This window comes from Astyanax mexicanus, chromosome 6 (assembly GCF_023375975.1).
Source record: "Astyanax mexicanus isolate ESR-SI-001 chromosome 6, AstMex3_surface, whole genome shotgun sequence".
Taxonomy (NCBI): domain Eukaryota; kingdom Metazoa; phylum Chordata; class Actinopteri; order Characiformes; family Acestrorhamphidae; genus Astyanax; species Astyanax mexicanus.
In genome coordinates, this window is record NC_064413.1 from 6319355 (window position 1) to 6436310 (window position 116956).

At 38.2% G+C, this 116956-nt stretch overlaps 5 protein-coding genes across 12 annotated transcripts; 2 read left to right on the forward strand and 3 right to left on the reverse strand.

The window, feature by feature from the left end:
- Nucleotides 1-240: 240 nt before the first annotated feature.
- On the reverse strand, nucleotides 241-23668 carry usp5 (ubiquitin specific peptidase 5 (isopeptidase T)). Of its 2 annotated transcripts, none has more exons than XM_049480280.1 (20): nucleotides 23341-23668; nucleotides 20981-21109; nucleotides 19223-19289; nucleotides 16035-16162; nucleotides 15040-15185; nucleotides 13534-13718; nucleotides 13355-13449; nucleotides 11893-12086; nucleotides 11068-11139; nucleotides 10686-10776; nucleotides 9890-10015; nucleotides 9651-9804; nucleotides 8418-8592; nucleotides 8222-8310; nucleotides 7936-8121; nucleotides 5799-5942; nucleotides 5417-5559; nucleotides 4197-4347; nucleotides 3300-3384; nucleotides 241-1483 (listed from the first exon to the last, which is right to left on the reverse strand). In XM_049480280.1, exons 1-20 carry the CDS (start codon nucleotides 23446-23448, stop codon nucleotides 1390-1392), a joined length of 2562 nt encoding a protein of 853 aa, XP_049336237.1. In that variant the 5' UTR covers nucleotides 23449-23668; the 3' UTR covers nucleotides 241-1389. The 2 variants fall into 2 exon arrangements, with proteins under 2 accessions (XP_049336237.1, XP_049336238.1); XM_049480281.1 differs by having other exon boundaries at nucleotides 7993-8121; nucleotides 23341-23666.
- Nucleotides 23669-23807: 139 nt separating this feature from the next.
- p3h3 (prolyl 3-hydroxylase 3) lies at nucleotides 23808-53921 on the forward strand. The gene is made up of 17 exons (XM_049480499.1): nucleotides 23808-23811; nucleotides 32711-33043; nucleotides 34104-34288; nucleotides 36855-37013; nucleotides 38759-38945; nucleotides 39784-39915; nucleotides 40180-40322; nucleotides 42082-42171; nucleotides 42280-42332; nucleotides 44236-44315; nucleotides 44770-44897; nucleotides 45435-45530; nucleotides 47045-47195; nucleotides 47413-47530; nucleotides 48858-48933; nucleotides 49634-49774; nucleotides 52987-53921. Exons 1-17 carry the CDS (start codon nucleotides 23808-23810, stop codon nucleotides 53155-53157), a joined length of 2247 nt encoding a protein of 748 aa, XP_049336456.1. The 3' UTR covers nucleotides 53158-53921.
- Nucleotides 53922-61101: 7180 nt separating this feature from the next.
- Nucleotides 61102-82012, forward strand: gnb3a (guanine nucleotide binding protein (G protein), beta polypeptide 3a). Of its 2 annotated transcripts, none has more exons than XM_007250885.4 (9): nucleotides 61102-61325; nucleotides 68643-68755; nucleotides 69862-70007; nucleotides 72389-72452; nucleotides 74958-75120; nucleotides 77504-77570; nucleotides 78553-78754; nucleotides 80134-80350; nucleotides 81796-82012. In XM_007250885.4, exons 2-9 carry the CDS (start codon nucleotides 68699-68701, stop codon nucleotides 81900-81902), a joined length of 1023 nt encoding a protein of 340 aa, XP_007250947.2. In that variant the 5' UTR covers nucleotides 61102-61325; nucleotides 68643-68698; the 3' UTR covers nucleotides 81903-82012. The 2 variants fall into 2 exon arrangements, with proteins under 2 accessions (XP_007250947.2, XP_022530029.2); XM_022674308.2 differs by lacking the exon at nucleotides 61102-61325 and adding an exon at nucleotides 66225-66346.
- Nucleotides 82013-85316: 3304 nt separating this feature from the next.
- Nucleotides 85317-93008, reverse strand: cdca3 (cell division cycle associated 3). Its single transcript, XM_007250886.4, has 7 exons — nucleotides 92807-93008; nucleotides 92238-92420; nucleotides 91315-91438; nucleotides 89515-90068; nucleotides 86971-87313; nucleotides 85817-85896; nucleotides 85317-85626 (listed from the first exon to the last, which is right to left on the reverse strand). Exons 2-7 carry the CDS (start codon nucleotides 92373-92375, stop codon nucleotides 85534-85536), a joined length of 1332 nt encoding a protein of 443 aa, XP_007250948.3. The 5' UTR covers nucleotides 92376-92420; nucleotides 92807-93008; the 3' UTR covers nucleotides 85317-85533.
- Nucleotides 93009-94297: 1289 nt separating this feature from the next.
- pex5 (peroxisomal biogenesis factor 5) lies at nucleotides 94298-116162 on the reverse strand. 6 transcript variants are annotated; one of them, XM_049480283.1, is made up of 17 exons: nucleotides 116039-116162; nucleotides 113322-113479; nucleotides 112476-112514; nucleotides 111309-111426; nucleotides 109902-110045; nucleotides 108920-109010; nucleotides 108372-108462; nucleotides 105721-105843; nucleotides 104892-105005; nucleotides 103112-103195; nucleotides 101883-102002; nucleotides 101595-101738; nucleotides 100117-100187; nucleotides 98978-99199; nucleotides 97876-98041; nucleotides 96762-96919; nucleotides 94298-95370 (listed from the first exon to the last, which is right to left on the reverse strand). In XM_049480283.1, exons 2-17 carry the CDS (start codon nucleotides 113433-113435, stop codon nucleotides 95130-95132), a joined length of 2040 nt encoding a protein of 679 aa, XP_049336240.1. In that variant the 5' UTR covers nucleotides 113436-113479; nucleotides 116039-116162; the 3' UTR covers nucleotides 94298-95129. The 6 variants fall into 6 exon arrangements, with proteins under 6 accessions (XP_049336240.1, XP_022530026.2, XP_049336239.1 ...); XM_022674305.2 differs by lacking the exon at nucleotides 116039-116162 and adding an exon at nucleotides 115720-115879; XM_049480282.1 differs by lacking the exon at nucleotides 116039-116162 and adding an exon at nucleotides 115600-115879.
- Between the last annotated feature and the right edge of the window lie 794 nt (nucleotides 116163-116956).

The following is a 116956-nucleotide window of genomic DNA, read 5'->3' on the forward strand; positions in this document are numbered from 1 at the left end:
TTTCAGTTCAGAATGAAAAGTTCAGTCATGTTATTTTTTTGAGTAATTCTATGCAATGAAATTATTATAACAGCATCATTAAGTGGTCTTAAAATAATAATATCGTTTATCACGATTATTTACAGAGCAATATATCATCCACACTTTAAATCGTCAAAACCTTTCAGAAACCCTCATCTGAACCCTTCAGTGCACTCTCTCTCACTCTTCTGTTTAATGAATCCAAACAGACTCAAAAGCAAAGAGACAGCTTTTATTTCTTTTTTTTTTTCAAAGCAGAACAAAATGAATTAAATTTCCCCAAAAAAGGAGAAAAACACAACAGAACCTCAGCCACCCCCCCTCTGCAGCACCGGCCGGGAGAACCGGTTCTGTTCCGCTTTCGGTTTTGCGTTTCGCGACCTGCTTTCGTTCGCAGCGTTTGTGGGTTTGAGTCGTATGTGATTAAGTGATTCCAGCCATCAAACTTTTTACGGAAATCGTGGATTCGGGACAAACGGGAGAGCAGGAAATGAATTAGAGCGTGGCTCTGGAAGTGATGACCTCACAACAATAAGCACTGCAGGAGCAGGTGGAGGAGGGAGGGGCATGCAGGTAGGCTGCGTTCAGGTGGGCTTCACCTGCGCTAGTGGCTAACGCTGGGGACAACGCGGGGCGGGGTCCTCGGTTAGGCGGATAATGCTTTTCTGGAGGGAGAACTGTCCACTGGGATGACCCTTACACTGCAAAAATGATACATTGGAGTGTGATTGACAATTTGGAATTTAGTTTCTGCATTTCAGATACACTGCTGAAATAAACTTGTCTTTTTTTTTAGTATAATTTAACCAATGATCTGTTCAAAACTTTAATTAATTAATGGACCAATAGGACTGCTCCACAATTACTTGGACTATTTTATTTTTACATTTACTTCCAATGAAAGTTGAGATTATGTCCTTCTCCTATTAATATACAAGCAGAGCAACAATCAGCAGTATTACTGTACATTTGAATGGATTGACTTTTCCTAATACAGTTCCCATAAACAGAAATAAATCCTACTGCCCGTATTTAACACGGTGACATATGCAGTGCAGGGGTCTACAGTTCACAGTTCTCTTTTCAATGACTCCGCCCACCCGAGAAACACCTCCTTCCCAGCCCCGCCCCCCAGTCCCCGTCGATCACTCCACGTCAGGTCCCCTCCTCTGCCCGGCAGTGGGTATTTCTGCAAGGAAGAAGTGCTTAAACTCCTCCAAAACCAGAGTAGAAAATAAAAATAAAGGTGTGTCAGTTCAGAAGCTTGAGTACGCCCCCACCCCAGCCCCCCTCAGCAGCTAAGACAGAGGTGTGTGTGTGTGCGTGTGTGTGTGTGTGGGTGTGTATATGTGTGTGTGTGTATGTCTTCTATTCCGTCACTCTCCTGTAGAAGTACAGGTAGCCCAGGTCCTTGGGGGGTTTCTCAGAGGCACACACTTTTTGATCGTTAAAGATTACCCACCTGTATGAGGAAAAAGGAACAACAAAAAAACGAGAAGAAAATCATGTTCAGCTGCAGCTCCAGATTATTAAAATTGTCCTTAATCCTTTAACTTCTGCTAAACCTTTCATAGTAAAATGTATTTTCGGTAGACACACAATAGGGCAGTTTTCCAGACAGTTATTAAAGGAGAAGTCCGGAGTGAAAAGGACTTGTGGTGCAGTGAAACTTGATAATGAGTATAAAAATAATAATAAAAAAATAAACTTTGACTAATATCCCACCTACACCGCTTTTAACCGATACTCCCAACAGGCTTACAATGCTAGTAATAGGGGCATAGTGTTGGCCATGAAAAGAAATCACTAATTTTGCACCAATAACAGCTTTAAAATACCTCCACACTTAATTGGTTGAATTCTAAGAGCCCTGACATTTAAAACGGGGCACTGAGAACTTTAAAAGTGCACAGGTAGTTTATTAAAAACACTGTTTATACACGCAGACAATACCTTCAGGTAGTTCTCCAGGTTCAGCCATCTTGATATTAAGTCATGATAAGTCGACTGATGAGTAAGAAGCAAAAGGTAGGATTGCAAAATTAATTCATGCATTTCCACAGAATTCATTTTGCAATCTTCATTCATGCTCATCAGTGATTTCTTTTTGAGATGGAGGCGCCCGGAAAATTGCCTGAAGGTACTTCCTGTATAAACAGTGTTTTTAATAAACTATCTGCGCACTTTTAAAGTTCTCAGTACCCCATTTTAAATTTCAGCATCTTCAGAATTCAACCAACGAAGTGTGGGAAATTTTGAGGCTGTTAATGGTGTAAAAATAAAGATTTCTTTGCATGGGAAACATCGTCTAAAAGAGCTGTATTTCAGAATGCAGGGGGAGAATGGATGTGGGCCAATAGTGAAAAGTTTGTACTCGCCATCAGGTTTCACTATATCACAAGTCCATTCCACGTTGGACTTCTCCTTTAAGGTTATTCTTGGACTCCACAGCATTTAGAATGGAAACTCTCCATTGTAAGGAAAATATATTCTACAACTGGGCTTAGGCTATCCATTACATTACATTACATTACATTACATTACATTTGGCAGACGCTTTTGTCCAAAGCGACTTACAATAGTCAAGTACAATGTAAAATAAGTTTAAAGGTAAAACATCTTTGGATAGGGATAAAAGGAGGACAAAGGGGAATAATAGGATAGAGGAGTGAAGGAGGGGAAGAAGGAAATGAGGTTAGAAGTAGTTAGTGTGTTAGAGGTGTTAGGAGAGTAAGTGCTCTTTGAAGAGCTCTGTCTTCAGGAGTTTATTAAAGATAGTGAGAGATTCTCCTGATCTGGTAGTAGAAGGTAGTTAGTTAGAGGTGTTAGGAGAGTAAGTGCTCTTTGAAGAGCTCTGTCTTCAGGAGTTTATTAAAGATAGTGAGAGATTCTCCTGATCTGGTAGTAGAAGGTAGTTTGTTCCACCATTGGGGAACTCTGTATGAGAACAGTCTGGATTGCTTTGTGTGAGTGTTTGGCAAAGCGAGGCGACGTTCATTGGAGGAGCGCAGCGGCCGGGAGGTAGCGTAAGCCTTCAATAGTAGCGAGGTTAGGCTTTAGTTAAAAGTTTAAACAAGTTTCCTCTTTTCTTGAAACAATTCAAACTGCATTCGTCTGAAGTTTTCCAGGTCTAATCAGTTTCTAGATTGCTGAAGTGGTTGCAATGAAATGCTTTTAGATAATTGTTACTTGGGAGTTGCTATGAAGCTCCTGGGTGGCTAGGTGTCAGGTGTTTTCTAAGGTGTTGATAGGTGGGTGCTAAGAGGGGTTTTACTCACTGTTGGTCCTTTTTGATGTGGCAGACGTAGTGACCGCACATTGTGCTCGTGCCCATGTGACTGATAAACGCGAACAGCTCGTACTCTGCAGAAAAAAAACAGATTTAATAAAATGTTTTCAATTTGGTTAAATCAAAGAAACTCATTATTTTTCATATATAAGTGGTCTTTTACTTTTTTCCAGAGCTGTATATAACCGTGACTGAGACAGCTGTGACTTTTGACACGCATTTCTAAATTAAAGTGGTAACAGATTATCTCAGTTTTTATCAAGAGAGAGGGTGCTTGGGGCGCCGAGTGGTCCAGCGGTCTAAAGCGGTGCCACTATGAGCGGGAGGTCACAGGTTCAAACCCCCGCTCATGCAGCTTTGCCATCAAGCTGCCGGCGCTCAGAGAGAGCAAAATTGGCCCTGCTCCCTCCGGGTGGGTAGATGGCGCTCTCTTCCCACATCACTCCTAGGGTGATGTCCGCAGCACAGGGCGTCTGTGAGCTGATGTACAGGATGTGCATCAGCAGCAGCTTGAAAATAAGTGGTGGCTGACTTCACATGTATCAGAGGAAGCATGTGCTAGTCTTCACCCTCCTGGTGTGTTGGGGCATCACTAGTGATGGGGGAGTCCTAATGAGTGGGTTGGATAATTGGCCGTGTAAATTGGGGAGAAAATGGGGAAAAAAATTGAAATAAAATTATAAAAAAAAGAGAGAGGGTGCTTTTTATGAGGGGTGTTGAATTCAGCACAACACCGCCAAGCCCACTGAGCAGTGAGTAGTTACGTAAGTGTGCTCGAGCACAGATTGCAGGGGAGTAGGGAAGGAGCAGAAGCGTGCTCCAGCGCAATTTAATCAAACCGTGCCTAATGTCAGTACACCATAACACAGATAACCCACACACTCACTTCCTTGTCCGTCTCGGACACGTGGTCCGGGGGGAGGGTCACGACTAGCTTCACTGCCGGCCTCTGAGCGGCCCCCTTCTGACACCTCCATAGACTCCAGGTCATCCAGGTGAGAGAAGATCCAGTCCACTGCACGCTCCAGGATGTTACTCTGAGGAGGAAGAAGAAGAAATTACTACAGATGTTAGACAGAAAGGGGTCCTTTTAGCCTATTACTTTTCTTTGTTAGTTTCTTAGTATCTTTTAATATAACAATATATTTGAGAACATAATAGCAATGTGCGTTTTCCAATATTACACTGGACTTCTCTGAGGCCTCATGCAATATTTTGTTAAGGGGCCTTCCTTTCTGAACTCAAAATGTGATAATTTTAAGCTGATAGAGGAAGTAAAACCTAAAATTATATAAAAGAGGAGTATAACCACCTATTACTTCCATAAAAATGCTTAACCAGCCAGTTTAAGGTGGAATAACTCAAAATAATCAAAATAACAGAAATTGTAGCACTAAAATTTCACCCCTTTACGATTTAAAGGAGAACTCTGGAGTAAAATGGACTTTTGTTGTAGTAAATCATGATAAAAATGACTGACATTTTTTTCTTCCACAGCATTCTGAGATCCCGAAATTTTAAGAGTTTGTCCAAATACCCTTCAGACTGAGTGATACGGGGCATAATTTACCCCGGTAAATAACACTTTTTAAGTTATTTTTGCCTCATTTTAAATGTCCGTGCTCTATGTGCAGATTTTAGCAAGGAGGTGTGGAGCTACTTTGAGATGAATAACGGTGGAAAAAGGAATTTATCGGGGTAAATTATGCCCCGTGTCACCCAGTCTGAAGGGTATTTGGACAAGCTGTTAAAATTTCTGGATCTCGGAACGCTGTGGGAGAACAGAGGTGTGCTATTCATCAAAGGTAAGTATATTTTTTCATGTTTTACTACAACAAAAGTCTATTTTACTATCTCCTTGTAAGGCGGTAGCAGAAAATTAAATAAGCAGCTGGCAAACACTAATTGTGTAACAGCTGCAGCTCTTAAGGTGGAATTGAGGGGGGGGGGAAGCAGCCAGTACAGCTGTTCAATCTCCAGCTCTCATCTTTTTACCACTTTAAAGGTGCAGCAGTTTAATCCAGGCACTTGTACTGCTTCACTGCTTGAAGTGGAAGTGTGATTGACTATAGCAGAAGCAGGGTCCTGTGTGTTTGAGCTGCTCACCGTAGCTCTGAGAGCACGCGTAGCCTGATCTCGACTGAATCCCATCGAGACGATGGTCGCCAGATGCTCTTCAGAGATGCTTTCTGTGGGCGTGGTTCCAGGGGCGGAGCTACAGCCAGGCAACACCAGGGGAGCGGAGAAATCTGCAGCCAATTCCACACACACACACAAGAATACACAAGCAGTGAAACTTCAATGTCTGACAGTTCCACTTCAGACATTTACCATAAAATAAAACCTAAACGCATTTTTAAATCAATTTTGGGGAGTTTTAAATCATTCAGAATCGCCAGAACTAGGAATCTCGATTTTTTTAAAGAATTAATTTTTTAGCACCCCTAATTTTGGCAGGTCTGTGTATGACCATGATGATTATGTTCACCTGGATCGTCCATGTGTCCCATCACCCAGTTCATGGCGGCGTCGATGCCAGTGTTGCCCGTGTAGTACACAGCCTTCCTGCAGGCCTCGAGAGGGAAGCCCATCTCACACAGCTGAGACACGGTGGAGTCGTCCAACACCGGAGCTGAGAGACACACACAAGCACACAGATGTCTCCTGGAGCAAAACCTACATCTATATATGCTGTTTAAAAAATCAGGATAAATAGAAACTAATCAATGAGTACAAAAAATAGCTGAATGATCAGGGGGCAAAAAAAGCATATAAAATACAGGTGCTGCTTTGGTGTAGGTGTTGGTTGCCAAGGTGCTGGTAGGTGGTTGCTAAAGTCCTGCTATGAGATAGTTGTTCATTATTAAGAAGTTGCTAGGTGGTTGCAAAGGTGTTGCTTTTATGAAGCTGCTGATAACTAAGGTGTTGCACCTTGCAACACCTTATCAACCAATTCATTAGCAACACATACGCAACCATGATGTGTTGCTAATGTATTGGTTGATAAGGTGTTGCTAGGTGGTTGCAAAGATGTTGCTTTGATGAAGCTGTTGATAAATAAGCCGTTGCTAAGGTCACTATGGTGGCTTAAAAGTTGTTTGTGGAAAATAAGCCGATAAGCGGTTCCGAAAGTGTGGTTATGGTATTTATGTTGGTTACTAAGGGTGATTATCGGCAGTTGCTAATGTATTGGTTTCTAAGGTGTTGCAAGGTGGTTGCATAGGTGAGGCTTTGATAAAGCTGCTGAGATGAAAGCAGTGCTAGGCACTTGATAAGGTTGCTATGGTGTTTTAGAAGTTGATTGTGAAGGTATTCCTAAAGTGTTGCTATGGTGTTTGTGTTGGTTACTAAGGCTGATGTTAGGCGCTTGCTAATGTATTAGTTTTTAAGGTGTTACTAAGTGGCTGCAAAGGTGTTAACTGTAACTAAGGTGTTGCTAGGCAGTTGCTAAGTTCACTATGGTGGTATAGAAGTTAAAGATAAGTGAAGATAAGCTGATAAGATGTTCCTAAAATGTTGCTATGGTATTTGTGTTGGTTACTAAGGGTGATGCTTGGTGGCTACAAATGTATTGGTTGAAAAGGTGTTGCTAGGTGTTTGCAAAGATGTTGCTTTGAAGAAGCTGTTGATAAATAAGGTGTTGCTTGGCAGTTGCTAAGGTTGCTATGGTGGTATAGAAGTTGATTGTAAAAATAACCCTATAAGAGGTTCCTGAAGGGTTGCTATGGTATTTGTGTAGGTCACTAAGGGAGAGGCTGGGCGTTTACTAATGTGTTGCTAATGTGTTGGTTAATAAGGTGTTGCTAGGTGTTTGTAAAAGTGTTGCTTTGATAAAGCGGTTGCTAGGCAGTTGCTAAGGTTGCTATGGTAGTTTAGGAGTTTATTGTGAAGGTACGCTGATAAAAGGTTCCTTAAGTGTTGCTATGGTATTTGTGTTGGTTACTAGGGGTGATGCTTGGTGGTTGCTAATGTGTTGCTAATTCACTGGTTGATAAGGTGTTGCTAGGTGGTTACTAAGGTGTTGCTAGGCAGATAGTATAGTGTTGCTATGCGATAGAAGCCTTTATGGTATTAGTTGTCTTGCTGCTAGACTGCCTCCAAGAGATTGGTATGTGGTTGCTAAGTTGTTGCTATGGTATAAAAGGAGATTGTGAAAATGCTGATAAGAGGTTCTCATGGTGTTGCTATGATATTTATTATGGATACGATGGATATAATGTTGCTAGGCAGTTGCTAAGGTTGCTGCCAAGAGATTCAAAGGTGACACCATTGCAAAATGCTAACACTTTAGTTTTTAAGGAGAATTTTAGCTGGGTGCATCCTAGTTATGTTTGAGTTATGGTTGATAAGGTGTTGCTAGGTGATTGCAAAGCTGTTGCTTTTAAATTAATTAATCCCCACTCCATTTTAACCTTAACTATAGCCGGCTCATGGAGCTGTATCTCTAATGTAAAAAGAAGCCTAAAAAAATAAAACACACAAGTAGGAGAGGGAAAGAAAACAAAGGGAGAAAAAAGAAAGAAAAAAGAAAGAAAGAAAGAGGGGTGATGCAGAATTGCGAGAGAGAGAGAGATGGATGGATGGATGGACGGCTGAGGAAGGAAGAGAAAGACAGACAGACTGACACAGCAGTGGGGAGTAGAGAGAGTCGTCCTCCTCGTTGCCGTGGGAACCCAGGATACCTTTGACCTCCACGTCAGGGGTCATGAGAGGGGGCGGGGCCACCTCTGGCAGAAGCTCCTCCCCCGGCTGCTGTCCGGTCCCACGAAGTGTGCTCAGGTCCAGTGTGTCAGGAACGTCGATACTAACATCTGAACAAAAAACACAACGACAATTACTACTAATAATACTAATATACCTATCAGTATTTTTTAAATAAAAATTAAAAAACAGAATGCTATAAATTCTTACCCAGTTTTTTGGGCACCCAGTCCAGGCCAAAAGTAAACTTCTTTATTTGGATTACCAGATAGTCTGGGAACGAAGCAAAGCGTGTGGTCCTGAAACAGAGAGCAAAAAAAAAAAACAGAGAGAGCTCAGGTAACCCATCTTAATCCATCTGCTGTAATGTAAAGAAATATAAAAGCATAAGAAGACCGGTGCTTACTTAGTGGCAGTGGTCTTGCCCTGCACTGCAGAGCTCCAGAAGTCTGTGAGCGTTTCTGGTTCGCTCAGAGCGTCTAAGCAGACAGAGAAGGGGATCTGAGCTCGAGGAGCAGGAGGAGGAGGACTTCCAGACGCTTCTGCCTCCTCACGCAAACGCTCAGCCTCCTGTAATTCCTCTGATACACAAGAAAAAGACACAAACCATAACAGTTCAGTAAATATTTCCTGTTAAGTTCATACACAGTTTAGTCACAATATTGTGGCCACATCCTTGTTTCTATGCTTGTTTCTGTCCATCTTTATTAACTAATCATATTGAAGCACATTATAATTATATAATAAGTACAAACTGTAGCCCTTTATCAGTTTCTCTGCATATGTTTATATATTATATTATGGTTACCGATATGATACTTTGAAATTAATACTGATACCCAAACAATACAAATCTGATATCTTTTTCTTAACTGCAACAAAAAAAGTTGTGAACAGATTCCCACAATGCATTTAGGGAATTAAAGAAAATTATTAATTCACAATAATTTCTATAATTTAAAAGATAACTAAAATATATTCAAATTGTTAGTAAAATTCATATATTGTACTCCAGTTCTTAAAGGTTAATGATTGGTTGCTCAATACATTAATGGTAACTATGTGTAATCATATACATTTTTGTATTTAAGAGTGCAAATATCAAACAGTGCACACATTATTTAACAATATTAATGGGTACTTAAACATAAATAAAAGAGAGAAAGAAAGACAGAGCAAGAAAGTGAGAGAAAGAGCTAATAAATGAGAGACAGAGAGGGAGAAAAAAATGAGCACATGCGAAAGAGTGAGAGAAAGAGAAAGCAAGCAAATAAGAGAAGGAAAAAAGAGAAAAAAGAGAGGGGGAGAGAGAGAGCGCTTGAGCACAGCAGTGGTGTATCAACAATCTGAAGCGAAAATGTGGATGAAACTCGCTCTTCTTGCTTGTCTGTGTTTCATGCAAAGTATCGAAATTAAGCACTGATTTTTCTAGGCTGGTACCATTTTGGTATAGAATTTTGATGCCCAGCCCTACACAGGATAGACCACCACAGAGCAGCGTATTATTGTTTGGGTGGTCGGTAATTATTTTCAGCACTGCAGTGACACTGATTAGCATGGTGATGGTGTATTAAGGCCACTTCAGCAGCTGTGATTGGCCCTCTGAGTCAAAGAACTACAATTTCCACAATCCTCTCACCTGTGTTGGTGGCCTGGTCCATGGGCACAGGCAACTGAACGATGTAGTCCACTCGCTGGGTGTACTTGGCCTTCTGAGACTGCTGGCATACAATCCTCTCCTCCACCAGGAACCGGAATGCTTCAGATGGGTTTGGACCGGATCGGCAGTTCCGCTGGGAGAGAGGGAAAGAGGGGGTAAGTGAGAAATCCAGTCAAAAAGAAACAAAACAAGAAAAGAGATTTATGGAAATCTGTTACCTCCACCATATTAATGAAGTGAAGAAGGAACTCCTGGGCATCTTGCTGCCGATTGGTGGAAAATTCAGGGTGGCCTCGCCCCACGAGGGCTTTGAACATGCGCGGTGCTATTCCAACCTGGTCACCCTGGAAAAACGTCAACAGCTGATTTAGTAGGAAACAACAAGCAATTTGAGTTTTGATCATAATTTGAGTCTTTCGTATTTTTTGTCTGCTTAACTTTAGTTCCAATTGTCCTGTTCTCATTCATCTGTAATGTGTGCAGAGTGTGGGTTTACACTGTCCTGTTGCAAAAATGCATGAACATTCCAGAAAAAGATGTGGTCTTGATGGCATATGTTGCATTAAGATCTCGATGTAGCTTTCGGCATTAATGCTGCATCACAGAAATGTACTGACCAATCCCATACCATAACAGACCTTGGCTTTTGGAGTTGTTGCTGAGAACAGTCTGGATGGTCTGATCCCTTCTAGTGTTTTATTTATTGTCCTGAAAGACTAGAGTTGACTAGGGCTTTAACATAACATTTTTGAAATCACATTTTTATTAATCTCATAGTTAGCTCTAAATTAACCCATTCAAAATTTTGTTTGGAATGTGTAGCAGGGATTAAAAGCAAGAATGGATGTGTATTATACATCTGTAGGAAACAATGATTATTATTAATATTTTCTTTGAACTATCAAAATTCTTCTCATCTAGGGGTGTGTTTATTAAAAGTGCTACAAGGCTAGTTGTCATTAATATGTCTGTTTAATATAAGTAAAGTACTTTGAGGTAAAGTAAAGTACCTACCCTTGGTTCGGAGGAGGCATTGGGGTCATCCCCCGGGTCAGGAGCAGGCTTGGAGTATTCTCCCGACAGCAAACCATAGCCCAGTTTTGCTCTACCAATGAAAAAAGGAAGGTATTCAAATGAAGCTATCACTTCATATCACATTTTCTCATTACAAAAAGATGATTTGTCTGAAAAAAAGATTTACAGCAATCTAGACAATTTTAGTTACAATTTAAACTTTTATTTACAGTTAAAAATAGGGCTATAAATACGCTTGGTGTAACAAAACTGCTTTAAGCCTAATAGGGGTATAAAATTACACAAAAAAATTCACGTTTTTCACCCACCACCACACCCTAAAGCCTAATATACTAAAAGCCTGTCACCTAAACATACTCACACTTGTGTTTTAAAGTCCTGTGTGGGGTCACTTGGAGCTTCATCTAAAATCTTTTCGATGTTGGAGACGTACCTGACAGAAAAAAAGCAAGACTTGTGTTCATACAGTGGATCAAACTTCACATATTCAACACTACCCAACACACACAGATTTCAAACATATAATAAACTTAACAGACACACACACACACACACACACACACACAGGGAACAGGCACAATTACGTGATTACATGACTTCCTAGTTAATTAGTATGTGTTTACATGTTTGTGTGTGAGAACTAGGTAAGGAGTTATAACATGAAAGGTAATCAAATGTAAAGATATTTTACAATAAAATCTTGTATGTCAAAAATGCCTACTAGAAACTAGAATTTATTTTTTAATATAAAAAACAAGTTCAAATCATGTCAAATCATTTCTCTGTTTGTTAAAAGAGTCAAAGAGCTTAAGAGACACACACGCAGACAGAGACACGCACGCAGACAGAGACACGCACGCAGACAGATATGCATGCAGACAGAGACACACACGCAGACAGACATGCATGCAGACAAAGACACACACGCAGACAGACATGCATGCAGACAGAGACACACGCAGACACACGTGCACAGACACACGCACACAGACTCCGACACAGGCAGACAGACACCGACACAGGCAGACAGACACCGACACAGGCAGACAGACACCGACACAGGCAGACAGACACCGACACAGGCAGACAGACACCGACACACGCAGGCAGACACGCATGCAGGCAGACACGCACGCACGCAGGCAGACACGCACGCACGCAGAGAGTAACACTGACAGGCACTGACTTTTCCTGGAAGTCGGGGATGGTGAAGAGCACTTGCATGACGGAGTTGAGGTAGCAGCTGTTGCCCAGGTTCTTCATACCCGTGAGCCCGGGGCCCCAAAGCGGCCTCAGAGTGGCCCCGGACTCCTGGATCACCTCCCACTCACCCACGCGCTGGTTTACTGCAATCTCCAGCTCCGTCATAGTGTGCTCCGTCTGACACAAACAAAAAGAGCTGTAAACCGCCTCTGTTCATATTCAGTACGGCTGGGCGACAGGGGCCTAAAATAATATCCCAATATTTCAATGTATTTCTGCTATACTGCTATTCTTATATGCAATATAAAAATACACTTATGTTAAAAAATTTTTTGTCTATTTTATGAACAACACTACGATTTCAGATTGCATTAAATAAAGTATTAGACAACATTTATTGATTAAATTATGAAAACAATATTGCAGAATACTTTGGAAATGCATACTAACTGTGAACAAAAGCCATTACACAAAAATAACCTTAAAGCTTCACGGTACATAAAAGAGCTTTCAATACAGATTACCACTATTATCTTGACAATGAAGTTTTTTTTAAAAATCATGATATACAGCTCTGAAAAAAAGGAGCCTCTTTAAAAATGATGAAAAATTTCTTTGATTTTACCAAATTGAAAACCTCTGAAAGATGAATGATCACAAGCCATCAAACAAAACTGAACAGCTTGAAGTTTTGCACCAGGAGTGACAAAGTTATCCAAAAGTAGTGTGTAAGACTGGTGGAGGAGAACATGATGCCATGATGCATGAAAACTGTGATTAAAAACCAGGGTTATTCCACCAAATACTTTATAAATATGAACTTCTTTTCTTTGCATTATTTGAGGTCTGAAAGCTCTGCATCATTTTTTATTCCAGCCATTTCTCATTGTCTGCAAATAAATGCTCTAAATGACAATATTTTTATTTGGAATTTGGGAGAAATGTTATCTGTAGTTTATTGAATAAAAACAATGTTAATTTTACTTAAACATAAACTAAAAAATAGCTAAATCAGAGAAACTGATTGTTAATTTTTTCCAGAGCTGTATGTTAAGGAAAGCGCAGCGACTTGGTTCACAGACAATTTGTGCTGATCGAGTGATGCCCTAGGAGTGATGCGGGGAAAGAGCGCCATCTACCCACCCAGAGAGAGCAAGGCCGATTGTGCTCTCTCAGGGCTCCAGCAACTGATGGCAATCTTTATGACCTGGATTCGAACCAGTGCATGGTTTTAAACAGGCTTCAGTAACACAGTAACACAGATGCCGTGAAGTATTGTAGAAGATTGTTTTGATATTGATTCTGAGTATCACAGAATCACGATATCATTATAATGGGCAACGTATTGTGAGATGCCCTGTGATTCCCACCCCTAGTCCTGAATGTAACCACAGATGATGTGGGTGAATCACACTGCTGGTTACATTCCCACCCCAACTGCTCACCTTCTCCATGGTCATCATATCAATGCCGAAGTGAGAAAGGTGCTCCGCGAGCTTCGAGTCCAGCACCATGTCGTCTTCATCATATGAATAGACATCTATAAAACACATTCAATGTGATTCAGTTTTTAATCCAGTATAATCCAACTGCAACAAGAAAAGTGAGTTACAGTGGTTCCTACCAGCTCCATCAGGGGTAATGGTGCCCAGTTTAACAGCCAGAGGGTATCCAGTCTGTTGGAAGTACAGAAGGGCGTGGTTGTTGCCTCCAGAGCCATCAAAATATCGCCGCCCACACATGACCTTTCCGTCTGTCAGATTCATCCACAGGTTCTCCTGCAGTTCACACACCTCACACTTCCACCCACTGGCCAATCAGAGCAAAGAAGAGTGAGAGAGGGAGAAAGAGCAAAGGGAGCCTTGTTAACAATAAAAATGATTAAGAATCACTTATAATACACTTTCACCATCAATATCAAATCTAAGCTGCAGGAGGCGGGGCTTAGTAGAAAGTAGGTGGGGTAGAATGGTGTCAATTAGAAGTTTTTCCTGCTTCACCTCACCAAAAAAGCTTTTTGTTTCGCTGTTTCGTATCACGACAGTAACATAGTAAAAAAATATATATATCCATATTGTGACAATAGTAATAAAGGTATTTTTTTTGTATAATTTATCTTTGCACTAAACACTTTGCACATTAATATTTTGGTAGATTTTTGCTACATTATAAGAGTGAGTGAAATTTTTAACTCTTAGATGCATCTCAATTTGGATGTGGACAATTCTGCATCAATTCACAAATGAATGAATGAGAAAAAAAAGCAAAAAAAAGGCGAAAAAAAAAAAAAAAAAAAAGAAGAATATTCTAGACAATGACGTTCAGAAGTGTAGCGCCGGCGGACTATGGCTGGGAGATTTTCACGATTAATTTGATTACTTCAAATTCCAGTTTTAATGCAATTTTCAAAATGGTGTAATCGAGATTTTACATTTTTATAAATAGACATTTTATCTTTTTAATCTAAAATATCAACAAACAAAAAAAATTCAATAAATTCACTCGACTCTACATTCTTGAGTCGACTCTACACTTAACCCAAAGCATCTGAACACTACAGATCATGTGATAATTCACAAATGCTGTTCTATATACTCAGGTCAAATATAAGTGGAGTTTATTTTATTTAAAACATTTTAACAGTACGTTCTCACTATTTACAATGTCCTGGTCTGCCATCTTATCTACAAGCTTGTTTCTGGTCCAGAGGACAAATGTAAGTGAAACCAAAATTGTATGGTAAACCTAGTTTTGAACCATTTATTTATTATCTGTAGTTTGATTTTTAGTAAAGGGGGGAAAAATTTTAAATTACAAGAATGTTGCTAATATTTCTACACTAATATATGGTCAAAAATTGTACAGGTCTAAAAGCAAATATTTGGGGTTACTGAACTAGATAGACCGTGCTAAATTAAGGCTTATAGGTGTGTACACATTTCTGCTGCTTACTTCTAGGATCTGATACTTGTAGCCTAGAGACTGTATTGGATTTTATTTGTTTAACAAAGCTAAAGCCTGTTTCTTTTTGTGCTGCAGTATCTATAGTATATCTTGGTAACACTCTGTGGTTGAGCTGCTCCAGTTTACATTCATGTGCATGTTTTTGTGCCTATGTTTATGTAGGTACCTGGGAGGGATTTTAAGCCCGTTGTCGAGCTGTTTGAGCTCAGCTGCGTGTTTGGACTCCTGCCGCACTTCTCCATCCCACTGCTGCACCTGCAGAGCGTGCGACACAGAGTCTGCAGCCAGCAACCCCGCCATCGACAGAGACACCTGCACACAAGTGTGAATAACATTTTCACCATTACAAACAAACTGGAGGTGATCCAGTGAATCCTGCAAACAATTCAGGTTTATATACTTTGGTATCTTACTTTAGTACAAATGTTAGTTATCTATACTGAATTACTGGAGTATTTTTTTTGTTTTTCCAGACAACTTTTTTACTTCTAATTCTTACATTTTCACACAGTTATGTGTGTGTAACTTTCTATCTCTTTTTATTATTAAAAAAAGCCTCTTTCATTTCAGCTTGTTTTTATTCCGGCTTCTCATCATTCAATAAAGCCCCTATCCAAATAAATCTCCCTATCCAGATAGAGTGAATCTGATTGTGATTGGATGTAGAGAAGTATAAGCATATGCCATTCAGACACCCTATTGGTTTATACTGTGATCCATCACACCTGCAAATGCATCCCAAATTTATCAACATTAATAATTTCATATAACATTATAGTCATTATAGGGCTTTAAGAAAAATATGTTTTACTGGGGCGTTTTTGTCCTTAAATGCATTTTTACCCCTTTACATTACTTTTACTTTTTTTCAGCTTTTAGCTTGTTATGGCTATTAATCTCCACAGGGACGTTGGCTTCCTTACTAGCTTTTTGTTGAAGGGTGGGATTTAATCTGAGAAAGAGAGAAACCCTTTTCATATAGAAGTCATTGGCTGATTTTCTAATTAATAAACGTATATGGGTCTATGGTTTAATTCAGCTAACTAATTATGCTAGGTTACATACCTCAGACCTCTGCAATCCATAGCACGTCTATACTTTTAAACAGGGCACATATATATTTTTTAAAAAACATCTGACAGGTTGTATATACAATCTTACCCGCTCTCTCGCAACGTCAGGCATGGTGGAGAGGTCCTCTGATGTCACTTCCTGTCTGTCAGGAAAAAGAACAACCTTGACGTCTTCCTCATACTGATCCTGCTCCACGTCGAACCCGCCCTCGATGCCTGAGAGACAGAGGAATGATGAAAATGAGCCCGATGCTGTTCCACATACTCAGATGAGTGATAAGAAGTCAAGTATATCAAAACAGTAAAGAAGCACTGAAGCTGTGCAGAAAAAAAGCATCTCATAACTCATAACATACATGATAACATATATCAACTTCTTCCACAGAAATTTGTGAAACAATCAAACAAATATAAGTCCATTAACAAATTAAATAAATAAAATGTAAAAATAAGAATATCTGATATGAGATTGCCAAAAATGACTATTTGCTTATACTGATGCCATTAAGGTAAAGCTAGCACACTTTCCAGTCTAGATTATTATCTAATTGGTTCACTGATCAGCTTTTCCTCATCCATCAACCACACAGGAGTTACTTGTGAGCAACAAAGGACATCAATAAACTCTACAGATGGATTTAATGCAAGTAATGTAAGTAACAAGATACATATTTTTAATTCCTTTAGTTGTAATTTAAATGTTGTAATGACTTTTTTTATGATTGACTAAAAACATGTTTCAAAATCAAACAAAAATCAAAACTTAAGCTAAAACTGTTGAGTTTATGTAATACTTTGATCACATTATCACACAAAAATAGCAAATGTAAAGTAAATGAGACAGGTAAAAAGAACATTAGCCTAGCATCTCCCACTGTAAACTAAAGAAGCCCATAGCCAGAATCAAAGACCAATTGGATACATCATAGATGCAGTACCAGTCAAACATTTGGACACACCTTTTTATTCAGTGTTTTTCTTTATTTAATTTATTTTCTACATTTTAGATTAATATTTCACCCATGAAATCAATTAAGGGACACATATGGAATTTCGTAGTAAACAGTAAAAGAAGTGTTTGTGCTCCACATTAATCTCCTGATCTCAACCTGATGAACTGAGATGCTGATTTGAGGTGGTTTAATTGGGATGAGCTGGAGCTTCACAGCGTGAAGGAAAAACAGCAACTATTGTTCAGCACCTCCAGGAACTCCTTCCTTCAAGACGCTGAGAAAACTATTCCAGGTGACTCTCCCTCATAAAGACACTGAGATTAAAATCTCACCAAGAGTGTGCAGATCTGTCCTCAAAGATATAAACGCTACTTAGAAGAATCTAGATTATAAAAGATATTGCTGTTTCTGTACCGCTTTAATGAAGTCATAAAAAGAAAGAATACACATTAAATGAGAATGTGTTTAAGACTGGTAGTGTATGTTTTATATTTTTTATATTCTGTTCCTAATTAATGATTATTAAAGTAAATTAACCTACACTTTCTAAATACTAATAGACTGTAAGCTTGTTCTGACTGCAATGTTTTCATCATAAACATATGAACTGGAAACTAGCATTTTATGTTTGGCTTTTTTAATTATTTATTTTTCTTTTACCCTTTATTATTTTCTCCTTATCTGTGATCTCAGTCCTGTAAAATAACCTGAATGGAAAAATAGGGCCATGTTTAGAAGAGTGGTGTAACAGGTGAATAACCATGAGTCCAACCATGCAAAACAGTTCAGATTTCTACATTACACCCAGAGAGCAACAGGATTTGAATTGATTTGCATGCATTAGAACTGAGTGACCTCAAAGTCTGGATAACATATAAAAAAACAGGAACTAGGTCTAGCATTTCCAATAGCTTGTTTATCCATCAGAACAGTTCTGCCACCCCAATGTGAATGTAGCTCCATGTTATAGAACTGCAACAATTAGTCGATATAATCAACAATGTCAATTATATAAATTTGTCATCTCCAAATTTTAGGGGTGTCACGATTCTCTAAATCCTCGATTCGATTTTATTTCCGATTTTAGGGTCACGATTCGATTCGATTTTCTTTTTTTTACAGCAGAGAGGTCTATGCCAGTTTTAGATTAGTCAATGCTCAGTCATTGGTTTGATTCAACAAATGTACAATATCTTATTTCAAAAGGTGGGCTTGATATAAGTGATGCAAAGTGAAACAAGTGATCTGTAATACACCACATTAGGCACTAATGGTCAATTTTAAATAATTTAATTAAGATATATATGTAATGCCATCTAGTGGCTTTTTTGGTAGCAGCAGTGTGCACTATTAAAACAGCAATGTGCAACATAACAAAATAAATAATAAAAAAAAATACAGGAACAGTCATGTACAAAATAATAGAACAATTAGAGCCTTAACAAACGGAACTCTATCCTACTATAACAGTTAAACATGAAAAATACGACTCGGTCCCTGAGAATGACAAGTTTTTTCTTTAACAAAGATATATTATTTACTTTATCTGAGAGAAAGATGCTCCTTAAGGTACCAAAACTATTAACATATTTGAGGCTAGACAAAACAACTGTTATTTTTATATTTTCAAGTTTTTCTTTAAGAAGATGAGAATGTTCACATTCTCTGGAGAAAGGGCGGCTCTTTCAGCAGTCAATGCCCGAGGCGTCGGCTACAGTGTGCTGCGCCATTTGCATAGCGTGCTGCGTGTGCTTATGTAGCTTAGAGGGAGGGATCGTCGATCATCTTTTTGAAGTCGAGGCTCGAGACCATGACATTTCGATCAATTTTGATAAAATATCGCAAATACATCTGATTAAGCCATCAAGGCCAAGTTTTAGATTTAAACATCATCTGCCATTATTTATTGCCATTACATATATCATAAGTTGCTATGAGAACTTATGTTAAGGCAGAAACTGGAGCTGGTGAGGTAAAATCGTGCATTGGAACAGAAGCTGTGCTTATAGGATGCAGTTATAGAAGGAGTGACAGGAACAGTCACTGACTTATCGACCAATCAAAAAATATAATCACAAAATTAGTTGACAATCAAAATAATCATTAGCTGTCGCCCTCCAATGTTAACAAGTTGCGCTTGTTATGAACTTCAGTGAACTTTCTCTGCCACTGTTCTTTTGGCTTATTTTTTTTTTACATGTGGAAAGATGTGGAAAACATCTTCCTTGGCAGTGGAGGCAATGTAACGCAGCTTAATTCACTTCAGTTCAATAAAAAAAATAAATAAATAAAAATAAAAACATTGTCAGGATAATGGTCCTACCTATGGCCAGTCGAGTGGGCTTCTTCTTGGGAGGGTCACCTGACGCAGAATTGTTGTCATCTTCTTTCTGAAACATAAATGCATGTACAGTCAATGCATCTCATAGGACTGCTTCAACTCCATAATTATAACAGCAAAACCATAATAATTACTGTCTTAATATCAAAAATATCTAAAAACATAACAAGCAATAAAGTTCAAAAGCACGTCTTATTCCAGGGTTCTTCAAATCCAGTTCTGGAGGACCACTGTCCAACACAGTTTTAAAATTCTCCAGCTCAAAACACACCCACAACACCTGGCAACAAACATTCAAGCATATTCAAACACTCCTGGAGCAGACTGTACATTATAGTTAACTATTAGTCTGTGATGCTGTGCTGGACAGCTCTATATCTATCAAGACATCCTGGGTTGCCAGAGACTAGTGTTGTTTGATACAATACCTGCCTAAATAGATCAATACAAACACTGAAACGATACCACAGCAACAACCTAAAACATCCGAAATTAATGAAATAATAGATTAAATACTAGTAGATTAAAAATAATAGATTTTTATTAGTATTAATAACAAAAGAAAACACAGCAAAGTTAAACAATGTGATGATGTTTATTCTTCATTTCTAGTAAGAACATATAATGTTCATGGAATTTCTTTAATAGTTAACTCTGTCTGTAAGCAGTCTGACAGAAGAGCCCCTCCCAACCAGAAAAACATATATATTATAGCGACACCATCAATCCCGCCCTCAAACACATGCTCCCTTTTGGAATTAAAGTTCAAAGAAAGAAAGAACCGAATCATTGCTCAGTGTTTTGATTCACTCGATTGCTGAAAGCTGAGGAAGGCATTTAAAAGCTGGGAGACATTTAAAAGCTAAAATCCGCTGATATTTCGTGAATTATCACATGATCTGTGAGGAAATTGTACAATGGGTTGAGCGTAGAGTTGGCTCATCGAGTGAATCGGTTTACGAATCGAGTGCAAATTCGAATCAATGATTCAAAACATTGTTTACAAGCCCATGCGTTGATATTAGGCTCTGAGCTGATGTAAACACAATACAGAGCTCAGAGCCTTAGACACTAGATTATACAGAATGTGGGTTTGTGCTGAAAACTGAGAAATAAAGCAGTAAACAAGTTACAGAAATGTACTGTGAAAATAACTTTTAAGGAGCATTACTATTGGGTTAATCACGTATCCTCATCGGAGAGCGATGGCGCTAATGGTGCTTTTTCAAAACAGTAGGACTTAGCTTTTCTAATTCTTTCTATATGGTTTATGCTGATGTGTTGAGGCATTCTTGAGTTATTAAGCTGAAAATAAGAAAATATGTGGATTATTGTGTTTAATGTGGCATCTGATTCCGATTGGTTGGTTCGAAATAAATGGGGTTTTGTACCATTTTATTGATAAAGTATTGAGACACTTTTCTAGTATAGGTATTCTGTGCAACACTAGCTGTAACCCAACAATCTATTGATGTTAACTCAACAATACTATTAATGTTACAAATATTACAGGTGTTTTTACCAATACTAATAATATTGTGGGTCAAAATTTGTGAGTGAGCGCCAACAAGACAGAAACCATAAATATTCACAAAGTAATACACAGTGGTGTGATGAACATCAGCCCTGCAGAAGTGAAACTAAAGAACCCTGTCCGATGCTTTCTATGTAGGAGAATGGGTTAAAGAAGGTTGGCCACATGATCAGGAAGGTCATCAGGTTCATTCAGCAAGGGGTTACCTGAGCCTTTCTGGTACGAGTGATGTGCAGATAGGCTTTCTGTCCAGTCCGGGCGTGGTGTCTCTCCACAAACTGACTCCCGAATCCGAGGAAACTGTTCATGCAGACGTACAAGCCTCCCTCACTCTCCTGAAACAACACAAACGAGAGAAAACTGAGTGTGCTGTGTTCTGCTACATAAAACAATCTGTATAACTTGTTAACTGTTTCATACATAATATAGTACAGCAGTGGCCAAAGGTTTTGAGACTGACACAAATTCTACAGATATATTTGCTGCTTCACTATTTTTGGCATCAATGTGCACTGACTCTACATTGCGGGCAGCAACTAATGATTATTCTTCTGATTAATTGACTAGTAGATGCTTATTTCTGCTATGTCCTCCCTCTCAGCTTCCTGTGGGTACGGATCCTGTTTAAAATGAAAGAAACAGCTGAATGTGATATTTAAATGCCCTTTAAATGCGCAGAAGACATTTAAATAACAAGATCTTGCATAATTAAAAACACCAATATTTCTTATCCGTCTCACGAGACTTTCACACATACAACACATGGCGATTTGGTTGTAGGTTGGCAGGTCTCCATAGAAGCCTCAAGGGGAATTCTGATAATAATTTTCAGGTCTGAAGAGACTCATGTGAGATCATACAGAAGTGAAGCACTTCCATACTCTTTTGTATTTTACTGTACATGATAAACTGATACATAATTCATAATCAGAGTAAAAATTGATGGACATCCATTATAAGACTTACAAAATATTTTAATAATCAACTGTTATAATACCTTTAAATATATATAGTTAATATTTAATATTTATATACGTCTTGTTCTCATGAACCTAATGTTGTGTCTCATCTCGTAAATTGGGGTTTTAAAATATAATCTGTTGTGTCTATCATTTTTGGTGCCAAAGCTGAGTGTGAACTAAGTGAGCAAGCAATTCTTATGCCTTCCTTGCTGTGCTTCTGTTCCCAGAACTGTGTACAGAGTAATGCAGTGCAATTACAAATGAATGATAGCCAACAATGAAATTTGTAATTTATGTCAACTAATCATTGCAGCTCTGCTACATTGTTGTATAGAATTACAGGTCTACAGTGACCTATAACTGTAGATACTTCCGTAAACCATGGAATAAGGTCACACCCATCATTCAATTTAATGTTTATTTGTTTTAGTCAAACAGACTATGTAGGAACACGTAAGGTATCATAGCAAATTAAAAAGTTTTTAGCATTTAGGTGCTCTTATCTGGGGTGCTGTTAACTTTGGGCAGTTTCTGAGGCTGGTAACTTAACTGATGAACTTAACCTGTGCAACAGTGGACACTCTTGTTCTTTCTTTCCTGGGCGGTCCTGATGAGAGCAGGTTTCATTGGATGATCTTTGTGACTGAACTTAAGAATTAATTTTTGGGATAGACTGACCATTCCTTAACAATTTTATTTTTTTACTTAGTTGAGTAGTTCTTGCTTCTCATAATCTGGATTAGAACATTATTCAAATAGAGCTATTCACTGTATACCAACTCTACCTCTTCACTACTTTACAACTGATGCTCTCAAACACAATAAGAGGCAAGAAAATCAAATAATTAACTCTTGACAAGTTCAGCACAGCTGTTAACTGAAAGCCTAAATTCCAGTTGACTAAATAAGCTGACTGAGAAAATCCAGCCAAGAATCTAAAGTAAAAAAAAAAAACAATTGTGGTTTGTTTAGCACGTTTACAGAATAATTCTGCATTTGTTCCTGTATAGCTTTAATGTCTTTATATTACATTTACAATGTAGAAAAACATAAAAAAGAAAGAAAAAATGTTGGATGGACACAGCCTGGATGGTAGCTAGCTATGAAGTGAGCACCCCTATTACTCAGCAAACTGCTGGCTAGCTGGCTAATGCTAGCGGCACATTTTATCTTAGCTTAGCCTAGCCTAGCCTAGCTTAGCTTAGCTCTGAATGTAAATATATACTAAAACTGCATCTATATTTCAGCTCTTTCTAGTTTAAAAATATTACTAAGATTGAATATATAATATACACGCATACATCATGATATTATAGATTTCTAAAACGTATAAACGCTTTTATTTAATTTTAACAGGAACAACATTAGCTAGAGGGCTAATCGTCAGAATTGCCCGTTCCACCTTAAATTCAGGCGCCAGAATGGAACTGCCGTATTATTTAAGGTGGAACGGACAATTCTGACAATTAGCCACCTTAGCCAGCCACTTAGCCCTGCTGCTAGCTTGTCAATCCCCGCAGAATTCCTAAAAGCGTTAACTAAAATACTCAACACCAAAACAACTTTCAGCACCATAAACGCGTGTAAAAAAGCTCTAAACCCACCGGAGAAGCGAAGGAGAAGGCGCACTCATCCTTGTGGACCCGGTCCCCGGGCCTGGGAACCCGGACTGTGGACAGGACTGACATCAGCACCTCGCTAACCTCCGCCATCTCTTCCCGGCCAGCCAGCTAAATTAATTAATGTGCGTGTGTTATATCACAGCGCTCGCCCGTCCTGCACGCTCGTGTTCTCGGCTTCTCTCCGGCTGCAGCCCCGCGTCTCCTCCGCTTCAGCTATCGGTCCCGGTCCCCCTCGCTGAGCTGCTCTCTCTCTCTCTCTCAGCGCGGCGCTTCTCCAGCGGCTACACTCCATTCAAGGCCACCGAGGCGCTGCGGGGTCCGCTCCGGTGTTTGGACCGTAAACCGCCGCCTATAGGCGCAACGAGAATCTGAGGAGTCTGTGCTGAGATGGATGGATGGATGGATAGATGGCTGGATGGATGGACATAAAAATGATAAAGAGATAAAGAATGCGTGAGAAAGATAAAAATTGTGAGAGAGTGAAAAAGAAACAGAGAAAAATAAAGAAATAGAGAAAGATAAGAATGAGTGAAAGAAAGAAATAGAGAAAGATAAAGAGAGAGAGAGATAAGAATGAGAGAGGGAGGGGAGAGAGAGAAAATATAATATAAAACATGGTAGAGAGAAATACGAATTTAAGAATAAGAGAGAGAAGAGTGAGAAAGAGAGAAATTAAAAAAATAAAATTAGACAGACAAATGTAGATAAAGAAAGAAAGAAATAGAGAAAGATAAAGAAAATGAGAGATAGCAATGAAAGAGAGAAAGAATGAAATGAGAGAGGGAGGGAGGGTAGATTTGTACAAAAATGCATCTATGACATCTATATACAAATCATTGCTTTGTGTTTTTATTTACACTTATTCACATTTAATGCAGCATCCAACTTTTCTGAAATTGGGTTTGCAGATCTGACCACATAAGTGACTATTACATGGTTGCTTATAAGTGTATCAAATAGAAAATAAAACAAATACAAAAATTAAATGACCTTAAAATAAACTATAAAAAATATATTGCTGTATTAATATACTTTATATCCATCCTTAGTACCCATCAATTAGTAAATGCACATTTTTGAGCCTTATCAAATGTTATTTGCCCCTTTTGGTAGACATTTCATATCTTTTGGTTCCCTAATACAAAAGGGATTGACGATATACAGTATCACACAAAAGTAAATACACACCTCACATTTTGTAAATAGTTTATTAAATCTTTTCATGGGACAACACTGAAGATATCAATACTTTGATACAGTGTAAAGTAGTCAGTGTAAATTTGCTGTGCTCTCAAAAAAACTCAACACACAAGCATTAATGTCACACTCCTGAGAGAAAATGGCCAAATTGTGTGACCACCACTATTTGGGCATTGAGTTTACTACAGTTTCACAGGCTGCCACTGGATTCCTCTTCCACTCCTATATGACGATATCACAGATCTGGTGAATGTTAGAGACCACTGCACAAAGCATTCTCCATCCAGTACATCCCAAAGATTCTCAATGAGGTTAAGGTCTGGACTCTGTGATGACCAATCCATTTGTAAAAATGATGATCTCATGCTCCCTGAACCACTTTTTTCCAATCCCAGCCCGAAGAATCCTGGCATTGTCATCTTGGAACATGCCAATAGTGTCATCAAAGAAAAAAATTGGTTATTGATGGAATAACCTGGTCTATATTTAGTAAATTCAGGTAGTGTGGGGCCCTAATTAAGATATTAGGGATCAATATATGTTATAATACCCATATATTAGTACAATTTGGCCATATATGAACGAGTTTATTGAGTTCAGTTAAAACTCTGTCTGCTCTTCCTCAGTAAGGCCCAGTCTGTACCAGGCTGCTGTGAACTGAGGGGGAGACAGATAAGAAATATGCTTATCATACCAGGTGTCTCAAGAGGCCCAAGCTCCCACGGGAACGCTGGGCAGGAGAAGGAACAGGTGTGCCAAAAGCCCCCACCGTTGTTCACCCAGATACTGTATAAAAGAGCATGTATTCCTCTGTGTTTTCAGAAGACTGAAGCTTGTACCATCAGAAGACTGAATCCTTCTGACTGAATCTGGCTGACTTCAAGACAATAAAAGATTAACTTAGAACTTCGGAACGACTCGTCTTCTCCTTTCTTTAAAACTCGAGGCACTCGTCTGTTTTTATCTTCTTTCTTTTGAATTTAAAACTTTTGTAGTGATGCATGACTAGATAATTTTTAAGAGTCTATTTTAAGCTAGCCCAAGGCTTCCCTTTAAGGGAGGCCAAGAGTCGTCAGATTACGAACGACATTTTGGCGCCCAACTAAAAGGGGCCTTGAAAAGAGCCCATACGCAATAACGATTAGAGACAAACAGCTGTTGACATCCTGTGGCGAAGAAAGACAATTCACTTCAATGCTGAAGGAAAGGTGAGCATAAAACCTTTTTCAATTTAATTACTGAAAAAGAAATATTGTGTTTTCTTGCTCACAAAGATGTCATTGTTTTAGAAGTTAAAAGAAGAATCTAAACTTTATAAAAAGAAACTGTAATAATTTATAACAAGCAGACGAGCGCTGTGATTTAAAGAAAGATGTATACATGTTTAGAAATGTGTATATAACATTATAAATTGAAACCAATTGATTAAATTCGATAAAAATATTTGATGAGCATTTTTAGCGTCTAGACGCCTAAATCCAACTAAATTCAATTAAATTCAACTAAATTCAAGTAAATTAAACTAAATTCAAGAACATTACAACAAAAGAGTTGTATGTTAATGTCTGTCTACTGTCTGTTATATGTTTTATCTCCCGGGCGTTAAAGACGGGACACGTCATAAGGTGCGATCTAGAAAGCACGACGTTAGACTTGATAAAAGAACATGAGAAAAAGAGAGTAATACAGAAAAAGAGAATAAAGAGAATAAAAAGAGAATAAAGAGAATAAGTATAAGAGCGACGCCAGAGACTGAAGCGTGCGCTGAAAAGAGATATAATGAAGCGACGCCAGAGAGAGAGCGTGCGCCAAAGGCCTAAAAAGAGTAAGAGATAAAGGGGAAACGGCTTGGACACCGTCTGTTTAACAGAGGGTCGTAACAGACCAAGTCCGTCTCTTTGTTCCATGAGCGTAAGTTGAGACACTCTATCCTGACTGTTTTTACAGCGGAGATTGATTCTCACTCGGAGAAAAACGCTTAGTGCAGAACGCCACTGTAACTGACGGAGAGACGAGGGAAAACTATTCAAATCTGACTAGTGGGGTATATGTTTTGTGTTGTCTGTTTACAGTCTGTCTTTAATAATGTCTGAGATCTCCATTTTTGTTAAAATATTAAAATAATGGCTGTGCAACATAGAGGTACCTATGATCATTTTGTGTAAATTATTATTGTCACATGTATGAGTGTGTCAGTGTTGAAAGGGTTTGTGATGATTGATTCCCAGGAGAGAGGTGATTGCATGTATGTAAATGTTATTTGAAATGGTTGAATTTGATATATGTACATTATTGCTGTGCAATATTGCTGCATAGAATGAACTACACTAATTAGCACAGACGTGTGCTGAGAAGAGTTGTTAACGTAAAGCTTAACAGGAAGTTTTGATAGAGTGTTGAGTCTTGACAGAGAGAGAGAGAGATAAATAAATAACAGAGATCTCTAGAGACCTGGGAAAGGTAAATGTTATGTGTTTGTTTGTCACTGTCTTTGTTTAAAAGCATATGCTGTGGTTAACATCTTGAATGTTTTTAGTATATACAGAGCTCTTAATATATGTAAATTTATAAGCACAAAGCAAGAAAATACACAATAATTAAATAGATATATGACACAAGCGAAAAAGCGCTAAAAACATAAATGTTTGTTTGTTTGTTTGTTTGTTTGTCTGTAAATTATATGTTTGTTTATAAACTATCATGAGCTTCTTTGAGCCCGAGCAGTACAGCTAATTTAACGGGACAAAGACAGTTATTATAAGTATAAAATATTATTGATTCCATAGACCCCAATATACTGTATTTAATGGTAATATAACTTTCATGAGCTCCTGAGCTGAGTCATAACGGTTGAGGAGACATAGACTGAGATATTCCCGATAATGAGCCTTTTGGAGAGACAGAGATGTTTGCGGTTAAACGCTGATCAACGAAGAGTGTTGAAAAATAAGCTCTGATCTACCTCTAAAGGGACAGAACAGTGAGTGTCACTGATAATTATACTAGTGAAGTGTTCAGTATTACTTATCAATAAAAATGTGTTAAAAATGGATGCTAATAATTATGGAAACATGCTTATGAGCTTCAAATTTATATTGTTAGGGTGATTATATAAGAATTATGACTATACTGAGATTGAATATGATTTAATGTTTCAGCCCTTGCTCAATATGTTTTACAAGTGAAAGTGTTATTTTCCTTGAAAAGTCGTTAGGATCTTCAGTAAGCTACAATTAATAGTACGTAAATTAATAATGAATGTTTATATTAGTCTATGTTTGCAAACAAAGCCATTACTGCCTAATGATATGTGCGTCTCTTAGTCTATTCATTTTTACAGGCATTCAGTTAACCTCAGTTTGCAGAGGGAAGGAGAGACCGGGGGCGTGAGAGGGGCAGACAGGCTCTCACCCACACACACACACTCTCACATACTCTCTTGCAAACACACACTGAAAACCACTCTTACACACTGCGCACCTACACGCAGGCGGACAATGCCTTTAACAATCACACCTATAGTTATATACGTTAGTAAACACCTATAATATGAAAGAGACCATGGAAGAATTTTAAATGATAAATGATAAATTACAAAATCCTTATTTTTTCATTCTGAAACTCTCACCATAAGACCTGGTGTCACACCATCTGACAGATCACATCACACAACAATCTGAATGCAAAAATCTGTATTGTCTGCATTCAGCTAACAAATGAACTTGGTTTGGCAAATGACTGAAACCATTTTCGGTTACAGCTGACTCACAAAATTGTTGAATAACATGTGAATCATGCTCAACATAGAATACATTAGCTACTCCACTTACTGTATTGATTACGCTTTAGATACAGGAATTCTATATATATATTTTTTTTTCCTTTTTAGTAAATCATTGCATTTTTTTTTTTTGTTGTTGTTGAATGAATATTATTGACATGAAAATAAGCCAACCAATGGTGGATCTGAAAGCTGTTGATGTATAATTATAAACAGTGGGCTAGTAAATATTGTGACACATTTTGGTTTCTACTTAAAACACAAACTGAAGACTCATGTGTTTATGATATATGACTTTACTATTGGACTATTTTGTGCTGAAACTGAATGTTCCGGTGTACTATAGTGAACTACACCTGTGTTAGATGAGCAAATGTTATACAAGTATTTAATTTGTGAATAATATGCTATAAACATGAGTTAAAAGGACAACTGCACATTTAAAAATAATAACAATTATAATATTTAATTAATTAATAAAAAATTAATTTGGCATGGCACCATATAACATTCATTTTTGGGACAAAATGTTTTTGTTAGGGGTGGATTATCAATACATGATTGATAAATAAATTACTTAATTTGTTTACAGATCTAACTTTGTGAACTGTGATTGGGACAGTCACTTCATATAAGCTTTTTCTGGTTTTGATTGTAATGTTAACCCCCATTAATGCTCTGTAAGTTCATATGAAGCAGCACTTTGTACACAATCCCATCAAAGTTTTTACATATTCTTCTGTAATTCATCTATATATATTTGACACGCCAATGTACAAAACTCACAGGCTGCTCAATTTCTTTGTTTTTCCTGGTTATTTTCTGGTCAATAGAACGCTATGTTAATTACTTTGGGTATGATTCTTTCGTATGTTATTTTATTTTGATGTTGTTTTGTTGTTCCTTGTGTTAAAACTTTTGGTTAAGCAAAATATTTCTGGTCTTACTGTCCATTGCGCTGTGATTCACGTTTCCTTATTCTTCTAATGTCGAACTGACTTGTCATTTTATGTCCTTCGACCCTTTCTCTGGAGACTACGGGTCAGGGTGAAGTGCTAGTAACCTCTCCCTTGACCTGCACCGTGCCTTTCTACGTGGCGTAAAGTCACAAAAGGCGGAAGACCATCGTTTTACCTTTTTTTTGCTACTTCCTGTTTTCTGGATTTGAACTTTGTACTCATTTCTTGATCTTTGCATTTCTTCTCCAACTCTGTGGACTACTTAATCAAGCACCCTTTGCATTTTTGTCCCAATGCTCCATCTTAATTGATTGTGTGTTTTTATTTTTATAAGAGTGCCTTTCACTGTCTGGTGAAATGTTTTACTTTTACATATGTGTATTGTGCGAAAGGGGGGACAGGCTTAATTTCTGGCTTATACACAGGCTTTTTTCTGGCCTATATTTTTCTCTGCTCGCGTTCCCAACATCCTCTGATGAGGCGTGAAGAGGAGCCTCTTGAATGTGCATTGTCTTGGTAACACTACACACTCCCATAAGGGACCTAGTGGTAGTTTTTCCAGGAAGCCACCAAATGACGTCGCTACTCCCTCATCGGCGAAACGCCTTTGGTTCTAAAGGGGGGTATGCCATCCTTGACTTTGTTCCGGGGTGGTTTGCCTTAACACTTGGTTCTTGGGGTGTGCTGCTGAATGTGGGGTCACGTTAGGTAGCTTTGCCAGGTGCCATGTTTGACGTGCCGCTCTATGCTCGATTAGTCGCCAGTTTCCAACTGAGGTGGGGAATGTGGGGCAAAGTAAGATACTTATACCAAAAAGTTGTAATAAATGGCCATCTCAATACTTGAGATGTGTAAATTCCTTTGGACCTGTCTGACCCTCCTGGTGGACAATATATTAATATGGAACTTAAACCATATGTGCTATTCAATTTATATATCCTATGTATGTAATCCATTTTGTTGATCCATATCATGTGTGAGTCTTCATACCTTTTGTAGTTACACCATCATTTATTCATCTGTTTTGGTGTTATAGATGCTATGTATAATCATGTATTTCCTACTACTCTGTCATATTTGCTCGCATGGCTTGATATGGGCTTGGGACTTATAAATAGCACGGAACCTGCACTTTAAAAATGTTAAAACTTAGTTCAAAACTTGATCTTTATTTACTAGATAACAGCAAATAACTTAATCATACCATCGTTGATCCGTGGGATTAAATCCCACGGAAGGGGGGAATGTGGGGCCCTAATTAAGATATTAGGGATCAATATATGTTATAATACCCATATATTAGTACAATTTGGCCATATATGAACGAGTTTATTGAGTTCAGTTAAAACTCTGTCTGCTCTTCCTCAGTAAGGCCCAGTCTGTACCAGGCTGCTGTGAACTGAGGGGGAGACAGATAAGAAATATGCTTATCATACCAGGTGTCTCAAGAGGCCCAAGCTCCCACGGGAACGCTGGGCAGGAGAAGGAACAGGTGTGCCAAAAGCCCCCACCGTTGTTCACCCAGATACTGTATAAAAGAGCATGTATTCCTCTGTGTTTTCAGAAGACTGAAGCTTGTACCATCAGAAGACTGAATCCTTCTGACTGAATCTGGCTGACTTCAAGACAATAAAAGATTAACTTAGAACTTCGGAACGACTCGTCTTCTCCTTTCTTTAAAACTCGAGGCACTCGTCTGTTTTTATCTTCTTTCTTTTGAATTTAAAACTTTTGTAGTGATGCATGACTAGATAATTTTTAAGAGTCTATTTTAAGCTAGCCCAAGGCTTCCCTTTAAGGGAGGCCAAGAGTCGTCAGATTACGAACGACAGTAGTCAGCTGACCTCATTCTTTCACCACATACTGTTGCTGAACCTAGACCTTTTTTTGGCCAGGCACTGTATTTGAGCATACCTGTCAAGTTTTGGACTTAAAAATAAGGGATTTTTTCCGCCGCCCCAACAGCCCAAACGAGAAAAAAATAAATAAATATATATATATATATATATATATACATATATATATATACATATATATATATATATATATATATATATATATATATATATATATATATACATATATATATATATATATATACATATATATATATATATATATATATATATATATATATATATATATATGTATATATATATATATATACATATATATATATATATATATATATATATATATATATATATATATATATATATATATATTTGTATTTAATAGATTTAAAATTGAAATTGAAGGGTGCACAAATTTACAAAAAGGACATGGATCAGATATATTCCATAAGTAAATAATAGTCCTAAGGGGCCTACACAATTAATAATATTTCATTAATACTTCTTTCTATCGTTCAGTCCACTCCTGATCAGTTCAGTTAATTTCAGCCCTCTCCACATTTTCTCTCTCTCCAGCTCAACCATCTCTTCTACCCATTCTAAATAATACATTACATTACATTATAATACATTACCACAATACTTGAGATTTAAACAAATTCTAACAAACCCTAAAACTAGCCCTGAACTAATAGAGTTTGGAAATGATAGTTATTGGCTGATCAGGCACATCAGGGCAGGGCATTATATATATATGTAGATTTTTCTCAAACCCTGAATATCTATCTAGCTAATTCTAAAGTTAAGCTAACTGAGTCACAAGCTGTATTTTATTAAACACACAGTGGGTTTAATTTATCTTTTGATTCAGAGAAGAATCTTTTTAACCAGCTATCAGAAACAATCTCATCACATTTTACATGGTTAATTACCTTTCTTTTAGAAAAATCTCTGTATATCCAGATTAGTTTTAACGACAGCTGCTCCGACTAGCTGCCTGAACTCACAGCGAGGGGAGGGGCGGGGCTTCCCGCACACTAAACTGCGCTCCGCAAAACCAGCTAGCTGATTGGCTGTTTCTCCTGAAAGGCGGGACTTTCTCCTTGAACCGGCACCACGATTGGTTAAGAGACCCACAGCGGTCAGTGCATTGTCGCCTGTGGCCTATATATTTTTTTATTTAGTATAGTACGGGAAATTTACGGGAAAATACTAATACGGGAGGACGGCGGGAAAGAGGAGTAAAATACGGTAGTTTCCCGGCCAAAACGGGAGACTTGACAGGTATGTATTTGAGTAATGTTTTAATTCTTATTATGGTAAGAACTACTCAACTAGGTTAAGAAAAAAAACTTTCTCATCAGGAACTACCCAAGAAAGGAACACCAAAAGTTACATTTTTAAGTTACTACATGATTCCTTATGTGTTCCTTCACAGTCTGAATGATTTAAAGTATTAATTTACAATTTTAAGTATTAAGAAAAATAGAAATGAGTGTTATCCTCTCACACCCCCTCTGCCTCTCTCTCCTCCCTCTCTTCACTCCTCCTCCCGTTAGGCTGCTTGGCTCCAGTCCTCCCCTCCATTCCTCAGCGGTGCTGCTGCGGCTGGAGCTCCGCTATGGCTCTGAGAGAGGCTGTATACGTGGCGGCGAGTCTCGCCTGGATCTTAGCCGTGTGTGGAGCCTCGGCCCCGGCGGCTGTCTCCGGCCTTCTGCCGCCCTACGACGCGCAGTACTACCTCGGAATCCGAGCCTATTTCCAGGAGGAGTGGGAGAAAGCGGCCGAGCACCTGGAGAAGTCTATCTCTACCCGGCAGGCTCTTTACACAACCCGGGGGAAATGTCACGACGAGTGCGGGAGAGCGGTTGACGAGATAGCCTCTAAACTAGGTCTGCACCTCAACTTCTGTTGGATTTACCCGGGCCACCTTAAATAATTCAGATACGGCCATTGGTAGCAACAGGAACGCTTTCCCTCCTGCTCAGGATCTAGAGCTGCAACAGCTGCATTATTTAAGGTGGAATGAAGAAGTCCCAAATTTAGAAAAAAATTCTCTAATCCAGTCATTGTTAAAATGACTGCTAAACTTAAGAAATAACTAAAACTACTGTAAATCATTTTAAATATGTAGAATATTCTACAATAAAAACAGAGAGTTATTTTCTGCAGAAACAGCTCAGCAGTGTTGCTGTGGTTTAGTTGTAGGTTGTTAAGGAGTTGCTATACTTTTTGGTGGAATGCAAATTAAAGGTTTAGTTAATAATAAGACTAAATTATTGTTATTATTATAATAATTATTATTATTATTTGTTTAAGAACACATTTAATGCATTGATAAGGGAGTGTTTTTGCATGCTTACCATAGTGATGCACTGATGTGGGTTGTGGTGCAATGCATCCAATAAATAAATAGATTTCAATAATACTGTTGATATTTACGTATAGATAAGATGTATAGATAATATGCAATCTGTCTTATCAATATATCATAGATATATTGTCCCACCTCTCTTAGGTAGAGTGGTTGATGTGGTATTTTAAGTGGTTTCTGTGGTGTCTCAAGTGGTTGCTTGCTGTGGTTGCACCATGTGGTTAATTAGATGTTTATTTGTATCATATACATATATTGGTATGTATACATACAATGGTATGGTTATATTAGCATCGTGATATACAGTATGAGGGGTACACCTTTGCACCTTATTCATCATGTAGAACCCATTCATCATGTAAGAAAGACTGTTGCTGTGTGGAAACTTAGAGTGGCTGTTAGGGTGTGGCCAAGTGGTTGCTGTGGTATTCCATTGTGGCTGATTATGTGTTACTAAAGTATCTGTTGGAGTCAATGCACTCCTCTTTAATTCCGCGTAACTGCTGTTTTGCCTTTATCGTAGCTTTATTCTTTTGTCTTGCCCCTGATTATGTGATTGTGTGTGAATGTGTTCACAGACACAGAGAATGGCAGCAACTGGGACTTGTGGGCTCTGGACTGGATCCAGCGGCGAGCGGAGTGTATAAAGTTCTGTCTGGGTCGAGCCGTCACTCCCGCCGGGCAGCTCCCAGTATCAACAGATATCGAGTATGAATTTGGGACTCGGAACCCTTACAATTTCCTGCAGGTCACATATTACAAGGTAGGCTAAGCTCAAAATACAATGTGCTAAAGATTTGAGTAGTAAAACGATGCATATTCAATTTTATTACCGTATCAAGTCAAGTCAAGTAGTTTTATTGTCAATACTGCATATGTACAGGACATACAGAGAATTGAAATTATGTTACTCTCCTTCCCAATTTTACAGCAAGTACAGATAATAGATATAATAAAGGAGAATGGGAGACACTATGTGTACAATACAGCAGAGACACAAATAGACATACATGAGACAAAAACAAGGTGCAGTGGTGTGGGGGAGGAATATAAATATAAATATAAGTATAAGTAAATAAGTAAAAATGGATATATAATTATAATATAAAAGAGTGGGAGACACTATATGTTCAATACAGCAAGACACAATAAACATACGTAAGACAATAGTGCAATATTGATGGTGATTGAGATGGAATGACAGTAAAAATAGTAAATAACAGTAGTGCAAATACGGTATATGGTATATAGCTTAAGGCTGGTAAAGTGAATGGGTGCGTAAGTCCTTAAAGTTCACAGTTTAATTAAGTGGAATTAAAGTGCATATTGACAGTGCAAGTATATCAGTAGTGCAGGTGTTGTGTAGTGCAAGTCCGTTTGGAAGGGACCAGTACTTTGTGCATTGTAGTGCAGAGTTTCAGTACTTTATTAGTGGGGGGGTCAGGATGCTGAGTGAGTGTGTGCTGGGGGCAGGATTGGGATGGGGGGTAGAGCAGGAAGAGAGTTCAGCATCCTCACAGCCTGATGGATGGGGCTGTCTCGCAGTCTGCTGGTCCTCGCCCCGAGACTCCGCAGTCTCCTCCCTGATGGCAGCAGGCTGAAGAAGCTGTGTAGTGGGTGAGAGGGATCTCCTGCCAGACGGAGGGCTTTCCGTGTGAGGCGGGAGCTGTACAAGTCCTGAAGGGAGGGGAGAGAGGTGCCAACAATCTTCTCAGCTGCTCTCACGATGCGCTGGAGGGTCCTGCGGCAGGATGCTGTGCAGGCCCCGTACCACACGGTGAAACAGCTAGTCAGTATGCTCTCGATGGCCCCTCTGTAGAAGGTGGTCATGATGGGGGTGGAGGCTCCAGCTCTTCTCAGCTTGTGGAGAAAGTAGAGACGCTGATTTGCCTTCCTGGCCAGTGACGCTGAGTTGGTGCTCCAGGAGAGGTCCTCTGTGACGTGCACACCCAGGAACTTGGTGCTGCTCACCCTCTCCACAGCAGTTCCGTTGATGAACAGAGGGGTGTGCAGTGTGTGATTTCTCCTGAAGTCCACAACAATCTCCTTATATATATACAAAATACTGTATATTTTGTGCACTATAAAATCCTTTAATTTTTTTAGAAAAATCGTCAATGCACATTATAATCCAGTGCGCATTATGTAAGAATTTAACCAGTCAGGTTGTAAGGAGCAGTAAAGCCACTCTGCTACAGGAGTTTCAGTTTAGTTCTCCAGCAGTATTAGCATTAGCCACTAACATAGCTAAGCACAAGCTTTTTCGCCATTCAGATTTGAGTATAACAGACTGTAGTATTTGTGTTTACCATGTTAAAACGTGCTACATGGGAAAAACTGCTAGCTAATTTTGTCCTGGTTTACCGGAACACTCAGGGTTCCTCAGTGTAGCACTAGCGGTTAGCTGCTAATGCTCCAGCTTTAGTGGAAAATTTGAACATTTAAGCTTACTGTAAATATGTAGAAGTGCTTTACTCACACAAATAAACAGTTTTCAGGAGAGAAGTGCTCGTTAAACATGTCTGTTTTTTTTTTGTTGTTGTTGTTTTTTGAGAATTACAGTTTTGTTTACTTAACTTAGTTACATCCCCACCACCACCTAGCGGCGAGACCTTCTTTCAGAACTAGAAGGGAAACATGGTGACACTGCTGTGTCTTAAAGTGTTGTATAAAATGCGTCCTATAATCCAGTGCACGGTAAAATACGGTAGTGTATAGTGGATTGCAAAAATTTGGCACCTCAGTTATAATTTGTTACTATGTATAGCTAAGTAAAATTCTGGTCTTGTCTCCAATCCTTTATCAATTTAAATTTCTCCTAATCTTTTGGAAAGTTTTTTCCAGACCTCAACTTGACCTCCATCAAGCATGTTGGCTATTGTTTCTTAATTACAATACAAACATACACCTAAAATAAATGGAAAACTATCTTCTTGTAGTCTTCTCCTGCAGTCCTTAAGATTGTTTTCTTCTAAATTGAAACAATATTATTACAATATATTATAATAAATGGCATCGTTGTGCTATCTGCTACAATTACTGCCAAGCCACAATCATTCATTTAAAAGACAGGGTGTATGGTACCTCCTGGGACCTACCAGATACCTGGCTGAAATAGCTTTTGCTTGTTGCCTGAGCAACTGTGGTGATGCTAATCCTCACTAAAATGACCAGACAGAGACTGTACCACAATGTGTGTTTTTAAAGTACTTTTTTTTACCATGCTTTTTGGAATAACACATTCTCACCAGAAACGTACAGACTGTCACTTTAACCTATAAGAGACATTTTAATTAACAGTAATAGACACTGGGATTGTGTCTGTACAGTTGGGGAAGCTGCAGAACGCTGCTTCAGCTGCTCACACGTTCTTCGTGGCCAACCCGAGTCACCTGGAGATGAGGAACAACATCGAGAAGTACAGGCGCATGAGCGGCGTCACAGAGGACGCCTTCCACGACCGGGAGAGAGAGCTGGAGAAGCACTGGGTAATGCCAGGTTCACATGCTTTATAGGCTTTATCATAAAAACACACACAAGAACTGATTTGGTGTCAGTAATTGTCTGTAATAAAAAAAGAAACAAAAGTTTTTTGTTTGCTCATTTGTAGTGAAAATATACTGAATAAAAAGAAAATGTATATAAATAAGAAATAAATTCACCCTCAGACCGGCTAGCATATATGTTTTTTTCCGTAACAGACACATTTTGACCTCTTAAAACGTTTGTACGATCCCATTGTTGTAAAGTACACATCTCACATATGTGAGTGGAGACTGCTGTATTTGTGTTGTTAAAAAAAATACAAAAAACACAAGTTAATGTTTTCACCTTTACCCTTGTGAAAAGAACGTATACTTAAAAGCCATAAAAGTAGGTTCAAATTAGTTAAAAAAAAACTAAAATGTAATATTCTTAATGAAAAAACACATTAAATATACTTTCTCTGTATTTCCATAAAATGTATTTTTAAGCAATATGCTTTAATATATGTTATATATGTTGTGTTGATAGAAAATATATGTAGTAGTATTAAATACTGCTTAAAGTGCACTTTAGTGTAGTTTAGTGTTTTTTCCGATGTCGTTAAGGTGTACACAATATGAGCATCAATACGCAAAGTAGTACATTTACAATATACTTAATATAAGTGTATTAAAAATGATGTTTTAAAAAAAAAAAACATATACTTAAATCTACATATCTGCCTCTAAAGTTTGCAGAAGCTGTATAAAAAATAGCCCTCAAAAGCCCTAATGCTTTTATGTTGTATTTAAATATAGCTTAATTACAATAGAAATATACTTTGTTATATATAAGTTTCAAAATAATACTTTTAGTATGTATTTAAGTACATATTAATGTTAATGCTAAATGTATGTACTTTTCCATGTTAAAGCTCACCTTCCGTCGTTTTTTCTTTCATTTTAAAATGTCTAGTTGTGGTCTCTAGTATGAATGAATGACATGTGAGCCGTTTTTGTAAAAAAAAAGTGCTCAGGTGTCTCTGTATAGCTCTTTTTTAATGGACTGTTTTAGGGGTGTGTCCAAAATGACCGGATTCCAGCTTTGCTCATGAATATTCATACATGCAAACAGCATGCAAATATCTCTCCTCTGATTGGCTAGGAGCACTGCGACGCCCCTCCGCCGCTCTGCCGCTCACTGCCTCCCACCTCCTAACTGATGAGCGGTGATGTTGCGTCGCTTCAGCTCCGCCTCTGGGAGTTTCTCGAGCCAAGGTGGGCTGGTCTGTGAGTTTCTGCCTACGTAGGCAGAAAGATAATTCAAAATTCACCCGTTTTTCGGAGGGGGGAGGGGGGATTTATTGGCTTAGCTCCTGCAGACAATGGGGGCTGCAAAACAGTTTAATGTGCAGGTGTACACATTCAACTCGGAGAGACCTACTGTATTCCACAAAAAACAAGAAAAATCGGATTTTCGCGGAAGGTGAGCTTTAAGTAGATTTTTTCATAATCATACTTAAATGCACTTTTCTTTTCATTTTGGTGCTTGAGCCAGCCTAAAACAGAGCTAGCTACACCCCTGCTGGGGCTAATAAAAAAAGATCTTGTCACATCACTTTACATTATCACATTATTATTACAACTTTTAAACAATCTTGTAATAACAAGATTGTTTAAAGACCAACTTTATTAGTAATTCTGCTTTTATCGTTCATATCATTCTTTATTCTCTCTCTTCATCCCGTTTTCCTCTCTTCTGATCTCAGGAGTTCTATGATGCCGCTATGCTGGCTGAGAGCTCGTCGGACTGGCTGCGGGCAGTGGAGAGATGGAGGGAGTGTGTGAACGAGACGCTGAAGCAGACGAATGACTGCAGAGCTCAGTGTGTGGTATCTTCTCAGCGCTTCCCGGAGGAGGAGGACCCCACGCAGGGGGTGTATGAGAAAGCTGCAGGTCAGACTAGAATTAAGCTGTAATGGAACACATTTTTTGTTGTTAAAGGACCCAAAATATTAACTGGAAAATATATATACACTTAAGATACTCTTAACCTGATATTGGTGGCCGATAATGTGTGTAATAATGCATATTTTCGAATCGCTGGGCTTATTTGTTTGTGTCGACCGTGTCTTTGCCTGCACTGCCTATTGGAGACATGGCGTTTCTGCACTGTGCCTGTGGTATCTAGCGGCTCCCAGTGGTGTACAATGACATCGCATTTGGTTTGTGTTTGGTTTGTAAGCACTGCATTGTTGCTAGGTTTTCTGTATGTGGTGGAGTAATACATGGAGAGCTTCGGTTACAGTGCATTACCGGCTGATAATGTCATTCATAAAACTGTGGTATAATGAAGCATTAAGAGTTCCTTTAACTGTAACTACCGAGCCCAACTCCTGAAAAACACCACATCATTATTATAATCCCCCCTCCACCAAACTTTACACTTGGCACAATGCAGTCAGACCCCATTCTTCTGGCAACCATCAAACCCAGACTCATCAATCGGATATCCAGACAAACAAGTGTGATTCACCACTCCAGAGAATATACGTCTTCACTGCTCTAGTGTCCAGTGGTGGCATGCTTTACACCATTACATCTGATGCTTTGTATTGTGCTTGGTGATGTAAGGCATGCTATTTTTCCAGCATGTTTGTGTTGTTTCAAACCAAAACCACTGGACTATCTCGTTTTTTTAATAAACAAAATTAACTAAATGCTGTCTCTCCTTCTCTCTCTCTCTCTCTTTATCTCTCTCTTTATCTCTCTCTCCTTATCTCCCCATATCCAGCACTTTCTCTGTCTCTGCTGTCATGCAAGCAGATGTGTGTATCTCTGGTGTCGACACGACCTGGACGGATTTCTCCTCAAGAGGACTTTATTCCCCTGCAGCTGGAGCATCTTCACATTGCCCAGTATAAAGGTCAGATACTAATGTAGCCTTGTACACGCTCTGAAACATCTGGCAAAATACAGTGTCAGTCAAAAGTTTGGACACACTTTCTCATTCAGTGTTTTTATTTTTTTTTTCCATTATTTCTTTATTAACATTTTTGGTACCACTTTTTAATATAAGGCTCCTTTATAAATGATTTATAAATAGGCTATATTTAATAAGGGTTAATAATTAGGTTGTAAATATTTTTAAACCATTAATAAATAGTTTTTCCTGTTCTTGTATTGGCAGCTGGTGACCTGAAGGGAGCAGTGCAGACTCTGCGTTCTCTGTTGCTTTTCTACCCCACGGACGCAGACTCTCTCAACAACCTGCAGCTCTACTCTGAGTCTCTGGAGGGCGACACTGAGGCTCAGGCCTCAGGCCCATCACAGGTAAAAAATGTATTAATATGAGCATTTGGATTAATATGATATTTTTCTTTATTTTTACTTTATTCTCTACATTGTAGATTAATATTAAAGTCATCCAAACTATAAAAGAACTTATGCAGTTTTTTTTTATATATATATAATATATTTGTATTGTTTTATAATATATGTTGTACACATATATACATAATAACAACTGTATTAACATCCATTTTCCCCTAAACAACATTTTCTACAACCACCCCTCCCCACCCATGTTGAGAAAACAAAAAAGAAAGGAGATGAGTAGCGATTTTAGTCTAAACAATGAAGTAAAATGTGTAGATAATAATAATAATAATTTAAAAATAAAATAAAATGTACAAATAATAATTATAATGAAAGTAAAAGTAACTATGAGAATCGTAGGCATACAATATGATTGAATAGTTAAATAAATAAAGATAGAGGCCCTCAAGAATTATAATAAAGATAATGAAGAAGAGGTTGCCAAGTTCGGTAAAATGTGCGAGTTGAACCTCTTAGTGTACATTCAATTTTTTCCAATATCAGAAAGGACATTAAATCAGGTAACCACATAAGGTCTGAAGATGGCAATGGAGATTTCCGGTGTAAAAGTAAACTTCTCTGAGCTATTTAAGAAAAAAAAAGACAAAACATTCAATTTATAGTCAAATAAGTTTAAGTAATTCACTGGGACGCCAAGAACATACAGAGTTACACTGCCTGGCCAAAAGAGAACCTGGATCCACCTGGATTTAAGTAAGTAAATGATGTGGGGTTGATGCTGCACTTGGTCAGGTCTAGATTTAGCAACAGTATGTGCCAGAAGCTGTAAAAAAGATGGACGCCGTGTCGTCGTTCCCATTCATTTAATGAAAATGACGCCAAAATCTTCCACCATGTTGGTGATCCTGAAACCCGAGTCTGAAGAGCGCAGTAGAGACCAGAGGAGGGAGAAAGACTGTGGAGAGACAGCCTACTCATTTACATAACCCCGCCCCTGAGGGCTGCCTTGAGGTCACAGGCTGCAGAGTGGAGCGGAGGGGAGCTGACGGTCTGTTTTTGGTCCCGCCCATAACCAGCCCTTTTACAATAACCACACCTTTTTTGAATAGAGCTGAATAATGTTTTAAAAAATGAATTCTGTGGGGATAAAAAAATTGACAATATAAGCAGAGGTTACACTAGCTGTTGCATTTAAATAATGGAGGTAGAATTACAGTATATTGGTAAAAAAAACGTGACTGAAAGTTGTCTGTTTTGCCATTTGATACCTATGGGGATGGGAGGGGTTACACAGCTTTCTGAAACCGAACAGCAGGGGGCGCCCGACCTGTGGTGGCTTTACTTTTGAGAGACGATGCTCTGTCCAGCTATATACAGTCTATGATATGTGCTGAAAGATTGAGGTCAGCTGACTACCTGAATATACTGAATATAGACCAGGTTATTCCATCAATGGATTTTTTCTTCCCAGATGACACGCCCATATTCCAAGATGGGGCTGTAATTGTGAAAGAGTTCAAGGTTCAGGGAGCAAAAAAAGGGAAGGGTTACACTCAAAGGCAAGGCCAAAGTGTCCTATATGATCAGTGGAGCTGATAATGTTCATGTTATTATAGCAGATCAGTTCTTATATTGTTAGCTACATTTGCTCCACAGCTTTGGAACTGAACAGCAAACCAACAGACATGTTTTAGCTGTTTTTATTGTTGATATCCTGCATTAATAATTCTTATTTCTGCTTTTGAACTTTTAGGAGATCGCCAGATACGTCAGCAGATCGTTAGCAGAGAAGAAACTGCTCTATTTTGGAGTGGAAAACCTGGATTTTAAATTCATTGACCCGGTACAGCACAGCCCTGTTATCTAACTACGTTTACACTGTTAGCACCTTTCCCTTATCCCTTATCCGTTTCCCACTAACCAAACATGGTCTGCCCCTCCTCCCCTGCAGGACCTGTGGACACCAGAGGGCGTCGTTCCTGAGTCTCTGAGGGAAAGCTGGAGGTGAGTGGGGCAGACACGAGGACATGCTTATAACTCCTTTAAGCCTAGCTGTTTTTGGGCACTTTGGCCTACTGTTTGTTTTTTTACAACTTAAGCTCTTTAGATCCAGTGAATAAACCTAAAATAGTACAACATCCAGTGAACTTAAATGGTAAAAAAGGCTAGCAGCAGTAAACTGCCATGGCTTTTAAAAAGAAATAAAAACTGTAGCAGTGCTGTATGGACCAGACAAGCTGTTTTTCAATTTTCTCCTCTTATCAATTACTTTATTACTGCTTATCACATCACCTGTCAGACCGCTAATTCTCTTCACTTCACTTCTGAAACTGAGACTGAGCTAAAGAGCTAAAGGCTAAAGCTGTTGCCATGTGGGTCAGCCAGACGTGACTCTTCCTGTAGTCTCCTCTCTAGACTCTAGACTGTAGACTCCTCTCTCTCTGCTGCAGGACTGAGAGGTTCCGCAGGTCATTTGTTCCTGCTGGAATTAGACTGCTTAACACCTGATGTGTGTACTTAATAAGCACCATTTAGCACTTTTTTTGTACCTGGGTGTGGACTCTGTTGTGTATGCTTTTTGTGTTACTTCTTTATTAGTATTACTATTATTTTTATTATTTGTGTGCTGTTGGACAAATGAATTTCCCCATTGGGGATTAATAAAGTATCTATCTATCTGTCTGTCTGTCTGTCTGTCTGTCTGTCTGTCTGTCTGTCTGTCTGTCTGTCTGTCTGTCTGTCTGTAGCAGTTTCCTCCAGTTTCCAAGAGTCTTTTAAAGGTGTAGAAAACGATACTCACCGCTCTCTGACTTCATCTGTAATTTCTCTACAGAAAAGACTTCTACTTTTAATAGTTACAGAGTTCTCTGTGTTTCTGTGTCTTTTTCTAGTTATTATGATGAGAGTGTGAATGTGCTGTGTGTAAGAGTGTAAATGCTCCAGTAGAAAGTGCAGTAACACAATTTGTTTCAGCTCTGCTTCACTTAAAGGAAAATAATATAATTTTTCAATTTTTTTCATCCATTTTTAAAGCTTTTAAAGTTTATTGCTGTACGCTGTTAACCGATGGACTGTTTGTTGCTGTTTTTTAAACACCTTGGAATACAAAATTTATTTTCTCAGTTTTTAGTTCGTTTTTGTGTTTCTGTGTCTTTGTCTGGTTATTATGATGAAAGTGTGAATGTACTGTAAGTGTGTAAAAGCTGCAGTAGAGAGTGCAGTAATAAAAACATCTGTTCCAGCACTGCTGTACTTAGAGAAACATACTTAGAGAAAAGCTACTTACCAGCTGTAAGCTGTTAACCAATGGACTATTTGTTGAACTCTTTTTTTTTTTTTAAACTCTTTTACAATACTAAAATGACTTCTCAGTTTTTAGTTCGTTTTTAAAGGCCCTAGCAGTTTCTAAAAGTTCTAAAACTTTTGACTGGCAGCGTTTATTTTAAAAACAATGGCTGGATGTGTCAGGTGGTCTGTATCAATGGTAATAAACTGAACAGAGAAAATGGATGATAAAAATGAGAAATTCAAAGCCTTTTTGGTAGTAAAGCAGTGCTGGAATGGATGGTGATACTGTACTCAACTGTACTCTGGCTGACCCACATGGCAACAGCTTTAGCTTTTAGCTCAGCTTAACACTGAAGTCTCAGTTTTTAGCAGTGAAGAGAAGAATTAGAGGTCTGACAGGTAAAGTGATAAGAAGTAATGATGCCATTGCAAAGATGAGAACATTAAAAAACAGCTTCTCTAAGCCATACAGCACTTCTACTGAACAACTAAACATTAGGTGTGTTGTAAAATTTTTGATCGGCAGTGTACTATGTCACAGAGTCGTGTAATGAATCACATTAACGTTCTGTAATGAAATTAATGCGCTAACCCTAAACTCTCAATTTCTCAATTTCAGAGCAGAAAGAGAACAGCTGAATGAGAAACTAAAGGAAGGAGAGAGACTGTTAGAAGTGGATGAAAGTGGATTCTATGCTGGTAAGTGTATTCAGACTGAATTTTAATGCTTCTAAAACATGGGTATAATATTATACTTGGTCATTTATTTATTGAATTTTTTAATATTAACATTTGTGAGTGGCAAAAGTATGTATTTTCTTGGTATTTTTAGGTAAAAACAGATGTTGATCAGGTGTTTGGACTCCGCCAAATCACATTCCGACAAATAATGTACACATGGAGGAAAATCTAAACCAAATCACTTCAAAAGCAAGGTGTATAATAGTCTACAAGGCCATAAAGGACCTCAGGGTAACTTCAAAGCAACTGAAGGCCTCTCTTACATTGGCTAATGTTAATGTTGCAACAACCATGGTCTGAATCAAACTTTCAAATGTGAAAATGCTTTTAAACTAATGGCTAAACTTTCTGCTGATAAAAAAAATGAATCCAAAAGACCTCCATGTCTTTCTTTTGTCTCTCTGTTTTATAGGTGGTCCAGTTCCCCTGGTTGGGGTGACAATAACGATGGACGACCAGACTCTGAATGGAACAAACCGTGTCGTTCTGGATGGGGTTTTGTCCGAGTCTGAATGTGGAACTGTGATGCAGCTGGCCAGCGTGAGAATTATGATTAATTATAATTATCATATTCTAAAGCATTGCCACTATGACATACTTATATATATATATATATAAGGGTCGCTTGTTTGAATCCTGGGTCACGCTGCTTCTCCATCAGCAGCAGGAGTCTGAGAGAGTAGAACAGGCCATGCTCTCTCTCTCTCTCTCTCTCTCTCTCTCTCTCTCTCTCTCTCTCTCTCTTTCTCCTATCATCACTTTTAGTGTTATGCTGTTAGCTGATGTATCATAGCTGGGTCGCTGCGCTTTCCTCCGAGTGCGCTGTGATTGTTACCCAGTGATGCTGCAGCATCAGCGGCAGCTGGAAAAGGGGGCGGAGTCTGATCTCGCTGGTACTGGAGGAGGCATGTGATACTTTTCACCCTCCTAGTGTTGGAAGCATTACAAGTGATGGAGGAGGGACCGGGTGGGAGGGGGTAAAATGAGATAAAATAAATTAGAAAAATCATTATGTCACATGTGCATCAGTAACAGTACTCCAACAGACTGTTTGTTGAATCATGCGTATTTTCTCAGGTGGCTGCATCCGTTGGAGACGGATACAAGGGAAGACGATCTCCCCACACCCCTAATGAGAAGTTTGAGGGCCTGACTGTTCTAAGAGCTCTTAAGGTGAAACAACTACTGTAAAGGCACATAAAACTGCACTTAATAATTAAAATAAATGCAAAACACTGATACTTTAAAGTGCCATTAAAAAATATTTACCTTTTACAGATTTTAATTCATAATTATATTTATTAAGAATTATATTATTATTATAAACACAAAAAAGCAGTTTTTAAATGATAATTTAATTTATTAAAAGAAAAAAGAAATCCAAACCAGCCACTATGTGAAAAAAGTTATTGGCCCTTATGAATTAACTATGATTCAAAACACTTTTTGGGAAAGCTGAGTTCTATTTCACTACTAACCACAACCAGGCCTGATTACTGCCAGACCTGTAGAATCATCAAGAATGCATGTATATAGAATCTGTTCTGGGCTGCTTTGTAATTGATGGAACCATGAATTCTGCTCTTTAACAGAAAATCATGAAGGACAATGTCCATCCATCAGTTCACGACCTTAGATACAACTAATCAATTGTTAAATTAATTATATTATTATTTGCACTATAAAGCCCACAGGATTATATGGCGCACTATTGATTAATATCTATTTTCTGGTCTGTTTCCATACATAATGTTTATATTGGACTATAAAGCTAAGTAAGCAAAACTGTAAAATCAAACGAGTGCTGGATGTTAATCTACACAGATTTTTCTCCTGAAATCTGTTTATTCGGGTGAGTAAAGCTTTTCCATTTATTTGCAGTAAGCTTAGATTTCCAGATCACTAAGGCACTAACAGCTAACCGCTAGCGCTAGCTGCCCAACAGCACTATACTATGTAACCCTGAGTGTTCCGGTAAGCCAGGGTGATATTAACTAGCGGTTCGTCCCTCGTACCTTGTGTGTGGTTAATGGGTAGTGCTAATGCTGCTCCAGCAGTGCTAGCCGGGCTACAGTCTGATATACTTTAGCAGGCTTTAGCAGCTCACCACTAGCACTAGCTGCGGTTAGCGTCTAATGCCGTCCAACAGGGCTATAGAATAGAATAGAATTGCCTTTATTGTCACATGGTCAACCAGCGAAATTAGCCATCAACCCATATACTATGTAACCCTGAGTATTCCGGTAAGCCAGGTGATATTAGCTAGCGGTTCGTCCCACGTAGCTTGTTGTAACACTGTAAACACGCAGGCTAAAGTCTGATATACTCACCTCTGAATGGCGAAAGAGCTAGTGCTTAGCGCGGCTAGCAGCTAATGCTAATACTGCTCCCGTTCTTGGTGCTGGAGGACTAAACTGAAATCCCTGTATAAGGCTGTACTTCAGTGGAGTGGTTTTACGGCTCCTTAATACCTGACTGGTAAAATTCCTACATAAGATGCACCAGATTATGAGGGGCATTGACAATTTTTGGGAAAATTAAAGGATTTTAAGTGCACCTTATAGTGCGAAAAATACAGTACCAACTATTTAAAAAACTATTTTAATCTATTTCAGTGATTAGTTGTTGCAGCCCTATTTATAGCCATTTACACAAATGTTTTATAAGAATGCATCTCTCTCTTGCAGTTGGCTCAGGATGGAATGGTGAACCAGTCAGATGCCAGGCTGCTGCACGAGATCGGGGAGAGAGCCAGAATTCTAATGCATTCATATTTCAGGAGCCACTCAGCTCTTTACTTCTCCTACACACACCTCGTTTGTCGCTCCGCCATTCCAGGTATACACACTACAACTTTACACCATGTAAAGTAGATTTTTCTGCATGCTCTGTGCAATTACCCATTCTCACCAGAGAGGGTGCCAAATCCCCCAAATCTCAAAACTTGCAGACATCAGCTTTAAAGTAATTAATTTGATATGTGAGATATATTCTTAAGATATTGATTCTGTGTGTGTGTGTGTGTGTGTGTGTGTGTTTATGTGTGTGTGTGTAGGGCATCAGGATGGACGAATGGATCTGTCTCATCCTGTTCATGTGGATAACTGCATACTGGAGCCGGAGACTCGGCAGTGCTGGAGAGAAGCTCCAGCTTTCACACACAGAGACCTCAGGTGCAATATATATATACAGTCATGGCCACTGATTTTTTTCTATTTCACCAAGATAATGATTGCAATTACACATGTTTTGTTATAAAGTTTAAGATCTCTCTACAAGTGTTTAATGGGATTTAGATCAAAACTACTGGGCACTTCAGATTTGTTGAGCTTTGTTTACATCCATCTCTGGGCACTTTTTGAAGTATGTTTAGGGTCATTGTCATGCTGGAGGACCCATGACTTGGCTTTCTAAAACTGGGCTTTACATTGAGACCCAAAATCCTTTGTTAAACTTCAAATTTAATGTTGCACATAGTCGAGGCAGCAAAACAACCCCAAACTCTCCTTCTTTGAACCTCCACCGTGTTTGACTGTAGGTACTTTGTTTATATCTTTGTAAACAGCCAACATATGTATTATAAAAAAAAACAGCTCTGTCTTGGTCTCATCTGTCTACGAGATGTTTTTCAAGAAGGGTTTTGGTTACTTATGTATAATAAAACTTTTTTTTGCAGTCTACAGTTTTTTATGTCTCTGTGTCCTAAGTTTTGTTCTCAAATGTTTTTTTTTCTCTCTTATTTTGTGTTGTTCCAATACAAAGGAAGGAAATGTGCTTAACAAAACGTGTAATTGTAATACTTATTTATATTACATATTTTTTTGGAAATGTTTCACTTTCGGCGATGACTGTATGTGTGTACATAAACACCTAATTAAGGAGATTTTATTGTCATTTTACATCACATGCGATACATGAGGTGGAATGAAATCGTATTCTCATGGTCCAGTTTAAATTGAAATAGATAAATATAAAGACGAAATAAAACAGAATAAAACTTTAATTATAATAAAATAGATATCAATATCAAGATAAATACATCAAATATAGAGGAGTAAGGAAGTAGCAGCAACATGAAGTCCAAAGTGCAAATTGCTATAGCAGCATGATGATTATAAATGCATATCTGTAACATAAAATGGGATGAAGTATATCAGTGCGGTTTAAAGTGACAGTGTTTGTAAACAGTAATTGTCCTTGTAAAGTGTCAGTGCAGTGTGTTGTTTATGTGGAGTTTAAGAGTCTTACAGCTTCTGGAAAGAAGCTGTTTCTAAGTCTGGTTGTTTTGCACTTGATGCTCCGCAGCCTCCGGCCACACGTTGGTGCTGGAGCACACAACACTCTCCCCCACACATCTGTAGAAGTACCCCTGAGATTTAAAAAATAAATGGGCAGGTGTCTAAATGGGCATTTTTGTCCACAGAATATTCATGTGTACAAACATATCAGATGTTCACACAGTGAATGCTGTCAGCTGATTGTGTCCTAATGTCATTTCAGTGCAATTCTGTACCTGAATGAAGATTTTGAAGGAGGGGAGCTGTTCTTCACCGACAGAGACGCCAAGACTGTCACAGTGAGTTACTCATTCTTACCTCCACACACACACTAACGTCACTGACCTCCTAGATAACATCAGAACATTCTAAGTTTCTTAGTCATCGAATTTGTAGGAATTCAGCTCCCCAGTGCCAACAGCACTGATGCAGTCCCAGACCATGATGCTACCACCACTGACTTTTTGTTTGCAAGGGACAGTCGCCTGTCTCGGTCTTGTCAGACTACACAGTTCCAGTGATCTGTGCTCTTGGACTGCTTGTCTTCAGCAGACTTTGCAGGATTTATTGTGCGGCAGATTCAGTAGAGGCTTCATTCTAGGACCGTGCCATGCAGACAGAGTTTATGTAATGTACAACATATGGTCTGAGCACTGCATCTACTGTTTTGGAGACAACACTGAACACATGGATTACACTTTTTGTTCAACCATTGGAGGCCTGTTCTAAATGGAACTTATCTTGGAAAACTGCTGTATGACCATTGACCAGGCAGGCAGGCAGGAGGGAAAGTGAGGCTATAATACATAATTAAGGCTATAATACATAATACATAATTAATGGGTATGTTTTCATTTAACTTTGGGCATCTGTTATTTTATATCATTCAAACATGTACATTATATTTTTTGGCACATGAAATAACAAAATAATATGATCATTCTAACATATGCTCTAAACTCTCCTCTTCTTAATCAGTTTACTGCTCTCTCTCTGCAGGCCAGGGTGAAGCCCAGCTGTGGGCGCCTCGTTGGTTTCACCTCCGGACCCGTAAACCCTCACGGCGTCACCGCGGTTACAGCCGGCCGCAGATGTGCACTAGCACTGTGGTTCACCACAGAAAAACACCATCGAGATATGGTGAGAGACTCTTTACACACATTTGACACTGATAACCTGACAGTACATGACTGTACACAGGCTACCTGCGGGTCCTTAAAAAGACTTAAAATCTCTTAAATTTAGTTTTACATATTCAAGGTCTAAAAATATCTTAAACTGTCTGGAATTAAATTAAAATAAGTGAATAGTGCTGAGTGTTTAATTTTAGCCATGCTGATTTTTAAATTTTATTTGTGCTGAGGTTTTTATTTTTGCTGTGTGGAGCATTTAATTTTAGTCATTTGGAGTGTTTGAATGTAGCCACGCAGTGCGTTTAATATTAGCTGTGCTGAGTGTTTGATTTTGGTACTGCGGAGTGTTTAATTTTAGCTGTGCTGAGTGTTTAATTTTAATTGTGCAAAGTGTTTAATTTTAGCTGCACTGAGCAGTTAATTTTTAGCCGTGCTTAGTGTTTAATTTGAGCCATGCTGAACATTTAATTTTAGTCATGTGGAGTGTTTAAATGTAGCCACGCAGTGCATCTGATTTTAGCTGTGCTGAGTGTTGAATTTTAGCCGTGCTGTGCGTTTCATTTTAGTAGTGTGGAGTGTTTAATTTTAGCCGTGCTGTGCGTTTCATTTTAGTAGTGCGGAGTGTTTAATTTTAGCCGTGCTGTGCGTTTCATTTTAGTAGTGCAGAGTGTTTAATTTTAGCCGTGCTGTGCATTTCATTTTAGTTGTGCAGAGTGTTTAATTTTAGCCGTGCTGTGCGTTTAATTTTAGTCGTGTGGAGTGTTTAATTTTAGTCGTGTGGAGTGTTTAATTTTAGCCGTGCTGAACGTTTAATTTTAGTAGTGCGGAGTGTTTAATTTTGGTCGTGTGGAGTGTTTAATTTTAGCCGTGCTGTGCGTTTCATTTTAGTAGTGCAGAGTGTTTAATTTTAGTTGTGCAGAGTGTTTAATTTTAGTCGTGCTGTGTGTTTCATTTTAGTAGTGCAGAGTGTTTAATTTTAGTTGTGCAGAGTGTTTAATTTTAGTCGTGCTGAACGTTTAATTTTAGTAGTGCACAGTGTTTAATTTTAGTCGTGTGGAGTGTTTAATTTTAGCCGTGCTGAACGTTTAATTTTAGTAGTGCGGAGTGTTTAATTTTGGTCGTGTGGAGTGTTTAATTTTAGCCGTGCTGTGCGTTTCATTTTAGTAGTGCAGAGTGTTTAATTTTAGTTGTGCAGAGTGTTTAATTTTAGTCGTGTGGAGTGTTTAATTTTAGCAGCGCTGAATGTTTAATTTTAGTAGTGTGGAGCGTTTAATTTTAGCCGTGTGGAGTGTTTAATTTTAGCCGCGCTGAACGTTTAATTTTAGTAGTGCGGAGCGTTTTAATTTTAGCCATCTGGAGTGTTTAATTTTAGCCGTGCTGTGCGTTTAATTTTAGTAGTGCAGAGTGTTTAATTTAAGATGTGTGGAGCATTTAATTTTAGCCGTGCTGAACGTTTAATTTTAGTAGTGTGGAGCATTTAATTTTAGCCGTTTCACTTTATTTTTCACTTCTGTAAAACTTTTTGTATACTATCTCCTAGTATGTCATTTTTTACCACAGTAATTAGATAGATAGATAGATAGATAGATAGATAGATAGATAGATAGATAGATAGATAGATAGATAGATAGATAGATAGATAGATAGATAGATAGATACTTTATTGATCCCCGGGGGGAAATTCTTGGCATCCAGCAGCAGGTTACACAATACACAAAGTTAAAAAAGATAAAATATAAAATATAAAGATACATATAAATACAATCAAATAAGAAATAGAATATACAGTGTAAATGTACAGTCTTCGTGTGTGTGTGTGTGTAATGGAGATGGAGAATGGAGGTAGTGCAGTTGAACACAATAGACAGTGAACACCAGTTGATGTGCATAATGTGAGGATAACTGATGTCAGCCAAACAGAAAGTGCAAATACACAGTTATATAATAATTTAAATTAAATTACGCAGTGCAAAAGATACGTAAACAGTAGATGAATTAACTAGTGAATGAACTACTAGTGCAAAATATGGTAGAACTATAAAAAGTGTTCTAGGCATCAGCAAGTCTGAGAGTGTGTCCATAGCTGGGGGTGTGTCCATGGTGTGGCCAGAGTGGCCGGAATGAAAAAGTTTCACAGAGTCTTTAGTTTGCTGTGCTGAGAGGAGTTGAACAGTCTTATGGCCTGAGGAACAAAAGACTTTCGGAGTCTGTCGGTGGAGCAGGACTGGGACAGCAGTCTGCCGCTGAATGAGCTCCTCTGCCTGGTGATGGTGCTGTGCAGAGGGTGGTGAACATTGTCCATGATGTTCAGCAGCTTACTGAGGGCTCTCCTCTCTGCCAGTGGTGTTAAGGACTCCAGCTCTAATCCCAGCACAGAACCAGCTTTCCTCACCAGCCTGTCCAGTCGTCCAGCATCCCTCTTGCTGATGCTGCCTCCCCAACACACAACAGTGTAAAAGAGGACGCTGGCTACCACAGACTGGTAGAACATCAGGAGGAGTTTCTGGCAGATGTTGAAAGCCCTGAGCCTTCTGAGGAAGTACAGTCTGCTCTGAGCCTTCCTGTAGAGGGAGTCAGTGTTCACTGACCAGTCCAGCCTGTCGTCCAGGTGCACACCAAGGTATTTGTAGGATTTGACCACCTCCACGTCGACCCCCTCGATGGAGATTGGCCGCTGAGCAGAGGGCCTGGACCTCCTGAAGTCTATGCACATCTCCTTGGTTTTGGAGATGTTCAGCTGCAGATGGTTCATCTTGCACCACATCACAAATTCCTCAACCAGGCTTCTGTACTCCCTCTCATCATCATTACGCACACACCCCACAATTGCAGTGTCGTCAGAGAACTTCTGCATGTGGCATGACTCCGAGTGGTATTTGAAGTCTGATGTGTACAGTGTGAACAGGACAGGACTTTATATATTTAAAAGGACTTAAAAGTCATTAAATTTGAGCAAAGTCTTTAAAATATGCAGATACTGTGTACAGTGCTGATCAGGGAAGGTAAAAGTCTCCATTAGCCTTGAGGCAGCAGTACAGAGCTAACGAGGGGGAATGTCTTCTTTTACAAATGAAGTCTGTTTTTTGTTCTATTTTAATGTCTATTTTAGCTCCACTTTTTCAGAAAAGTGAGGTCTTTGTGGGGTGTTAGCGCCCCCTACTGTAAACCAGACAATAATGTAAGCATGCTGTTAAATGTGATTTATTTATGTGACGTCAGGAACGGGAGGAAGCGGAGGCCATGTGGGCAGCCGATGGACAGAGCGTGGTAAAGGAGGAAAAAGAGGATCCAGACAGCACCGTCGCTCCTGCCCGGAGTGGGCGGAGCCAAACACCTAAAGCAAGGAGCAAAGAGAGGGAGAGAGTGAGAAGTGGGAGGGATGAACTTTAAAAGTGACCAGCCAATCTGGCACAGCCGACCCCATGCTTTGCACCAACTCTGACCATGTCACGAACATTTTACACATATAGACATGGCCTCTACACTCTATGTCTCTAAAGCTCAGCCCAACAATTTTTTTTATGTGCCTTTTTGTTCACATGAATACAGCGTTCAGTCACTGAAACCCAAAAAACAGGTTTCTGAAAGTGAAAATTGTTGAAATGTGTGAAAATTCAGTGTTTTAAGTTTTTTTTTAAGCCTGGCTACAAATACACAACATGTGAGATTCAGAGGTCTCATCGCTTCAGAGTAGAAATCATCTAGTCTGTGCTTGAGGTCAAGTTAAGAAGATCTGCTGTGTCTCAAATCTTTGTTTGGAAAATGTGCTTCAGATTCATGCTGTGTTTAGGTCTATCTTGGCTGTTATACTGTTTTAAGGAATTTGTCATCAAAATTTAGGTTGCTGTTGTGCCCCCTTCTGGGCAAGTGTGCATTTTAAGAGTTATTTTTGGGCTGTTTTGTGCTCGCATGTCATTTCAGAAATGCTACTGGAGATGTGTTTTTTTTTTATATATATCCAAATACATGTGGACAGGCCCTAAGCTTGTAAACTTGTATGCGAGTATGTAAGTATGGTATGTATGTGTGAACGTGTCCAGAATTGCCTATTTTGCCTATTTGGTGCTGGTACCTCAGGATTAATTATGTGAAACCTTTTGTTGTATTTTTCTGTTTTTATTTCTCTCAGAATAAAACATGATGTGATTAAAAAAGGTGGCTTGGGAAGGCCCACACCTGTATAACACTAACATAAAACCAAACACCCCATATTGATCAACTAGCTACTTGCCTGACAGTTCGGAAGACATCGCTGTGTCGTTGCTCAAGGACCCTACAGTGGCATATTGCCAACCCAGGGTTTAAACCCACAACCTTGCAATCAATAAGTGCTCTAACCACTGAGCCACCACTGTCCCAATCTATTCCAATCTATTCGCACAATGTAGGTCTTGAACCCACAACCCTGCCATCAATAAGTTGGCCCTCTTAATTGCTGAGTCACCACTTCCCCAAACTGTTCAACTGGCCTGACACGGGTCTCAAACCCACAACCCTGTCATCAATAATATCCATCACTGCTCCAGACTATTCCCCTCTCCCAACGTGGGTTTTGAACCCACAACCCTGCCATTAGTAAGTCAATGCTCTAACCACTGAGCCACCACTGGGTCTCGGAACACACAACCCTGCCATTAATAAGTCATTGCTCTTAAATCCTTAGCCAAACTGTTCCAGTTGCCCAAGGCAAGTTTTGAACCCACAACCCTGTTATCAGTAAGTGAGGGCTTTAACCACTGAGCTTACATTGCCCCAAACTGTACAGCTGGCCTGGCATGGGTCTTAAACCCACAACCCTGCCATCAATAAGTCCTTGCTCTTAACTGCTTAGCCAAACTGTTCCACTTGCCCAACTTGGGTCTCAAACCCACAACCCTGCCATTAGTAAGTCAGTGTATCTGCTGAGTCACCACTGTCCTAATCTATTCCACTCTCCCAGTGTAGGTCTTGAACCCACAAACCTGCTATCAATAAGTCGCAGTTTTTAACTGCTGAGTCACCACTGCCCCAAACTGTTCAACTGGCTTGACTTGAGTCTCAAACCCACAACCCCGCCATCAATAATTCTGTGCACTAACTGCTTAGCCAAACTGTTTTTACTTGCCAAATGCAGGTCTCAAACCCACAACCCTGCCATCAATAAGTCGCTGTTCCTAACTGCCTAGCCAGATTATTCCACTTGCCTATTGCGGGTCTCAAACCTACAACCCTGCCATTAGTTGTTCAGTGCTCTAACCTCTGAGCCACCGCTGCCCCAAACAGATTCACTTGCCAAACCCACAACCCCGCCATCAATACATCAGTCTTGTATCTGCTGAGCCTCCACCGCCCCAAACCATTCCACTCGCCCAGTGCAGGCCTCAAACCCACAACCCTGCCATCAATAGGTAACTGCTCTTAACTCCTTTGCCAAACTGTTCCACTTACCCAATGCATCAATAAGTCACTGCTGTATCTGCTGATCCACCACTTCTCCAAACTATTCCCCCCTCCCAACGTGGGTTTCAAACCCACAACCCTGCTATCAGTAAGTCAAGTCCTCTAACAAACGAGCCAACACTGCCCCAAACTTTTCTACTCACCTAATGTGGGTCTCAAACTCACAACCCTGCCGTCAATACGTCAGTCCTGTATCAGCTAAGCCTCCACTGCCCCAAACTGTTCCACTTGCCCAGTGCAGCTTTGGAACTCACAACCATGCCATCAATAAGTCACTGCTCTTAACTGCTTAGCCAAACTGTAACACTCGCCCAATGCAGGTTTCAAACCCACAACCTTGCCATCAATAAGACAGTGCTGTATCTGATGAGCAATGGGGGTTTCGAACCCACCGTCAGTAAGTCAAGTACTCTAACCAATAAGCCAACACTGCTTCAAACTTTTCTAACCACCTTATGCGGGTCTCGAACCCACAACCGTGTCATCAGTATGTAAATGGTTTATCTGTACAACACAATGCACTGTTACTCCTCTATAAAAACTCACTCGAAACGTCTAAGGATTAATGTGGCCCAGCTAGTATCAACATAAATCTCTGTAAAAATTGATAAAACTTCAGGTACTGAAATGATATATTCTTGCCGTGTCGCCCACCTGTATGTGAGGAGTCAGATTAGTCAGTGTGCTGCTAAAAGTGTGTGGTGCATTAAAACGAGGGGGGTGATGGACCACAGCACATTAAAGCTGATGGAGAGACGAGAGAGAAAGAGAGAGCGAGAAAGAGAGTACAGGGTTATTCGGAGGGGTGGAGGACGGAGAGCGAGATTACAGATAATCCCTCACAAATGAGTGCATTTGTTTATGAAGCTTACAAAGCTCCCATTTAGAATATGGAATAATAATCCATGCAAGAAAATCATTTAATCATTCACATTCACCCCACACCCCACCACCTCACCAACCCGCACCCCCACCCCCATTATAAAAAGAGCACCATCATTTCTTTGCCATTAACCAAAACCCTAAGGCCTTGAGCCTAATTTCTTCATCCTAGGCCTTAAATCGGCCTTGAGCTGTAATGTATGCGCCGCATTAACCCTCTCAGTGCTCGGCCATTAAGCGTCGAGACGGCCCCAGAGTGGGTTAATGGACGAGGAGGTGGTAACCTTTCCCTATGGGCTTTAAAGCACAGCACTAATCTGTATTTAAGAGCGTGGCAGATGCATGGAAATGCCTCTTAGGTAAAATGGCTAAAACCCTCCTGTGCTGCTTTTTTTTTTTTTCATTGTGCCGTTTACTGTATCGCTTAACCGCTGACGATCATCTCTGTTTCTCTGTCCGAGAGCCTGGACTGCATCAGAGTTACGTAAGACATGGCGCGGTGCCCTGTAGGCCTCAGGTATTACGCTACTGAGGAGTTTGCAGGAGGTGATTAATCGGAGTGATTATGAGCGTCAGTGTTGTGGAGTATTACTCTGGTTCATTTAGGCAAAAAAAAAAAGCCCAGCTGAAGTGAACATTTTGCACCAGGTTTATAACTATACAGTACTTCTACAAACCTACCAAGGCATGGCTGCCACTCAAATTAACAGAGCAGAGCAAGGAGAGCACTGGTCAGAAGAAGAAAAAGCCAAGAAGCCCATGGTCACTCTGGAGGAGCTGCAGAAATTCACAGCTCAAGTGGGTGAATCGCTCCACAGGACAACTATAAGTCATCCACCATTTGCAGTTTGTAGCCACAAGCCACGTAGGAAAAAAAGCAAACATGTGGAAGAAGGATTTTAACTTTTTGGCTTAAATGCAAAGTCTTTAGCTATGTGTGGTGGTAAACTCACAAAGTCATCATCCTGAACAAACTATTCCCACTGTGAAACATGGTGGCGGCAGCATCATGCTGTAGAGCTGTTTTTCTTCAGCAGGGAGAACGAGTTAAGTAGCTGGTCAAAGATAATGAGAAGACGGATGGAGCTAAATAAAAGACAATCCTGGAAGAAAACCTGTTGGAGGCTTCATCTTCCAGCAAGACAATGACCCTAAACATACAGCCAGAGCTACATTGGAATGGATTAGAATAAAGAATATTCACATGTTAGAATGTCCTAATGACCTAACTCCTATGGGTTTGTTATTATACCCCACCCCATACCCCCCAAACACTTCAGAAATCCAGCGACGGCTCACAATGCGGCTCACTCTGTTGGAGCTGAACAAACGGACATTATAAATAAGAGTCCACACATCCTCTTCTTACTCCCCCCTCCCCTCCTTCACCCTTTCCTCTTCTGCTAATTATACCCCTCCAAAGTTTACCCAACACTGAAGCTTCTCATGATCCTAAACCGCTATTATACCATACATAGCCATGTCCCGCTCTGAACCTGACCCACCTTCTGTTTCCATTACTATAACAGAACGAGGCACCTGAGATCCTGCTCCTCCATCCACAGTTACCACACTTATTACCTCTTATTACCAATTAATACACAAACTACCACACCAATTAATACACCAAACAATAAACCAACTAGTCCACCAATAACACCCATTAATCCATCCCAATACTACAACATGAACTACCTTACCAATTAAAACACCAGATCATGCACCAGAATTTATCAGAAATTAAACCACCACACTAATTAGGATAATACACCAACTACCACATCAATTAGTGCACCGACCAGGGGCGTAGCAGCAAATTCTGGGCCCTGTACAGTCTCAATGTCAGTGGGCCCCTATCCATGCCACTACACTATGAAAGTGAGCAAAAAAAAAAATCTGGATTTTTATGGGCCCTTCTCCCTACTCAGGCCCTGGGAAGTCTGGTCCACTTTCCCCCCACTATCATACCCATGACACCGACCAGAAACCAAAAATATACCAACTACCACACTATTTAAAATGACCAAGAGTACACCAACTACCACACTTACTAGTGCACCAACTACCACACTATTTAAAATGACCAAGAGTACACCAACTACCACACTTACTAGTGCACCAACTACCACACTATTTAAAATGCCAAGTAAAACACTGATTACCACACTAATTAGTACACCAACTACCACACTATTTAAAATGACCAAGAGTACACCAACTACCACACTTACTAGTACACCAACTACCACACTATTTAAAATGCCAAGTAAAACACTGATTACCACACTAATTAGTACACCAACTACAACACTAAATAGTACACTGACTACCACAGTAATTAGTACACCAACTACCACACTATTTAGTACACTAACTACCACACCAAATAATATACCAACTACCACACTATTTAAAATGCCAAAGAGTACACCAACTACCACACGTACTAGTACACCAACTACCACACTAATTAAAATGCCAAAGAGTACACCAACTACCACACGTACTAGTACACCAACTACCACACTAATTAAAATGCCAGATAGTACAGCAAATACCACAATAATTAGTCCACCAACTACCACACTATTTAGTACACCAACTACTATTTAAAATGCCAAAGAGTACACCAACTACCACACTAAATAAAATGCCAGATAGTAAAGCAAATACCACACTAATTAGTCCACCAACTACCACACTATTTAAAATGCTAGATAATACACAGACTACAATACTAATTATTACACTGACTACCATGCTAATTAGTACACCAACTACCACAGCAAATAATACACCAATTAGCCCACTATTTAGTACACTAACTACCACACCAAATAATATACCAACTACCACACTATTTAAAATGTCAAAGAGTACACCAACTACCACACTTACTAGTACACCAACTACCACACTAATTAAAATGCCAGATAATACACCAAATACCACAATAATTAGTCCACCAACTACCACACTATTTAGTACACCAACTACCACACTATTTAAAATGCCAAAAAGTCCACCAACTACCACACTAATTAAAACATGAGATAATACACCAACTTCCACATTATACAAACCACCACATCAATTAGTACACCAGCTACCACACCAATTAAAATGCCAGATAATACACCAACCACATAAATTAGTAAACAAACTACTACACTAATTAGTACACCAACTAATACACTAATTAGTACACCAACTACCGCATAAGTACACAAACTACCACACTATTTAAAATGCCAGATAATGCACCAACTACCACACTAATTAGTTCACCATTTACCACAGCAATTAAAACACCAGATAATACAACCCCTGCCACATGAATTAGTACACCAGATGACAGCTTAATTAGTACACAAACTACCACACTATTTAAATTGCCAAATAATACACACCAACTACCACACTAATTAGTACACCAACTACCACATGAATTAGTACACCAACTACCACACCAAACAAATCAAATATCAAACAAACTCCCATAATAATCAGTACTCAAACTACCACACAACTACTGCAACAAATAATACACTAGAAACACGCCAAGCAATACACAAGAACTTTCACATAAATATCACACTAATAAATGCCACACCATCCACACCTATGTGCACACTAACTACCTCACCAACTACCACACCAGCCAGCAGAAGCAGGGTATTAGAGTGTAAAGAGTGATTGACAGTGTTTTTACAGCAGGCGGAGAGCGGCGGGCCTGTCTGTCAGCGGAGGGGCTTTTATCATTATTGCCTGTAATAGTCTGTAATCTGTTGCTTTATCTAACGCTGTGTGTTTGTAAAGACGTGAGTATGAGAGCATTTCTGACTAAAACATGCCGCTTTTATCAGCCTCACCTGCTACTACTGTATTTACAACATGCTGCACATCTTACTGAGATCACTCTGAGGAAAAGTGAACAATGACAGTTATAACTGTTATGTATGTAGCATAAAAAGTATTATAATGTAAAATAATATAATAAAAAAGATAATGTTACTAGTGATAGGTCCACTCCTAATGAGTGGGGTGGGTAATTGGTCTCATAGTTTGGGGAAAAAATGGGATATATATATAAAAAAAGTGGTGCTTTTAAATATATATATACACCAATAAGTGTGGTGATCTGAAAGTGAGGTGTGCTCAGGTGAATTGTTTGCCATATTGCTATCTTGGCAATGAAAACACAGGTGCACCACTGAGTGAATACAACCTAGACAGATGACAACAGTCAGACGGTTATTGCTATCTTGGCAACACAGGCACAGCCCCGCTAACCCAACTTTTACGTCAACAATAAACATAATACAAATTAAAATAATATTGCTGTTCCTGGAAATTACCTTCTCACGGTGGGAATGAGCAGGTCATTTTTCTCTGCTAAGAAGTGATGGACACGCCCAGGTAGCTGCATCGCAATTGGTCAGATTCAGAGTGCACCTAGATCTTAACGGGAATAGCAAGTGGCACACTGATCAGTTTATTTCATTTCACGTCCAAAAAACACCCATTATTAATCAAGAGGCCATGATTCATTTTGAGACACCAAGGCATACTTTTCCTGTTGCTCTGATAGCAAAGACCCACCACTGACACGCCATAAATCAAGCTGTATGGTGCACAGTTTAAGGGTTACCTACATAGATGACTAAAATAGGGCCCTTATTGTCTCATTAAATCAGTTGTATACACACTCTAGTGTCTAACATCTTTAAAATATATACTTTATAACTGATATTGCTAGCAATGCTAAGCTAAAACAATGCTAGGACAGGGGCTGTCAGATAACTCAAAAATGAGTCAATTCAAAAGTTTCTGCTTTAAGGTTCTTGTCTGGCCTTTTGGTCTCCTGACCTCCTGACCCCTCCATGCATCTCTTTTACCACACTTTTCATCCCACACCTTCCCTCCTGGCCCCGCATCCCTCTCTCCATCACTTCCTCCCTCCCTCTATCTGCCTCTTTCTCTCTCCATCCCCTGCTTTATCCCTCTGACTCTGATCTCATTTCATCCCCACCAATCCTCATCTGTCCATCACAGAGTGGCAGGGGAGGCAGTGAGGCGGACGGAGAGATCGGGAGGTGAGAGGAGAGCTCCATGTGAGGCAGGCTGCCGGGACACGCCGAGCCCCGAGCAACACTGGAGTAACTGAGCTACAACAATTAAACACAATAAAATACATTAAATAAAGAAACACAGAGAATCAAACTCAACAGGAGAAGGTAAGAGATTCCATTCCATTGTTTTTTTCCTATTTCCTATTTTTTCTATTCCAGTATACTCTACATTTCTTTCTACTGTATTCTACTGCATTCCAGTGCATTCAGTTTCTTTTTCTTCTGTTTCATTTAACTCTATTCTCCTGTATTCTCTATTCCATTCCACTGCAGTTCCTTGTTGATCCCTTTTAATATACTCTTCTGCATTACAGATCATTTATTTCTTCAAATTTCACTTTCAATTATATTCCGTCCCATTGTTTTCCTATCCCATGTTTCCCATTTCTCTCCAATCATCTCCCACTCCCATCTAATAGATTCCTATACATTTAATTCCACTGTATTCAATTCCAGTTCAATTAATTTTATTGCATTCTACTCCAGTTAATTGAATTACTTATTAATTTAATCCCTTTACATTCTATTTTCAGTTTATTTATTTAAAGTGTGTTTTAGTTCGGTTTTATTAAATTGTATTGTTTTATTTCATTTTTTTTTCATTGCATTCTATTCCAGTTTCTTTAATCCCCATTACATTCTATTTTAGTTTACTTAATTCAATTGTGTTTAGTTCAGTATATTTAATTTCATTGAATTCTATTTTAGTTCAAATAAATTGCATTCTATTCCAGTTCATTTAATTCTAATACATTTTATTCCAGTTCATTTATTTATTTTTTATTCTATTCCAGGTCATTTAATTATATTACATTTCATTCCAGTTCATGTATTTATTTTTTTATTCTATTCCAGATTATTTAATTTTATTACATTCTATTCAAGTTCATCCATTACTATTACATTCTATTCAAGTTCATCTATTTCTATTATATTCTGTTTCAGTTCATCCATTTCTATTGTATTCTATTCCAGTTCATTTATTTATTTTTGCATTCTATTTGAGTTCATTGAATGTAATTGCATCCTATTTCATTCTATTCTGTTTCTCTGCGTTGTATTTAAGTCCATCACTTTTTTTATTTAATTAAATTACACTGCATTCTTTCTATTTATTACATATAATTCAACAGTTCCATTCCACTGCATTATATTTAGTTCAATTCAATTCTGTTCCACTGCATTTAATTTCACTGCATTCTGGTCCATTCAGTTAATTGTAATGCATCCTATTCTGTTTAAATCCACCACCTTTTATTCTATTCCATTATGTTCTTTTATATTTAATTAAATTTTAATTCATCTTAATTTTATTGTAGTCGAGTTCATTTAATTCTATATGATACCATTAAGGCCAGAGCACAGCAGCCAGACAAATACAAACAAACTCCAACACTGTAGAACAAAGAACAAAGGAACCAAATTAACTAAAGTGATGAATTTGTGTCGCATCCGGACAAAAGAAGTGATTAATTTAATCAGTGACTTATTAAATGAGGAAACTACATTTTTAAATGACAAATTTGAAATAATAAGGATTGAGCATAGTATTTTATTTAATATGGGTTTCAAAAGAAAGGTCAAGAGCCTGTTTAAAATACTTGTATAAATATTGATCCAAATTATAAATAAATGGATAAATAAAACTCTATTGATACAGTTAATTTCATTAATAAATATTACTCAGTATTCTCAATACAGTATATGACCAATTATTTTATATATTTTTTTATATTTTTATTATTGGTAGATTTGCCAAATAGTAATAAAAGCAGCAGCAGCAAATATGCCAAAAATATTTCAGTTTTATTTTCAAGTCAAAACCGTCCACAATAAAACTTATATCAAACTTTAAAAACTCTTTTATTTTAGTTAAAATCTGTGTAAAAGTTTAAAGTGAGTGATTTAAACAGGTCACCCAGATCTTCATTCATTTTCTACAGTAATAAAAACCTTCAGACAACAAAGTGATCTGACGTGAAAGCAGCAGCAGTATCCAGGATTCAAATGTCTAGGCCACACTCACACACCCATTAACCGCACAGCCGGCTTCACTCTCCCTCACACTGTCTGTCTACACCATCCACCCCCCACCCCCATCACCACACACCCCCACCCACCGGCTGGCCCGCCTGCCCGCCCGCCCGGCCGCCTCTTATCCAGATGCAAAGAGCAGTCAGTAATCGGATGAGAGCAGATTTGACTCAAAAGGCCTCCCTTAAAATCTCAGCAGCCTGGATTTAAACCATCTCTCTCTCTCTTCCCTCCCTTTCTCCCTCCCTCCCTCTGTCTATCCATCCATCCCTCTCTCACTCTGATTGGTCCACAGCTCCGCACCCAGTATCAATCCCTCTATTTTGTTATTTTCTGATTTTAGATTATGCAGATATTTGTGTTTACTATCTTTGAAGCCCCATAACAACAATACTGTCTCTGTTTTACCAGCAGTTAAACCAACATAACAATAAAACCACTAACATCACCAGTACCACACATTAAACTTTCACACACACCAAACTACAGCAAAGTACAGCTAATCTAAAAATAACTATAAATATAAATCTATAAATATAAATAAATAGAAATCTCCAATTCCACTGCATTCTACTTTATTCCATTAGAATTCCATTCTTTTTATTCAATTGCATTCTATTTCAGCTTATTTAACTCCACAGCATTATATTCTAATTCATTTAATTACATTAAATGTAATTTAACACGCTGCATTGTTTTTTATTTTATTCCATATTATTCCACATCTATTCCATTCCATCCATTCCTCTATTTCACTTCATTCCATTGCAGTTTATTTAATTTCTTTGCATTTTATTCCAGTTCAACTCAATTGCATTCTGTTTATGTTCATTGAATTTAATTAAATTATTTTCCAGTTCATTTAATTAGATTGCAATAATATTTCAGCTCATTTATTCCCACTACATTATATTCCAGTCCATTCCATTGCATTCTATTTGAGTTAATTGAGTTCAATTGCATTATATTAATCCATTCTGTGCCTCTGCATTTTATTGGATGTTTTGGTGAGGTTAGCAGGATGTTTTGGTGAGGTTGGCTGGATATTTTGGCAAGGATAGTTGAATGTTTTGGTGAGGTTACTTGGATGTTTGGTGGGGTAAACTGGATGTTTTGATGAGAATGGCTGGATGTTTTAGGGAGGTTAGCTAGTTGTTTTGGTGACATCTGATGTTATTTGTTATGTTAGCTGTTTGTTTTGAGGAGATTAGCTGTATGCTTTGGCAATGCTAGCTTCATGTTTTGTTGAGGTTGGCTGGATGTTTTGTTGAGGTTGGCTGGATGTTTTGTTGAGGTTGGCTGGATGTTTTGTTGAGGTTGGCTGGATGTTTTGGTGAGGTTGGCTGGATGTTTTGTTGAGGTTGGCTGGATGTTTTGGTGAGGTCAGACGGATGTGTCAGAGGTTAGCTGGATGTTTTTAAGAAGGTAAGCTGGATGTTTTGTTGAGGTTGGCTGGATGTTTTGGTGAGGTTGGCTGGATGTTTGGTGAGGTCAGCTGGATGTTTGGTGAGGTTGGCTGGATGTTTTGGTGAGGTCGGCTGGATGTGTCAGAGGTTAGGTGGATGTTTATAAGAAGGTAAGCTGGATGTTTTAAGGAGGTAGGTTGGCTGTTTCTGTGAGGTTGGCTGAATGTTTTGTGAGGTTAGCTGGATGTGTTGGGAGGTTAGCTATATGTTTTGGTGAAGTTTGCTGGATGCTTTGGCAAAGTTAGCTAGATGTTTTGGTAAGGTTGGCTGAATGTTTGGTGTGGTTGTCTAAATATTTGGTGTGGTTGTCTGGATGTTTTGAGAAGGTTGCTGGATGTTTTGAAAATGATAGGTGGATGTTTCTGTGAGGTTAACTAGATGTTTTGGTAAGGTTGGCTGAATGTTTGGTGTGGTTGTCTAAATATTTGGTGTGGTTGTCTGGATGTTTTGAGAAGGTTGCTGGATGTTTTGAAAATGATAGGTGGATGTTTCTGTGAGGTTAACTAGATGTTTTGGTGAGGTTGCCTGAATATTTGGTGAGGTTGGCTGGATGTTTTGTTAAGGTTGGCTGAATGTTTAGCAAGGTTGACTGGATGTGTTGCTGAGGTTGGCTGAATGTTTGGTAAGATGAGCTGGATGTTTTGGTGAGGTTGGCTCAATATTTGTCGAGGTTGGCTGGATGTTTTGTTGAGGTTGGCTGAATGTTTGGTTGAGGTTTGATGGATTTTTTGCTGAGGTTGGCTGGATGTTTGGTGAATGTTGGCTGGATGTTTTGGTGAGGTTAACTGGATGTTTTGTAGAGGTTGGCTGGATGTTCTGGCGAGGTTAGTTGGATGCTTTGGCAAAGTTGGCTGGATGTTTTGATATGTTATGTGCTTTGTATGATGTTATTATACTGCTTTAAAATTTAATACAAAGTCAATCACAAAAAAATTAATGAACAGTAAAATAATAAAGTTTTATCCATATATATATATATATATATATATATATATATATATATATATATATATATATATATATATATATATATATATACATTTGTATTATTTACATTTTATACATGAAAAAAATATATATATATATATATTTTAGGTAACTAATTTAATGTAAAACATTTTTGTTCATTATGGAGCATTCCTATTGGTCCATTTATCATTCAAATGTGACACAATACGAAAACGCTATGTAAAAAGTTAAAAATGACAAAATGAATGTAAAGAAGTGTAATACTATTAATAATAAATAGTAAAATAATAGTTATACATTAAACACCCAACCAGCTACTTTCTATTATCTTATTATTTTGATATTGTTTATGTGGTTAAATAAATCAATGAAATTTAATGCAGAGGGATATGATATTGCTTCTGTTTTAATCATAATTTTATTAAAATTCTTCCAAACCTAACTGCAGGCTTTTGGTTCATTTCTGCTCGTACTGAAACAGGTGTAAAGTGAAACCCTTTGACTAATATCCCCGACTGCGCCGTTCCCTCCCTCTCTCCCTCCTCAAACAAATTTTAGGCAAAGTCGTTTAGTCATCAGAGCTCGGCTAGAGACACAAACACAGATTTACACAGAAATTCCAGAAAAAAGAGCATAAATCTACTCTTACTCTTGACGGTAAGGCCTGTTGGTGTAGTAATTATATACATTCTTGTATAATGATTTTTAATCTTATTTATACTATGTTAATACTATGTTTTTTTTTTAATTGACGCAGCTTTAAAAAACATTCTAATTAATTAGGGTAAGATAGTATGTGTGCTTTTAGTATGTTATATCTTAATATATTATTATATTAAAACTAATTAGGCTAATTAGTAAAGCCTAGAAAGCATGTTGAAGGCTTGTTATCACTGCTCATGAGAAGCCAGGTTAATTAGGATTGGTGTAGATGTTAAAATAATATTAAACTGTTACATTGAAAGATTGATTTAGTCTTACAGAATTACTGTACGTATGTGGGGACTTTTATTATGTAGTATTTTCCCACAAAGTAATAACGGTATATAGACTAACAACTTTAAACTTTTTAAATTGTTTAGTAAATAGATTTTATCTTAAATAATAATGTGTTGGGACTTTTACTGTGTATTATTATCCAGTAATGTAATAACCATTGGTGGCCTAGTCACTGTTTACGTGTTGTTTAGAATTGGAATAAACATTCAAATAATTAAGTAATTAAATTTAACAGTCATACAGAATTTAATATGTTGGGACTTTTACTGTGTAACATTGTTCAGTAATGTATTAACCAACTACAGACTAATTACTGTTTATGAACTGTTTTGATTGGTACAAACATTAAAATAATAGGGTAAGAATGAATAGAATTCATTATACAGAATAAAATGTGTTGGGACTTTTATGACGTCACATTTTTTTCCAAAAAACTAATAATAGGCTAGAAAAGGTCACAAATTGCTGGTTAATGTATTATTGGTACAAACTTTAATTGTAGAATAAAAAGAGTGTGTCATAAAAAATTCATGTGAAGTAAAAATAATACTGTGTAGTAATATCCAGTAATGTAATACCCAAATACAGACTAATAACTGTTTATTAATTGGTACAAACATTAAAATAATATAGTTAAAAATATTAGAATTGATCTTACAGAATAACATGTGTTGGGGCTTTAATTATGTCGTATTTTCCAGCAAAATAGTAACTAAATATAGGCTAGGAACTAGTCATAAATTGCTGGGTTATTTATTATTAGAACAAACTTTAATTGTGAAATCAATAGAGTGAGTCATAAAAAAATAATAATGTGTTGGGACTTTTACTGTGGATCATTGTCCAGTAATGTAATACCCAGATACAGTCTAATTGCTGTTCATTAACTGTTTGGGATTGGTACAAACATGATAACAATAGAGTTAAAACTAATTAATAGAATTGATCTTACAGAATAACGTGTTGGGGGCTTTTATTATGTCGTATTTTCCAGCAAACTAATAACTGAATATAGGCTAGAAACTGGTCACAAATTAGTAGCTATTTATGATTGGTACAAACTTTAATTGTACAATGAATAGAGTGTGTCTTAAATAATATTGTGTTGGGACTTTTACTGTGGAATATTGTCCAGTAATGTAATACACAAATACAGACTAATTGCTGTTCATTAACTGTTTGGGATTGGTACAGATAACTTTAAATATTAAAGTTAGAATTAATAGACTTGATTTTACAGAATAACATGTGTTGGGACTTTTATTATGTCATATTTCCCAGGAAATAACTAACTAATAACTAAATATTGGTTAAAAACTTATGAGGGTGTCTTATATAATTATATGTCGGGGCTTTTATTGTGTAGTATTATCCAGTGATGTAATACCCAAATTTTTCAAGCAAAGTAATAATTGTGAATTGTTTAGGATTGCTACTTTGTAATGTTATTTTATGTCATGATCGTGTCTTTGACTTTGGGGGACTTTTATTGTGTAGTATTTGCAGGTATTGTAAAATTTAACAATGAGTTCATATTTGTAACTGCTCAAGAGTTCTGAACAGTCACGTGAGTTAGTCTTACAGAGTTACAATGTTAAAAAAATATCAAATCCAATAAAATGCACTATTGTTTGTGTAAGTGAGTTTGTGTGTGTATGTGTGAGTTAAGTGTGTACGTGTGTGTGTGTGTGTAGGTTTTTGAATGCTTTGTGGGAATGGTGTTGTATAAGTGTATGTTTTGCGTGCATCCTTATTTGTGAGCATTTGCAAGCCAGTTGAGAGGAGTTTGAATTGCAAATGTTCGTCCGAGGCAGGGTGAGCTGCAGCTCCGCCACCGTCCCGTGCCACAAGATGATTAGTCCTCAAAACAAAAGCCATGATTTATCTAGCAAAGATAAAACTGACCTCGTTATGCTTTGATTCACCTTTTATTACTTTTATTTCTGTTTCTCAGACTTCTCTCTGTTCACCAGATCGGACTTCCGGTGACCGTGCCTGATTACCAGCGCCATGGGGGAAATGGAGCAGCTTCGAAAGGAGGCAGAAAGCCTGAAGGACGAAATTACTGTTAGTGTCTTAAAGCTTAAGCTACGAGTTCGTAGCATAAAGCTATACAGTCATAGTAAAAGACAGGGGTCGGCAATAGACGGCCAAGCATGAAACATCTGGCTGTGAGGTTGTTTGAACTATAATGAACAATAATGAAAAAAATGAAAAATTAAATGCATCTCTGGCAATCTTTTGTTTACATCCCTCCCCTGTGTCTCTATCGCGCTCTGCGTGACTTTGGTTTCCAGCCATTTTCGTTTTTTACGCCCGTTCTTGGGCTCCCTATCTCCTTATAAGGGCGTTATTTTCCCAATTCACTAGCCTGGGCAGTGGTAGTGTATTGGACTGCGACCCTGACGACACGGGTTTGATCCTGCGTGAGAAGCGGTGTGTTTATTTATTTATTTATTGTTTTCTTTTTTCTTGGGTTTACCTGCTTTGAGATCAACTGTTCTTCAATTGGGTTCAACAACCTTCTGGGCTGGAAAGCTACTAGTCTGTAGCACTCCATCCCATTACACTTCATTTTCCAAAACAGATTTTTTTTTTTGTGGCCCATCACCTAATGGCTGGGAAAATATCTAGCCCGCGGCCAAACTTAATTGCCGACCCCTGGTTTAGAACATCTATGGCTCTTGTCAGTTTGTAAAATGGATGTGACTGAGGCCTTGAAATATAAAGCCTTGTCACCAAAGGATCTAGGATTTTTATGAGTAAGGGGCCATCAAGGGTCCACAATATTCGTAGAGGGGACGTGTATTAGGCTACCTTCAAGTTCTCCATGGAAATTTCTACTTACGTTGCAAGTTGTAGGTCATAATTACGACTTGACATGTGCACAAGGCAACCCTTTGGGTCCTTTAATTAGCTTTGTTGCTATTCCTTAATAACATTAGTGTAAGTCACCCTTAAAACTAAACTCCTATAGCTTCTTATGAGATTTGTTCATACCACTGTATATTTTTAAATATACTTTTTTTATTTGCTTTCATATTTTTGTTATTGTGGATTTTCTCAGAATTTTTCTGCTATGGTCTTTTGCTTCTGGAATCTCTCAATTGCTCTAGAGATTCTCTGGTGGCAGGCAATGTCTATTTGTAACCGTGAATTCTTTAACCCTGCAGGCTGCACGCAAGGCAGTGCAGGACGCCACACTGCAGGACACGGTCTCAGGGACGGTTGTGGTGAGCCGAGTCCAGCTGAAAACCAGGAAGACCCTGAGAGGACATCTGGCCAAAATCTACGCCATGCACTGGTCCACAGACTCGAAGTAAGTTTCATTCCTCATCCCTAAGCGTAGGTTGCCATACAAGTGAATAACCCTTTGTATACAGTCGACGTTCCGAGCATTTTGAAAGACACAACCAATTTACAACGTGAGTAAAATGTCGCAGGAATGTCTTTTATTTCTGAAATTTAATATAGTGGCTTTTAAGATGGCGGCCATGTTGGGGACAAAGTCTAAAACATAACCCCCCATTACTTGCTGGGGTATTTAGAGTTAAGAGTTTAAAGTGTTGTAATTTTTCCTATCGCTTATGAAATAAAAATGTGTCCTGTGACTTATATATATAAAATATAAACAACTTAGTTAAGTCAGTGACCAGGTGCTTATTTCCACTCATGCAATACCAGTCTTCCATTTGTTTTAATTGGGAGGGAGCACAATACTGGAATAAACGGACCAAATGTTGGACCAAACATCTGAATCCCATTTTAGAAACATATTTTAAATCACTGATAAAGCTGATAAAAAAAACATGATGAACATTTTTTCTTGCATTCATACTTAGAAATACATAAAAAAAATAAAAAAAAATGTAAGCATTTTATGGCTACTGCGCTTGTGCAGATCTCCACAGCGAGGATGGCTTCCACTTACTGTTTTGTACTGTTTGTACTGAATCGCAAGTAGCTTATAGTAAAATGTAGTACTGAAGTACTGAAAGTAAAAGTACAATACTGTGTTATTAGAGTAGTTATTACAGAAAGCAGTGAAAAGTTCTCAGAGGGAACAAAAGAATGGAAGCTATTCTTATAGAATCAGCTTGATCTCTTGATTCACTCAATGATGAGCAGCTGAAAGCAATGCGGCTACTGCTGCCAATGTGAAAAAGCCTTTAGACTGTTCCAAATGTCTGACCAACAGGCTACTGTGTGTGTGTGTTGTGTGTTTACTGTATGGTAAATCAGGCTTTCTTTTAACTGTGTAAAAAGTAAAGCGTAAAGCTGTGATTGGATAATTGGATTGACACTCTGAGAGCCTGCTGCCTTTGATGAGATTTAAAGGGACTTGGTGAATTAGTAAGAATCAGTGTGCTGTTTGTTCTTTTTACATCTAGTTGAGAATCCATAATGGGAAAATCAAAAAACAATGTTATTTTGTTTTTAAATATAATAACAAAAAGCAAATAACAGCTTGTATTTGCTGTTTTTTATTTGATGATCCAAACAAAAATGGGAAATAAAATAAAAACTGACCAGAACTTGATGAACCTGAACTTGATTTTGATTTTTCACCATCATCTTATTCAGATTTCCGTTCCACCTTAAATGCTTACTGCAGTAACACATAAACAGTCATCCTGCATTACTAAAAGATTTATTTCCTTTATTCATGACTGGAATTGATTGTATTTATGTTCCTTTGGTCGCAAAAACCAAAACTCCCACGAAGTAACCCAAGCTCTCCCCACATGGGAGGCTTCTTGTGGTGGGGAGCTGAAGATTAGGCTACAGGTAGAGACACCACCATGTCAGAATCTAGTCACTGTATTATCTAACTGTAACAACAGAGCATTAATATGCAGCAGGTTAGAAATGTATATAACTTATGATAATCACAGCAGCCCTTTAACAGATCATGAGCAGTAAATGCCCCTTTCCCTCTCTCTGTGCATCATTCTTAAACTGCAGCACAAGCAGTTAGAACTACATTTCCCTCAAAATACTACAACATTATTCTCTCGTAAAATTACGACTTTAATCTTGTAATATTATGACCTTAATCTTGTTATATTGTCTTTAATCTCATAATATTTAAACTTTATTCTCAAATTAAAATATTTTTATTTGGGCCACAAAAATAAAAACTCTCTACTTAGAGAACTAACCCATAAAAAAAATATTTCGGTTGGGATTCTAAGCCCCGCCCAACCGTGAAAACTATGCCCAAACTCCGAAGCAAAAAAATAAATAAGCAGAAGCAAATGACAGATTTCAGAAGCAAAAGTCTTTAACGACAAAATCCACAAAAAAATCACAGAAAATCAACAAAAACACAAAAATGAAAGCAAAGACTGGCAAAATCTAAACTGAAATATGTTTTAAATAATTGCAAAGAATTACGACAAAACAAAGTAACAAAGTATATTTAAATATATATATTTGCTATGTTTTATATATTATTTTTCTCTTTTGAACTGGCAACATACACTTTTTCCTTTTGTTTCCTAAAGTTTTGATTGCAGATTCTATTTTTGCGTAAATTATTGGCACAAATTTACTCCATATATTTTCCTTTAAAAATAAAACTGGACAACACTGATGGAATCAACCCCCTGATAAATGCTGGTCACTGTAGTCTGTTTTCTCTGTATGTTTTTTTTATTATTATTTATGCTATTATCTCTCTCTCTCTTTTTTTCTCAGACTGTGTGTGAGTGCCTCTCAGGATGGAAAGCTGATTGTGTGGGACAGCTACACCACCAACAAGGTACAGAACACTGAGAGAGGATTTAGTACAACCATAGACTGTATATAGCTGGACAGAGCATCGTCTCTCAAAAGTGAAGCCACCACAGGTCGGGCGCCCCCTGCTGTTCGGCTGCAGAAAGCTGTGTAACTCCACCCATCCCCATAGGTTTCAATGGCAAAACAGACAACAGACTTTCAATCACGTTTTTTTCTAATATACTGTAATTCTACCTCCTTTATTTAAATGCAGCAGCTAGTGTAACCTCTGCTTATATTGTCAAATTTTTATATTCCCACAGAATTCGTTTTTTAAAACGTTATTCAGCTCTATTCAAAAAAGGTGTGGTTATGGTAAAAGGGCTGCTTATGGGCGGGACCAATAACAGACCGTCAGCTCCGCTCCGCCCCGCTCTGCAGTCGGGGACCGCGAGGCAACCCTCAGGGGCGGGGTTATTCAAATGAGTAGGCTGTCTCTCCACAGTCTTTCTCCCTCCTCTGGTCTCTACTGCGCAGAATCAGGTGGCAGGATCGCCAACATGGCGGAAGATTTTGGCTTCATTTTCATTGAATGAATGGGAACGGAGACACGGCGTCCATCTTTTTTACAGTCTCTGAGTACAACAGACTCTAATGTGTTCAGATGCAAATCTATTCACCCAACACCAAGCAAGCATGGCAAGCACGCCATCTAGTGACCACTTTTGAGATATGTTGCAGTTCACTATTTTCTATGTTCATCAATTTAGCCATTACATAAAAACCACTGACAGGTGAAGTTAATAGCTCTGAAAACTTGTTATAGGATAGTATATATTAGACAACAATTGAACAGTCAGTTATTGAAGCTATTGAATGTTTTTGAAGCTGGAAAATTGGTAAGAATCTATGACACCATGACAAGAACCAAACTGTGATGTTCAAAAATACTGGATCAGAACATCTCCCAAACATCAGGCAGGTCTTGTTGGGGGTTCCTGGTAGAGGAGTGGTTCAAGGTAGGGGTCAGCCGAGTCGTTAAGTAATGAAGCACAAATACTTTGTAACGTTACTTATGAAAAATATTGTTTATCTATACTTTACTGAAGCAATTATTTATCAGACGACTTTTACGACTTTTTTACTACTTCTTACATTTCTACACAGTTATCTGAACTTTTTACTACTTACATTTTAAAAACAGCCTTGTTACTCCTATTTAATTTCAGCTTGTTTTCATTCTAGCTTCTCATCGTTCAATAAAACCCCTATCCAGATAAATCTCTCCATCCAGTTAGAGTGTCTTATTGTGATTGGATGTAGAGAAGTATAAGCATATACCATTCCAACACCATATTGGTTTATACTGTGATCCATCACACCTGCACACGTCCTGCCCGCCCCCAAAACTCCAGCAAGAACTTAGCAGACGTATGTAGCCTAGTATGAAGATGATCCAGGCAAAGACTCACGAGAACTTAAGCTCTCGAAATGTTCACACTAAGGTTTAACTTTAATATATTTACATTGCATTGTACTAAAATACATTATTGTTAATGGGCATATATGCAGCTGAAACACTAGGGAGTCTAATGCATCCCCAATTTATCAACATTAACATTTTAAAGCTGATGTCCTTAAGTTTTGGGATTTCACAGAGCATGCGGAATAATCATTTTAAGTGGATGAATCCGATTCCAGGTTATGTTCAGTCAGAGAGTGAGAGAGAGAGCGCTCACTCAGTAACTTCATTGCTTAATTTCTTTGTCTTACTATGGGTGAATGAGCTACTGAGCTCTGAGATCCCATTCTGAAGTCTCCATTGCTCCACCAGCCAATTGTGTTCAGTAAAACTGAGCCGGATCCTCTTTTAGAGGGTGTACGTGTGACGTAAGTACAGAAAGACGTATGACATGGCCAGAAAAACTCCCATGAAAAGTGAACAGACACCCCAGTTTTTAGAATGAATATACTAGGCTTGGGGCAGGGATGGTCTTTCCAGCACACTGGTACCAGTAAACACAATATTTTATCCCTTCTCCACTCAGAAATACTTCTGCTTGAGTTTAGAAACAAAATAATATGCTCTATAAGCTGAGCTATAGCATCTAAAGTGGATAGTCTTTATTTTGAACTTCAGATGATTAAGACCTGATGTATTTTATCTGCTGTGTGTGATTCAGTATCCCACTGATCTTAAAGGAGAAATTTGGTGTGAAATGAACCTGGGGTGCCTTTTTAAATGTCAGGACCCTTGGAATTCTAACAATAAAATGTGGATCTACTGTGAGCGTGCTAATGGTGTGCAATAATGTGTTCTTTACACGGGCAACTCTATGCCCCTATCACTAGCATTGTAAGCCTTAGCCTTACAGTTGGGAGCATCAGCTAAAAGCTCTGTATTTCTGAAACCTGGGGGCAAACAGACATCTGCTTCTTAGAACCCAAGTCCATTTTACACCAAATGTCTCCAGTGTGCAGAACAGTGTGTAAACACATATATAAAGTTTGATTACCCTGTGAATTCTTCCCCATGCCCGTGTCCCAGGTAAATGCCATCCCTCTGAAGTCTTCCTGGGTGATGACCTGCTCCTACGCCCCCTCAGGAAACATGGTGGCATGCGGAGGACTGGACAACATGTGCTCCATCTACAACCTGAAGGCCAAAGATGGCAACGTCAAGGTCATGAGGGAGCTGGCCGCCCACACAGGTGAACACACACACACACACACACACTCACTCACTCACTTAGGCCTCTTTTCCAGTGCACACTGTAAAATATGTTTCATGGGGATGATACATATGTAAGGTGAACATTAATTTTCGACTGCATTGCCTTTAACACCACAGTTTTACAGGTTGGCTTTTTTTTTTGCACTGTCCATCTAGGCAGTATTGACTTGTAAATAAATAAATAAATAAAAATAAGTAAGGACGTGTAAGTTAATCAAACATTGTCGAATATAAAGGATAGGTTGAGGTTTTGGTGAGCTGTTTTCATGATTTGGAACTGAAACTACACAGGAAATTTGGCAGTGTTAAATTAACACTGTTAGTGTTAAATCAACACTGAGAGTGTAAAGTTTAACACTAATAAGTGTGGATTTAACACTAACAGTGTTGATTTAACACTGCCAAATTTCCTGTGTAACCAAAACTTTTATTATTCTGCACAGAAAGCCTGTGATTGTTTTAAATGAGTTTTTTAATGGATTGTTGTTTTTGTCCATTCTTTTGTTTTGTTTATACATACATTTTTCTTTTGAGTGTGGTTTGGTTTAGTTTGTTTAATTTTTATCCCCAGACGTGTATTTGGTTTTTCCGTTTTTTTTTTCAGTATTACAAGTCTTAGTAATTTTCTTTGGTCATGTGGAGTTTTTCGTTTCTTATTTTTTTTTTATTTGTTAGATTATATTTTTGTCAACATTTTGGGTTTATTTTCGCTTGTTATTTTTCTAATAATAATAGTAATTACATAATTTATTTTCTTTTGTTCATTTTTTTTACGGGGCAAATAACAAAAGTAAGTCAATGGTTACTTTTACTGGTAACTAGTTACTTTTATAGTGAAGTAACTCCGTTAGTAACTCAGTTACTTTTTTTTGGAGAAGTAACTAGTAACTATAACTAATTGCTTTTTCAAAGTAATGTGCCCAACACTGTTGATACCTTTACAACACCAGAATGCAGCAATCAGTCCAATGCTAGCTTGGCTAACAGACTGCTGGTGGTGATGGAGATATCTAACGGCTAACCGTTCATGCTAACTGTATTTCTGAGCTAAATTAATTGCTGTTTCCTAATTAATAATGTCAAAAAACATGCCTCGTCGGATTCTGAGTGATGTTTAAATAAAGGGGTTCTGCCCTTCACTCGCTCTCATTGGTTTAGACAGGGATATGAGCCTTAAACCACATGGAGACAGCTGACAAAAAGAAAAATGAAGGTCGTACTATTGAGAAATAAGGTTGCACTCTATATAGTTTTAATCCCCTGCATATATAAGACCATAATTTATTAACCAGCTGAATGGAGATTTTTCAAATATTCAACAGTACAACATACTTCAGGAAAGCCATTAAATGACTAAATTACTAAACATTGTGAACCTAATTTGCTAAAAATAAATATGTCAGATCCACTCACTTTATTTGGGTTCATTTCATATTTTGAGAAAATATTACCTACACTTAACAGCTGAGACTGTTTGAAAGTTTACCGAACATTTCTTAGTATGTTACACATGAAGTATATCTTTCCTATTGGCTCCTGGAATCATTTATTTGCAAAATAGGTATGTCACCCCAATCCTCACTTACCATCAGTGTGTAGCCTTGCCCTACCTTGAACTGGGAGAACTGGCTGAAAGATGGATAGCAAGAGGGGATTTCGTCCTGTATTAAGAAACAAAAACAAAAGCTGACATTTCATTTCTTAAAGTATTTAATTTCTTTACTTAGTTGAGTAGTTCTTGCTTCTCATAATATGGATTAGATCATTATTCAAATATTCACTATTCACTGTATACCAACCAACTCTACCTCTTCACAACTTTACAACTGATGCTCTCAAACACTTTAAGAGACAAGAAATTCAAGTAATTAACTCTTGACAAGTTCAGCACTGCTGTTAACTGAAAGCCTGACTTCCAGGTGACTCTACCTCATAAAGCCAAGATGTGTAAAACTGTAATCTAAGCAAGAGGTGCTACTTTGAAGAATCTAAAATATAAAACATATTCTTAATTGTTTAACACTTTTTTTGTTTACTAAATAATTCCATATTTTCTTCATATTTTGGTTGAATTTCGTATTAATCTAAAATGCAGAACATTTTAAAATAAAGAAAGAAAAAAAACGCTGAGTTTAAGGTGTGTCCAAACTTTTGACTGGTACTGTATATAAACATTCATTACTTGTTAGCAACATTAGCTCCATTAACTCAGTTAGCCTTTTAGCTTTAGCACATAGTAAAAACTCAGAAGATTGAACCTTTTTTTTTTGGCTGATCAACTACATGTGAATTTAATTTCTTAACCAAATTATTTCTTAAAAGGATGAGTTGCTGATTCTCGGCTTTTGTTTATGACCTAGGCTACCTATCCTGCTGTCGCTTCCTGAGTGACGCTGAGATCATCACCAGCTCTGGAGACTGTACCTGGTACGTGTAATGTTTTGAAGTCTAGCTGATTCTTTGAGGTTCTGTTGCTTCTTCAATATTTTATTTTTTATATATCTTGAGCCGTTCACAGCTTAACAGTTCATAGAGTGTTCTTGTGTATTATTGTCTCACTCCTAATATCTTTACTTTTCCAAACATATTAGTGCATCTCAAAAAATAGAATATCATTGAAAAGTTACTTTATTTCAGAAATACAGTTTAAAATGTGAAACTCATATATTATGGTTTAAAGCCAATAATAAAAAAAAAAAGTCAGTATTTGAATATAAGACCAATTGGTACTTTTGGCAGTTTTCCTGCTGGAAAATAAAAGTTGCCAGCAGAGGGAAGCATAAGTGCTGTAAGATTTTCCTGGAAAACATTTTCTATTTTAAACATGTGTAATGTATGTTAGGCTATATTAAGTTAGTTTAAACACAGTATGATACACATAAGCTGAATTGTATTAGTTTAAACATAGTGTGATGGATGTTAGACTATATTTTAGTGTTTTTAAACAGTATGTTGAACATTTGGCTATATGATAAACATAGGCTAAATTGTAGTTGTTTCGAACACAGTATGATGAATTTAGGGTGTTATTTTATCCATTTTTAAGCACAGTATGATAAATGTTAAACTATATTGTAGCGTTTCTAAAGTGTGATGAACCTAAATAGTCTCTAAATAGTCTCTAATTTAAATGTGTGATGAATGTTCGACTATAATGTAGTGTTTTAAAACAACGTAATGAACATTTGGCTATATAGTATCTGTACCTGATGATTAACATAGACTGTATGATAAACACAGGCTATATTGTAGTTGTTTTGAAAACAGTATGATGGACATGGGCTTTTCTATTAAAAGGTAAAAACAATGAAATTTTGCTATGAAATTCATGTCCATGATAAGTGTATGTTGTGTATGTTAATGTAGTGTATATAAAGCAAACATACTGAGTTTTCTGTTGTCTCCTCAGTGTTCTGTGGGACATTGAGACGGGCACACAGAAGACTGTGTTCGCTGGTCACACTGGCGACTGCATGAGCCTGGCCGTGCCCCTGGACTTTAAGACCTTTATTTCAGGGGCCTGCGACTTCACAGCTAAACTGTGGGACATACGGGAGGGCCAGTGCAGACAGACCTTCAGCGGCCATGAGAGTGATATTAACGCTATAGCTGTGAGTCTCTATATTATGTACATACACAGTACCAGTCAAAAGTTTGGACATACTCCTTCTAATTTAATGCTTTTTTCTTTGTTTTTATTATTTGAATCATTGTAGATTAATATTAAAGGCATTAAAACTAAACAAAGGAATACATTTGCAATTATGAAGTAAACAAAGTGTTAAATGAGCCAAAATATGTTTTATATTTTAGGTGTTTCAAAGTCGGCTCTCAGTCGACTTCTCAGTCGGCTTCATGAGGTAGAACCTGGAATGGTTTTCCAAATGTGAGCTTTGATTCTCCAAAAGTGCTGAGCTCTTGTTAACTGCTTAACCTTCACTCAGCGCTCCAACTTGTCCAAACCACCTGGGTTGGGTTTTTATGAAGTGAAACCCTTTTTTGTGTGTTACCTACTGCATATGTGTTCCTTCATAGTTTTTGGGCCCTATTTTAGTGATAGGATTAAGAGCATGTTGGTGTTTCTTTGGTATCGTAAGGGCACAAAAAATACACCTTGCGCAGCTCGAAACATGCACTAATTCTCTTAAATAATCAAGGGTGTGTTTTGGGCATTTGTGAAAAAAGGCAATCAGTGTGCCAGTTGTCATTCCCTTTAAGAGCCAGCTGTGCTCTGACTTTGGCATGCTGATTTCTTAACAGCGCTGTGCTTTTATGCATCTTAGGTCAGAGGATTCTGACCTGCGTGTTCACGCTGTGAAGGTACACCTGCAGCTCATTTAAGGGAACAGCAATGTTATTTTATTCTTTATTCTGTTTTTTTTTTGTGGATGTAAAAGCTGGATTTGCGCACTATGTGTAATGAGCAGGGGTGTACACATGACAGGCATTGTTCTTCTGCATGATTAAGATATAATTGGACGGCTGACTGTTCACTGTTGTTGGAGTTTTATTCAATCAGTGGCGCACCTGTGTTTTCCGCCGCTAAGATAGAAACATTCCAGATAATTATCTACACACACTTCCAACCAGATTTATTCCTCTGACGCTACGTAGCAGGTGTATGTAGTCTAGTATGAAGATGATCTGTGACTCAAGAGAACTTAAGCTCTCAAAATGTCCCAACTATGGTTTTGCCTAGTGCATCCCAAATTTATCAACATTAACATTTTAATATAACATTATAGTCATTATGGCTTTTGGAAAAATTTGTTTTGGGGAGGGAGGGGTGGGGCACTATAGGATTCTGTAGCACGGCCTAAGATTTTGTCCTTAATGTCTTTTTTTCCTCTTACATTATTTTACTATTATTCTTTAATTAGTTTTAAAACCAGCATTTTTACACTCTTACTTTTAAACTGTTACTTCTACAAAAGTATTTTCTGGTGAGAATAAAGTTAGATAATGGCCAACCTTCCTCTTCCCTCCGTAGTTTTTCCCCAACGGTAATGCGGTGATCACAGGCTCTGACGACGCCACCTGTAAGCTGTATGACCTCCGCGCTGACCAGGAGCTCATCACCTACCAGGACTCCAGCATCATGTGCGGAGTCACCTCCATCGCCCCCTCGCTCTCGGGGCGGCTCATCCTGGCTGGCTACGATGACTTCAACTGCAACATCTGGGACTCGCTCAAAGCCGAGAGAGTGGGTGAGTGAGGCTGAGGCTGGTGGGAAACTAGAAGGGGTGGAAAAAAGATGGTGGTTGAGACAAAAGCTCATCAGGGGGAATGAGAAATAGAGTAGATATACCAACTGAACAATGTAGCTTCACCATTGGGCCACGGGCTTAGCGCTCCTGCACACACATTCCTGGCTATGCAGTTTAACCAGCAGAGTGACGAAGAGAGGCAGACACACACAGAGACAGAAGTATAAACATGCTCCGCTGTATAGTGCACTCTCGATGCAGACGTTCGATGCAGAAGTATAACTGGCCTTTAGTGTTCTCCTCCAAGCGTGTTGAGCTCCAGTGGTGTTGTGATAGTGGCAGTTTGAGAAGATGTGATGGAGCTTCTTCATGTTTTTGGTTTAGATAGAAACAAATAAAAATGTTTCATTGTATGGTAAGAATTTAAATTTTCACCCCTAAAAATATTAAAAATGACTCATAAATAAAACAACTGAAAGTCGACAAAAATAGCAGATTTTTATAGGTCTGAGTTAGTGCTGGGTGGTATGACCAAAAATGTATATCACAGTGTTTTTCAACTGTATTTCTCAATTATTTATTTTTGCATGATTGGGCTTTTATATAAGTTATATAATAAGTATATTTAATATAAAACACTAATTATCAGAAAAACATTATCAGAAAAACAGCTGAAGAAACACCAACAACAACTAACACAGCATCCTTTTTAAAACTAAATATTTTAAATAGTTCCATGAACACAATAAATGGACCTAAAATACTCAATGATTGTTTAAAAAAGATATTTCTCAAAATGTTCTAATGCAAAAGTCAGACACAATTATATATATTTATAATTTATAATGTTTTTCGGAAGCTATTAGAGGCATTACAGTGTTAAAATCAGCCACAGTTCCCTTCTTTCTCCAGTTAACAAAGAAATTCAGTTATATTATTCTTTAAGCCACAGTATTAGTATTTTTAAAGCTGCTATAGTTCCTTCTTTTTATCCAGAGTTTAATCTTTTTAATTTTAATGTGCTGAATAAATGACCGTCTGGGGGACAAAAGGAACTTTTCTCTGAGCTGTGGATTGATTGCACTCCAGTCATTGCAGTGTTGTTAGCTTGTTATGCTAACTGGCTAGCGTTATCTGGCAGCTGTGTGCTTCTTTGGCAGCACTGTTCTACACAGTGTGTAGAACACTTCTACATATCGCTCTGTAGCGCCTCTAGTGGTGTGGTGGTATGTGAAACATGCATACCAGTTCTAAATTCCCCTCCGGTATATCGTATGAACTGCTAAATTATAAAATAAAAAAAAGGAAAAATAAAAAAAATAAAAATAAAATAAGACCTTTAAATGGAAAATGGGAGTTTTAAATTAAATTTAATAGGAGGGAAAATAGATAAATGCCATAAAACTGTGAATAAAGGTAATTTCTGACCTTTCTCCCTCACTCAGGTGTGCTGGCCGGCCACGATAACCGCGTAAGCTGCATCGGGGTGACGGCTGACGGGATGGCCTGCTGCACGGGATCATGGGACAGCTTCCTGAAGATCTGGAACTGACGATCCATCTAAAAGAGAGATAGAAAGAGAGAGAAAAAAAATCAGGACGAGGGAGCGCCTGAGTGATTGTGATATTAGCGTATAGGGTACGGGAGGGTGGGGTAGGGGTGGGATGGGGTTTTTGGGTCAGAGGGATAAAGAAAGAGAGATTGTGATAGATTTGGGGGTTGGGGGGGTTGGGTTGGGTGATGGGTGGGAGGGGTGATATTGTGCCAAGTCCTAAGAGAAGGGTTTGCGCTTGAGACAACATATCTCTTTCAGAGGCAGGCTGGCCAACTAGCATTTCTGCTATGAAATTATGCAATAATGTTCACGAATCAGACGAACTGACGATCTGCAGTCCAATCTTTCGTCTTTCAGGGATCACCGCCCTCTGAGTTACTGCAGGAGGCACCTTCCAAGCCACTTACTTCGGTTGAGAGAGAACAATGGAGATCGTAGCATGTAGGTCAATTAGTGCTGGATTGGAGATACGTACAGTTAGCGATGCGTAGCCGTTAGAAACAGAAGGACATCCTGTAACGTGTAAATAATGGGAATTATTGCAGGAGTTAACACGAGAAAATACGAGTTCTGAAATCAAGCTAAGCAAAACAACTCCGTCGCTTAAAAAAAAAAAAAAAAAACGCAGCGTGATTTATAGATTCTTAAAGACCTATGAGTTTGAAGAACACTGGTACGACATTCTAGACATGTTATTTCTTTAATACTTTTGATTAATTTTGCGCTAGTCTTTTTATTGTAGTGTACTTTAAGCGTTATCTGACTGTCCTTTGCTTTTTTCCACTGCTCTTATACATGCCATTAAAAGACAATTCAATAAACCAAATCAAATTCTTGTTTTTATTTGTGATACCAACACAACCTTCAAGCTCAACCAGAAAGTAAAGACGTACACACACGCAGACATCCTGGGATAGCCTTGGAGGAGCTGAGAAAAAGCCTGGGGAAGACATCAGCATGAGTTTGAATGGGGGAGTAGATAGGTAGGTTGATGCAGTGATTCAGTTCAGTTGGCTAAGCACAAACAATTAAACCTCACTGTATGATTCTTCTGAATCTGAAAGCCATGGATTCACTGGTTGAGACTTTAATCACACTTGCAAACGTCACATCACACTCCAGCAAGAACATAGCAGACGTATGCAGCCTAGTATGAAGATGATCCGTGCAGAGACTCCCCTTACAAAAAAGAAGTTTATTCAACTGTACTATTAGTATACTTATTTTAAACAAAGATTACTTGGTTTAGACAAGTCTACAGAAAATACTAAGCACATTTGGCATATACCTAGTCTTCTGATCAAAATATACTGTATTCACTAGTAAGGAACAATGGTGTCACCATGTTGTCCGTCTAATTCAGTACTTCCTCTAATTCAGTTGTAAAGCTAAGCTAAGTACACAAAACTGTAATTCTTAAAAAAAAAACATTTTCTTTTGAAGTCAAACGAGCGCTGGATGTTAATCTACACAGATTCCTCTCCTGAAAACTGTTTATTTGAGTGAGTAAACCATTTCCGTTTATTTACAGTAAGCTTAGATTTCCAGATTTCCACTAAGGCTGGGTGCAGTGTGTAAGACTGGTGGAGGAGAACATAATGCCAAGATGTATGAAAGCTGATTAATTTAATTATTTCTGAACTCTTAAAACTTTATGAATATAAACTTGTTTTCTTTGCATTATTTGAGGTCTGAAAGCTCAGCATCTTTTTTGTTATTTCAGCCATTTCTCATTATCTGCAAATAAATGCTCTAAATGACGATATTTTTATTTGGAGTTTGGGAGAAATTGTGTCTGTATTTTATAGAATAAAACAACATATAAAACTTAAGATTACAATACTAGTTTACATCTAAGTTTTATTTTTACCTGTATTAATAAACTAGTTGTGTATATAAAGTGAACACTCAAAGCATTCTTAAAAAAGTATACTTTATTATACTTAAATTGGGCCAGTTTAGTCTAGAAGCATTGAAAAAAGTACACTTACAAATCTACTACAAGTACATTGTGCACAATAGGCCTAAGCTTTTGTTCTTAATGGTTTTATTTTACCCCTTACATTACTTTTACTTTTTTACTTTAAGTTTAACCTGAATATCTATACTTCTACCTCCAGAGTAATGAATGGGAATACTTTAGACACCTTTGAGTAAAAGGCAGTTAGCTTACGCTTTTGATGTGTTAATGTACCGGCCATCATCATTAAAGGATCTATTTAAAGGGAAATTGCTCTGTGATTCAGAGTCATTCTCTGTGTGTGTGGGGAGGGGGTAGTGTGAAATTGTGATTCGTTGTAGAAACATTAAACAATTCTGATAATGGGTAGATTTCTACACAGTGGTGGTGAATGGAACTAGACATTTCCATTAATGCAACAAAAATAGAGCCATTTCATGTACCAACAACTAAACACACATTTAATACATTTTATATGTGATGCTAAAATTGTAGCAAATTTGAAATATAAAAAAAAAATATATATATATATATATATATATATACATATATATATATATATAAAATATATACTGTAAAATTTCACATTTACCTCACTACTGTACTTAAGTACTAACATACTGTACCTGTATTTAGTGGAGTATAATTTTTTCCTCCTAATTCCACTTTTAGCTCACTACATATTTAGGATGAGTTTAACGCTTTTTCTCCGATACATTGTTTATGTGCTGCATCGTTCTTAATTTTTGACAATTCGAAAAATGTTAGGAATCATTCCAAACCCACATTTTTACTAAAGTCAAAGCAGTAGATAATCGGCACTGTCACAGGGTTCGAGGAAGCTGCTCATCATTGAGAGAATCAAGTGATTAAGCTGTTCTGCCAGGTAGCTTGTTTTAACATGATAAACGCACAGGCTAGTCTGATACACTCATCTGTGAACAACAAAGGAGCTAGCCCTCAGCAGCTAATGCTAATTCTGCTCCAGCAATGCTAGAGGGGTTAGCAGCCGGCAAAATCAGATATACTTGCCTCTAAACATTGAAAGAGCTAGCAGTTAGCACAATTAGTGGCTAATGCTAATACAGCTCCATCAAGGAGAGCTGGGGTTCGCAGCAGACTACAGGCTGATAATACTCACCTACGAACCTCAAAAGAACTAGCACTTAGCTCAGTTAGAGGCTAATGCTAATACTGCTCCAGCCCTGGTGGTGGAAAACTAAATCTGGTGGTGGCTTTACTAATCTTCAATACCTGACTGGAAAAATTCATACATAAGGTGTTAAGCATTTTAAGCATACCTCATACTGCGAAAAATATAGTAGCCTTCTGCTTTATTGGTTATGCATTCTCTATCTAAACGCTCATATCCAGCAGTAAACCGCAGATACTTTGGCAAAGCATTAATGCCCCTAAAAATGCTGTGAAAATGACTGGAGAAAAACCGAAAATAAAATATCTGACTTTATTTACATTTGAAAAAGAGGAAGACACTGACATAAAATGGCAGGAAAGAGAATGTAAAACACAAAAAAAATAAGCATTTACACACAAAAATAAAGTTTGGGATGATTTGAGGCTTCCTGAGAGATAGAGATGAAGGTTTTATATACACATAGTGTTTGGTGGCGAGAGAGAAATCAGTCCTTTACTCCAGTTTTTGGTTCCTCAATGGTTCTCCTTGTTAAGAGAGAGTGCAAGCACTCTTCTGTCCATCTGACCAAACCTCTGCTTCTCTGGAGTGGAAACTTTCAGCTTCATCTAAACAAAGATCAAAGGAATCACATCAGAACTCTCCTAAATGAGCTTACAGTTAACAGAGCTGTGCGTTGGCAAAAACTTCCCAATATGGTGCTTAATTTTGATATAGGGATTAAGCAAAGTGATGCACTGCGATAGCTTGCATAGAATTTAAAGAAAACTCAGGCACATCAATAGAGAGAGCACAAACCTGTGACTGATGGTCTCGGGGTGAATTAGCTTCCTTCAGGATCTGCAGAGGAGACCTGCCTTCAGATAGCAGAGCCTTGCCTGCAACACAGGAAAACAGTCTTCAATTATATAAAATATATCTCACACACTCTATGCTTTTCCAATTCTAAAGGAATTTCTGGGCTAAAACAGCATAAAATGTTTAAGAGGGGCACTGGGTGATGTATGGGTTTAGAGGCGGTGCAGGAGGGCGGGCTAATTTGCTAAGCTGCAGCAGCACAGTGTGCCTCAGTGTTCTTGCACCATTTTAAATCAAGTCAAATTTAATGCTTTTTAAGACTGGAATAATTATGTAAGACCCAAAAATTTAGTAATCATTTCTTAGGTAAAAAATAATCAATTGTATTGGTAATAAAACCTTTTTCCATTTGATAAAAAATGTGTTCCAAGTTGCATTTTATTAAACAACTTACTGAATGGCATGTAGAAACCATAAAGAATAAGGAAAGACCATTTTTAACAGTCTTCATTATAAATAAACTCGAAAAGTATTTTTTTTTTTGAGAAAATTATTGAAAAGTTGAATAATTATGTATACAACTGCAAAACAAACTTTCTCACCTGATTAAGAGAAATTAATGAAAAGAGGTAAAAAAAAAAAAAAAAAGAAAATCATCAATTAAATTGTACTGATGTTTATAATACTAATACTACTACTAACACCATTGCTACTTCTACTACTACTACTACTAATAATAATAATAATAATAATAATAATAATAATAATAATAATAATAATAATAATGAAAAACATGAAAGTACCTTGTCTACAAATAATTATCACTGTCCATTTATCATTATCTAATTATGCCAAATCTTCAAAAGTCTTCTCTCCCCGCTAATGTTAGCTAGCCTACCGCTAACTTTAGTTCTCTTCCAGGTAATGCTAGCTAGCTTGCGTCTACGAGGCCACTGTGCTTTACCACCGGCATTAAACGCACCGTCTGAAAATTGTATACTCAGAGCAAATGGAGAATGTTAAGCATTCTGTTTACACATGATTGCAGCACAGGTAGTGTGAACCTCACAAAAAAAAACCCTGATAAAATACACATTTGTCTAGGTTTATGCAGACCAGGCATTTAAAAAAAAACCAAAAAAAAAAAACCTCACCTCTCTGCTTCTGTTTACCGAGAACAACCTTGTTCTCGTTCTCGTCCATGGGCGGTTTGCGGCTGGACAGCGGGGAGGAGGTTCCTTTCCCTCGGCTCTGAACCCCTCTAGCCCTGACGCCCGTCGCCCCAAACCCCACACCCAACCACTGGGGTTTAAACACCGCCTGGCTCGGGCTGCGGGGGTCAAACCGGGGGATCAGGATACCGCTTTCCCTCTGAACATTCAGGGTGCTACTGGGTTTGCTGGAGGTTCTGACTGGTTCAGGATCCGCCAGCTTGGGCTGCTCTGCTTGTATCGGCACGTTTTCAGAAACAGGAGCAGGAGCTTCTGTTGCGGGTTTCTGTGGACATGAAGAGAAACAAAAGGTTTAAGGTTTACACATTCACACTCTGATCAGAGAAGACGTGCTGAATCCTCAGAAGTTTGATTCTTAAAGGGGACATGAAACATTTCAGTTTGTACAAGTTTTCTAAGGGATTAAATATAATGGAATTTATTTTGGGGGGGATTTTTTATATAAAATGTTTACACACTAAATTATAATATATTTATGTTTGTTATGTTTGAGCTAGGGCGCCGCCATGTTGCCCGTGCAGCACTGGTGACGTCACGAGGTTGGTTGGTTTAAGATCCCAGGCATATAGCTAGAGGAGAAGCGCTTATTGTTTGTGGAGATTATGGATGAAGATGAAGCTGAACTAGGCTAACATGGAGCATTTACTCAGAGATCCTTCCTGTATAAACCTGAGCAGAACTTTTCAGATGCTTTTCTGAGAGCGAGGGGTTTTGGGAGTGTTTATTCTCTCTCTACGTGGAGCCATGCAGAAACCCTGCAGCGCGTCCACAGCAGGTACTACCATCCAGTTAACCAGCTAGTTTATATACATTTAGCTATTTAACATGCAAAGTCCAGAGTCTATTAAGACTGAATGAAACGAACATGATTTAAGTGGATATTGAAACACCATGGCGCTGTTTGGTTGATAAATCGTTCAGTTTAGAAGTTAGAAAGCTTACTGGGTAGCTTTATCTAGTTAGTGTTAGCTAGTTAGCTAGCGTTGGCTAGCTATAATAAGATAGCTAGCTAAGTAGCTAACGCTAGCTATGTTCTCTTTAAATTGTCATTTTATCTAGACTTTCGGTAACGGTACCTCTCGCTGCTCTGCTGGGTGAGCGCGTTGTTTGGCTCGTTCCGTTTGGCTCGTACAGCTGCCGCTCTCATAGTAACGTTACCCATTCGGACGGTCTGTACATCCCAGCTGATCAGCTGAGGAAAAATAAAACGGAGGAAAAAAGCCTCGGACTGCAGCTTATTTATCCGGCGCTAATGCTCCTGACTCAAACCCCTCTCCTTCACATAGTCCTGGTCTAGAAAGTGCTCGTCACTAACCCCTAGCATTACAGCTAACTTGAGGATTCTCACGCTTCAGCGCTGCGAGCCCCCGCTGAAGGTATGAAAGTGAAAGTGAATATTTCTCATTCCTCACCCTATTAAATTTCACCACCCCCAGTATTACTACACACAGGGACAATACAAAAGTGCCCCCCCGCTCTGCATTGATTTTTGGTTTGGATTTTATGATCTATTGAGGATCTAAATTACGGTATTCTCATAGATTATAGTAGTGAGGCGTGCGAGAACCAACCTCGTGACGTCACCTTCAGCGCTGGGACAAGATGGCGCTGCCCTTACTTAAAAAAATGACATTTAGATTGCTTATTATTTTAATTCCGCTTCACTGACAACTGTTAAACTTATAAAATTTGTTAGAGTGAAAATACATCTTGTGAATTATACTAAATACTTGAAGTGTTTCATGTCCACTTTAATCAATACACTACTAGGCTAATGCACAGAAATAATCGAGCAGTAAATGCATGTCTAGACAAGATAAAGTCCCCTATAAGCTACTTCTGCATTTGGTTTTTCAATGAACTTCTGATCAAAATATTTTTTGTATGATTAGTTTACCATTGCTTTCACATAAAATTGTATTTTTAGCCAAAATGACAACAAATGGAAAAAGGGAACTCTTGACTGAGGTTCCTAATATTCTGTTCATAATATTTGTCACGTATAATGATCAAGGTTTCCTGCAGTGCTTTATAGTGAGAATGGCAGCCTTGACAAGCACAATAAAACAACAATATTTTAAGAATATGGTGCAAAAAATAGCCTCCTTATATTTTAGTGCTGTAACAAGTCTGGCAAACATCTACCAGGTTTAATATCTACACTGGGTGGCAACTGTAGGAGCCAATGGCTTAGAGCCATGTGACCAACCAACGTAGCAAGTATATCTTAGGTATGGCATCATGCTTATGTTTCAGTTAAGAAAAACTGTTTGAAAAATGTAACTCAGGGTTTTATAAAAGCTTCTTACAGCACAGTACAGGTCTATCTACTAAGACTCACTTTGGCCACTTCTATAAGAACAGATGTACAGTTACTCAATTTTGACAAGCAAGTTAAAGCAGCATATCAATTAATCTCCCAGCCCTGGCAGAAACTGTAATGTATTTACTTTCTGAAACACATACCTCTTCTTCTATTGGCTGAACGACCTCTGGACTGGGCAGGATGGGCTCAGAAGAAACCTGAGGAAGAGCATAGGGGTGATCACTGTGCTCCTTCTCTTCTGAAGGAGGAAGAGGAGTAGCAGGGCGCTCCTCGGCTGAGGAGTAGAACTCTGGGGAGTAAACACCCTCTCTGCAGGCCAGCAGGCTCAGGCTGAGCTCCCTCCGGAGGGGAGATTCTCCCAGCAGCAGAGCCTCCTCAGCCTCCTCCAGAGTGACCTCCTCATCAGCGTCCACCTCCACCTGTGCCTCCCCGACCAGCACAAACGGACTGTTGCAGAAGGACCCGTACCCCACTGAGGGGCTGCAGGCCACGGGGCTGGACGGAGGGGCTGAGTGGTTGCTTTGGGGAGGGAGTAGGGGTTCTGTGGCGCTCAGCTCGTCCTGCTGCTCCACGGTGGACAGGCTGGGGTGTTTAGTGAAGGAGACGTGAGGGTGAAGAGCCGAGTCAGAGTCTGCCGTCTCGATGTCGCTCAGGAAGAACGTGCTGAGCTTGCGAGCCAACGAGCTGACAGTCACTGTGAAGGAGAAGGGAGAAGATGGAGTTAAAGCACACGGTTTATACTTTCCATAAATTGAACCGATCAAGTTAGATGTCTGAAATTAAAACAAAAAAAGGACACATTTTAGCTGAGAAAGCAAGAAAGGACTAATATCTGAAATATTTGTTGTGGGAGACAACTTTACGGAATTTGAGAAGCTGTAAGTGTAGGGACCCGATCTTAAACGCTGTGCATGGTGCTTCATTATGCTCATTGTCATCTTACACCCCACCAACAGTCTATTTCCACACCATCCGCCTGCACTATTTAAATAGTTACAATACTTGCAAATACATACTTTTTAGGACAATTCTGATTTTATAATATTATATATATGTATATATATGTATATATATATGTATATATATATATATATATATATATATATATATATATATATATATATATATATATATATATATATATATATATAAACCCAAAATACACACAAACATTAATAAAAACCTGAGTACATAAAAAGTTTAAAACAGTCAGAACAGTGGAATCTAAAAACTGCTTATCTAGTGGGTGGGGCTTAAACACAACACTAAATGAACCACTGTCTGGCACCATTCTTTACATGTTAATTAATAATAAAAAAAAACTGTTTAGAAAATCAATATGGTATTGCTAAACTAAATCTCAGTAATTCAATATATATTGAGACGTTTATTAAAAGTAGTGATAAACACCAGTATGAGAAGTGATTAAACTATTATTTAAGATGCACATTTTTTTCCCCAAATCATTCTGCTTTCTTTCAAAATATGACCCAAATAAGATATTTCTTAATTTAGTTAAGTTTAAAAACTGATCAAATACTGTTTAAATATAGTAAACCGTTACATGATCTGACAATCCAGTTGTTGACCTGAAATGTTAAATGTATAACTAATAGATTCTTTCAGTACACAGGCTATCAAAATGCAGGTTAGAAATCGTTATGTTCTCTTTCTGTCTGGAGGTTCATTCAGATTTATACCCTGAATCTAGTGTTTTTATATGACAAACATTACAATGCTCACTATATGATGTAGGAAATCTAATCATATTAAATCAACACAAGTCTCTCACATTCTGTAAAATATAGCTACAGCAGCTGATAGTAGTTACAATCATGCCAACATACGCTACAGCCAAACAGGTAACACCTGGCCTGGCAGTACATTTCATTTCTGCACAGCTGCAGCTCAGAGTAAACACTGAATTCCTGCTGCCTTACCTTTCATACTGTCCTTCAGTGGGGTGCGAGCAACACCAGGCGTGGGCGACCGAGGGTCAAAACACACGGGCCCGACTGACTCCTGAACTTCGCCGACAGAAGGGGCTGCTGCTGCACCCCCCACCTACAACACACGTTTAGAGATGTGGATTCCTGAAGACATTTCACACATTTTCGAGACTGACTGACACTGTTTTTGAAGGTCGTTAATCAAGACATCAAGGGTTGCTATGAAGCGTATGCATTAGTGAGAATGAATAGCAGAGAAAAATGTATTACTTTACATGCTTATACAATGTCTGGCTTTTGAAACTCGAAACTAATCAAGATCTGCTAGTCAAAAGTTTGGACACACCTCTTCTCATTCAATGTGTTTTTTCTTTCTTTTATGATTTTTTTTTTTTTTTTTACAATATAAGTGTAATATTGAAGGCAATAAAGCTATAAAGGAACACATGGAATTACTTAAACAAAAAATGTGTTAAACCAAAAGATATGCTTTATACTTTAGTAACACATTTATCTTTAAGGACAGATCACCACACTCTTGGTATTTTAATTTCAGTGTCTTTATGAGGTAGTGTTACCTGTAAAAATAGTTCTCAGCATCTTGAAGGAGTTCCTTGAGGTGCTGAATAATAGTTGCTTCAGCTCATGAGGTTTAGATCAGAGGGTTTTGTAGAGGACACTTTTTGTACTGTTTACTGCTGATCCATTGGCCATAATTTTATATTTATGTCTAACATTAATCTACAAATGCAGAAAATTAATTTAAACAAGAATTAAAGAAAAACATTGAATGAGAAGATGTCTACAAACTTTTTTTTTTTTTTTTGCAAACCATGTGCTAATAGTCTGATGACTCAATATCTGCACAAACAGGGAAAATCTAGATTAAGTTACTTAGTGCAGGTTTACGTTACCTGTATAGGTGTGCGGGAGATGCCACAGGACGGTGACCTGGGGTCAGCGAGCTCTGCCAGGCGTCGGTGATGAACTGCTTTCCCTGGTTCAAGCTTTGGTGTGGAAGCCACGGTCATCTTACTCTCACTAGATCCCATGATCAGCTTCTCTATTTACAACAGAGAGAAAACGATCCCTCGTCTCTGCAAAAAGAAAATAACGTAAGTTAGTATACTAGGGAGTTTTACTAACTGTCCGTTCTACCTTAAAATCCGCGTTGTAGCTATAGCCTCGCTCACTTCGCTAAACAACGCTGTACAATGGAGCTGCTCCAATATTTAAGGTAGAATGGCAAGTTCCAATAATAAATAATATAGAAGTTTAAGATATGTAAGTAAATCAGTTTGTTGAACCGTTTTTAAGAACATTTGAGCTAAAACAGAGCTGTTACAAGTCTCAGGACCCTTTGTTTACTATCTAACTTTACTTAACTTCGCTAACCTAGGTTAGCTAGCTAACACCACCAGAGTTAGCTTAACATTATTTAGTTAGTCAGGCAGTTTAGACATAAACAAGCCAAATTACCCACCTGAAACCCAGCTATAGTCCTCCACAGCAGCCTCAGCACTCACTCCTCAAACAGTCCTTTCCTTAACCTGCTTTTATTACTCACAGCTCACTCTTTTAAATGAGTAAATCCAGTTTAATATTAAGTCGCTGTTGCTCTGGTAGTCTTTCTCTCTCTCTGTGTGTGACTGCGCTCTCTCAGCACTGAAGCATTTAAATCGAGCTGTGCAGGTTTGCAGCGGTTTTCAAACCGTCCAACCAGCGGCGAGGGAGAGGCCGCGTCCTGCTCTCTGATTGGCTGAAGCCGCCAGTTCCCCGGGAGTTTAAACGCGATTTGAAATAAAACAGCGTCGCCTCATAATAACGGCAAACTCGCCCTAAAGGACTTTTATCAGTTTATCATTCAACATTTTAGTCATTTTTACCTCGAAATTAATAGTTTAATAGAACAAAAACAGTTCCGATTTTTTTTACTTTTATTTTTAACAATTTATAATTTTATTTTATTTAAAAACATGATCAACAGCCAAAATAATAATACAAAAATATAAACAATAAGACATTCGGTATTATTTGTAATTTTAACAATATAAAAAATATTGTTAATATTATTAATACAAATATTTAATATTATTTATATTACAATTATTTTAAACATTTATTTTAGGGCAAATAAAAAAAATACCTTTTTTTAATCAGTTAATTTTTAGCCTTTTGAAACAGAAACAGGACTATTACTATCATTATACAGTACATTACAATTTCTTTTGTAATTTCTCTTTTCAAATTATTTAATAAATTATATATTTTAATAATACTCATCAGTTATTTTTTTACATTATATAATAATTATTAATATTTAAATTACAATCTTTTTAAGTAATTTATTTTATAATTTAATATTTATATATTTTAATAATATTCAACAGTTAAGTATTTTTACTTATATTATAGACTTTACGTAACTTCTATGTGATATATTTTAATTTTTCTTAATTATTGACAGTATATTACTGTTTTTCCCTTTTAAAGCGTTTATTTTTTTACTTTAAACCATTTAATAGTTCTATTAATTAATCTTTTGCAAGCAATTTCATTTTTAAGATTACACATTTTTTTTAATATTTTACACAAAATGTAATTGTTAATTATCATATTTTTTATTATTTAGAAGCTAATTTGCACATTTTTTATCTGCTTTAAAAAAAAGGCTACCATTATTCCTTTTTTTTTGTTTAAATCCTTATTAATAGTATATGTTTAAAGCAGTATGACTATTTTTTATTATCTGTAAGCCTTTTACTGTTTTTTGCAGTTTTGAGCTGTTTAACCTATTAACAGGATACATCATAGTTTTAAAACTCCAAACCCTTAAATCAAATTCTACACCAACTCACAGACATTCGTTTCAGTTCTACGTTAGTGAGGCATTTTCTATTTATAATTTTCTATTATGTTCATTCTTTACATTAATCCATACATACATCCATTACATAAATATGAACAGCCACTCTCATTATTTCAAAGTTTTATTGCTGGGATTACATACATGATCATTACAGTCTGTTGGCTATATTCAAAACGGGCATAATAATAATAATAATAACAATATTAATAATACAATTAAAGTACAGTACACAAGATGGCTGGCAGCATTTACAATTAAGCTGATTAATTTACAGCGTGAGCTGGCATCCTACTGACAGAACAGATGATAGAGGAGAGGAGAGCGAGCGTTGGTGTGTATTTCCCGTTTCTCATCTCTTTTCTCATTTATTCCTCTTGTTGGCAGTCTGACCAGTCTGTCCTGCAGAACAAAGACGATGAAAAAAGACACGAACAAGGTTCTTCCAGACCAGAACTTCTCCTTCCAAATAGAACTCATGAATGGAACTGAAGGCAAATATCTTTCACAGTGTGAAATCCGACCGTCCTCGCTGGTGTCCAGGGGGATACGGCCGAGACGTGCCGTTTTTGAGACGTGGAAAAAATGTAACGGACAAACGGAGAGCTCTGAAGCTCTAGCAGGTCTGGTGGTGGTTTCTTCTGACTGGTGTACCACTTATGGGCTTTCTGATATACTGCCAAATTCTGAAGAGCAGCCAGATTACCACCGGGCCATCAGTCTGTCCATTCGCACCAGTGTAAGTGCTGAATGTGTTATATGAGCATTTAACACTCGTCTCCTCCTCTTTGTTCTCACCATCTTCTCATAACGGCTCCACCTGTCCTCTCTCACAAGTCTTTCCGAGACACCTCTCTCCGCACTCGCACAGCACCTCCCTCCGCTGCTCCGCCCTGTGCTCCTCCTCCTCTTGCTCCTGCTCCGCCCTCCTCTCCGGCCTTCATTCAGTCTCTCCCTCTCTCTGGCAGAAGTGAGCCAGCAGCGTGTCTAGGTCGCGCCGGTCCGCTGCGGCGTACAGCGAGCTTTCTCCCATCATGCTCAGCGCCATGCGCAGGGTGGACCAGATGTTGTCGGACATCACCGTTGCCGCGGCGCCCGGTCCTCGACCCGCTCCACCTTCTACCTCTCCTGCAGCCTGCCGCTGCAGAGACAGCGCCTCCAAGAAGTGCTCCACCGCCTCCCTGATACACAAACAGATAATAAAGAGGACACTGGTTAAAGGATCTTAAGATCTTACAGATCTTAAAGGTCTCATTTAATAGTTTTTTTCATTAAAGGACCACTATGTAACAAATTTTCAGTAGTAAATGATAATAGATCAGGATGTATCATCAGATATTAAGGAAACATGTTGAGTGACCAAAGAAGGAATATAACAACTGGTTTTACTGGTTTTAGAAGAGTTTATTGCTGTATTTCTCCTCTCCTCTCCTCTCGCTCGTACTCTCCACCTCTCCTACTAGCCTTAACGTTGTGTAGATTCAGCCTGCTGAATTTGGCAACCCAAATAAGTTTCGTGGCTGGGGAGGGGTGGTTGGAGCAGACTACTCTCTGTGGTGTTTTGAAATTGGACTGCTGTAGCCATTTCACACACTCGCTCTCAGGTCCTACATAATGCACCTTTAATTTTTGGTCAGTGGTCTCTAGTATAAATAAATGCCATTTGAGGAACACACCAACCCCCCCCCCCCCCCCCCAAATGATTTATGATTTATTCTTTTTTAAATGCTGATATTTGCCTGAATTACTGTGAGGGGACAGTAATAGTAGTTTATTGTGGTTTGGTTTATGTCTGATAGACTAGAGCTTTTTTTTTTACTGTATTATGACATCTCAGGGTAGTTTTGAGGCTTTTTAAAAGAGAGTATTTTAATGCGCAGAGTTACTGAGTTTAATTAAGAGATTTAATTAAAAAAATGAAGGCTATTTCAGCTAACAGGAGCACAGCTTACTGGGGGGGGGGGGTATATGCAATACAAAAAAGTCATTGTCTGTTGTGGTGGAAAAGTGTGCAGACTCCAAATAATCCATTGGTAAAAAATAGACAAAATATATGTAAAATTAAAAACATATACGCTTATACATTAAGCATCAAAATCTGCCAGTGGGGTAAGCTAATTGTTCTTAAGTTTTTTTTATAATTCTTCAAAGCCTTAATATTAGTGAAGTACGATTTGGCTTACATTTGGATGAAGCTTTGATAATGTTTAGATACCTAGAAGAAAAATATTAGTTTAGGAAACTAGGACCTTAGGAAAAAAAGATTAGTCTTTTTTAGTCGGCCGTAAAAAATACTAAATAATTATAATGATTATTATTATCTAGATGTGTGTTGTCTTAAGTGTTTCAATAAATACTTTACTATCAACCAAAATGTAAAAAGTATTGTTTCAGTATCGAGAATCGTGATACTACACATACATATCTGTGTATATTATATATAATAAGTCAAAATATTGGTATTGTGACAACCCTAGATCTGAACTCAAAATCATCACCATTTATGTCGATCCAGTTCGGTCTTCCTGTAAGCTCTGGCTATTTCCTCTGCTCTGCAGCTGAATCTACTCACCTGTGAGCTCCCAGGTTAACACAGCTGATCCCCAGGTTGTAGCGGCTGCGAACAAACCCGGGCTGCAGCTCCAGCGCCTGCCTGTAGGCCGCCACCGCCTCCTCCGATCGACTGCCGTTAGCTAGAGTGGCACCCAGCTTATTCCACAGCAAGTAATCCTACAGACAGAGAACATATACCAGGTGAGTAAATTTAAATACATTTTTTTACTGTTTCGGTTCCTCCTAGTGTTTCTCCCTCCTCTAGCTTTTGGGGGAGTTTTTTTTCCTCTGTTTGTGTGTTCAATGTTTTGTCTGATCCTCTGTTCTGCTACCACATTTCTGTAAAGTTGCATTGCCACATCAGTTGGAAAGTGCTACATAAATTTGATTCGATTCGATTACTGGTCTTAAGTTTTAGAACACACATTTTTCCCTTTGTTTTTTACATTTAACCTCTTGGTACAAAACCAAGTGTACAAAATCTGCAAGGTCCTTAAGGAAGATAAAAGAGAAAAAAAAATATATATATATTGTTTTAAAAAAAGAGGGGGTGATTTTTATCAAACAGTTTATTGGTTAATAGTTTACAGCTGATAAGTAGGAATTGGAAATAAACTAAGCTTTGGAAAATGAGCTTTTGAATTGCCAAACTCTTTGTCTGTAGTAAAGCTGTGCTGGAACAGATGTTACTGCACTCTCACTACTGCAGCATTTACACACTTACATACAGCACATTCACTTTCATCATAATAACTAGAAAAAGACACAGAAACACAGAGAACTCTGCAACTATTAAGTTAAGTAGAAGCCTTTTCTTTAGAGAAAAAAATTACAGATGAAGCCAGAGAGCAGCAAGTACTGTTTCCTACACCTTCAAAAGACCTCTAAAGAAAACTGCTACAGGAAGAGTCAGGTCTGGCTGATCCACATGGAAACAGCTTTAGCCTTTAGCTCAGCTTAACAAGACTGGACTAAGCCTCAGGTTCAGCAGCGAAGAGAAGAATTAGAGGTCTGACAGGTGACAATATAGGCAGTAATAAGTCAGTGATAGGAGAAAATTAAAAAGCAGCTAAACAACAACAAGTAATTTTTTACAAGTAATGTGGGTCTATTGTGTTTGTGCGTGTGTGTACCTGTGGAGTAGCTGACAGGGCAGCAGTGAAACAGTCCACAGCCTTGTCATACTCTCCACTCAGGTTGAAGAGCACACCGAGACCACACTGCAGCTGAGGGTCCACCCGGGTGGGGTCAGAAGCAGCTGCCGTCAGAAACAATGACTGTACCTCGTTAAACAGAGCCCTGAAAAACAACAGAGAGAAATGTCATTTCTATCCATCACTCGCTTTAAGGGAGAACTTCGGTGTAAAATAGACTTTTGTTGTAATAAAACATGATAAAAAGTTCTTACCTTTGATGAAGAGCACACCTCCGCTCTCCCACAGCGTTCTGAGATCCAGAAATATTTATCAGTTTGTCCAAACTCCCTTCAGACTGGGTGACACAGGGCATAATTTGCCCCAATAAATTGCTTTTTCCACCGTTATTCAGCTCAAAGTAGCTCCACACCTCCTTGCTACAATCTGAAGAGCCCTGACATTTAAAACGAGGCATTAATAACTTAAAAAATGCAAAAGAAGCTTATTAAAAACTACTGTTTATATCATATAACATTAGCTTCAGCTCTGTGCGCCTCCATCTTTGTACTCATAATGACAGACATATATATATATATATATATATACATAGATTCCTCATTGCCTGCCTCCCGTTGCTGGCTGCTACGCTTATGCGGAGTCTATGTATATATATGTCTGACATTATCAGTACAAAGATGGAGGCGCACAAAGCTGAAGCTAGCCTTATAGGATGTAAACAGTGTTTTTTAAATAAGCTTCTTGTGCACTTTTTAAGTTATTAATGCCTCATTTTAAATGTTAGGGTTCTCCAGATTCTAGCAAGGAGGTGTGGAGCTAATTTGAGCTGGATAATGGGGTAAAAAGCGATTTACTGGGGTAAATTATGCCCCGTGTCACCCAGTCTGAAGAGTGTTTGGACAAACTGTTAAAATTCTGGATCTCGGAACGCTGTGGGAGAACGGAGGTGTGCTATTCCAACACAGTCTTAAAGGTAAGTACTTTTTTTTTATCATGTTTTAATACAGCAAAAGTACATTTTACACACCAGAGTTCTCCTTTAATTCTTTGTATTGTGATTAAAACATGCTAATCTCCGTACTCTGGCAGCAGGGATCCGAATTTCTCCCTCTCCTTTTCTCTCTCTCGGACTCCCTCTTGGTCTTTCTCTCTCTCTCTCTGCTCCAGGATGTGCCGGTATTTGGGGTTGTGCCTCAGCCAATCGCGGAGCGTCTCGCAGGCTTGCCGGTGCAGTGATTCGTTGGTGAAGCTGACGGCTAGAGCCATCAGTGCAGTCAGGTTGTCATTCTTCAGCTCGATACACCTGAGTACAACACAATGAAGACGACGAGATGATATTTCAGCACACTTGTTAATGTAAACGTAGTATGACAAACAGCTGGTAATAGGATGAGTCCCAACTCTGGGTTGGCTATATTTCCTTTAAATATCATCACAGTGTTTTAGGGTATTTTTGCAATAATTATATTCTTAATTATATGACACTTGAAATATTTACTAATTTAGAATATAATACTGCAATAAAATAAATGGTAAAGTTTTATTTAGTATAATTTAGAGTTTTAAACAAGTAGAAACAAAAATAAATAGGAAATGCCTATTTTGTATACAGTAACTTACCAAGACTTTACCAATATTATGTATAAAACACTCACACACACAATTTCAAATTTTTAAAAGATGAATAGATACATTAAAAGAATCAATGTTAGATCTACAGAGCAGAACTTTACTCAATTAAATATTTGTTTAATTGTGTTTAACAATGTTTTAATCGTTTAATGTGCAAATTACATTATGTTTATACAGTACCAGTTAAAAATTAAGAAGCATCTTACCTCATTCAATGTATTTTTATGATTTTTTAGATTGTTAATTTAACATTTAAGGCTATATTAAATCCACATGAACAAAAAGTGTTAAACAAACCAATCAAACTCATCATTTTTTTGTACATTTATTTTTTGTGCATTCCATTGTCTTTTAGTTGTACTTTCTTAATGACAAAGTCTAATCTAAACTAATCTACTCTAATGTGTCCCAAACTGCAATATACATACAATGTATACAGATAACTGATGTATTAAAATCAGTGTGAAGACGCAGGTATATGAGTGACAGTATATAAAAAGTCTGTATAAAGGTTAAACACTGTAAATATGAACTAAAAATGATGCTTTTTTGGAAGCCCTGAAGTCATCAGATCTTCCCATCACTGACCTGCGGAGGGCGCTGATAGCTGCAAACTCTTGCTCATTCTCTGCTTGGCAGGTTCCCAGATATTGCCAGGCCTGTGGACACGACAGAAAATAAACCACAGGTCATCTCACAGTCAAACTGGGAAAGGTAACCTTTTCAGTTCACAAGTAAACAAGATCATTAAAACACATTAACAACAATTTACAGTGCAGTTACTGTTACAGTGCCTATTCAGTTCTAAATGTGTCTTTAAAAAAAAAAAAGACAATTTGTTTTATTTAAAACTGGATTTTCTCTTACAAATATAAAACTGCTTTAGTCTGTGAACATTTGCACAAATTGTAAAAGAACAAAGTCAAGCATCTGTATTCTTTTTCATTGCACCCGCCATATATAGGAGCAAATTTTAGCTTATTAGTTATATTACTTTAAAAGAAAAAACACCAGCACCATAAAATAAAATAGCTTTTCATAGATATCTTGTGTTTATAGATTGAAAAATCTTGATTCATCTTTCTGATTGGCCAAAAAGCATCAGATTTAAGTAGCACTAACCACATCTTAGCCAGCTTAGCTTCATTTAGCTTACTGTATTTTTGGACTATAAAATGCCCCGGGTCTATATAGCACACGATAAATGAACGTCTATTTTCTGATCTATTTTCATACACAAGGCACACTGGATTATAAGGCATATTAAGCGACACTAGTAAGGATGCCTACATCGAAGCGAGCAAGAGTGTCACCATGTTTTCCTTCTAATGGTAAGCACCTAAGTAAACAAAACTGTAATTCTTAAAAAAACAAATGAGTGATGGTAATCTACATATATTTCTCTTCTAAAAATGTTTATTTTTAAAGCGCTTCTGTTTATTTACAGTAATTTTAGGCTTCCAATACTTTGTCTAAGGGTGAGTTTTCAGTGAAGTTTCTCCAGCACTAAGGATGGGTTCAGCAGCATTAGCACTAGCTGCTAAATAATTAGCACTAGACTGAGGAACGTTGAGTGTTCCAGTAACCCAGCACACTTTCAGCTAGCATCCCAGTAGCTTATTTTAACACAGCAAAAACTCAGAATAAAATCCAATATACTCACCTCTGAATGGCGAAATGTGCTAGCCCTGTAGTTAGTGGCTGATGCTAATGCTGCTCCAGCACTGCTAGCTAGGGTTAGCAGCAGGTTACAGAGTGAAAATGCTCTGAATACATCTGAATGGCGAAATAGCTAGCACTGTGGTTAGCAGATAATGATAATACTGCTTCAGCCTCTGTGCTGGAGAACTAAACTGAATCTCCTGTATAAGGCTGTACTTGAGAGGAGTGGCTTTACTGCTCCTTACAACCTAAATGGTAAAATTGATACATAAGATGCACTGGATAATAAGACACATCGTAATTTTTTGGGAAAATTAAAGGATTTTAATGTACCTTATAGTGCAAAAATACGGTAGTTCAGTCAGTTCTAGAGTGTGGTGAAGAAATACATAAAGAAGTCTAACCAGCTGGTTGTCTGGTTCTCTCTGCACAGCACTTTCAAAGAGTCGCACGGCTCCGGGGATATCCCCAGCCTCCATCCTCCTCACCCCCTCCGCCAGCGGGTCCTCATGGGAAAGATACGGGTTCTCCTCCTCAAACTGATACCCCTGACAATCAGATATGAATCGTTTTAGTTCAGAACTTAATAAACATGATATATGGTTGTGAGCTTGCAATGCTGAAAAGACATGCTTAAAAATAATGTTCTTCTGTATAGAGAGAAATGAAGAGCTCCACAGCTATACCGGTACCTTATCATAAGAGGTGTTGAGCATCTGGTCAAAGTCTGAGAGCCAGGGGTGAGCCTCTGCATCTCGCTTAGCCATCTCCTCCCACTCCTGCTGCAGCTTCTCCCAGAAATCTACATCACTCTGAACACACACACACGCACACACATATTCAATGCAAAATGTGTAACAGCATCAGGTAGAACAGCACTGCAAAAGAAGCATACTGAAACAGCTTGTCAGCTAAGCTAGCCAGTTAGCATAATAGGCTAACACACTTGAGTGAGGGTATGTCATTTCTGTGGAGTCAAACGCTCCATCCTGCCCGGAGAAGCATGAGAACAGCACTTTATCTGAGGAACTCCTATTACTACTTTCTATTTCTTGTAATATAGCTGTTTTATCAGCAACTATTCACTTATAAAAAAAAAAAAATTATGGAATTGCGCAATCAATCGGCAGCTCGGAGAGCCCAGAATCGGTCCTGGGTACAAAATCATTTTTATTCAGGGATAAAACTCCCTTAAAAATGCATACGAGGTGCAAAAAACGTTAAGAGAAGTAACTATAGCCCTGTTTAAATATATTAATACTGTAGCTTGAATGACCATTTTAATGCACATTCAATTTATTTGTTAACTGGAGAAAAAAGGGAATTGTTCCTGTAATGCATTTAATACTCAAATGCCTCTAATGGCTTCAGGTAAATAAAATATTTTAAATTAATATTAAGCCTTTTCTACTTGTGCAATAGAACTTTTGAAAAATATTTTTGAATACTTAAACATTCAGTATTTCAGGTCTGTTTATAGTGTTTATGGAAATATTGAAATACTTAGTTTTGTAAAGGGAGCCGTGGTAAAGCTGTTGGCTAATCTCTGGCACACGGCCCAGCACTAATTTCAATTAAAGTATAATAGAAGGTGGCATGGTTCCTGAGAAACAGCTACTTAGCATTGATCCTGCCCCTTTTTGATATATGCTTTTCAGCTCCCCCTCCATGGCCGTCATCCTTATAATCAGAATCATATCCTGAACCTGTATGTGGTATTTGGTTTAGATCTGCATCAGCATTCAAAAGTTATTCAATAGCTGTTAAAGTAAACTGGCTCTAATCCAGAAAGATTAATTTGCATATAGATATTTGGCTGTCAAGTCTGAATACAAAGTGTAATATAAATTATTTTATGCCTGTAGCTGTGATAGAGAGTGAAGTATGAGTGTTTAGGTGCAGTATAGGAATGCAGTGGTACCTCCACAGCAGCTTTGGCCTGCTGGAACTCCGGCCCTGACGTGGCAAACTCATCCACCCAGGATTCTGCAGATTCCTCAGAGACCTGAGGACCCAACCAATCACAGCTTTATTACCCAAACTAACCACAGCGCAACGATTACACACATATACACACACATACATACACAGACCAGAGGACAACGTAAGTAATGGACAAGAGTGGAGGACAGAAGAAAAAAAAGAAACAACATTAAGGAAAAGAGAGAGTGGGGCTGGGAGGCTGACCGATGGAGGAAGCGTGTCCTACCCTAGCTCTTCCCTCTTTCCCTCCCTCTCTACTTACACACAGCAAGCAGACTACCCATCTACTCCGGCGCCTGCCCGTTAACGGGACACCACACAGCTGCTTATTGCTCTGTCAGGAGCGGGGCGGATCGAACGGGTTGCAGTTGCTTCAGTGCGGATCTGCTCTCACAGAAATGCAAGCAGGTCACTACAGGATAAGCTTTGCATCACCAGACTGATACTGAAGGAAGCACAGACACTGTCAAGCAACTACGGTAAAATCAAAATACTGAAAATAGACTGAAATAAAGAGTAAAATGCTGAGGAGAGGATACCAGACTGTTAAACAAACCAAAAATAAATAAATATAAAAATAAATAAATATATACAGGACAAAATGGGTGCCATTTGAGTCTACAACCCAATTTAATAATATACAAATGTGCCCAAGCTATTTACTCAAGCGTTCTTGTTAGCATAATTTATGAGAATTTCCTTTTAAAGACTAACATACCATTTTTAATATTTGTTCTTTTTCTTCTCTGCATTAACCAACATAAAATATTTCCTTGATGTGGTAAACACTCAGTGTATACATAGCGTGGCCAGCATCAGCTTATTTGCATAAAAATGACAGAGCCCTTAAAGGAAAACTCCGGTGTAAAATTAACTTTAGGTGTATTAAAACACAATAATGGGCTCTCCTTGCTAAGCCATAAAAACATAATAGGCAACATCAAGGTCAGCAAAAATTATTGACACAATTTTTAAAACTGTGTAACAGAGGGAACTCTTGCACTTCCTCTCCTGGGGCAGTCCTGATAAGAGCAAGTTTCATCATAACTTTTTTTTTTAGATTGCCATAATATGGATTAGAACATTATTCAAATAGGTCTATTCACTGTATACCTGTAACTCTACCTCTTGACAACTTTACAACCGATGCTCTCAAAAATAACTGATGCAAGAAATTCAAGTAATTAACTCTCGGCAAGTTCAGCACAGCTGTTAACTGAAAGCCGTTCCCAAGTGACTCTACCTCATAAAGCTGACTGAGAAAGAATCTTAAATATTAAAACATATTCTGGTTTGTAACCCGATTTTTTATTTACTAAATAATTCCATGTTTTTCTTATGTGATTAAGGATGACTTAGTATTAATCTACAATGCAGAATTATTAAAAATAATAAACAACACTGAATTTAAGGTGTGTCTAAACTTTGGAATGATACTGTAGGTATTAGATAAAGAACTGATTGGCATGTGTGTTTTAAGAAGATATTTATGACTGCGTAAGATTTTGTTGTGAATATTGATCTGAAGAATTTTATGATAAGGTGAGGAATACTTTTTTTTTTCAAAGGATAAACATTGTGAATTTTTTGTCCTTTATGATGATTTAGATATTTTTTTTTTTTTTTACACAGAAATAGCACCTGTTTTGTAGAAAGACTCGTAAAATAAACAACAGCAGGACCACTGTATCTGTGTTGCCAAGCACCCGGGGTCCTACCTGCCTGACGAGAGAAGCCCACTGCTCTGCCTGTTTAGCTTTAGCCTGGTCAGTCTTCTCTTTGTACTCTTGAGATTCCACTTGCACAGGCCCTCCCCTCGTTTTCTCCAGGAACTGGACGGGCGTTATGGAGGGGGTAAGGGCAGGGGGACGGGTTTTGTGGGCACGGTGGGTTTGGTATCGGGTTCATTTAGGAGTTATATTTGGGTGTGGATGTAGGTAAACGGGTCGAGAAGTGTGGTTTTAGTAGTTTCAGATAAAGGAAGAAGGAAGTGTTACAGTAATGACATCAGTACTGACTTACACAGACTCACAGCGACAGATACAGCTCAGCGTTTTAAAGCTGAGGGAGAAATCCAGAGCATTTGTTCATCGTTAACTACAAAAACTACAAACCAAATGGATTTCTCCTTGGTTACACAGCAGCACTTTAGGGTGCACACTGGCAAGGGCATCTGTTGGCTTTCGTTCTGCTGAACGGCGCGGGCACAGATGGCTGCCAGCAGGGCTCAGTTGCCTTGAGAGATGACCCGATCCAAACCAAAAACATGCATTTATACATTTGAATGAATCCATATTGCCTGTATTGCAACCAATCCAATACCCAACTTTTTATTTTTAAGCTATACTTCATGTCCTTAGGCCTGTCATAATATTTATTTTAGTTTGGCAGTGTATTTAAAGAATATTAATATCTTATTATTTTATCATAATATTGCCCATGGCTGGATTGGGATTTAAAGGCATTGGAATAACTGGATCGGGACATCCCTCACTTTCCCCTTTCCCATGCTTCCTCACTGGGAGGAGGAGGACGTAGGGGTCGTACCTGGGAGAAGCTGGAGGCCCAGTTGTGTGCCTCCCTGGCCTGTTCTCTATCAGTGAGCTGCTTCCCTGCTCTGTCCTCCACAGTCACACTGCCCTCGCCAATCTGCCTAATGAACCGCAGGAACTACACAACAACAACACAACAACAACAACAACAATTACACATCTACAGCTAACGGGAGGGGCAGAGAGATGGTGTACGCTAATTATATAGCCACACTTATCACACACACACACAGAAGAGAGCAAAAGAGAAGCTGGGCTCCGTCCTCTAAACCACTAAGAGAAAATGCTAAAACAGATGAGAAATAATGAGAAAGAGACAGATGTTCTGGAAGAAACAGCAAAATGAGTAACTGCGGATGAAAAGGCAACGGCGTCACAAACAAGCTAATCACATTTCACCAATGTACATAGCAACACCTTAGCAGAAGGGTTCATAATGATAAATATATGTGGAAATTAGGTGTAGCCATAAATTAAAACCATGTATTTAGTCTGGTACTTCACTAATAGTCAAGACCAATGGTCAATGGGACTGGTTTTCTTAGCACAGTTAGCTAAGCATATGGGCCAGAGAACCATTGTGGGAGGGGGCTTAAAGGACTGAGAGTTCTGCCTATTGGCTAGCCAGTATGGGTCGATGCCTTAGCAATGTTAGATAATCCCTGGCATAGTCACTGGCATGCTAATGCCACATTAGCAATGTTGGATGAGCCCAATCACTGGTATGCTAACACAGTGTTAGCAATGGTGGATGAGCGCAGTCACTGGCGTGCTTAAGGCATGGTAATGATGTTGGATTAAGCTGGTATAAAAACACACAGTTCTTTTCAATGTTAAATTTTGCATTTAGTTAGCTAGTATTCTCTGTTCTGGGCACTTCCTGGTCACGATTGAAGGAGAAATCTGGTGTGAAATTGACTTGGGTTGTAGTGAAACAAGGTAACGAGTAAAAATCTCCATTTACCCCCAGCATTCCCAAATACATGGCTTTGAGCCGATCCTCCCAAAAAGCATACAATGCTAGTGATAGGGGCATAGCGTTGCCCATGCAAAGAAATCACTATTTTTACACAATTAAAAAGATCAAAGTAGCTCCACACATTATTAGTGGAATTCCGAGGGCTCTGACATTTTTAAACTCTATGCCTCTATCGATAGCATTGTAAGCCTGTAAGGAACATGAGCTAAAAGCTGTATTTAGGAATGCGGGGGGGTGAAAAAAGGTGGGCTATTAGATGAAAGTTTGTACTTGTTATCATGTTTCACTACAACCCAAGTCCATTTCACACCAGATTTCTGGTTTAAGTAATGCTACAAATGGATAAAGAAACGCTAATCACTATGAATGCCTGATAATAGCAAAATTCTAAAGGTATCGGCCGATAATTGCTTTTTTACTGTCATTGGCATTGGCAGATATAGCCAATAATTCAAAACTTCACGTGCTTACGTATTAATTGTATGGTGGAAAAAGACCAAGCAATGGCAGCAGCACTGCTGCATTGATTTGAGTTATTTTTTTATTTATTTTTATTAGTTTTAAAGTTATACCGGGGTCTCTCTGAAAGCTATAAATGTGTAAATCGGCACAGAAATCAGCAGATATATATACAGGTGTTAGGGCTGCACGATATTGGAAAAATGTGACTGAATTGCAATGTTTAAAATTGTTTATATATAATGCGATATATATATAAACAGCAAATTAACAATAATTGGCAGTTTAATCAGACATTTAAATGGCCTATTAGAAGGTAAAAAAGAGCATTTTTTCTGGGATTAAAAGCATGATTTCGGCTGTAACTGGAAATATATATTAGCAAAGATGTGCTGAACTAAGTTGCACAGCTTTCAACAGGCTGTTAGTCCTTGTGTTTAAAAGCACGCAAAGACAACGCTGTTCATCTTATTTTTGTGTCAAGCTGCAAAACATTACAACATGACAACATGAATTTAACTGCAGTATTATTGGACTTCCTGCAATGTGACTATTGCGCATGTGCACATTGCGATGACAATGCTTAAACAATGTACTGTGCAGCCCTAACAGGTGTAATACCATATATCGACATTGACCCAGAATTCCCACATCGGTGCATCCCTAATAACAGCCATAATCCCTAATACAGCTCAGCCTGAGCGGTGGAACATGGTCATGTGTTCCTGACCAGGTGCTTTCAGAGAACTAAAAGAAAGACCCTGATTTGTAAACTTGTAAAGTCTTTAGTAAAGTACCAGGTTAAATCTGTGGAGCTGAAGCAAGTGAAAAATCTAATTTAGGCCTGGCTTTTTTTCCAAAAGCATCCTAAACTTAAAGATAATACATCACTGGTTACGTGAGCATCTAAAACAACTCTGTTTGTACCACTTTAGATCTTAATACAATGATAGTTTTGGGGAAACTAGCCTCAGGCTACGCTTTGATTAATAATCTTGCATGGAGTCGTTGAGTGCACTTTTTTTGGGGGGATTTGGCACCAAATATAGAAACTAGGGCATTATGCACTATTCACAATGGATTTATCTAATTGTGACAGATTAATTCAATCCCATGATAATTTAAAGTGTTACCATGTACAGGTGAAGTTCAGAAGATTTGGTACAATAATAAATTAATAAATAAATAAATAAACACCACACACTTACCTCTGTGTTCTGTAGCTTGGGGTCGTCCACCTTTGCTAGAAGTTCATTGGCGGTTTGTTTCAGCTCGTCTCCTGGTTCATATTCCTTTGTCCTACGAGATTAGAGTTTTAAATTAAAATCCTTAAGAAAATAAATTATATTTTTATATCCTCAGTGTAGTCTTATAAAAAGAGATTATGAGGTTAAACATATATAAAAAGGAATCTAGGATTATATTCATAATTTCAGTTTTATCCATAAACTAATAGACACACTTTATGACCCAGTGTGATTCTCCTAATCATTTACCCTGAGAAAGTTTGCAGCCCCAACAGGACCTGCCCTGCTCTTCAACCACAAAAATGCTGTGTTTAGATTCCGCTCAGGCCTTAAGGTTAACACTGAAGTGGGAAATGACTGAAGAGCGCTGGATCTGATGGGAAATTTCAACAACCTGCTCTGACCTCGGCTCATTCTTTAACTCTTTCAGACCTTTTATAATGTTTTACATTTTTTATTCTGTCCTTTCTCCAATTTTGCTTTCAGCTGTTGCTCTTTTTCTCTCTTACCATTCTTTCTCCTGCTCCTTCTCTCCCAGATCGCCCAACCAAAGCTTCTCTTCTGACTGCTCCAGATACTCTTCAGCCCATCGCCCAGGATCTGAGAACAAAAAAAAGAGAGAAAATAAAGAAAATGAGAATTTTAGATCTAATTTAAACAGTTTCCCCCTTACACCCCCTTAAATCATCCATCCATGTATTTTAACAAACTGCATAGTGTAATAGTGAGTCACACAGTGTCAAAAACCACACAACATCAGTCATTCAGGGTTCATACATGTTTTAACCAATACATTTTCATTATTTTTTTCATAAATTTTCCATGCCTTTAAGGCAAATTTTCATGACCATATGATTTTTAAAACATCAGAACATCATGAACTAAAACTATAATTAAAATTGATTATAGTAATTCTAAAATTAATCAGATAAAAGATTGACACGCAAACTTTAATAATAAAATGTGTGTCAGATCCTGAGAGCTCCACTGTTTAGGGCTAAAATACTGAAATAACTCTAGCTGACACATTTGTACTATTTTTCCAAAACTTATCCAGGCATGGAAATTGCTGTTTTCAAATTTTTTTCCAGTTTTTTCATGACCGTACGAACCCGGTCATTAAAAACTCCACATTTGTTACACCATGGTAACCATGGTTTGGTTCGCCTCCAGCGTCAACTCCGAAATATCATTAAATTTGGCAAACCAAAATTATTCTGCAAAAAAAAGTAAAAAGAAAGACAAAATAACGTATTCTAAAGAATTATGCTTTCTTTAAAAAGCAAAAGAAAAGTTTGTCTATTTAATTTATGCACAGCTAAAAAAGAAAATACCAATATTTATTAAATCTGTTTCCCAAATTTTCTTTTGTTTTGGTGCATCTCTAGTGTCTAGAACTCTCACTCAATTAACATATTCTAACTTTGTACAGCAATAACATAACGATTAGAAAAGGGTAGCTGAACAGACACACAGTCATATAAGACTAACCGGTTACGTCATTGATGAATTCCCGAGTCCAGTCAGCATCCGCTGCGTCCAGACCTGCCTGACCAGCAGAAGCAGCAGAGTCGGCTCCAGACAGGAATTCTGCAGCCCAGTCGCCGGACAGCGCCAATGCGGCTACATCTGGAGCTGGAAGCAGAAAGTACTGATGTGTTGAATCACATAAATAAACAAACATGTGATTCTGTTTACAAGAGAATCAGACATTTTACACAGTGTGAGGAAGAGCCTCAGGTAAGACTTTCTCTACGGTATCTATGATAGATAGATATTGGATAGATAGATAGATTTACAGTAGGCTTACAATGTGGGTGCAGCGGTTAGTGCTGCCCGACAGTGGTACACTGAGGAAACCTGAGTGTTCAGGTAAGCCAGGTGCTATTAGCTAGTGGTTCGACCCACGTAGCTTGCTTTAAAACGTTAAACATGCAGACTACAATCCGATATACTCACCTCTGAATGGTGAAAGAGCTAGCACTTAGTGGCTAATGCTAATACTGCTCCAGTCTCTGTGCTGGAGAAACTTCACTGAAACTCCTGTATAATGTTGTACTTCAGCTGATTGGCTTTACTGCTCCTTACAACCTGACTGGTAAAATTCATACATAAGGTGCACTGGATTATAAGGCACAATGAGGAGTTATGCGTCTTATAGTGCAAAAAATATGGTAATTTAGTCTTTAAAGTCATAACATGATGAACTGTGCTCAGGCCTGTCAATATAACTACATTATGAAGTTATCGCACAATACACTAGCTTGCCTGAAGTATTTACTAATGTATCCAAATCACTAAATTTAGGTGTTCCAATCACTTCCATTATCACAATATCATGCTCCCTTGTTTGGCAGAAACAGTTAGACCTCACAAATGCGCCTCTGAAAGAATGGTCAAAATTCTCATAAACACACTCCTAAACCTCCCCAGTTGAGTTGAAGCTGTTATAGCTGCAAGGAGTGGGCCAACATCAAACTAAACCGTATGGATTAATAATGAGGTGTCACTTAATTTCATATTCCCGCAAAGGAAGAGAATCTACGTAAATCAAATTACGTTAATAATCTGATAATTCCAGTAAAACCTTATCCATACGTAGGGTATAGATATTACTCTGTATTCTGTTTATTACAGCACCATACACAGGGTAAGAATTTTATCCCGGGTCAGTCCTTTTTATAAATATTTTCCTTCCCCTCCTCGGAGTTCTCACTGACCGATGACTCACGTACTGGCAGCTTCTACACTCCCAGCAGTGACAGAAACTTTCCCGACCTTCAGGAACAGAAACAGCATTTCCTTTAAATCTGCTGCATCTGTTGCTGTAAATCACAGACCCCTGGGGGTCTCCGGGTTAGCACATGTGTAATGTGTGTGAGTGTGTGTGTGTGCTACCTCTCTGTGGGGCCTGTCTGTAGCTCTGCTGGTCGATTTGCTGCATCTCCTCCAGAAGCTGGCCCATGTCAAAGCTGTTAGGAGGCCGAGGGGGGGCCTGGAGAAATTCGCTCACCAGCTGCAATTAAAGGTGTGGTCAGTGAGACGCAGAAACGTCAAGCTGTCAAACAAACTTCTTATTTCATATTTCCCATAACAGAATTTTTTACTTGTTAATTCTGTCCACCTGAAAAACATGATATATTGGCAAGAACCTGGCGACTGACACATATGCAGTTGGATGACAAACTGGACTGGTCCAAGAACTAAACAGAAAGGAATTCTCTATACTGCGATACTGAAATCAAGGTGATATATAAGCACAATTAGTTAAAAACATGAATATGTGCCTTTGATAAAACCATTTCACTGCAGCTCTGGCTGTACGTTTAGGGTCATTGTCTTGCTGGAAGGCCTTCAACAGGTTTTTGTTCCAGTATTGACATGTATTCTGGAGAAAAGCAGCCCCAGAGCATGATGCTGCCACCACCATGTTTCACAGTGGGCATGGTGCGTTCAGGGTGATGAACCGCTTTACTTTTCCACCACACATAGCGGTCTGCATTTTATCTGGCCAAAGCACCTTCATTCACGTTTGCTGTGTCTTCTACATGGCTTGGGACAAACTGCCCCCCAAAAAACTTTGTCTTTCTTTCAAAAATGTATTTTTTCTTGCCACTCTTCAATAAAGGCCAAATCTATTAAGTGCACGACAAAGAGTTGTTCTGTGGAACAGATTCTCTCACTTTCGCTGTGGGCCCAAGGACCTCTTGGCTGCTTCTCTGACCAGTGCTGTCCAGTGATGCTCAAAGCTTGGGATCTGTTTTTATAACCTAACCCTGCTTTAAACTTCTCCACAACTGTATCTCTGACCTGTCTGGTGAGTTTCTTGGTCTATATTATGCTGTTTATTTAAGGGTTTTAGAGTAAAGGGGGCTGAATCCATCATTAAAATCTCAATAAAGTACATTAAAGTTTGTGGTTAAAAAGTGACAAAAAGTGAAAAGCTTCAAGGGCATGCATTTTTTTGCAAGCCACTGTACTTTTTGAAACATTCTAACTTCAGATCTAAAGTGAAAACTGCTTAACAGAACAGGCATGACCAAAATAATCTGAAACTAAAATTACCTCCTCCTCTGTGGCAATCTCGATTGGTGTGGGGGGAATCTGAGAGGAAAAACACAGAAAAGACAGATGTTCAACATTTAATGTCACACATTAGATGCCAAAAATTGAACAGAACTGTGACTAATATGGCACTGCATTACTGCTTCTCTTGCTTCTGAACAGCACATACTGGTGGAAAATGACTACTCACAAAACAATTCAGGAAGCTCTTTGAGAGATTTTAATATTTGGAAATCCAGAATGCTTTCTCTCACAACATCAGTCAGTAACAGATCAGCCACTATCCAAAATTGTCTCTAATTGTAGCTTGTTAGCCTTACTGTAGACTACTAGTGAATTTCTAAAGTCTTGAAAATAACTGTAACCCGTTTCAGGTTTGTGTAAATACACAATTTTTGATTATAGAGCCTCTAAAAATTTATTTTTGACACGACATGGCTCACATACACGCATCTTTCTTGTGCAGAGGAAACTCAAAAAGTTTAAGTGGTTTTCTCTTTGGTAAAATAAGCTTTAGTCCTTACCCCTAAACTACCAAGCCTCCAGGTATGCTAATACTTGACTCCAACAAGGCCCTTAAATAATATTATGATTTTGCAGAATATTTTTGTCATGGTACTAACAATACACTACATATACCAGAAATTAAGTAAAATAAATCTAGTCTCTAGTAGATATTTAGTGTGAAATTAGAATCAGTTATCAGTTAGAAACAGCAAAAAAAAATACACTAATGGCCAATACAGCCCTAAAATAATATCAAAAAATTTCAGGGCATCGATACGAATATGACGGCCAGCCAACCCTGCAAATAGTAGCAAAACAACCGAACACCAATAAACTCACAGTGGGCGTTGACCTGTGTCTCCAAGCTCCCCCCTCTTGAGTCATGTGACTTGTTAGCTTCATGAGGGGATTGGCTCCCCCACATTCCGCCTCCACTAGCTCCCGCATCGCCATGGTAACCCAGGGTCAGGATGGCTCCGACAAGCACCCGGGAGGTTCTGGAAAACAGAGTGTTAAAAGTTAAAAAACATTATTACACTATAGTCCAAACTGGAGCTTCTGGATCTACCTGTCTGTTATCAACAAGGCTGATAAATAAAAAAAACTTTATCATCATCATCATCATCTCTAGAATCAGCTTCAACTTCACCCCTACCCTTCCTCTCGTTATCACTGTCTGACCCTCTGGCCTAATCTGTCCAGTGGCATCAACATATGGTGCCTAAGCTGATTAGGACTAAAACGATTAGCCGCTGGGCACGTTATAAAAGTTGTGGGTGCTCAATATGAAGGTCTCCAAGATGTTGCCCCTGAAAGATACCTGTGGTACATTTAATATCCATGGAAAGCGAGGTCATGTGAACATATTAAACTAGCTATAATTTATTCAACATTTTTATAGGCTATGTTTGCACACACACAGAATGAAAAAGCTCTTTATCTGGGCAGTAAGTGTAATTTAGGGCTGGGCAATATTGTAAAAATATATATTTTTTTATATTTTAAGACAATTTAATGTCAAATTAAGCTCTCTGCAATAAAAAGTACATTTTAATATCACAGCTAGGTCAGGACGATATAGCCAAAACTTATGTCATGATATGTTTCTTAATTTCAGTCCATACGATATAACTGAAATATCGATATTACCAGTATAAAAAGCACCTTCTGTGATGTACATCACACAGTGACAGAGCTAGGTAATATGGTAAAGAAAAAAATATCATATTACAATATTTAAATTATTTTTATGATAAACAGTATGTATTGCAATGTTCTGACATGCAGACAAAAGGAATCAGAAGTTTCAGATTTTTAAAAAGTGCTATTCAAATACTGCTTAGTACAGTGATGTGTAATCAGTGATAAGAAAATGTATGAATGTATAAAATATCATCATATTGCCCAGCTCTAATCAGAGCCTGTATCACTAATACTAATTATATTACTGTCTTCAATAAATGACAAATTCATCTATAAACTTGCTTGGATGGATGGATGGATCATTCATCATAATCAGGAATTTTGTGCTTGCACATAGCTTTTGAAAAAATGCAAAACTATTTGCACAAAAAGCATCTGAACAAAAACTAAACCCCAAACATAAACCTAACGTTTACAGAAGTCACAAATCTATCCAATGTACGTTTTTCGTAAAAATCATCATACAGATTTTCCAGAGAGGAATGAATAAAGTGCTCAACATGCCATCCCACATATAGCCATACCATAGCAACCAACACAAATACCATAGCAACAAACTACAAACTACTCAGCCACACTTTATGAACCATCACTGATTAAATCCACGGCAACATATTAGCAACCACTTAAAAACCTTGGTAACCAACAACAATGCCATAGCAACCACCTAGCAACCATCATATCACAGCTTTAAACCACAGCAATAGAGCTGAGCCACAATCACACACGCAGTCTGTGTAGGAACTGCATTCCCACTTTGGAATCTAACAACAATAATAATAATAATAATAAGATATTTTAGTATATTTTTAAAGAAGATGTTAAAAAAAGACACTATTGGGTTCACCACCGATGTAAACATCCTACTAAACATGTATTTGTCTGTTTTAGGTTTGTTATGAGACTTGTTCCGTTCCACCTTAAATGGTGCAGCAGCTCCATCCTTTTGCTGGATCTATCTGCACCATTTAAGGTGGAACGGAACAATTCTCACCAATCACACACAAATAATGCCACACTCAGCTCTGGTAACAATGCGAACAAATACAATACTTTGTTCAAAACTATGCTCTTCTTATTAATATATTTATTATACACCAGCATTTTAATTGCTAGTAACGTAACGGCTATTTAGCTAGCAAGCTAAACTAAGCTAACCTTGGTTAACTTACACATCAGTGAAGGCTAGCTAACCTAATAAACCACAGGAGGCACTTCCAAGACTGAGGGCACGTAGCTATTAGGACAGCAGCGCATTGTTTAGCTCGCTTAGCTGTCTAATAATCATGTTAACCTTTAACAACTGCAAGTTAAATAGCTTTAAATAGCACTGTTTATTCTTATATACGTGTAGCTACAATGCTAAACGAGTTAATCTAGCTAACCTAGCTAATAAACTCACCGCTCAGCCCACAGCTCAGCACCGGCCGCTCCAGCCACTAACGCCGTCGTTATTACAGCAGTCGCTGGGTTAGCTAGCTTAGCAACCTGCCCAAAAATATGACGCACCCAGGGTCACCTATGGGCTACTTACAAAGCAGAGGCGATTAAGAAGCGGCTGGCTCTCAGGCGAGCCGCTGGGCACGTCCTGCGCTGCTCAGCTCGCCGTGTAAATCTTTATTTATTCACCTGAGGCGCCACTAACTGAAGGCTCTGCATGAATCAACAGACACCACAGTGGTATTCACCAACGCGAGTTACGCAGCTCGAGGCTCCCGCTTGCCTACACGCGGCAGGCGCACGGTGCGTAGCTTACGTTAGATTCCTAAAATGACAGCAGAGAACAGACAGCAAAGCAGCAAAGCAAATTTTCGCTTTAAAACTCGAGTTACTGCTTTAAAACTCTTACTTACTGCTTAACCCCTGCACTCCAAACACTTTAAAGCTTCTCAGCTGTTAAATTCGAGCTGTTTATTCTTTAGGAAAGGTGCTTTAAAAAGTAGCTAGTTACAGACGTCATGTGTTCAAGGACGGATTCAAAGTCCACTGTCTCTCTCTCTTTCTCTCACACAGTAACCCCAGCCAAATAATCACAGTGAGGTAAAGTTTAAAGGGGAATCATCAAGTTGGGAAAGTTTCAGCTTTTCAGGATATTATATTGTATAATGTATAATACACAGTGTTGTCAAAATTGTTCACTCGTCTGCCTTTACACACATAAACCTCCTTGTCAGATTTTAAGTCCTGACTCCACTCTAATTCATCCCAAAGGTGTTTTCTATAAGGTTATGGTAAGGACTCTGTGCAGTCCAGTCAAGTTCTTTCTCACCAAACTTGTTTATTTATGTATGTGTACAGCTTATTAGGGCCACTCTTAAAAAAATAAAAACAATTGACTTAATAACATATCTAAAAAATATATATATAACTTAAAAAAGTTACTTTATTTCAGTAATTCAGTTAAAAATGTGGAACTCACAGGGTGATTTATATATATTTTAGCGTTTATTTCTTTTATTGTTGATGATTATGGCTTACAGACAATGAAAACCCAAAAATCAGTGTGTCAGAAAATAAGAATATTATTATTAATATTTTTATTAAGACCAGTTGGTACTTTTGGCAGAGTGGGATGTGTGCCCAAGTCCTGCTGGACAATGAAATCTGCATCTCCATAAAAGTTGTCAGCAGAGGCAACCATTTAGTGCAGTAAGATTTTCCAGGGAAACCCTGCACTGACTTTAGACTTGATATAACACAGTGCATCAACACCAGCAGATGGCATGACTCTCCAAACCATCACTGATACATACATACTAGTAAGTACTCTC

Bases quoted from the DNA above. Each gene is read 5' to 3' on its own strand.
- usp5 (XM_049480280.1), bottom strand. From the start codon at position 23,448: ATGGCGGAGGTTAGCGAGGTGCTGATGTCAGTCCTGTCCACAGTCCGG. The intron at 16,163-19,222 runs GTAGGACCATTA...TCTGTCTCTCAG, and splicing joins GCCCACTCGACTGGCCATAG to GCATCGAGGGCGGGTTCGAC. The intron at 8,311-8,417 runs GTAAGCACCGGT...TCTCTGTTTCAG, and splicing joins GGCAAGACCACTGCCACTAA to GACCACACGCTTTGCTTCGT.
- p3h3 (XM_049480499.1), top strand. The intron at 37,014-38,758 runs GTAATGCCAGGT...TTCTGATCTCAG, and splicing joins GAGAGCTGGAGAAGCACTGG to GAGTTCTATGATGCCGCTAT. The intron at 40,323-42,081 runs GTAAAAAATGTA...TTGAACTTTTAG, and splicing joins AGGCCTCAGGCCCATCACAG to GAGATCGCCAGATACGTCAG.
- gnb3a (XM_007250885.4), top strand. From the start codon at position 68,699: ATGGGGGAAATGGAGCAGCTTCGAAAGGAGGCAGAAAGCCTGAAGGAC. The intron at 72,453-74,957 runs GTACAGAACACT...CCCGTGTCCCAG, and splicing joins ACAGCTACACCACCAACAAG to GTAAATGCCATCCCTCTGAA. The intron at 78,755-80,133 runs GTGAGTCTCTAT...TTCCCTCCGTAG, and splicing joins GTGATATTAACGCTATAGCT to TTTTTCCCCAACGGTAATGC.
- cdca3 (XM_007250886.4), bottom strand. From the start codon at position 92,375: ATGGGATCTAGTGAGAGTAAGATGACCGTGGCTTCCACACCAAAGCTT. The intron at 85,897-86,970 runs GTGAGGTTTTTT...CCTGTGTTGCAG, and splicing joins CGGTAAACAGAAGCAGAGAG to GCAAGGCTCTGCTATCTGAA. The intron at 85,627-85,816 runs GTTTGTGCTCTC...ATCTTTGTTTAG, and splicing joins CCCGAGACCATCAGTCACAG to ATGAAGCTGAAAGTTTCCAC.
- pex5 (XM_049480283.1), bottom strand. From the start codon at position 113,435: ATGGCGATGCGGGAGCTAGTGGAGGCGGAATGTGGGGGAGCCAATCCC. The intron at 108,463-108,919 runs GTAAGAGAGAAA...CTAATCTCGTAG, and splicing joins AAGGAGCAGGAGAAAGAATG to GACAAAGGAATATGAACCAG. The intron at 105,844-108,371 runs GTAAGTGTGTGG...GTTGTTGTGTAG, and splicing joins CCAAGCTACAGAACACAGAG to TTCCTGCGGTTCATTAGGCA.